The sequence below is a fragment of the Hippoglossus stenolepis genome, chromosome 5, assembly GCF_022539355.2.
Source record: "Hippoglossus stenolepis isolate QCI-W04-F060 chromosome 5, HSTE1.2, whole genome shotgun sequence".
NCBI lineage: Eukaryota > Metazoa > Chordata > Actinopteri > Pleuronectiformes > Pleuronectidae > Hippoglossus > Hippoglossus stenolepis.
In genome coordinates, this window is record NC_061487.1 from 4,751,548 (window position 1) to 4,895,726 (window position 144,179).

The following is a 144,179-nucleotide window of genomic DNA, read 5'->3' on the forward strand; positions in this document are numbered from 1 at the left end:
CTTCAATGCCCTTACACACTAGAAGACGTCTAAAACCGCCTCTAACATTCTGGAAACTCCAATAAAATAACAATAATAATAATACGCTTTATTAATATAGCACATTTTGAAACAAGGTGATTTACAAGTTACAAAAATTAAAGGCCAACTATAGGAAACAATAAAAAGCTATTTGAAGATCACATGACATCCGCTGAGGACCTCAGGTTTGGACCGGGCACGCGACCGTGTCAAAAGATCTCAAATGTTCCCGGTGGAAGTCCACAATCGGCCAGAAATGTCAGTAATAAAATCTTAAAATCTATTATCTATAAAGAGAAGTTAAAATCTGTCCAATTTGCTCTATTTTAAAAGATTTGGTCTGGCTGCTGCGTTTTGGATGAGTGGTCTACTCTGTTGGCTCAGGCAGGTGAAGAGAGAATTGCAATAATCCAAATAAGAGGAAATTAAGGCATGAATCTTTGAGTTTTCTGAGCTGCAAAAAACTCGACTGGACAACTGTGTGAACCTGATTAGGAGGTAGGGTCAGCATCATAGGTGACACCAGGATTTTTCACATTTGTACCCCATGTTTTGTGACAGAGAACCTAGGTGCTTCGATGTGTATGTATTAACAGTGTCAGGGCCAATTTTCATTAACTCAGTCTTGTCAATATTTAAGTGCAAGAAGTTTTGAGCCATCCAGCATTTTATATAAAACCTCCCACACTTCCAACCTTAAAACAGTCCTCTGTATAAACATTATCTACTCAGCGAGCTGTGCTTTCATAATGACCTTTTCTTTATCTTACACACGGCATAAAGCCCTATGAGACAAATTGTGATTTGTGAATATGGGCTATACAAATAAAATTTGATTGATAAACCGTTGCATGTTTTACTGACTGAAGCTGCCACCTGCTGGTCAACATTAAGCATCACAGCAACAAAAACAAACCATGCAGTCTTTTTTCTGTAACCTGCAAACGTCCTTAACCTTTAACAACAGTTAACCCATCTGCATCTCTTTACCTGAGAGGATCCTGTGATGGACATTTGACCTGGTGAGACTTCTGAAATAAAGAGATTAGAGAATCATAGTCTTTTAAGTATACTTTATTCCTTGCAAGGAAGGTCAGACAATCATACAGCATGCGAAGAGCATTCTGCAGAGGGAATGACAAAGGAACAGTTGCAGGCGTGTGCTTTTTATGCAGATGCAGTGAAGAGATGTGTGTGTGTGTTTATGTTTATTTATGTGAACTATGTGTGTTGTGTGTGTACCTATGTGAACTGTGTGTGTGAACTGAGTGAATAGTAAAATCCCAGGAGATAAGACACAAACACATGCTGAAGGCCTCCTGGTCAAGCCAAAACCCAGACACAGGCTGAAGGCTTCTTCGAGCTCTTGGTGGGGGGGGACGAGCACAGTCTCAGTTTTGTGGCCCTGATGTCCTCTTGGCAGCTACACAAGCAGAAATAGTATGCTTAGCAGAGATAATATATAGTGTGGTATAATGGTAACATTTTCCATTACAATCCTCACACAGGATGTTAAAATCAAAAAATCAACTCTCCGACTTTCTTACAGCATCCAACAATCCCACAATGATCTTCTTCACATTCAGTGTGGATTCTCGAAAATTAAACAGAACTTTAATGAGAGCAGGTTCAGCTCAGAGAATCACATTAAAACTTGTCTACAGTCTGACTTCAGATCAGTCAGATTACTGAATTAAAGGCATCATTTCAACAGGGACAAAAGTACTGAGTTTCCAATAAAGTGACAAGCAATAAAGAGCAATAGATATTTGTATACATAAGCATAGACCAGTAATAGAACACTCTTATTCACAACCACTGAGGTTTAAAGAGACTAAATGGTCCTGACTGAGGATTTGGCATTTGGTCCTTAAGACACAATAAAGGAAGACACGAGTCATGAGACAGTTAATGATGTCATCACTCCTCCAGGTCACTGAGGCCGTTGCTGAGCAGGAAGTGAGGTCGGATCAGGGACAGAATGGGGCCCCTAGGTGCCCCGGCCAGGCAGTATGCCTCATCCACGCTAACGCCCTGGGACCGCAATGTGAGCAGGGCGGCGGAGCAGCTATCCCTGCCTCCACGTGACGTCATCAGGACCATGCTGAGAGGGCTGTCGAACATGCCGAACCGCTGCCGCATCTCACCCAGCTGAGCCGAGAAACTCTGCAGAGGAAGAAAGTAAATGATCCTTTAATTAACAAATCTTTTGGTGCACTCTACGATTCTAAATCAGTCCAGGAAAAAATCCCCAGTTTTAGAAGGATGTTGCCACGAGCACCTGGGTGGCCTGTTGGCTCACTGGCATTGGGCTGATGTTGGAACGGATGTCGGCGTCTCCGCAGAACAAAACTCTGAGCTGCTCTGATGGACAGGAGGCCAAGTTCTGGTCCAGCAGTGCCGAGAGAACACCTGGAAAAATGATAAGGAGGATGGTTCACAAATCTGAGCTTTCAGGGTAAAATTACATATGTGGCTTCAAGCCACTGTAAACTTTACCTTTGACAACTGAAACATAATCACTTTATCTTTGGGTCCAAGTGACAACTGGTCAAAAGGTGAAGAAATTCCCTCAAGACAGTCTTGAGATATCACATTCAAGAGGCCAAAAAACTTATTTTTGACCACTGAAATCTGATCAATTTATCAGTAAGTCCAAGTGAATGTTTGTACTAAATCTCTTAAGATATCATGTACAAGAAAAACATAAAGATACTTTGTGAGGCCACTGTGACCTTGACCTTCGGCTACCAAAATTAAGTGACTTAATCCTTGAGTCCAAGTGACTGTTTTGCCAAATGTGAAGGATGTGCCTTCCTCACAAGGCAAAAAATGTGCTTTGTAATGTCACCATGACCTTGACCTTTGACCACAATATATCTAATCAGTTCATCCTTGATTCCCAGTGAATATTTGTACCAAATTTGAGGAAATTCCCTCAAGGCATTCTTGAGATATTGCGTTGGAGGCATAAATATGCCCCAAACCTGTTTTATTTTCCAAAATATCAAGCTGTTATCCCCTGATTAAGTGTTCTATATCCTGTCCTCTTTTACCAAATACCAATTTTTAGGCTCTTTGATCTGACAGTTGTTGTGATCAGTGGAGAGAACTCCTCAGAAACCTGCAGAGCTTCACATCAGCCATAATAAATGACAGAAAACACTAAACCTACTGACCATTCTGTGATGCCTGTGACGCCTCGTTTCTGTCTGTTGACAGGAAGAGCCGCACGTTATTTGTCAGCAGACTCTCGATGAAATCCTCTGCGCCGGAAAAACAAAACTTGCTGACTTCAAGACCTGTAACAGAGCAACAATGAAGTCAACAATGTCATTGAAAAGATGAGAAACTTCAAAACGGATCAGGTTCAGGCTGTAATCTGTCTGCTGATGACTGTTCAAGTTAAATCACCATAATGTCTGGTGCTGCTGATGATGCGGGAGCTCTGCTGCTGCTGCTCCCTGTCAGTGGTGACCAGGATGACATCAAACAGCAGCGACTCAGCAGGATTCTCCTCCAGCAGACGTTCATTCACTCTCTGGAGCGCCTGAAGAGAAAAAGAGGAATAGTAGTTATTAATAAACCAGTTACTTGCGAATGATAAAAGGTAGACTTGATTCAATTTGACAAGGATTCAGGTTTAATAGGGGGTTTGATACTAGACTAAGACTTAATAAAATGCTCAATAAATTTTGAGAAGCACAACCGGAAACATAATCAGCAACTTTTCTGACATTTAATCAATTGCTTCAGTCATTTGACAAAGAAAAAAGTACGATCTGAGCCTTTCAAAAAACAATCTGTTGTCACAAGTACCTGGAGGTCTGATCGAACAAAACAAGACATTAGAACTCATCAACTTCTGCTTCGTGACCAGACGTTTTACATTTTTTAGATGTTACCAAGATTGAAGTGATGAATATAAAAAATGTACACACACACACACACACACACACACACACACACACACACACACACACACACACACACACACACACACACACACACACACACACACACACACACACACACACACACACACACACACACACACACACACACCTGTAGCAGTGGGAACGCCGTGCCCACTTTGTACACCTCATCACCATCATCAGCTCCGGATTCAAACACTGCACAAGATGTTACTGCGACGACCACTGCACGATCAGCATCCTTCTGCAGACAAGACACAGAACCTGTATCTTCATCTGTAATTTCTATAAATATTACCATTAAATCAGAGGGTCCGTAGAGAAAAAAGCAGTTTTATGTCAAAGCTAACTATAAAACCAGAGGTAGAAGGAGCAATTTGAATCTTTAATAAAAAGGTGCCAATACCACAATGTAGAAATACAAGTAAAAGTTGTTCATTTAAAATGTCTACAACTAAATTCAAGTTAAATTCAAGAAATTTTAAGACTGTTTTAATACCACTTGAAATTAAACTTTAAGCCCAAACTTGTAAATTATAAACAAACATATATTCATGTCCGTTCGACTCCATGGCCTTGATCGCCATTGTCTCAAGTTTGACACAGTGCAGTTTGCTTCCTAAGCTGCAGGCGCTGGCTTTAACCACCTCAAGTACTTGACATTCTCAAACCACATATCGTTCGACTTGTATTTCCCCATATGTTCATACACCAACAAGCAGGCTGGCTACAAAGGCGTTCGCTTAACGCATAAACTTAACCAGGATAGTGCGATTTTTGCGGCATCCTTTGGTGGTGATGTGCCTAAAAGAAATGTTTACCCATCCAAACAGAATTTAAGAGAGTTAAAGTATTTGCATCAAGATATGAGGAAAATACAAAATGCCGAATGACCCAATCAGGAAACAGTATATCATTAGATGATAAATTATCAATGCATTCATGTGTACATCACTTTAATGTTGCAGCTGGTAGAGTTGTAAATTACTCCCTTACCATCAATTAAATATATATTAACTTACCCTATAATAAAAACATTTAATACGTTTGTTAAATTCTGAATTATTAATATAAAGTCTGCAAAGCAACCAAATGTATTTGAGTAAAAAGTGCAATATTTGCTCCAAAATTGTAATGAAGCAGGAATGACGTATAAATGAATGACGTATAAATGAATGAGGAATAACTGATTGAAACTCCATAGTCTCAACACAACACATTGCAACAACCACTGTATTCACATGTCCAAAACCCAAAATCTGCACTGTTATTAATTGCAATTTATTAGATACTCTGTGCAGCAACGATTCCAAACCAGTTGAACCTGTTTTACACAAGTTTACACTTGAGTAAAGAGTGGGATTGAGGTGTGTGTGTGTCCTGGAGACTCGGCGGAGTCAGTCTCACCTGCTTCACGTCGGTGTTTAGGACCGTGGAGACCATGTCCGCCCCTCAGATGATGACACCCTGCAGTCGAATATATTTTAGAAACATCCAATATACGACTAATCACTACAACTTCTGCCAACTACAACCTGAGCTGTCCCGTCAAACTTCCCCCAGAAACACACAGCTGCCAATTTAGGTTCCTTCTTCTTCTTCTCTCTTCTTCTTCTTCTTCTTGTTTAATGGCGGGTGACACCTAACGTTAAAGGTGCATTACCGCCACCTACTATGCTGGAGTGTTTGGTCTGCGGAAATCATAGACTGTATATAAAAAGGAGGAAATACATAAGTAGAAATAAAAACAAATAAATAAATAAATAAATAAAAACAAATATATAAAATAAAAAAATAAAAAATATGAAATATCAATAAAAACCCAACCCTAACTTAAACTTAAATCGTCTTCATTAAACCAATTTCTTTTAGAAACTCAAAAAATACTTTATATGTTCATTCTCCAATATTAAACCAATTCTTCCGGTTTAGCTCTTCCACCCCACATTTCCTCATTTCCTTCTGTAGTTGTTCTCTCTGTGTATTATATTTTGGCAGTGACAGATGACATGCTCCACAGTTTCTTCCCCTAAGCCACATTCACACTGTCCTGATGGATGTTTCCCTAATAAGTGCATTGATTTATTTAGTCCTGTGCCTCCTATTCTTAGAATTGATATAACTGTTTGTTCTCTAGTGTTTTTCCTTATTGTTTTCATCCCTCCCACTTTTTGCTTTATTTGATACAGATGGCGTCCTTTTCCTCCAGCTGAGGATTCAGGTTCCTTCTTGATGTTTGATGGCGGTTGGCAAACAACTTATCGGTGCATTACCGCCACCGTCTGGAAAGGAGTGTGAGTCAGAATGGATATTTACCTAAATCCTGTTATAGAGTTCGGTGTTTTCTAGAAACCTGAATATATCTGATATCCTGCACCACCCGAGTCCCTCTGTAGTATTTCTCTTAGACTTAAGGTTAAGCCTTTTTTTTTTTGGAGTGAGTTTTCAAGTGTCTGTCTCTTTTATTGTGGACAGACTAAAGATGTATGCTCCACTGTTTCCAGCTGATTACAACAGCCACATCTGCCTGTGTCATGTCTGTTCATTATCTTCAAGTTGCTGTTTAGCCCTGTGTGACCAAACCTCGTTCTTTATACGATCACCTCTTCCTTTGTATGTCTGGTGGTTGGTCTCTCTTCACCTACTTTCTTTTGAATACTATGGAAGTACCTGCCTTTCTTTCCTCTGGCCCATTCTCCCTGACATCTCTTTTTCTCATTGAATTGTATTTGGGTTCCGCCTTTTGACGTTCGCTTTAAGAGCGCAGCGTGATGGCGTCACTTCCTGGTTCTGTGCTGCCGCTGGTCGCCCCGCCCTCAGCGGGGACATTAGTGCCAGGCAGGGAAACAGGGTCCGGAGTTGAACCTACAACCCTCCTCCATGTCTGGAGCTATTGTCGGTGCAGCGGAGGGAGGACGGTCTGGAACGGGTCCGAGGGGAGAGTAGTTCGGTCTGAAGCGGGTCTGACCCGGTTTGAAGAGAGGGAGGCAAAGTTTGCTCCGGTTTCGGCTCACGGTGAGACACTCCTCCTCTGTCACCTCTTTTCCTTCCTGCCTTTCCTTCCTTGCTTCCTACGCTGTTAATCTAAATCTGTCCTAAAATGTCCACGTGTCCAATCGGGGTGTCACGGCCTCGCCAGGTTCCTACAAGGTCCTCTCTGAGGTCCGCAGGTACAGACCAGCTGATTGGCTGTCAGCCGTCCAGATGGCTGCAGGCCTTGATCAATCTGAAGTATTAAATCCAGTTCCCTCACTGTGCAAAGAGTTGAAGACCTGGAAGTAAACATACAACCAGTAGTCGTTCCTATTTATTTGTTGCACAATTCATTTCATGGCTGAGGTTGAACCACGTGCCCAGTTTCATTATATCCTCAATCAGTCAATCAGTAGCTACTGTACAGCTGAAATAAGGATGATTAATCAAATTGAAACTTAATTCTAGACAATTTGATCAACTAGTTAATCCCTAAAGTCAAGGCCATAGTCATGAAGTGAACATTGGGGGGGACCAAAATCTCACAACTCAATATTAACATGCGAGATTCATTTTTATGTAAAATAATGTTTAAGTATAATGTGTGCTTGGTAATATAAACATGTTTGTGTATTTTATATAACCTTATATACATTTTTAATATTTTTAAAAATACAATTACATAAGAATATCAAATTATACATAAATATTTTAAAATTAGCATGTATACATTAGACTTAAGACATAACGCAGCAAACACATTAGGGCCCACAATGTTTAATATTTTATTGTATTATTTTTTTAAACAATGAACAGAAATATATGCATTTCTAGATCTATGAAGACAAGTACAGTTATTTTAGCAAAAGGTTTAGCAAATTGGTTTTCATTTATCCACCACTAACCTTATCTATCCTACACTCACCTATACAATCCAAGGTTCTTTAGACATCACATCACACCTGTCATATTTACATTGTGTTTACATTGTCCCCCAGTTTGTTCTTGGATTGATTTTGAAATTGTATTCATTACTTTCAATGCTGTTCATGACCTGGCTTCAGGCTGTATATCTATTCTTTTAATTTACTATTTACCTCTGTTCAGCTTGTGCCTTTAATTTACTTATGTTGTGACGCTATTTTGGTCTTTTATTATTAATATTACCATTATTATTGATGTTCTTCCTTCTTTATTTTCACTTTTTCTTGTTGTGCAGCACTTTGTGTTGAAATATACTCTCTAAATGATATAATAATAATAATTGTTTTAATAATAATTGTCATTATTATTATTCTAAATATTATAGAGAAACCCAACAGTTCTCACAAGGAGCGAACATATGACAACTGTGGAGAGCTTCATTAACTGGAAGAAACGTCTAACAGAACCAGACTCAATATGAGCGGCCATCTGCCTGGACCGGTAGGGGTAAGAAGAGAAAGATGAGAGGAGAGGTTGGTGGAAAAGAGGGGAGAGAACAATCAGACCCTTCCTGAGCTCCAGTTATTTAATGACAGAAGCAGGAAGCAGTTGGATAAAGCACAATGTTACAAACAAATACAGCTAACAAAAATAATAAAATAAGATCCTCAGTGAAGAAACTCTCCTAAAGAACAGGCCAAAAGATGGAGCAGGAGGACACATCAGAGCTAATATATATACAAATTTGCTATTTATGACATTATTTTGACCAAAGCTGAGGGTGTGTGGGCCTCTGGGCGGTTACTGAGCTGTACTTACATTGTTAAGCAAGGTGAAAAAACAAAATAGAATCAGTAATTACAGTGACCATCCTTAAACAGCACCAGTTCTCCTCAGTAAACCTGCAAACAGTTTTTCAGGTATTTGGCAGGAAGGTTGTCAGAGAGCTTGTCACAGGTCTGTTTGTCTCACTGTCTGTCGTCTCTATGATCCCAGATACTGCGGCTGTAGGTTTGTGCCTGTTATCCTGCTGCAGACTGAATGTGGCATTGATCGGATACCCCCTAACAGTGTTATGTGATCGGTGTTATGTGATCAATAAGAGGTTAATCAGGTCATGGTCAGTAGGCAGTCAATGAACAGTTTGTAATTCTCTCTTTCAGCCATTTTGACCCAATCCGTCTATTAATACCAGTGTTATAGTCCTTCAGGCATGTTAACTGTCTGTCTCACATGTGCAGAGAGTATTGTAGTGTGTGTCGGTGAAGAATGAGATGATAATCATTACAAGCTGTCCGACCAGTCACTCTTTGTCTGGGTGCTGGCAGAGCATGCAGGGTATTGTTTTCATAACTGGGGGTGTGGCGTGATTATCTTTTGGAGCTGATGAGTCAAGGTGTATATTGATCAGAAAATGATTTGTCAAAACTTGTCATGTGATAAGTGACGTTATGAGGAATTCACAGAGAAGTTAGATAATGACGTCGTGCATAGTTAAAAAATGCATGTTTCCAGGTATCTCTAGGACTAGAATGCATTTTCTTATTGGGTTATATACAGCATGAGCCTGCTATGCACCACCACCTGATGCTTTTAATCTCCTTTATGTTCTGTTGAGCAGTTCAAACACATCCTGGCTTCACTTAAACAAGTTGAAAAAGTGTTAACGCAGTAACTGACTGTGTCTTAAAACATAAGTATGAGGCATGTTGTTGTCCTAGAATTAAGAGAAAGGAAATCAGATTTTAGCGTTGTGTACAATGTGCGGTAGAATTTATGAATTTTATAAAACAATCGTTCAGTACTTGAGTGAAAAGTGCTTCGCTAGGTTCTATCGCTCCACTCAGTCAATCGCTCTGACTTGTTCAGACAGTGTTGAAGTCACATAAGTACAAAATCTGTATTTTTTTCCCCCCACCAGATGCAGTAAGACCAGTCAGACTGCTCAGTGACCTGAACACACCTTCCCCCTAAATCCTTCACAGTATGCTGTCTTCACTGACTGTGTTTAAGATCAGGGCTGTAGCTACAGGTGACGACATGTATGCCTTCGTGTCAGGCTCTGACTGTACTGAATGTCCCTAAGAGTATTAAAAGTAAAAGTACTGCAGAATGGCCCATTGCACTGTGTTGTACAGGATTATTGGTGCAAAAGTGCAAAAAAGTACAATACAATCCGCAGGGTACTTTTGTTTGATTATATATCAATGTACAAATAACACATACATATAAAGTGATTGCGAAAAAACCAACAACGTTTTCCTAGAAATACAGAGTCGGTACATATTTTAGCCATGTTGTGAATCCTGCTGACTTTTCTGGTACATTAGCACTGTTTTACGGTTCATATTTGTTGTTTAGAGTAACATTTCTTGACAACCTTTCCCCTTTTTAGGATGAATTTTAACAACTTTGGGGATCCCTTTACTTTCTATGTACAGTTTTAAAACCAAAGTTTGGTCATTGCATATTAGTGAAAGGCGTAAATACAATGCGATACAACTATATTGATATCATCAAGTCATATTTCATTGTGTCCAATACTTTGCCTCATGACGGTATTAGGGGTTCACTCTATAACTATTTTACCTGGTTAGATCCTTTTCTTGATTCGTTGCTCTTAAAATGTCAGAAAATAATGACAAGTACCTGATAGAATAAACTCAAGATACTGTATTTAAATTTCTTTTTTTCACAGAGAGTCCAGACTTTCAAAATGTATAGTTTACTATCACATAAGACAAATAAAAGTATTTTTTTGCCTCTTTGATAGAAAGAAACGTTGGGGATAAAACCCAGAGTCCAGGTTTTTTCACTATCCCTTTGAGACTCTGGTTTTCTGGTCCTTGTTTCAGTGTGGAAATATCAGGAGATGAAACATGAAGAGGTGGGACAATAAGAAGCAGATGTCCCACCCTGAACAAACACTATGACGACTTCAATTATTTTTGGGCTGAGTGATGTTGATTCTCCTTGGACAAACAAAACTTCGAATAACATTGTGTTGAAAGAATAATCTCTCAGTTTGGGGAAAGTCTCTATAGTGGATACATTTAAATTTTTAACTTGGGCATTCAAATAAAATGGCAGTTATATTGCACAGAAATGAGGTGTCCTTTCAAACATAGCCTATTAGAATAATATGCCAAGTTTGAGTTTTCTACTCACAAACAAGTGTTTCTGTTTGTGTAACTGAAGCCATGAAGCTGCTCCATGAGGCAAAAAATATTTGCATTCTAACACTAGCATGTAAACATGCTTATAATGGCAATGATAAGATAACAACATAACATAAATCAGATTAAATATCTCTGTACCACAACTGTATCTCAATCATGGCAATCCATCCAGCGTTTTACAGTACACATCAAAGTGGTGAACCAGCAAATTCCAGAACACATGTCAGTTATCAGTTAATACAAAATATAACAATTTGTTTGTCTTTTTTCTTGTTCTCCTTGTCCTCACTCTTCCAGTTTCTGCAGTTTGGTCGTCAGTCATGTTCAGGTAGAGGCTAGTTCCACGGCGCTCAACATGCTGAAGCGTCTGGACAAGATCCGGTTCCGGGGCCAGAGACGGGATGACTTCCTGGATCTGGCTGATTCGCCCAACACATCTGACACAGAATGCACTGAGGAGGTCATGATGAAACCTCGCCTCTCTTCCAGAGACTCAGAGGAGCTTAGGGAAGTGGAGGGAGAGCAGCAGAGTGACCCTCAGGTAGAAAAACACTTGTCTGTTCTGTGATGCAAAACCTATAAGACGTAACAATACGTTCTTTCTAATCCTAATGAAGAAGATACAGTTTTTTTTAACATTCAAAACCACAGCATTTTGATGTTTTAAATGCTGGTCCGACAGAGGTTGAGTTAATAATTAGGCAAAAATGAAAACTGAAACATGCAGTTCTTAGAGGATATTTGTGCTTAGTTTAGATAGTTTTGTCTATTATTCTCATTAGCTCTGGTAGAATTTTAATCATCATTTTGAATATAAAGAGCATGAGCCTTCAGAATAAATAAGGCAGAGATCTTTATAATTTTTATAAACAAATTTAGGAGAAAATAATCAGAAAAATGCTTGTCTAGTGTTGAGATCTACAATGTCAACAAGTTGTTATCTGGTTAAGTAAACGTAGTAATGTAGAGAGTACATTTTGGAGGACCTAGGATTTAAGCCTGTGGCACCCCACACAACAAAAGCCATCATCCTTTCTTGTAACTGATTGTTGTAGGCTTTTATATTTTGTCTGGTCATTATTCCACATTTCTTTGTTTATCATTCAGGCAGGTCCAGGATCCTTTTCTGCAGCTCTCCAAGATGACTCCAGGACAGATTTGAATGAGGTCAAAGGGCACCTAGAAATTGCCTTGTTGGAGAAACATTTCTTACGTGAGTTCTCTTAACTGCACACTGTGTGAGGTTTCTCTTGTACTCATAAAGCTATCTTTATCATTTCAGACTAAGACCGGTACAGAATGAATACAATGACTTCACATATAGTGGGTCTCAGACTTTTGTATCCAAAACATACTTTACTGAACCCTTAACCTCTTCAGAGAACACACCAAAGCCCCATTCAGAGAGGAGGAAGGAGGTTCCCTGTTCTTCGTTGTAACGAAAATTCTACACAACAACAAAAAAGTAATACAAAAATTACCACACTTAGGTCATGTGATGACCAAATCATCTACAGTGCCTTGCATAAGTATTCACCCCCCTTGGACTTTTTCCCATTATGTACTGTTACTAACTGGAATTCAAATAGACTTAAATAAACTTTTTCCCGTTTGATCAACAAAACATGCATAGTACTTGAGGTGCAAATAAATTTTATTGTGACACAAACAATAATGAGAACAAAAAGTTGACATCTGTTGGGTGCATAAGTATTCACCCCTGTGTCAATACTTTAGAACCCCTTCGCTGCAATTACAGCTGCAAGTCTTTGGGGTATGTCTCTACCAGCTTGCACATCTAGAGATGGAAAGGTTTGTCCATTCTTCGCCAAAAAGATGAAGCTCAGTCAGATTGGATGGAGACCGTCTGAACCGCAATCTTCAAGTCTTGCCAGATTCTCTATTGGATTGAGGTCTGGGCTTGACTGGGCCATTTTAAGACATTAACATTCTTTAATCCAAACCATTCCTTTGTAGCTCTGGCTGTATGTTTAGGGTCATTGTCCTGCTGGAAGATGAACCTCCGCCCAGTCTCAAGTCTTTGCAGACTGCATCAGATTTTCTTCAAGGATTTCCTGTATTTGGCTCCATCCATCTTTCCTCTATTCTGACCAGTTTCCTGTACCTGCTGAAGAGAAGCATCCCCACAGCATGATGCTACCACCACCATATTTCACTGTTGGGATGGTGTGCTCAGGTGATGGGCAGTGTTGGGTTTTCCCACACATAGCGTTTTGCATTGAGGCCAAAAGTTCAATTTTGGTCTCATCTGACCAGAGCACCTTCTTCCACATGTTTGCTGTGTCTCCACATGGCTTTGGAACCCAAACGGGATTTTATGATCCTTTCAACAATGGCTTTCTTCTTGCCACTCTTCCATAAAGGCCAGATTTGTGAGTAGACGACTAATAGTTGTCCTGTGGACAGATTCTCCACCTCAGCTGTGATCTCTGCAACTCCTCCAGAGTAACCATGGGCCTCCTGGTTGCTTCTCTGATTAATTTTCCTTGTCCGACTCTTCAGTTTGGGTGGACGGCCCTCTTGGTAGGTTTGCGGTTGTGCCATATTCTTTCCATTTTCTTATGATGGATTTTATGGTGCTCAGAGAGATGTTCAAAGCTCTGGATATTTTTTATAACCTAACCCTGCTTCATATTTCTCCACAACTTTATCCCTGACCTGTTTGGTGAGCTCCTTGGTCTTCATGATGCTGTTTGTTCAGTAATGATCTCAACAAACTCTGAGTCTGTCACAGAACAGGTGTATTTATACTGAGATTAAATTGCAGACAGGTGGACCCTATTTACTAATTATGTGACTTGCAAATGTGACTTGTGAATGCAATTGGTCGCACCAGATCTTTGTTAGGGTTTCACAGTAAAGGGGTGAATACATATGCACTCAACACTTTCAGATTTTATTTAATAATTGTGAAATCCATGTAATATTTCCCCACTTCCAAATGATGCACTATTTTGTGTTGGTCCATTACATAAACTCACGATGAAATAAATTTTAATCTGTGGTTATACCATGACAAAATGTAGAAAAGTCCAAAGGGGGTGAATACTTATGCAAGGCACTGTATGTTACCATTAACAAACTCAGTGGAAGGAAGACTGAAAGCAGTAGAAGAAGCTAAACAGTTAGAATTACTTCACAGACTTAGCGTTGCCCTGCTGTAACAGTGTGAGGCTCATGATTGACAATTAAAAAAGGATCAAATTTGATGTAATATATCAGAGGAATGTTCTACAATACCCACGATTCAACATAGGGTTGACTAGGGTTCCCAAGGTCAAGAATGAAATTTCAGGTTCAGAAATATAAATAAACTGAAACAAGTAAAGTGCGTCCTTTAATTTTAGATGATAATTGGCCCCAGCACAACAACATGTTGGGTAATCCGTTAATATCTGTTTTATGTAACACCCACATACACACAGCTATTTATAACCCTGCTGACCTCATGTGATACACACACAAAACAAGAAAACTATTTCAATAAAGTATTTAATGTATTAAATAAAAGTCTTGATTTAATGACATGTTACTGTCTGCTCAGTCACTGTCTGTCAATATTTGTGAATGTGTAAAGGAAACTTAATATGTACACAAATTACTAGATGTGCATACAAATTGGTGTACTCATACTGTAAGTGTGCATACACTTGTGGAAATGTGAATAATATTTGTGTGTGTATGTGTGTTAAAGAACCTGCAAATGTGTACATGTACATATAATAAGCAATTGAGACTCCATCATATTCTGCCTTGTGGCACCAAAACTACAACTACAACCACTGCACATGAATATCTGAGTCTGAGCTGAGGGTAAACATCTGCAGACAGGTGGGCTCACACATTGGCAGTTTCTCCAGTGCAACAGGAGAGTAGCAAAAGTCCCAACAGAAAACCCGATTGAGATGCATATTTTCAGTTTTGAGTGGAAATGATTTGAAGATTCTTTTACACTCATAAATCCTGTTCTCTAGATGTGTGTACACAAGTATACAGATTCATAGATTCATTCAGATTCATATACAGATGTGTGTACCTGTTTTGCACATTTGCAAACCTTAGTTCACTTGCAAAGCTTTCTGTACACATTCACAAATCCAGCTGCATATTTTTGCTTAAATTCACAATCTAGGTACATAAATACACTCACAAGCAAACACACACACACAGATAAAGTTGACTGTTAGTCAAATAAGTTTTGAAAAACGTCAGTGCAGGTTTGGTTTCAGAAAGACAATCAAGATTTCATTATATTTCTTTTTTTATGGTAATATTAGTCCTACCTGTTACTATAAACTGAAATACATTTACTCAGGCTCAGGCTTTTTATTTCCCAAGCCTAAGTAGTGATTGTGAAAAAAAAATGACAGTTAGAGAAAATTGTTTTTTGTTTCAGATGAGGAGCTGAGGAAATTTAAGGAGGAGTCCAACGTAGATTCGTTGAGACAGGAACTGGAGAAGGAGCGCTGCAGGCGAATAGAGTTGGAGCAGAAGATCAATGACGTCCTTAAATCCAGGTGATTACTAAAAAACATATGATATTAATAAAATGAATTTTATAAGCTTTTTTTCCTCCTGTTCTAACTGATGGATTGTCTCTGTCTGCGTGAAAACTTCACAGTCTTGATGACTCGCCTTGTCTGACACCTAAAGCCCCGCCCCCTCCTCCACCGTCAGGCAGCGGCACAGGTGAGCTGCACTAACTCCCTCTCTGTTAACTACCAGTTCTTCCTCCCAGTACATTTGTGCTTTATGCCCAAGAGGAAATCAGTAGGTGCTGGTCCATCTCCTCGTTACGTGCCATATTTAACATACTGTACACTCCTTGGCTGCTTTATTAGGTACAACAGTACAGTCTAATGCAGTGCACTTCAACATCTCTTCCATAAAGACTTCCTTTACAAAACATATAATATAGTAAAATGTTCTGAGGTACTAATGCAGTTTATTACTGAGCACAGAGTTAGTGGTGGTGTTTTACTAATATTCTTCCCCCACATGTTTCTAAATGTGGTAGATAACACATAAGAAATACCTCTCAATATTATTCAGTCCAGTTAAAAGCCACTCCAAAAATTCCTTGACAGTGCAATTTAGGGCTGTGCTCTGGCGAAGTTAGTGCACGTGAAATGCTTGGCGCACAGTCTGAATTTGGCCGCTCAACTTGCACTCAAGACGCCCACTTTTTCCCGTCTACTGGGAAGAATTGGCAGCATCGTGGCTTTTTTTTATTAGGAAAAGCACAATTGCAAGCCATGCCCTGAATGAAAAGCAGAAGCTACTTAATCTCCCCGAGCACAAGCTCATGACAGATGTAGCTACGAGATGGAACAGCGCCTGTGATATGTTGGAGCGCTTCTTAGAGCAGCAGCCCACAATTTGCGCAGCATTACTCTCCACTGAGTTGCGGAAGAATGCCAAGGAGTTGTGGACCTGGCGGACCTGGCCTGAGGATGTGGCTAAAGCCCTGAAGCCGCTAAAAGTTGCAACACTCGTAATATCAGAAGAAAAGACCCCTACGCTGTCTGTTATAGCACCGCTGCATGCCCAGCTGTGCAACGGCGCTCATGTCCAAGCAACAGACTCTGCACTTACGAGGGACATTAAAAACACCGTATCCGGGGATCTTGGGAAGAGATACGTGAGCGACAGATCCTTTCTGTGCATCGCCTTTTTCTTTAATCATAATTTTGGTTATCTTTTCTAAAAGAACTGATATGTCCTGTGGACATTCTTACAGCAAATAAAAGTGCACTTAAAGTCAAGTGAAACCACAATATTATGGCTATTTTAAGTTTAAAAGTAAAGGAATATTTCATTTGCATTTATTAATAACTGGTATTAGAAAGATAATTATTTTATTTAACTTTTAAGATCTTTGTTGGCCAGAATTTTAAGTGTTTTAAGTGGTGCGATCCGTAAGGCTTTGCCTTTGTTGTTAAATGGAATAATAAAGAACAGCTGCAAATTCTGTGCAGGACATGGTCATTATTCAAAAGCAACGTGTATGGTGTATCTTGGCCTCTGTATCGTGATACGTATCGTATCATGAGGTTGTAGGCAATACCCAGCCCTAGTGCAATTAGGGCTGCACAGTGTACCGGAAGTTTATCGTCATCGCGACATTGACATGCGCGAAATATGTATCGCAAAAGACGACTTTACTAAGATAAATTATGTTCAATCTTTATGGAAGAGATGTTGAAGTGCACCGCATTAGACTGTACTGGTGTACCTAATAAATTCTACCGTGGAAACTTCTGGTGATCACGTTTGTCCCGAGTCAAATTAATAACTATGAGCGGTTGATTTTATAAAAGAATTGCTTAGCTTATTTATGATCCCAGAACCTGAGTGTGCATTCATCAGCCGCTCGCTCACTCTTTTCCTCTCTCTCTTTCTCGCTCTCTCACACACACACACACACACACACAAAGCAGTTCTTTAAATTTGTTCCCAGTATTATCAGATAAACAGAATTTCTGTCCAGAATCAGTGTTGTCAATAATGGTAAATTCAAGTGTACTTAACAAATGGTCGCACACAATAGGGTTTCGGGAAATATTATTACATTTATTCACATGTTGAGTAAAACCAATTGAGTCTATTAATGAATTAAATGCTGAACTAAGGCTTTCATTGGCACCATCTACTACATGAATGTTGAAATCAACTACTATAATGATTTTGTCTGTCCTAAGAACTAGCTCAGATAGAAATTCAGATAAAAATTAAAAGTAAGGGGCAGGTGGACGATTTATGAGAATTAAATGATCTGGTTTATGCGATTTCAGCCTTTAATGTAAAAATAGCTAAAGCTAAGACTTTCAAACGAGTTATACTGGAGCTACCTTAAGGTTGAGGGTTGATAGATAAGTCAGATTTAAAGATACTGCGAACCCCTCCACCTGCCTGTGCTTTGAGGAAAATGAGTATTAATTAAGTGGGGTGTGTTGCTTCATTTAAACAAAGTAGTTCGAACTGATGGTCAGTATTCAGATAATTAATGAGTAGGGATTTGGGATTGAGTGACCTGATATTTAATAATCCTCACTTTAACCTTCTATTTTTTGGTACTGATATAGTTGTTGTTTAAACTTTTTTATTAAGTTTTAATCTATTAGTCCTCTCCTGTTTACTTTTGATTTAATGAATTTAAGAGGTCGGGGAGCAGACACAGTTTCTATAGGATATTGTGAGGGTGACTGCTCTAATAGAAGCGCAGAGAAGCGTGTAAGACTGCAACTCTGCCTCCTGGTCTCAACTCAAAGTGGGAGGAATGCAATCTCTCCTAATCAGACCAGGTTTCCCCAAAAACTTCACCAATTGTCTACGAAGCCCACGTTGTTTTGTGGACACCACCTCGACAGCCAGCGGTAAAAGGATCACGTGTGGCTGTCACTGATTGTATTAGGCAGGGGTCCAGATAAAATTACAGAGTCCAACATTGTCTTTGCATAACTACACACCGAACCAATATTGATTTTTGTGACCTCCGACTGACTTAGTCGGATGTCGTTACTGCCGAACCCTTAACCTAGCACTAATACAAGTTTTGCAACAACCTCTGTGTATAAAACTGTTTTTCTTTTGCTCTCCTCAGACAAACAGAAGGACACTCTGTCCAATAGTTTCCTGAAATGGCTTCAAGACCGTTTTGGGGTTTATGTAGAAGACTTCCGTTTCCAGCCGGAGGAGACAACAGTGGAGACGGAGGAGCCGCTGAGTGCCAAGAGGTGAGGGGGGAAATCTGTCTGCTTTCAGTACAAAGTCTTGTCCGCTCACTGCAGAGCTTAGATGCCAAGGAGCTTCACTATATAAGTAACAGCAGATACACATTTTAGTAATGCAGACACACTAACTGTATGTCTTTATTGTGTTAAGAGCTGTATTTATCTTGAATCCAGATAATTTACTGGTTTACACTCCACAGGTTGACTGAAAACATGAGACGTCTCAGTGAGTATTACTTAAATTTTTTCGTCACTATTTTCCCCCAGATCTGTGTTCGTTGGCCTTTTATTCATTTTGAATGAAATTAACTAAATCCATCCCTCTCTTTTAATCAGAAAATTCTAATTTAAAAGGAGAAATTTAACAAGCATAATTAAATATTTACTAGAATGCCGCTCACTTAAGTGCATACTTCCAACAAGGCCCAACAGCTGAAAACAGATTTCAGTTCACTGCACCAAATTGCACTCAATTATAAATATCAGTTACCTAAACATGACTATTTTATTTTTTTTTTTTATCAAGATCCATAAATTATTCTCTGAGAAATGAATGAAAATGTTTTAAAATGCCTCACGATGTTAAAGAAAGTGGAAAGAAAAATCCTGGATAGACTTGGTTTAGATGAAAAAACAAACACTGAAACTGCCCTCTTTGTTTTTTCACCTACAGAATCAGTGTCGCACATCTGAGACAATCTCAAAAATCCATTTTTATGTTGTTGCTATGGCTTCATAGCTATTATAGCATTAACAGCGGTTTACTCACCAATCTGGAACAAACGTTACCAGTTCAGCATCAATCGTCATTCTTTTACTAGCTAAGGAACTGTTTCTAGCACTGGAACTCCACATTGGGTATTGTTATTTTATCACCTCTTTGCTTCTTTTGAAGTTAGCATGCTAACCAGTTAGCCCTGGCCCAGTCTTTTTGTCTTGTGACACAGTGAGTCATGGTAGTTCAGCTCAGAAGACCTATTAAACTTGTAAACACAACAGTGGCAGAGAAAACCTGAATATAGCATCTGTAATGTGGTCCAGATTTGACATGTGTAGCCAAAGTGGCTTTTTGACTTTGGCATAATCTGATGGGGTCCACATGAGGGTGACTGATTTAACAAATAGAATCAATGTCCCATAAATCTGTAAAGAACAGTGTTGTCTTACTTTTCGTTTACCACAAGGCAGAGCATTTGTCTGTCATGACAAACTCTCAGCCTGTGATTGGTCAGTTTTCCTGCTGTCTTGTTTCCAGAACGGGGATTTAAACCAGTGACCAACTTCAAGAGGAACCTTACCGCCTTATCCAGCTGGTACTCCATCTACACGTCAGCCATCGCCTTCATCGTGAGTCCACACCATATCCAGTGTATGGTCCACACACAGAGCTCAGACTGACCCTCAGCAGTCAGTGTTCCTCTCAATGCTTTGTAATGAGCTGGGATGAAGACACAAACACAAGATTTTTATGTTTCTTTGTTAAGCTGTGCACACAATGTGGCAATAACATACAGAAACAATAAAACATAGATTTTTATTATTGTTTATACATTAAGATTTTATAAAAAGGAATTGTCTGCAAAAACAGAGAAACGGAAAAAGGAAAATTGTGACCTTACTTCCTGCAACTTCACTGGTTGAAGCAGATATAAAACCATAAAGACATCATTCGAGATGGTTATGGTTGGAAAAACTTTATTTTAGCTTATTTTTAAACTTTTCACATCAACTCTATTTATGTACTGCTTGTAAATACTGGAGTGTGCAAATGTTTAATAAATAATTTATAACCCAATGTTAGTGTTAGTTTAATTTTTATCAATTTCTTATAGGTGTCCATAAGTGGAGGCCCCTTTATAAACTGATAATCAATGATTATTCATTAAAACATATAATATAAAATATGCCCTCATATGAAAAGTAGTAACTGTTGACAAATGTTATACAATGTTATATAAATGTTATAAGCACTTGAAATGGCCACAGATCTGCTTACAACAACATTATAGTATGTTACAAGCCATTTTTTAATTGTATTACTGCTTATTATTACTAGATAGAAGAGTTATTGTAAAGGTTTTAATGATATAATGGATATCTTGCTAAAGGTACTATATCTTATCTCACGTTGTGAAAGACTGAAACAATCTGTGTTTTTGTTCACTTCTTCTTATTAACTATGTAAACACACACACAGTCTCAATAATTCACTTTCGTGTGTGTGTGTTGTGTGTAAATGTAGGTCTACATGTATGCAGCGTGGCATGGCTGGGCCATCCCCATGTTCCTGTTCCTCGCCATCCTCCGGCTGTCCTTAAATTACCTCATTGCCAGGTCAGTGAAAGCCCCGCCCACTCTTTGTCAGCTTATCACGCAGCCAGGAAAAGAAACTGAATCCTTTTTTCAGGGGGAAGTTTTGATACACTGTATGCATCTTAGTTTTACTATAAAGTACACTAGGTCATACATATCTGCAAAATGTCAAGAATTACACAAAGTCCAAGACTTGGGTCCACTGTTCCACTGTGGTTCCAATCACAGAACCATTAGACCAGCTGACATTCAGTTGAGGAGCATTTTGATTCTGAGTTGTGATATGCTGGCCTGTTTATTATACTCATATATAGTACATGTCAGTGATCATAAAACACATGAAGCTTTTCCTTTGATCAGTTTGGATGTAAATCTGGACTGGAAGTTCCTGAACACACATGTGTAGTGATTGTGAAATGATCTCATATGTACCCATGATGCACTGCTCTTAGAGGCTGGAGGATCCAGTGGAGCATCGTACCTGAAGTCTCAGAGCAAGTGGTGAGCAAACACTCTCTTCACCTGCTCGCACTTCACCTTATAAATCTTATTTTATTTTACCTTCTGCATCAGCCTTTAAACTAGAGTAATGATGTTTAATGATAAGAAATTGAAGATGGTCATTTTGATTGACATGTATTAGAACTATGGTGTCTAGTTGATGTCAGGGGATTTTCACGGGTCAGTATTCGATGTTACAGCTCCGTCTCCACTTTATTTTCCAGGAGCCTCCTAAAGAAGACCTGACTGTGTCTGAGAAGTTCCAGCTGGTTCTGGACGTCGCTCAGAAAGCACAGGTGAACCTCTCCATCACCGCAGACACCTCCCGCCACCTATTTTACATCCCAAAACCAGTTGTGACAGTAAACTGCAATTAAATGATTGACCACTAGAGAAAGTTGAAATTGTGACAGGAAATACCTGAAGCAATGAAATTCAGGGTGAAACGAGGGTAAATACAACAGGAGGAACTTGCATGTGGTGAGAAAGATAAATAGTTGTTGTGAATACTATTGGTGGTTTGTAAGAAACCCTCTAAATAATAAATTCAATTCGAAGAAAGCTGGACAGAATTAATTGTTTACGCCTTCTGATCAGACTGAATAGTGAATAGTCATTAGAAATGACAAACCAACCTTTCTTTTCCTTTCTTTTTTGTTTGATCCACATAGAATCTGTTTGGGAGGATGGCCAACATCCTGGAGAAAATAAAGAAGTGAGTTTGTCTGTACATGTGTTGTTCTAAGTCTGACTGAAATTGTGGTCCATACAAAGTTAGTGAATAATTCTCTGTGTGTGTGTGTGTGTTCAGTTTGTTCATGTGGGTGCAGCCAGAGTTAACTCAGAAGCTGTATGTTGGTCTATGGGTGGCCTTCGTCTCCTCCTGCCTGCTGCCATACAAACTGGTGGGATTCATCATAGGTACATTTTATATATACTGTAATATATATATTTATATGCACTGTATTTTTGTTTTGAAAAGGAGGGAGATTGATATAGGGTTCCTGGGCAAAGCGGAAATTGTTAATTCATGTTTATACAACCGTCTGCATTCAATTCTACATGAAGTATTGATTTAATGGTTTGATTATTTTATTCTGGTGCTGTTGAATTGAACTAAAAAGGTGCAGCATTTTGATACTCCAGAAATATTTAGTAAAAGTAAAATGTTCATCATAAATCACTACACACATTTTAATAAACATACCTTATCCTTATAAAGGAAGTCTCATGAGTTTAATGCAAAAAGTAGTTTAAAACTACATTAAAAAGTCTGGTCGACATCCACAAGTGACAGGCGACCAAAATGAAATGCACCCTTACTTTGATTTCTCCAGGTTTGAAAATTGCTCAAAACATATTTGAGTACACAACTCAACAACATATATAAAATAGGTCTAGCTTTTTTTGACATTTTAATGTGGTTTCTTATTATACCTGTTGGGTCAGAAAGTCAAAAATAAGCAGGATAACACAGAGTTCTGATATATTCTGATTATATTTACACACCCAGTTGTCATAGAGAAATGTTATCGTCCCACTGGAGTCATGTGTATCTCCACATATCAGATACAAGTGCAGAGTCCGAATCAGCACTGTCTGATGAGTCATCTTCCTCTTCCTTCCCCTTGTCAGCCGTGTATGCAGGTATAAAGTTCTTCATCATCGACTTCATCTTAAAGAGCTGTCCCAAGCTGAGGCAGCGCTTCGACACCCCCTACATAATCTGGACCAACTTGCCCACCGACCTGCAGCTGAAGGAGCGCAGCAGCACCACCCTGAACAGACGGGTCAGTCCAAACACGCAGCCCACAGAGCACTGCACTGCTCTGGAGTCAGTCAGTGTGTGGCTCACTTTATCACTGAGTCACATGAAGTGAGGGTACAATATGAGCACCAATGTTTACTAAATCAGAATAATACATACAGGTACATCTAAAAAAAATTGAACATTGTGTAAAAGTATAATTTTTTTCTGTAATCTAACTCAAAAAGGGAAGCTTTGATATATTCTAGATTCACTATGGTATACATATACAGAATAGTGAAATATAGCCTATTTTTGTATTAATTTAGATTATATATATATATATATATCTCATCTACATATATCACATGAAAATAAAAGATTATGAATCTCACAATATTCTTATATTTCGTAAAATCAATAAAAAAAAGAATTTACAATACAGAAAAGTCCAACTTCTGAAAAGTATATATATATATACTTTTTTTATGCACTTAATACTTACAAAACACTGAGTCATGGTCCAGTTCATTTTCTCCTAAGCCCAGGTGTAAGACTTTTCTGATGTCCTCTCTGGTTCAGGAGTGGCTGAATACCAGGCATGCGACAGTTGTAGTCCATTAACTAAAAACATCTGTGTACTGTGGCTCTTGATGCACTGACTCCAGCCTCAGTCAACTTCTTGTGAAGATCTCTCAAAATCTTGAACTGGCTTTACTTGACAATCCTCTCAAAGCTGCAGTCATCACTGTTGCTTGTGAAAGTTTTCTGCCACACTCTTCCGTTCTGGACAACATTCCATGAATATGCTTCGAAACAGCCAGCCCTTCTGTGTCTTACCCTCTGTATGGAAGATGTCGAAGACTGTCTTCTTGACAGCTGTCAAGTCAGCAGTCGTCCCCATGATGGCGATTGAGAGTACCGAAGAAGACAGAGAGATGCACAGTATTTATACCGTATGAATAGTAATTTACTTGAACTTGAAATGAAATATTCTACTGTTTGTTTCAAACGTGCAGAAATACCAGAGGAAAAAAGATAAGTTCATTCATCGTGTTCTTGTGTCTCCCCATCACCTCTGTCAAAACATACAATGTACAGTAGACTGATTCAATCAACTTGGCGTCAAACATGTAGATATTAATATGAAAAATGCAAAAAATCATGATTGAAATCATCAAGAGATTTCATGTTTTAGCGTGAGCCACCGCACAAAACACATCAAGTGCAGGCCATCGATGTCAACTAACTAATAACCAATCAAGACGTTTGCTTCACTCAGGATTAATTCAGCAGCTTTTCAATATTCTGCTTTTCAAGGTCTTTTAACACAGTAGCCATCCTATATATATATATATATATATATATATATAAAATTGTTACCAATTTTTTCCTCAAATCATCTAGAGTGGACGTTGAGTTAAAATTCCAATTTTTTCAAATAACAAACTAACATGTTTTCGTTTCATATGAATCTCTTAAGACTTATTTTCAAAATGAAAATCCTGAAGAACCCTCGAGACGTGCAGCGGAAACACTCTCAGTTACTATAAGCTACAAACTACTGTACAGTATAAATCCTCCACCAGTGAACACTTTCTCACTGGTCCCATTCGCTAGTCTGATTTCAATTGTCTGAGTTGTTGTTTTTCTCTCTCAGCTGTCTGAGTGTGAACAGGTAGGCTCCTGTTGTGTTTGTATGTGTGTGCGTTGTGTACAGTCACAATCAGTAGTGTTCACGTAGAGCCATCAGATACTCAATGAAACTGATCAGCTGATCAATAGCGGAAGTGATAGTCTTGTTTGTTTGGTGAAATTTCCTTGTAGAGTGAGAAGTCCCAACAAACGTCCCGATCTCATTCGTGTTCCCCTTTACACTTTAATGACCCCATGACTTTTCCTCTAGCTAGCGCCACCCTCAGGACAAATGTCACCTGACTTTTCAGGTTTTATGCAAATGTATGTGATGTACCTCTGCTGAGGCCTGATGCCAACGTTAAGGTAAGATAGGACACTGTAAATAAAGATATGTCTTCTTCTTCTTTGATGGATTTTTTAAAGCCGATGATTCCAGAGGGTTTAAAGAAATCTGAAAATGCTATAATGTCAATTTTTTTGCACACAACACCAACAAGAAGTTTGATTAATTAAATTTGTTTTTATGAGGAGCTTCGACCATTTACAGATGATAAAAATACTGGGTGACACTGTATTTTCTGCATTTTTGTAGAAGAGTTGACTCTCAGCTTTGCAAGCAGCTTCAGTGTCTACCTGCAGTGATGCTTAAAATGTGGCCACCCCCCATTCATATGCTGCTGATTTACTAATCCAAACACCCCCCCTCCCCCTCCCATCCACCTGTACAGGTCACTGCTGCAGGGGGTCGAGGCAGCCTCAGCGCTGCAGCTCCCACAGGTGTGAGCAGAGACGAGGACGGAGGACGATACTACAGCACCAAGAGAGGAGCTTTCCACGAAGTCTTCAACCTGCCGGAGAGTGAGCGCCCCCTGACAAGTGAGCAATGAACTGCAGGAGGGGGGGTGTTCAGACGTAAAGACTTGAAACAAGAAGTGACATATTTTTTTTACCTGAATTTGCCTTATTTTTGCCTTATTAAGTGTGACCTCTTGAGCTCTCATTTATTACATTATGCAGGTCCATAGATATACTTTCTATGAGGAAGAAAAATAACAAACAGAAAAGCAGTCCATCGTGTGACAATAACATCAGTCTTCACTTAAGTACCACCTTGAAACCTCAGATTAATTCAGCTGCTCTGGGGTCACTTTCCTCTTTTTCAGGAATTTTTTGGATAGGAGTTTTCACTATTCTCAAATAAAACACAAAGAGACCAAAAGTTTACAAATGATGTAAAATACTGAATATTTAGTTATTGCTTAAAAAGAAAGTTAAAAATACAGAGTCTAAACTCTTGGAATAAGTCATTTACCTACAATATGTAAAGTAAATGTCAACCGGGCTGCTACATGACCTCAGTATAAAGATGGACAACATGGTAATTAATCAGGCTGATATAAACTGGTTTAACCAAATTGGGTTGAAATTGTCCTTTTATTTCTTATCCTGCCTTAGGTCAATTATAATCAGTGTGAGGATTGCTTTGTTTATCCTGGATAAAATATTTGGAATGTGCTCTTATTTTGAAATACATGCTAAATTAGTGGAAAAGTTAAAACAATGATTATCATTCATGCAATTATCCAAGTGATGATCATGGGCCCTCAGGTATATTAGATATAACACAACAGATTCATGGACAAGTCTTGTATAAAGTGCCTGCATCTGTTCAACATTGTGCTCAACAATATTTCCTCAATAAATTAGATGTAACTGGTGAATGTGTTCAGACCTTGAGAGATGTTGTTAGTTGAGGTTCCCTCCAACATTTCTCTGAAAGTTCAGTGATAATTATAAGTTTGTTGTGAAAGTTAAGTCTTTCTAAAATCTCTTAAATAGCAGCGTTTATCACATTAACATAATTCAGCAAAGTGAATTCTGTAGTTTTTCCACAAATTTGAGTGGCTCCATATTCAGTTAATATATTTTTGCTCAGATCTCCATCTTAATTGGTTTGGTTCTAATTTAGTGGGCTAACTTTTTTTCTGTACATTATATTGTGTTTACATATATAGATCACAAATATTAAATTGAGCTAATTACACCAAAAGATGATTCATGATGCTATCTCTAAAAAAGCAAGTAATTTGTATTTGAGAATGAGTTCATGTCAACAATCAACAAAATTTCGATGTTCATGTCAAATTATCAACATTTTGAATCCAGATAAACCAGTGATTCATGTGTGAAAAACGGCGCCCAGGTGTGTTTTAATCACTGTGTTGTTGTTTTTAAGCGTGTGAGAACGGCTGGCGCTGCTGCCTCATCAACAGAGACAAGAAGACGCCGACAGACTACATCCGCAACGGTGTCCTATACGTCACTGAGAAGTAAGCTATCCACTTCCTGTCAGCTTGACTTTGTTTTATAGATAGAGCTGCACAATGTGAACAACAAGGAGACTGAACCAGAACGTCACAGAAACATCTGACACAGGTGATCAGTGAGAGTTCAGGGAGATTGAGAATATCTGATTTGAATCCATAAACCTGTTTTTTTTTTCTGGTATCGAAGAGCCAAACATCAGCTCTTGTTGGAAAAGAGATCTAATGTTGCTGAAAGTCAATATTCTGCTTGTTAGAGCAGATCAAATATCTAAAAAGATATGTTCTGGATGATAAATGGTGGAAGAGACTTTTTTATAACTAAGCAGGACTCAGGGCTAACTGTGGGACTCAAAGGTAACTGTTACGAGACAAACTGACAAACTATCTAGTTCGCTACTGTTCAACGCTAGCTAACCTGGTAACATTTAATTCAGTCTGTGTTTTCTTAAAATGTACTGTTAATGTTAAAAAATTACTAATTAACAAACTATGGTAAGTTTTATATTGACATGATATATGTTATTACTAAAAATGATGATAGTATTTTCATTATTTATCGAAGGTCGACAACCCAGAGTGTCAGTCTGGACAAAATATCAGGGCAATTAGGCAACAGTAGATGTTAGTAATCTCTGGCCATAGCTAACAAATTCACAGTTCTCCTGCTGTTACAGCCCTCACCTGCCTACATCGTTCTGCCATGTTTTTATAACACACAACTTGCTTCACGTTACGTCTCGTGTGTTGCAGATGAACAGCGTGCGCACAAAATGTTGGACTTTTATTTTCAATGTGTTTTAAATACATGTTTCAAACACTTGAGCGAAACAAACAAGCACAAAGTAAACTTCCCACATACCGTTGGTCTGTTGGGTCGCCACCTGCTGTCAGCTGCCGTTGCGCTCCTCGGTCTCTCAGGTGTGTGTCGCCAGGTGTGTCGAGTTGTCCACTAGAAAGAGTGTTAACACCACCCCCCTTGTGGAGTGTCACTCATTCCCTGCCCCCTCGCTCTACACCTCAACCCAAAAACAAATAAACAAACCAAATGGGTCATAACAATTACTTTCTATTTATTTATGCCTCATATTCATTGTGTAAAATAGGTTGTCAACAATGTTTTTCAGGATAAGTTCGACAGTTGTTTTAAAATAAAGACTGTCATGATAAATGTTATGCAGTTGTCTTCCTGTATCTTCAGTCAGGATGGTACTGGTCTTGATGGTGGAGCTGTGAAATAAAGTGTCCAGATTGAGTGTTAGAATCTCAGTGTCCAGCAGCAGCGTTCACAGGGTCTTATCGTCTCAGTCTCTGAATGTCTGTGAACAGGAGTTAAGTGAGTCTCCTCTGTCTCCTCAGTCATCTGTGTTTCGAGAGCTCCAGCTCCAGGTCTGGATCAACCAAGAGGAACAAAGTCATCAAACTGCTCGACATTAAAGAAGTCCAGAAGGTAAGCCGGGTCTCTGTCTGCTGTAATGCTGCTTTAGACAAAATACATGTGTGTATATACTGTATATGCTCCATTTGACATGCTTCCGTTCACTCTGTTCATTGGTTATTTATTCACCATTAGGTTCGATAGCAACCTGAAGTCAGACTCAGGTCTAGGCCTCTGCTCTACAAACTACTAACTGGTATAACTGAAAACGTTTGTTGTGAGAAATTGAAACCTTCAAAGTTTAAACCAAGTTACACAACAACAAAGTGCAGAAAAAAAATAAAGCTTCCATGAAGATAAAACTATCTTTCACTCTCAGATAAAGTAATTTTTCCAACTTCCTGGTTGTAATCTCTGCTGTTAAGTCGTCTTTGTCTTGATGTTATTACATTACATTACATGTCATTTAGCTGATGCTTTTATCCAAAGCGACTTACAATTAGCAACCATTAGGGGCCATTTTTTGGGGTTCAGCATCTTGCCCAAGGACACTTCGGCATGGACTGGGATTCGAGCCACCGACCTTCTGGTTGGGAGGACAACTGCTCTACCCCCCTCAGCCACAGCCGCCTTATTACTGACGTGTCTGACGTGTCTGGACTTAGAAAGTCCCCTCAGTGTGATCATGAACTCGTCTTTTTCTGTTGACTTGTGTTATCTAACTCACTGTGATTTAGGGTTTAGGAATAAATGATCAATAATGAACTGATTAATTAAATACTGTGTAAAACAACAACATTCTTATCTCAATGTATGAAACGACACATACATACTGTTTAAAGGATAAATTGTTTCTAAGATTAGATTGGCACAATACCTGTGACAGTGTACAAATAAAATTCATTATAATTAAAATTTGTCCTCTGTCCCTCACAGTACAAAGTTTTGTCAGTGCTGCCTGGATCTGGGATGGGCATCTCCATAGCAACGCCATCCACCCAAAAGGTAAGAGCTCAGTGTGAGGAGCCTCATAACGGGAGTGGGGACTCTGGACCTATCTGATAAGTGGTAGAAGAAGTATTCACTATTACAATTTAAGTATAATTCCTTAAACCTCCAATAACTGACTTTTTTATGTTGCTGTGAACAATCATCACCTCTATAAGAACTTGCATATTCACATGTTCAGTTGTCACAGAGACATATAATGGCATGTTTCTGTCCAACTGATGAATCTTAAATCCAATATAAGGAGATTATTGTGTGTTACAGTGCAGCTTTGCCTCCATTTTTCTGTCCTAACCCGGTCAGGCCCAAGAGAAAACTAATCGAGCCTGAGAGCTGTTCTGTTTTTTGTGTTCTAATCTGGCCCGAGTAACATGCAGTTACTATAAAGCTGCACTGAGTTTATGTTACCCTGCCCCTGACATGCATGGTTATTGCCTTATCTCCCCAACTACAGACATGTGAGGTTTAAAAATCAACATGACCAACCCAATCAAACTTTATTTCAAAGTTTTTGTTCAAACTTATCTTGGCCGGCTGGGACACATTGAGTGTGGGTCGGCTATCCACAATCGTGTGTGTGTGTGTGTGTGTGTGTGTGTGTGTGTGTGTGTGTGTGTGTGTGTGTGTGTGTGTGTGTGTGTGTGTGTGTGTGTGTGTGTGTGTGTGTGTGTGTGTGTGTGTGTGTGTGTGTGTGTGTGTGAGTTCCCCGAATTATAGGAAATTATTTTATATGTATATGGACACCTCGGGAAGAAAGTTGTAAACCATTTTTAGCACATGTCTGAGTCAAACATTTATGTCAGGTAGCTTGTTGTAGGCAGGGAAAAAAACAAACAGAAAACTCGGCCAGCATAGCACAAACACAGGGGCGGTGGAAAGCAATGTGCTGAACGCCCTGCAAATCACTTTCTATCTGCAAGGGGCCTTTAGTCTGCTCTGAATAATCAGGAGCTGTATTTACTGAGAGAGAAAATGACTCTCTTTCCCTCAGACTCTTTATATTCACTAAAAAGCTTTGACGCCCTAAAGGAAAGGGGAAACCCTGAACTTCAAAGTTGCATAACATGTGGAAACGTTGAAGTACAGGTACACTGCTTGAGTTAATATGAAAGCATATACCCTGACTGCGTAGAGAAAGGCTTCCTCTTGAGTTTGAGACAGAAACATTCCCTCTGTTCTGTTGCAGCCGATGGTGTTCGGTGCGATGATGCACAGAGACGAAGCCTTCGACGCCATCTCCACTCAGCACCTCAAGATCTTGTCCGTGTCTACAGCCACCAGCCCAGAGACGTAGTAACACCTTCACAAGATGGCTGTCTTCACCCAAACACTGGATCTGTTTCACTTTTTCCACCAGGGATGTACGGTAACAGCTGCTGACTCCAGTTTGAGCTGCTGGTCTGATTTCTTTACGGTCAGCATCACCTCATCAGTCATCAAGTGGAACAAGTCGGTGTCTTTACATTAGTGATTGATAGGAAATGAGGTATTTCCAATTTATATTTTCAATTACGGATTTCATGTCAGATTGATTAGAATTACAAATCACTATTGTCAAACAATTATACATAAAGTTCCCACAAAAGACATCATGATATGTCTAATTGTAAATCAAAGTATAAACTGAAATTCAAATTAAGTGCACAAACATATATAGGCTTGTTAAAGAACATGGGGGAGGGTGGGGGTTACCTGTACTATAATTAGAGCACTAGTAACTTGTTATTTTCTGTTGCATGCACTTTCTTTTCAATTGCTGTTAAAATATTCCCAATGAAATGCAGCCCTTTCTATTTCAAATAATCCCTCAGTAACTTGGTATCGCTTTTAATCCAAAAATATCTGCAGGGAAACTGTTTTGTTCACATTGTAAAAATCAATGGTTTACAATCTAAGCGAAGTCCTGCATTTGGATTTTATCTGATGAAGCCGTTGGTTTCATCTCCAGCCCATCAGTCATCTGTGTCATGTCATTTCATTTTATTTCCACCCTGGTGTACTGCACTGGAAAGTTGTGCATACATGATGGGCCTCATGAAAGAAATAAGGCACGTACCAGTGATTTTAGAGAATTTGTGGCTTTCATGATTAGCGTTTAGCGTTTACTCTTCGATTCGTACAAAGATGCCAAGTGGGTAAGAGCTGTGGTACGACTCATAAACAGCCTTTCTTCACAGTGGAAAACAGGCTTATAGTAGTTAAATCTAAAGGAGTTTGGAGTTAAATATGACTCGATAATTGCCATTGATATGATTTTAGAAAAATATCTATAAAAAATGAATATGCTGTTGACCAAATCATCATCATCATGGCTTTCCAATTTACTGAGTGTGTTTTTTAGAGTTCCTACATTTCAGTAGCTGTTGGATAACTCCCTGACTCCCTTTATGTTGATCTCTATCCATGACCATCCTCTGTCATAACACCTGACAGTGTAACATCACCGGCTGTAATATTCTATAGTCTCATATCTCAGTGATTGTCATCCACATAGACTGAACATAAAGATGGGCCAAACCTCTCCACTTCCTCCTACAGTATAAAAATGAAGGTAATATATCCCGGGTTTACAGGTGCTGTTATCTTGTGCCTTTGACACCATTTGGAGCCGGAGTCTGCGCAGTAGTGCTTGTGGAGTGGATTGGGTTTAGAGGTCCCACTGATACACGGCCAATTGACCAATCCTGAGTCAGTCTCAGCTGTCAATCACAACATCAACCAAGCTTAGTGGATGAAAACACTTGAGCAAACATGTGATGAGAACGATTTAAAATGACAGAACCCATTTTTGAGGAGAATTTATTTAATGTGTATTTATATATTTTTTTGGTCCATGTCCCATTGTAACATGGAGAAGGCTGGGTTTATGACCTTTACGACTTTACCTCAATTTGTCGTGTCGTCCATCTTTATATACAGTCTATGGTTGTGCCCTTGACCAGCCTGTATATAAGTCACAATTTCTAATTGTTTCGGTGAATCTGGCTTCCAACATTCTAGTATAAAAATATAAATGTGTCTGCATGAGGCCCATTGTGTTAGTGCTGATATTATTACTCAGAAGAAAATCAACAGCAGTGTTAGTACTGAAATCATTACTGAAATGATAACTGTCAATTTACTGAACAAAGCTTATTGGAAAATATGTCTAAACCTCATTTAATTTCATCATTTGTGTCTTCAGGGAATGAAATGATTGTTGTACTTTACAGCAGCCTTCTAATCACTTATTATTACAGTGTGTTTTTATGTGGTGGTTGGAGACAGTTACTCTATGAAACGTAAATGTTTTACAACTAATTTTAACGTTCAATGTAAACGAGAGAATTAACCTCAGCTTTTCTGTTTTCTGTTTTAGCTAAAAGTTCATATGTTGGAATCAGATACAACCGTCAAAACTGAAGTTTTATCCAATAAGCTGAGAGGCTTATGTACCGTGAAAAATTGAAGTTGTATATTTGACCTAACTAGTTGTTTAAGCATTGCTAATCGGCTAAGAGCTTAACAATTTCAAACAATGTAAATATCTGGAATGCAAGTTTTTACTGATCACAGCACTTGAATTTTGGCTTTAACTTCCATCATAACCTGATGCTGATCGACATTTCTTCTGTTCTGTTAAGCTCCTGTTTCAAAAGTAGCTTTCTTTCACCATCAACCTAATTGGCTAAAGCTAAACAAGCTAAAACAACACAATCATGTTCTCACCTTTCTGCACTAACTGTAAATCCTGTTTTTTGCAGATTAATGAAATGTTTCCTAATATGTAAAAGTGCAAGAAAATGTTTAAATGTCTCGGTCCTTGCCGATCACTGCCGATCTAAAACTGTGGTTTTCTGTCCCTTGGAAGAACAAAATGTGCGAACTGTCATTGTGAACTTTACTTCATTTCAATTCTTGTACTGACAATCATTTTCGTTATCGATTCGTTTGTGCCAATTATTTTTTCAGTCAAGTAATTGCTTGGTCCACAAAACATTAGAAACATTGCAATGGTTTTGGGATAAAAAAAACTGAAAAATGGCTCAATTGATGATCTGGAACCATGAAATGTTTGAAACTGTGCTTGAGAAAAGATAAATACCAATTTGCCATTATTAATATTCTGTCAATTGACTAATCAATTATTCTGCTAGAAATGTGATATTTTGGCAAAAAAAAAAAAATCATTCAAAACGAAGGAAGCTTTTTTATTACAAAATCTAAATAGTCAAATTACATTTTTTTCTCATGAAACATTAACAATAAAGGAAGCAGTTTCATATACAAAAGTTTCAATAGTAAAAAAAAGTTTTTATACATAGTCTCACTCTGGCAGTTTATGGTGTGATCAGGGCAAAGCTCTTTCATTGCCAAGTATTTTTCTATCTTGTTTATCTTTAAAATGTTTTCCCAGTCTTCCTTTTTGCAATATGTTAACAATGTTGCGTCATTTAATCTTTCTCCACTATCTTACCTATAACTCTTTTATCTTATTCAAGTTGTTTGTAGTTTTGTTTTTCCTTCAGTTTAGGTCAATTCTGTCACTGTTGAGATGTAAGGGTTTTATAAAGTGCTTTTATTGTACAAATAGCTGTAAAGTTTTTAAATGAAATATTTGTTATTAAAATTTGATGTACATTTCTTTTCTAATTTAAGTAAAATCAAACACTAAACACTGACACTGTCAAATGTTGTTTTTGTGCAGTACCTGCTTCAGCCTTTTGGTGTCACCCTCTGGAGGTTGTCCTTTCTTAATTATAGTATTCTGATGATTATTCAGTATTACCTTTTTGTATTGATAATTTTGCTCAGCATCAAACAAAGCAGTTATTAACAACTCAACGCAAAAACTTACAAATCATGAAATTCAAACCACATTTTTCATCAGTTTATTTTTTTTAAATTATTACTATACAATGTTTCGGGCCAAACATAAACACTTATTTACATTAGTTTTGTGTTCTTTAAGTTCAAGATGTGTATTTGAGTGAGACCTCTGACAAACATTTGTGATAACTGCTGTGGACTATGTACTAGAAGTTCTGTTTATTTCTTTTATAATGTTTTATAGTCTTCAGTATCAGCAGAAATTGTTTTATTGTCCTAGACAGTACAAGCAGATCATATGTCTCTCTTTTTAAACACCTGCTGTTTGTAGCTGAGAAGTTTTTTAATTCTTTACATGATGTATTCATTTATCAGCACTACACAGCCAGAATCACAGATTTTCCGCAAGCATTTCCTTTTACAGCTTCCCCCCATGTGAACAGGTAGCTCTGGTAAACATTGATTTCAACTGCTTCAAACTCCTCAATTACAATTATATAGCATCTTTATCAGGTTACATTACATCAATTAATTAAGTATTTATACAAAAAAATTAAGGCTGGATAAGGTTCAATTTACTTTGAAACTTAAGACATAAATTAAGAACTCTGAGACATTACTAAGCTTCTTTATCTCTCCACATAAGGTGTCTACAGTCCGGATTCTATTTCTATGGTCCTCTGTCATTAGTGATAAGGGCGTTAGCAGCTGATGAATCATCATATTTTTATTATAGGCGGTTCCTGCTACGTCCCTGTCATCCGTCTCCTCTCACAGATCAGAGGTCATTGCTTCATCATCATCTGAGTCATCTGGCCGATCCCCCATCTTTACCCCAAGTCCGCTGTCCAGATCTGTGTCATCAAAATTGACTTTTGGGGTTTTGTTGTCAGGTTCGTCTTCCTCATCACTGTCATCCTCTCTTCTGTCTGGGATAATCACCACCTCCTCCTTGGCATTGGGGTCGATGTCCTCCTTAAACCAAACTGCCTTGTATCCCTCCTCAATGCGCCTCTCCTTGGTCAGGATGGGTTTCACCTTCTCATTTTCGGCCGTGTCTAAGCCCGCCTCATTGGTATCATCTGGCAGGAGGGCGTGCAGTGGCAGTGAAGACCTAACAATGGCCTCCGTGCTCACTCCCCCTTGTGGGCCACTAGAGCCTGTGCTTCCTCCATCTTCATCGTTCTGGAAGGCCTCATTGGTGTATTGGACACCCTTCTTCAGACCACCTGAACTTTGACCCAGCTTTGGAAGGACAATACAATCAGGGAGAGAAAACAGTTAAAGAACAAGGTAACTAGTTTAAATCTGGGACAAACCACCAAAGTCATGTTCAACCTGCAGAACCACCTGAGACATAGCCACATTGATTGATCCCAATCTCAGAGCTCATCGGATATATTATCAGACAATGAATTAGCCTCTATGGCAGTGGTCGCCAACCCGTCGATCGTGATCTACTGGTCGATATCGACAGTCTTTACCATCGATCCCTCACTCTCTGGACTCACTGACTGCAGTTGCGCTGTGTGTCGGATGCTCTGTGCCCGCTACTGGTGGCGGAGCTGCTGATTTATCTACTTTATTTCCTTCAATACATGTTGGATTATGTACTAAACTAAATGTCAGGACTCTACGGTAGGAAGACGTGCATCTTCCGGTCTGTCCATAACATTAAAAGCCCAGTTAGAGCAAATAAATGGATTCAGAAATTGAAACGCTGGAGTGCTTTTACTTTGAAATGGGTTCGGGAAGTGTTGGAAATACGTATGTTTGTGTCATAGACAGATAAACATTGTGATTGACAGTAGAATAAACAGAGAAAAATATCTTTAACCAGAGTTTTAATGTTAATCAGATGAATTTATGTTACAAACATAAATGGTTGCAACACTTTCTGTAGGCGTTTCAAAATAAAAGCACCCCAGCATTTCTGTTGACCAAATCCATTCTTTTGTTTAAAAGTTTTGTTTTATGTGAAATATGATGCACGGCTTCATACTGTATAGTACTGGTATTTATCTGAGTACACAGGACTACTCTTATACAAGGGAATAAATTGCCATTTTCAAGGCAAAGCCTATGAAAAAACATTGTGCTGCAGTAGCAGCTCCTCTGCTGAACTGATTTGGCTAAACAATCTCAACTCAAGACAATTTCTAGTGGAGTAGTTTTGAGGCTTTGTGAAGTCAAGTTCAACATCCTGATGATTTAGCTTAGCAGTCTTAGCAGCACAGTGAAGATGAGACTGCTAAAGGAAAGGTCAAGAAATCGTTTAGAAATTTAGTCCTAAAGATCGTCCAAGAGAAAAGAAGGCCGACTGAATCCGGAATGGTAATTAGATATACTGTATGTCTCTTTATTGACCTCTGGTAAAAATACAAAAGTTTGCTGTGATCAAATTACAACATGTATCTCTTAATTGTACATTATCTTTAAACACGAGCAGGGATAAGTCTGGAAGTTTGGAACATGTTTCTTTGCGTGTACATAGCCTTATTATGAACTTTGAACTCACAGAGCTTCGAAACACGCTGACTTCGTAGATCTTCTTCCAGTCTGCTTTGCCTTTCCTCATGCGATGGCTGAGCACACCAATGACCACCAGACAGACAAGCAGCAGGACACCCAGTGTCACACCGAGGGCTATCATGTCCTCCTGCCCATAGCTGCCTGTGCTCACTATGATAACTGCAAGAACAAATGTCACTTTATAAAGTTGTCAATGAAAAATGCTTATATCTGAAACTCACATTGGTGATGCATCTTTAATGTGACTGCAATCTTCATCTTGTTAAAAGAGTAGCAAATGACAAGTCAGGACTATATTTTACAGCCATAATTAGTCAGGAAAAAGGTTGAGGGATTGTAAACTTTCCAAAGAAAGAGATTTAAACATTAAATCCTTTGGTCAAACTGATTGGATATTTAACCTCTTTGAACAAGATCAGACTAGAAGTAAACTGAAATATCGATGTGAAATAGAAGAAAAAGGAAAAACACCTCATCTGGAGTAATTACTTGTGGGATACCCACCTTTGTTGGGATAAACAGCCTAAGTTTGCGTCTTTTGTTGTGTTTCGTATTTGTAGTTTGCCAAAAAGTGAAAAAAGCCAATTGAGATTTTGAAAATATTTTGTAATATTAGTGATTCAATGAAAAATAGAACAAATATTATATTCTTAAGAAACGAAGTAGAATCCAAGCAAGGAGAATCCGTGCTTGCCGGAGTTTTACTCCTAGATCCTTTAGGATAGACAGTTTACACAAGTCCTGATACAAATGATGATGAGGAGCTAATTTGAAAATAGATTTTTTTTTTTATTTGTCCAACTTGTACTTACTACTACAAGAAGTTCCTCACTTCTCATTTTAACACAGGTGACGGACTGATCTTCTGATATTCTCCCTCTAAAATGACAATTTCTGACTTTATTCTCATAAATTTACTAAATCATTTTTTTATTTTATTTAAGTGGCCCTACTACTACATTGTTTAGTTACTATTCAAGTGTTCATAATTATAGTTTTGTTGATGCTAATGGCTAACTCCAGTGAGTCTAGTAGCTAAGTAATTTGTAGGGTACAGACTAACCAAACATTGCTGTAGTAGTGTTCAAGGTACAGTTGGCCATCTAAGAACAAAGCTGACAGTTGATTTGCTAATAACTACTCACATTTAGCAGAATGATTTCCTGATAACACTTTGATCGGCTCTACTAGCATTTTGTAAATCAAACACCTTTTCAAAAATAACGTGCGAAATGTACCAAAACAAATTGACAATCTGAAAAAACGAACTTATCCACAGCACACATGCATTAGAAGAGAGAAAGACAGACAGAAAGAGACGTCCACAAAATCATTGTAAGGGCAAAGCAAAGAATTGAAGCTGGAGTGCAGGAAATCTGTCCAAGCGACTGGGCTCACAGTTTGAGCACACGCAGGGGCTTTTTGAGTGCATGCGCAGGATTTTGAGCAAGAGCATTACACAATCAGAACGTGAAATCAAGTCCTGCACTCAAAGTAAAAGATCACACTTTTCGATAAAGTTAGGAATAAACCCATTTTGAGGTTTTTAGTTATTTGGGGGGTATGTCCTCCTCCTTTTCAAAACTAACTGCTATAATTGCATAACAAATCTCTGTAGGTGGTTGCTTTGAATGTCAATAAAACATTGTTTCTTTACATGAATTTTAAGGTGGATTATTGTATCCTCTGTCTTGGTTGCCTGGAACAACTTTCATATGTGTTGATATTTGTTACTGGCTGATAACTTGCTAGGTACAATTTTCTCCAGAAGGACAATATTTGATTTGAAGGAGAAGCTACTGTAACCACCTGTGGGAGGATGAGCTGTGCTGGCAGTGGAGACGCTTCCTTCAGTGGTCATACTGGCTTTAGTGGTTGAAACGCTTCCTTCAGTGGTCATACTGGCTTTAGTGGTTGAAACGCTTCCTTCAGTGGTCATACTGGCTTTAGTGGTTGAAACGCTGCCTTCGGTGGCAGTGGAAATACTAGGGTGTGTGGTGGAGATTATGCTTGCACTGGTACTGGGGATGGTAGTTGAGATGCTGCTGTCAGTGGTCACATTTGGTTTGGTGGTGGACACAACATCCTCAGTGGTCTTGCTGGAGGTGGTGGATTCCCCTATGGGCGTTGTGGTCATAATGTTTGTGGTGCTCAAAGGGAAACTGGTGGTGGTGAGACCTGGGAGAAGAGCACACTTTGAAACTTAGTGGTTTCACCCTTTGTCCCAGGTTTCTGCTTCAGACTGGAAATGGAAAATGTGAATTTTCGCCTCGATTTATTTGTATTTGCTCAAACCTGACTGATGGAGGACTTTTCTGAAACTGGCTAAGAGCAGCCAATGGATTGCCTATGTTTTTGTTTGATGGCAGCTCAACCCGCAAGCCATAATTGATCAAAGCATGCATAAAAAGGAATAAAATATCAACTTTACCACACGTATACTTACTCACGGCTGCACACATTCAACAGTGATGAATCCCACACACTCAAGCCTACAAGACTGGCTGCTTCTTCATAATGAAACATTACACATCAACTACGCTATATATGTTCAATAGGTTCCCTTTGGATGACACCTAAAGTGTTACAACCAAAATGTTGTCTCTAGTAAAATTAGTGCTGACAGTGTGCAGGAATTCAACCTTTTCTTTCAAAACTTTGCACACATTAAGAGCAAAGAGAAACTAAACTAATGCAGTTCATATCATTTGGCATATTGACATCAAGGTACATGAATTATTCTGTGAGAAATCAACGGAAATGTTGAAAAACGACTACATCTTGAAATGTTAAAGAAAAAAAATAAATAAAGGAATCTCTCCGCCTGAGCTTGGCATATCGCAGGGCCAGAGACAAACAGTCATTCACTGATGGAGGAAGTCGGAGTGCCCAGAAAAAACATGCAGGCACCATTAAAACTCCAAGCTGGGATTCAAACCAGGAATCTACTTGCTGTTAAATGACAGTACCAACCACTGTACCACTGATATTTGATTTGTTTCACCCATATAAACAAATCACAATTTGCCTCATAGGGCTCAACAAGGTGAGACATCCTCTGCCCTTAACCTTCAGCAAGACTGAGGAAAAACTAACAAAAAACATTTCAACAGGAAAAAAAAGAGAGTTGCAAGTGAGGGATCCCTCTCCCAGGACAGACAGAGGTGCAATAGATTTTGTGTGTAACAGAGCACATCAACAACATTAGAAGACAATGTCTAACATAAATGGAGAGGTATATATGTTTAAAGTATTTATACAATGTACAACATGTCTAACAGAGATGAAGGGAGAGGGGGGGATGGTAGGCAGAGGTAGTTTGAACCATTACATTTGAACCGCTAAATATGGTTCACAGGGTTTTACTCAGTCTCTTAATTTATCATGGGTGTGTTTTGGGTGCAGCGTACAATAAAGAAATTACAGCGCTGTTTCCCATTCTCTTTAAAATGGCTATTAACTCTTTTCTGCAGAAGAAACACTTTCACTTTGTGCCTGAACAGACCCTCTGTTTGTGTGACATGCATAGTGTATGAGCATTGTGCAACTGCGTAAGTAGGCACAGACTAACTGGGTCTCAATTCAGTGGCTGTGTCCTTTTTTACAAGTGTATAGTTAGCTGTTTGGTTGAGTTAATGTTCATGTACTTAGTACATGATACTCAGGCATCAGATGTCTTGTCGCTTGCCTGCACCATTACCTCTTTGAAAAATGGTTCGTCACTGAAGCGCAATGAATTCTGGGATAGGTTGGGCTGTAAAGGATCCACCTGATGAATCATTTGTTTCTTCGGGAAAGAAAGGTGCTGCCAAACACTTTACTCCTAACAACTGGAGAAGGGGCAGATCCTGGGTCGGGGCAAGGGGGGGACTGGCCCTATATAAAATCTGATCAGCCCCTGAAGAGCCTCTGTCCTGTCAGCAGTCTTTTTTTTTAATTAACTTGTCACTTACTAACAATACTAACAATAGATGTGACATTTTTTATTTTCTAAGCTTTTTTGAAGTCCACATTGTCCTTGAACAAGGAACCATTTTCAAAATATGTTCAATGATGTGTGGCTTTAGGAATGTGCGCTGTAATGTACACATTACTGATGAGGAATCCACATTGGATGTTGGACATATAATTGGCTCCTCTGATTAAATTGTGGCCACTTTTTTGACCCTGATTTAGGAAAATATTAGATCCATCACTGTGATATGATATGTGATATGATTGAGATGCAGCTAAATTACTATTAAAGCTCATAGTTGTGTTATTTGTTAGAGTCGTCTTTGAGGGTTTGCTTCCTACCTGATTTCACCTGCACATTGAGCTGAGCTGTATCAAATTGATCGTTTGACTCGTCTGTTGCGACCACCTGGACGTACAAAGAGGAAAACAGGTGCTTAATAAGAAAATACCCAGAAAATAATCATTCAGTTGCATTAACCTTTATTAGATTTTGAACTTACTTGTAGGGATAATGTGGTGGCTTGGAGATCCTTAGTCATGAATAAATAGCCGCTAATGATAGAGAAATCACTGCTCCCATTAATGGTGTACACGATGTTAGGATTTGGATTCTGTTTGAACCGAAATGAAAAGGTTAGTTCTGCACATTAGGTACACTCGCAAAAGTCATCAAACCATCAACCCCCCACTCATACATTTAAAGCTAAGGTTGGCAATCCTGGAAAAGTTAGTATCGCAGGCTACAAAAAATGCAACCTACACATGTGTGTACAGTGACTATTACAAGATAGAAACCTTAAAAAAAATCTAAATTTGATCCAGAATTGTCTTATTTCACAAACTGGATGACTCAAGCCATTTTTCTAAATCCAAACACATCTCCAGAAGATTGTTTAAAGATATTATGTGAATATTTGGAGTTCTAGGCACCAATTTTCCAGTCAGGCGCCATTACGTATTTACAGAGGGACAGGATCCCACAAGATAACAGAAGTCAAACCTCAGATAAATAAAGATGATGTTAGAAGTATGATGGAGATAAATGTTTGTCCCATGTATTCATTTGAAGTAGGTTGTAGTTGACAGATTCCTCAGATAGTCAAAGGTTTAAGTCACACATCCTGTATGTCATTTTTATTTTACTTAGCCTCTTTCCATAGCACTTTGTTGTTTACGTTACTTTTACCGATGCATCAGTTTTTTCACCACTGCGAAGCTTCAAACTTTTTAGATTAGTTTGGCTTTTTCTTTTCTTTTATTGAGTCTGGAGTCTTGTTTTACCCCATTGTAGTCTTCATCTGTAGCGTGGATGTACAGCGGCTTATCCCCGTCCATGGCCATGGAGCCCACTGAACTGACGACCCCCTCGTACAGAGGCTTCTGAAACTGTGGATGGTGGTGGCTCTTCACCTGAACACTGACAGTGGTGGTGGCAACCTGATTACCGTTCTTGCTCTGGGCAGCCTGGCAGAGAGAAACACAACATCAGTTGTACTTAAGTACAATATTTAGGTACTTGTACTTTTCTGGAGTATATCTATTTTATGTTAATTTATATGTCTGCTTCAAGGAAACATTTTTACTGCAGTACATTTTTCTGGCAGATATAGTTACTTTTTAGAATAAAACTTTCAAAATATAATCCCTAGACGATTGTTTAGGAACTAGCAGACCCATAGACTAAATGTCTGTGAGGGTTTAAAGTGTGACTGCAGGAAAGGAGACTTCAGAATATGAGAGGACATCATGCACAGTTGTTGTATTGATGAATTCCGATTTTCTCCTTGGCCAAGCTTCAATAAATATTTCAGCATAAGTCATCAACGGGCTCCTGAACTCTTTCTTCACTGATGAGTTGACCATTGACCAGAAGATTTTCCACAACAATGATAGGAACACTTTTGCTTGCAACCAAAAAATGAAATAGATTGCGCCCTATTTCCCCCCACCTCTGTATTTTATGGGAACTTAGGTGTCAGCGGGAGGAGAGGAGCTGAAGCTGGAGCGCAGGAAATATGTCACAGTAACAAAATAAGAGCCTTACAAAATCTGAACATGAAATCAGTATGTCAGTAAAGAGAAGGTCAGTAAAGAGAAAAAAAAACTTATAATGCATCCTATTGATTATCTACAAAGTAAATCCTCAAAAGGGTTTGAACATACTGCTCTCTAGAGATGTGGGACTGATGAAAATATAAATCGAGACACATTCAAGACACAGACAACATGTCCAGAATGTACTGGATACAATCATGTGAAAGTTGAGTTGTTACCAGCACAATCAGATTGATTGTATCCAAAGCTTTGGCCGGCTTCAACATGGTGATGTTCCCTGTGTTTGCGTTGATCTTAAACAGATTCTCTTCGTTTCCTAAAACACAAAAAACACTGAGCTGCCAATACTCAACAAGTTATGTATTCTGTATGTTTTAATCAAGATGCTCACCACTAAGAAATGAGTATGTCATCTCCTCATTTATCCCGGTGTCTCCATCAATGGCATAGAGTGGTCCTGGTTTCAGCGGTAATACTCCGTTCTGCAGTGGAGAAAACGCTCTCATCATCATCATGTGTCTAACAGAGGGTTGGTAGTTGTGAAAAAAGAGTTAGAGGCTTAAGGACACATTTCCCTCCAGATAGTGTTTGTCAGATTGTCTCACATCAGTTGTTTTCAGAAGCTTCTTGAAAAGCAGTGTAGAACCAATGGTCACTTACTGAGCAATATATACCATCATGTATTGCACTTGCCTCATTGACAAAAGAAAATTGGCGGAGAGATAAGAGTACAAAGGGAAGCATCCCTGAACCCCAACCATTGTACTCCTTTTTATCCTTTTTTCAAAAATGTTTGCATTTTCACAGAACAATTTTAAAACTGTCTGTTTAAGCATACCTCTGACACTGTGAATTCGTAGTTTTAAAAAACAAACAAAAAAGGATCTAGCCTTAAAATTAGAAAACACACCAGCCGTATTTTGTCTCTTTAAAAACATCTGGTACTTTTTAACGCATTACCCTGATTAACTTTGTAGCTCATCATTCAAAGGTCAAAGTCAAGGTCAACAAAAATACATACATTCAAAGGAACCTTTGGGTTAGAGAGAAAATGATTCCAAATCACATGATGTCATATGATAAGTGACGTCATGAAGACGTCTAAAAGACAATTAAGTCATTCTAAGTTTACAATCAGATTTTTTGAGGTATTCCTGAATCCTATAGCATTATAAATATGACCTAAAGCTTATATAGATTAAGAAATAATTATGACTATATGATAAGAGTGATACCATCATGTCAGAAAATGACAACGTATTGTGTAGTAATACTTTAGCAACCAATGAGATTAGAGACACGATCTACAGGTTATCTAGATTAACCAATTCATTTTCACAATGTGAGAAAAACTATCATTATTACACTATTAAAAAGTTAGCATTGCCTGTTTTGGGGTATACAAAGTACTTGCACGGGGCGTGCATTGCCCCTCTGATGCTTGTCATTGCTTTCTTGTGTTTCTGTGCAATGAGCTTTCAGGGCCACCATACATCAGGGTCACAGTGGGAAGAAACCAGGAGAAGGCTGGATGGTTTTTTTTCTTTGTTCTCCAGTTTGGAGATTTAGAACAAGTAGAAACACTTTGACTTTAGACGTGGTCGCCCACAGGACAGTCCAGCAAAGCACAAACATGGAGCTTGTGGATATGGTTCAGTATCTGCACAGGATTTTTTGGATGCACACCTCTTGTTCATTTATGATAACACTGCCAGTGTATCCAGCACTCTGGCAGATCACAGCTGCCCCTATCTCGTGCTTGGTGCATGGCTGGAACCACGGTGGCCTGTTGTCCGCATCTAAGATGGTGACCATGATGGTGGAGGTGGCAGTGAAAGAGGTTCTGTTATCTGATGTTGTCAATGGTGTGTCCTGAAAAAAAAACAATGATGGAGATATGATTATTACATGACAATATAAAAATATATACATTTATTATATTTTTTTCAATTTCATTTTATGACTTTATAATCTTCTTTGCAGAAAAAACGGGAAGGATAAACACAAAGTTTTCTTACTTCACTCTGCACTGTTTATAAAAGGGTCTGTACTCAAACAATAACTATAATTACTGCACTGAGGTTGTATGCCTCCGCCAGCCAGTGCAGTTTCTGTTTACTTATTTCTAGATTTCTTTTTCTAAATTCTTATGAGGTCCCTGTGACCTTTAAGCACTGAAATGTAATCACTTCAGCTTTGAGTCCAAATGTATGATATCTCAAACAGTCTTGAGATATCACATTCAAGAGGCCAAAAACATTGACCTTTGACCATCGAGATCTAATCAGTTAATCAATGAGTCCAAGTGAATTGTACCAGATGTAATGAAATTCCCTACTGGCAGTCCTAATATATCACATTCACAGGGACGTAAGATAGAAAGAGCTCGGGACCGAACCCTGCAGCCTGCTCAACCACTGATGCCCCATATTCATTTGAGGTCTTTACTGATTTTGAAGAGAATATATCTGCCTGAGAATAACACTGAGAGCAATATTTGATTCAATTTATATGGAAGAAAGAAATCTGTGTTTAGAACCAGAAGTGAAAAAGACTCACCTGAGCGCACAACACCAATTTTTCATTTTTGACTGTATCATAGTCGAGAGGCGACTTGATGACGAGGTCTGGGGTGGTGGGTGACTTCAGTTCAAAGCTGTTTTGCTGAAATCACATAGGACAATAAAAACGTTCAGATACGCACCTTGAACTAGCATCTTACCCCTACTTCCAGTCTTTGTGCTAAGCTATGTCCTAAAAACAAATTTTACGAGACAAAATCACGAGGTCTTACAGATTCAGATGTCAGAGTGTAGAAGAGCTGGTTGTGTTGGTCTAGGTCTGTGGCAGCAAAATGACCAACTGTTGTTCCTACAGGGGACATCTGGGATAAAAACAGACAGAAAATATCTTGCTTCTTTAAAAAGTTGAAATACCTTCTTTAATAATTTTACGTAAGTAATAATAATATGTTGCTTTTCTTAAATAAAGATAGAAAACTACACATAGTGTGAGATTTAATTTAATCTGGATTAACCAAACAACAGAGAAAATACAAGTAAACCCCAAATCTACAATTTTATACAACAATTATCATCTTACCTCACTGACATTGACTCGGTAGAGGCTTTGGTCAAAGACTGGAGCGTTATCATTCATATTTTCCAGAAGTACCAAAATGTTGAGTTTTTCCTGAGAAAAAAAAAGACATTCATTTTAAACTGCATCAATAGCCTGAATCTGTGAAATAATATCACATGTTTTTGTTTGTTTAACCTGTGCAGCATTGTGGGAAAAAACAAAAACCCCAAAACATCATTAAGAACCTCTAACATTTGCTAAAACCTGCAAATTGCTACAGGCACAAAGAGGACGTCCTCTCACACTATCATAGTTTTATGAAAGACCTGTACAGGTTCCTCAAACTCCTTTTAAAAAAAACTGTATACTCTCCTCAAGCATCTGCACAAATCCTCCATACAAAACCCCCTAAAGAACCTACTCTCCTGAACCTCTAGAACCTGGGCAACCGCCATGAACTCTACATCCCAGGGGATTCTCCTCAAGCACCTCTACAAGTTTTTCAAGAACATATACAGTGGTGGGGAACATGTGGCCTTTCAGCCGTTTTCTGCCCATTCATTACAAAAAGCCATCTAAGGAATACTTGATGTATTCATGATAGCCATGATTTTTTTCTGTAATAAAAGACAACCAGGTCCATTCAGGATGTTCCCCTCTGGCTGTATGCCTGTCAAGTGATGGTCAGGGTGAATTAACAAACCTGCTCTTATCATGGGTCTTCACTGATAAGCATCGCAGAGGTTTATCACCACCTGTGGCTGCAGAGGGCGCTGTGCTCAGTAAAACATACATATTGTTGCTTTAACATGTGTAGAGTATATGGAGTTTTACCTCAATGCCTGAAGCTGTCACAGTGCAGGTGATCAGTGCTGTTTGTCTTTTCTCAGTCTGCAAACAAAACAAGCTTCATGCTTAAGAGTCACTGTCTTTCACAGGTTTTAGGATGTAAACAGAGGCATGGGTTTGGAACTTGTTGGCACTTTTAGTCATGATCTGCAGTACCTCATAGTCAAACACCATTGCAGCTAACAGCTGGTTTCCTCTGAGCTTGAATAGGTTGTTGGAGGGGGGCCTGAGCGCCAGGGTGACCCCTGGTTGCACAGTTATCGTTGTCACAACATCATCCACTTTGTTGTTTTCTGCAAATAGCACAGGCATAGGAGCAGAACAGTCTGTTGGGAGAGAAGCACAACGTAGCTGTCATAACATTAAGTAAAGGACAGGAAAGTTTCTTTCTTCTCCAAAAGCAGATTACAAAATGGATGCTTATCCAGTCCATGGATCAGAATAACAACCCAAAACTCGACAGCATTAAACACTTGGACCAGACCTACATGTACTGAAGCAACATTACATATCCCAGCATCAGTACTGGTGGAATAAGTGCTTTGGAAATTGTTTTAAAAGTCTCAGTGACTTGCTGTTTAGGAAAAATTGAGTGCACCTTTCAAGTAACTTACACGCAGATTTGCCAAAGGTGTGATTTAGGCTTTGTTCACTTAAGATGAGAATCTCTGTTGGAGCCACCGGTTGTTTGTGACAGAAACTGACTGTTTAGGAATTTAGCAAAACGTTTTCCTGACACTTTTTTTATAAGAATAAGTATAATAGTATAATAAAGATTTTTGTTTTTCTGCAATACTCAACCTCAACTGACCCTCACCATATTCCATATACCATAATTATACGGCAGCTAACAATACCTCTGATCCCTAAATCCAACCACAGAGCGAGACTGTATGAAGGGAAGAAAACATGATCTGAGAGGGAAAAGTCAAGTTGACGCCAGTTTTACACCTTCAAACTATACTGTCAATATTTGCCCAATAATTCATGAAAACCTCTGTTCTGCTCTGTTTCTCCTCTGCATAGTAACATTATTTATGTCTCAAAAGTCCAATACATATCACTGCCATCTTCTGAGAAATTGGATATTGTCTTCTAGAAAAGAGAATATCCATGTTGTGCCAGTGGAGGTAAAATAAGAACTATTGTTCAGAGCAGGGGTAGCCAACACGGTGCCTGTGGGCACCTGGTCGCCCGCAGGGACCCCGCGAGTCGCCCGCAAGGCATGCTCTAAATTAAAAATAGAAAAAGAAAAAAAAGAAGAAAAAAAAGAAAAACTGAAATTTGAAATAAAAAAAAAAGTCAAACCGCCATCTCACTCTATGCTGAGACAAGCTAGCGGGAGCAGCAACGATGGCGAGCTAGATGTGGTTTTTACCCCCCAAACTAAAGAAAACATACTATTTTCATAATGATTGGGAGGAAGAGTTATTTTTTACGACAGTGAAAGAAAAATGTGTGTGTCTCATTTGCGGGGCAACTGTTGCGACGGCAAAGCGGCACAATGTGGAGCAGTGGTCGCCAACCCGTCGATCGCGATCTACCGGTCGATCTGCCAGTCTTCACTGTCTGTCCCCGAACTCTCTGGACTCACTGGCTGTAGTCGCGCCGCAGATCAGCTGTGTGTCGGTTGTCTGTGTGTCGGTTGTCTGTTTTTCACACGCGCTGTGTGTCCGCTACTGGCGTCTGAGCTGCTGGTTTATCTCCTGCATTTCCTTCAATACAAGTCGGATTATGTACGAGACTAGATGTCAGGACTCTACGGTATGAAGATCTTTCGGTCTGTCGATAACAATCAAAGCCCCGTTGGAACAAATGAGTGGATTCAGAAGGTGAAACGCTGGAGTGCTTTTACTTTGAAACGTGTTCGGAAAGTGTTGTAAATACATTTGTGTCATAGACAGATAAACATTTTGGTTCACAGCAGAATAAACAGAGAAAATGATCTTTCACCTGAGTTTTAATGTTAATCTGATGAATTTATGTCACAAACAAATGGTTGCAACACTTTCTGTAAGCCTTTTCAAAATAAAAGCACTCCAGAGTTTGTTAATGATATCCATTCCCTTGTTTAAAAAGGTTTTTTTATTGTGAAATATTTGCAGGAGCGAAAAGATGCACGGCTTCATACTGTGTAGTACTGGTATTTATTTGAGTACAAGGGACTTCTTTCATACAAGGCAATAATCATATTTGTGGCCATATTCAAATCAAAGCCTATATGTAAAAACATTGTGCTGCAGTAGCAGCTCCTCTGCAGAACATGATGTGGAACTGAGAAGCTACATATTTTGCATTGTAAATATGAATTGATATTAATTTGAATATTGTCATTGAATAGAAAAAGTTGCACAACTGCCTCTCTTTGTGTATATTTATTTCTTGTACATTCAGCCTTTAACAGAAATTGCAAAAAATAATAAATATGACCCTCCTAAGTGGGTTTTTTGGAAGATATCAGGGTGGTAGCTCTCGGCTTACGTTTGGAATTAAAAAGGGATCTTGGGCTCGAAAAGGTTGGTGACCACTGGTTCAGAGGTATGAAGATCAACATTTGGCTAGGAGTTGGGCTAAGTGAGAGGAAACACAAATTAAACAATCCAATGTAACATGGAGGGTGTTTATGACACAGCAATATGAAGGCGGATTTATTTTGATGATATATTACATTTTTAAACCGTTGTCTTCCCGAACAGCTTTTGCCTACTCAGGCATATTTTCCCTAGTAACTTTATTATTTGTACAGAATAACAATGAATAACAACCATTTTCCCCCAACTTAAATTTTGTGTGGCAGTGTGCCTCAGTGTTGAGTATTTATAAAATACAAAAATTAGAATTGAATCTCTCTTTTCCACTAAAATGCTGGATATTTACACCATTGTCTTGTTGGATTTCACAGCTCTTTCATTATAGAAAACAGGAAGAATCAGGGTTTACTTTATCAGTTGATTCATGTGACATAATTACACTGTAAATCACAGGCTCGTGTTCAGTGTTACTGAAGCATTTCAGTTCTGGTGTCCGTACAAATGTAGCCCCACACACTATTAGGTAGTAAGTTAATATGAAACTATAGTTACAACATAGCAGTTAGTGCTGACTGGGAGTCATCATAAAACTCACAATCACCTTCGGTGGCTGGTTCTCGCTACAGGTGACGTCACAGCACTTGAGGCTAAGCCCCATTTTTATCTGCTTAAAAGCGCATTATTCTGTGTTTCTTTATTAAACCTACATATACTACTTGTAATTGCCAAATAGGGAGACTTAAAGTAGGGTGTTACCTGTGAGGCTAACAAAAGCCTCTCTCTGTGATGAAAGTGATTAAATAAATCCATAGATCAGATAAATAATCAAAATTTGCACTTCCATATTGAACATCAACACTCCTCTCCCTTTTGTCCTCCATATCCATATTTCCTTCTCTGCTTTTTTTTATATCTATATTTACACAGTGTGAGTAGTTATACAACTGTACCAGAAGTGCTTGTTAGCAGATGGTTATTGAGCCCATTATAGTTTGTCAAGTGACACCATCAGTCTGATAAAACAAACTCAAGCAGCTGAGTTCAGTACTCACAGTTCCCGCTGGACATTTGGAGCAGGCTCAGAAGTATTAAGATGAAGGACGTCCTCACAGTTAAATGTGGCTGAACAACGTCCATGTCTCCGTCCGTCCTGTCTGAACTAATCTTCCCCCCCGTCTCTGTCCTCTGCTTATCTGCTCGGATTTATGACTGCTGTGGACTTTTCCCCGTCATAAAACCACAACAAACAATCTGCTGGGAAGTCGTATAGGATCGTTTTGTAGGCAATTTTTTAAACTTTCATTTGATTGGTTTTATATATCATGTTTAAAAATTATAAAGAGAGAGATGATAGCATTCAATTTTCTATCATCTAACCAAATAATTTTCCGAGGTTGTGTACTGATTCATATTTATGTCTGGCAAGAAACACAACACATATATACAGAAAGGAACTCAGTAACTCAGATAACCACTCCTCGTAAGTGTGGTGAACTAGAAAGCATCTCAGAATGAGTGAAATGCATCAGAGAGTAGGGTTGGGTATTGTTTGGCTTTTTTCGGTTATTATATCAATGAATCAAATTTTATTTGTATAGCCCATATTCACAAATCACAATTTGTCTCATAGGGCTTTAACAGGGTGTGACATCCTCTGCCCTTAACCCTCAACAAGAGTAAGGAAAAACTCGGGAAAAGAACGTAGAAACCTCAGAGAGAGCCACATGTGAGGGATCCCTCTCCCAGGACGGACAGAAGTGCAATAGATGTCACATGTAATGGCAGACAACAGAATTATAAAATATTTTTTTAGCATGATGGAAAGTAAATGAATTGAGGAAATATTGTCAGTAATAGTAGAATATCTGTGTAGACATATTGTATATCAAGCAGTCTATTTGTAATCATAGTCCACGATCAGCAGCCACCACGATCAGGATCCACCATATCACGATCGGATGCCACTATAATCCACAATCCATCGTCATGATTCAGTGTGGATTCCATCGTCATGATTCAGGATCCACCATCAGCTGCCACCATCAGCTGCCACCTCGATCATGGTCTACCACCACTATCAGATGCCAACATGATACAGGATCTGCCATTACTATCACGATCAGCCAGCATGATACAGGATCCGCCATTACGATCACGATCTCTGATTCGCGATCCACTATTATAATCCGCGGTGTGGCCGCTGCCGCGGCCCTGGATCTGCGGACGATAAGGCAAAGGGACTCAGAGGAAGAAGTCAAGTCAGTAACATGTATTGATGAGACATTCATTTCTTTAATGTGATAAGGAGGGAGAAGAGGAAGGAGAAGCTTGAAAGAGAAGATCCGTGTGTCATGTGTTCCCCGACATTCTAGACCTATAGCAGCATAGCTAAGAGCAGGTCCAAGACAAACCTGAACCAGTTCTAACTAAGCTTTTTCAAAAAGAAAGCTTTTAAGCCTACTCTTAAACATAGAGAGGGTGTCTGCCTCCTGAACTGAAAGTAGGAGATGATTCCACAGGAGAGGAGCTTGGTAGCTTATTACTTCTAAATTAATTAATTAATTAAAAAGCACAAAGCAATAGTCAATAATAAGAACAGCTTTTTTATTGCAAGACCAATTGGAAGTTCAAATCTAACATATTAGCAGTTTCCTACAAGTTACTACTTCAAGTATCCTACAAATGTAAATAAATGCAAAACTCTTAACAAATTTAAATAACAAAATCACATAACAAATAAAACCTAACCTATCTACAATTATTTAACAATAAATAACAGTTTCAGTTTCATACTCTAGATTCAAACCCGTCATCAATTGTCTCCCCATGGGGATCACACAAGCAGTAAGGTGCTTTATTAGGTTTGTTATGTGCCTCCCTTCCGTCTTCTTCTTCTCTACCAACTTTAAAAGCTGTCGCTTGAATGGTGCTTTAAGGTCCCAAGAGCCGGGACCTGGCAACTGCACATATGCTTGACCAACTGGCCATCTCCCACCCGAAGGAATTATTTTCTCCCATTTAGAGTCCGGCATGCACATGAAAATTCCATTTCACCTCTACTGGTGATAATAGGATTGTTATGCAAAGAGAAAGGGACTTGTTCATCATATAGGCGGAACAAGTTTACGTCAGGTTAACTTGGTCCTGAGAAAGCTATGGGCATGAAGCTATAGCCAAAGAATCTGTGACAGGCACCATTAGCTCTACTGCCTCAGATGTGAGGCAACAGCAGAGGGCCTTTCAGACAAAGATGGAACATGGTCGAACCAAGGAACACATTGCTGTAGTAAAGAGACAGGTAAGGGGAACACAAGGAAGCTAAGAGGCACAGGCCCGCATACAGGGTTCCGATCAACTAGCAGGCAAACTCCTATCATTTCTCAGTCCCCTGGCAAGCAATATTAAAACAACAGCTAAAAATCTAGGTGTCATATTCGATTCCCAACTGAATTTTAAAACACAAGTTAATGAAATCATTAAATCCTAGTACTTCCATCTACAAAATATTTCCAAAATTAAATCAGTTCTATCGCTACCTGACTTAGAAAAGCATCTGTACCATCGCAACGCCCTTCATACAGGCCTTAGTCAAACCTAAGTAACTCGTTTGCAGTTTGTTCAAAATGCTGCTGCTCATATTTGAACTAAAACAAACCGTAGGTCTCATATCACGCATCCCTTCACTGGTTGCCAATTAGATTCAAGATTCATTTTAAGGTTCTTTTAATTACTTTCAAAGCTCAACATGTGCTGGACCCAACTTACATCTTGCAGCTCTTGACTCCCTGCAGATCTGAGATCGGCCAGCCTGTCCTTGTTATCTGTCCCTAGGTCATGGCAGTCTACTCAGGGTGACAGGGCTTTGTCCATCAGGGCCCATTAGGCTCGCTGTTAGGGCTGTAGTGTTCCTGTACTGTGAATTGAGGTTCTTTAAAAACTCCTGTGTCAGGATCAGAAGAGAGGCTTCCAGTGTGGGGACTGCTGATTCTGCTGGGCCTCAGCCTGGGATTTTAACATTGTGTGTATTGTGTTGTTTGATGTTAATAAATCCCATGATTCGGCTGTTTTAAAGGCTTTCTGTTGTTGATTTGTGTCAGTGGTGGTCAGTTATCTTACATGTTGTTGGCACCATAGGGCCACATAATCGCGGGGCGTAACACTCGCCAACTCATTAACTACTACCTTTAAATCACTGCTCAAAACATATTTTTATAGGAAAGAATTAGCGATTTGTAATTCTGGTTTTAACTTCTTTATTTCATTTGATCTTACTTTTATGCAACCACATTTTATGTAATTTTCTTAAGTGTGACTCTGCTGCCTATGAGAGTAGGAGTTTAGTTTAAAAAAAGGCATATAGGTAATGACGTCTGATGATCTACTGAGCACATGGCTTTCATAGCACTGCCATAAAAGCCAGTGGCCAGTCAGAACCTTTAGCCTCACCCTCTGCTGGTTATACAGGTATGTGGCTGAAGTGACTCTCTACCCTGCCAGGCTCCTGTTCTGTGGCACGCACACTACATTTACTGCCTGTTATCAGTAAGAACTTGTGTAATTGATGAGTGTTCAGAGAAGGATGTTGAAACTATAGCCACCTGCCAGCGCACCCCTGGTGGCAGTGTTGTGCAAACCTAATTAACCCACTCGGTGCCCCCACCACAATTATAACAACCAGTCTGACAGAGCTGAAATGTAATGGTAACACAATTGTTCCTGGTCTCTCTCCTCTCTCTCTCTCTCTTCTCTCCCCTCTTTTCCACCAACCTCTTTTCTCTTCCCCATTTTTCTCCGCTCACCGCAACCGGTCGAGGCAGATGGCCGCCCACACTGAGTCTGGTTCTGCTAGAGGTTTCTCTCAGTTAATGAGGGAGCCTTTTCTTTCCACAGTCGCCAAAGCACTGCTAATTGTGGGAACTGTTGCGTTTCTCTATACATTTTAAGGTCATGACCTTATTAAGTTATGAATTGTCCCTTAAAATTTAACAGAATTGAATACCTTTAATTTGAGTTCATTCATCTTGTTGCCATGGATTTATGGTGAAGTACTTTGTAACCTTGTTTAGATAAGTGCTAAACAAATAAAGTTATTATTTTGAGATTGATTGACAGCAGATAAATCGTGTGGACATTCTGCATTTGAATATTGCATGTTACAATATTCAGCAGCACATCTCTTCTGAAATACATGATGATAAAGCAATGTGCGGATGTTAGACGGTCAAGTGGTCTAAACGAAGAGGCTTCTTTCACTGGATGTGAGATTTCCGCTATAAGCAATGGAGACAATCTTCTTGTAGACTTGGATTAAACAATTAAAAATGTTCTGCTGGCATTGTGCAAAGTTTGCTGTCTGCATTAAAGAGGGTAGATCTAAATGAGGACTTTTTCACCAAGTGCCTTGTTGGTGTTACATGTGATGGTGAGTCAGTGATGTTTGGCTGTAAAAGTGGGGTCATGAGCAGGCTAAAGGGGTTGTACCCCCACATTATAGGATGGCAACTGCTGTGCACACAGACTGGAGCTCGTTGTCAGTGATACTTAAAACAAAATGGTAGCCATTAACTATTTCAAAGCACTTCTGGACAAACGACACAGGGGGACAAGAAGCGGGACTTTGTCATTATATAATTCATAGAGAAGAGCTGTTTTCATTATGTTTAAAAAAGAACTAGTACACAGACACTTTCTTCATGTTCTAGCTTCTTGTTAGTAGCGGTTTTGGATCTTTTGTTCTGGCTAATGGCAATACAAATTAAATCTGCCATTGAACATATGTAGTCATCAGGGGGGATGCACACACCTGCAGAGGAGAGAGAGAGAAGGGAAGGGAGAGAGAAACTGGGGAACACAGAGGAGCTGTGACACATGGTTAACAAAGCATTAGAGAATAATCTCATATCTGAGGGTAGAGGAGAAGAGGTGAAACATGAGTCATGTCTAGAAGGTTTGTTTTTCAAGGATTTGATCTTTTTTTTTTACCAGGAGGTGAGTTGCAAGTGTTATTGAATTTGTATGTTGACATTTTTGAGATTTGTAATCCACTTAGTAAATCACGTAAAAATCAAAAAATTCACCTGTTTGAAGGAACCAACTGCCACTGGTTACCTTGGCTGGATGATTAGCCTAAAATACAAAATGGCTAATTACAGGAGAAAGATGCGAGCCATTGGCTGTCCAGAAGCTTTGAAAAACAAATCTCGGGACGAATGCCTCCCAGCCAAAAATGTAAACAAACCTAAAAAGGCTGAAGTCAAATTTTTTCCTTCACTCACTGCTTGCAAACAGATGAAGCCAAGAAAACATGAGACTTGAACTGATGAATGATTTTAGACAAAGAAACAGTGATCCATGTGTCAGAGAAAAGAACATTTTCCCACAGTTTGTAACTGTGAAGACTTAAACATATACAAGATGACAATAAATTCGAAACAAATACATTTCTTGCAATAATTTATTACTTCACAGCAGTTATTCATGTTGTGTGTGTGTGTCAGATAAATGCTGAATTCCAGCAGATCACAACAGTCCCTCTCGAAAACGTTCATGGCGCGGTTTACCCCACCTGACGTCCCTATTCCAGATGAGGGGAGGTGTTTTGGGACAAACGCTTGCAAAACATCTGGGAATCTTCCAAGAGGTACATATAACTACAAATTGCCAAATACACTTAAAGGGGACATAGCATGCCCATTTTACCACAAGTTGATATGGTTCCTTGGGGTCTTAATGAAATGTCTGTAACATACTTTGGTCAAAATACCACAAGGATCATTTAAAACAGCACCCTTTTTACCCTGTATAAAACAGCCCTCCACAGAGCGACCTGTTTTGAGTGCCTGTTCCTTTAAATGCTAATGAGCCAGCTCCCCCCTCCCCCCTCTCCCCCCATGATTTTAAACGATATAAATTACATATTTTATATGATATAAATTATCAAATATGCATCCCATACTTTGTATTCCCTTGTTGTCCTGGAGTTTTAATTTTCCCAATCACATAATTAAATGTCCCCTCTGCCCATCCACTACAAGCACACAAGCAGACAGACAGAGAGAGAAAGAGAGGTGGGGGCTATGAAGACCATCATTTACCCCGAACCCCGACATTCAACGGGTACACAACAAGCGGAGAAAGCAGAATCGCGGGCTGACCTTATATATACAGTCTATGGGGCTGACCAGCGGAGAAATGCTCGTCTCCGTGTGAACAGCCAGGCGGCTGCGCGCTGGAGAACGGCGCTGCGCTGCCTCGCAGCGGCGCTCACGTCCGGTGTACCCCGGCGTAACTACTGTAACCCGGCGTAACTACTGTAACCCGGCGTAACTACTGTACCCCGGCGTACAGTAGAGCTGAACACTGCGGAAGTCTTCCACACAGCTGGCAGTGTGGAAGACCGCTGCGAGGCAGCGCAGCGCCGTTCTCCAGCGCGCAGCCGCCTGGCTGTTCACACGGGACGAGCATTTCTCCGCTGGTCAGCCCCATAGACTGTATATATAAGGTCAGCCCGCGATTCTGCTTTCTCCGCTTGTTGTTGTACCCGTTGAATGTCGGGGTTCGGGGGTTACAGTAGCGCTGAACACTGCGGAAGTCCTCCACACTGCTGCTGTGTGGCGCTGACACAAATTCCAGCTCACGCACGGGAGAGCGAGCGGTCGCGCCCGAGCAGCTGCTGCAGCCTCCCAGTCCCAACGATCCAGACAAATGCCACATGTGAGTGAATCGCGGGCTGACCAGCGGAGAAATGCTCGTCCCGTGTGAACAGCCCGGCTGCGTGCTTGGGAACGGCGCTGCGCTGCCTCCGGTGTAAACCCGGAAGTAACGAGTGTGGGGGGACGGGGGACGGGGGTGGGCCAAGACCATGTAGGGAGACTTCCAGTTCCTTGTTACGAAACAATACCCAGGAAGCGCAATCGAGTCGCTCAAGCATGACGTTTCTGACTTAGAGGAACTATAACAAAACGCGCGAGTGTTTTTTCCCCAGAGTTTTTGGGTTGGTAGACATGCCAGATACCCACATTAACCTGTAGAAGCACTAACAAAGTGGAATTTGCATGCTATGTCCCCTTTAAATGTACCGGTCCTGTACCATATGAAGATCAAGGTAGTTCTTAAGTCCTCGCTCAAAACTAAAGGGGACCAGGCTTTTGCACTCAGAGCCCCCTGGAACTCCCCGCCTGAGAACTACAGATGTTCACCAGACTGGACCTCACAGCATGTGGACATGTTGCTATTCAGTTGGTTAATGGTAATGGTTGGTTAAAGGTGGACTTACTGATTCTGGAGAACAAAGAAAGATAATTGACAAAGAAAAACACCACTCCCTTCACTGCTGCTTCAGAAGTTTTGCCATGCTAAACCACTGCTCACAAAAAGTTATTAGCCACCAAAAACATTAGCATTAACTGTAGACAAAATGCAGTACTGTATTTACACAAACTACACGTTTAGCGACCAGAATCAGTCAGGACAAGAGGTGTCAACCTTAAGGGCAGCAGGGCTTTTTTACACTGCACTGTAATCGTGGACAACAATGACAGTGCGTGTCAGGTACAGGGTGTCACACACTTAGTGCAGTTAACACTAACATCGAGGTGGGGCTCCGACACAAAAACAGAATGTCTGTAGGTTTTCTCTCACTGCCGGATTCTGCTGTCATTGGTTGAGGAATGTGATGGAAATCTGAAAATACAAGAGGCTGGAACACCAAATTTGTTTTTTTGTGTACTTTAATAGTTTTATTCTGCAGAAAGGATCAACACAGAGAGTCACAGGGATCTCAGAGTGTTGATGGAGAACAGTCAAATACAAGGATCTTATATAGGAGAACTAAGGCTGTTTGTCTGAGACAGGAATTAAGACACAGGAAACTGATTTGCATATGTTTCCTTTGAAGATAAAGCAGACGCAAATTAAGTTCTTGGACAGTCAATAAGTAATAGAAAGGTCATAAAGGTATTAGACAGGTCATATAAGTTTCAGGTCACAAACAGTTCAGGTCATAAAAGTCTCAGACAGGTATACAAAAAGTTACTTTTCAACTACAAAATAGGTTTCAACCACACTTATTTATGTTCCACTACAGGAAGAAGGTAGGAGCACTTGTTGTGATGCAGCTGTAGTCTCCGTTTAAAATGCAGCAAAATCTTTCCAATTGGTGTGAATCCAGATCATATTTTAATATGATTAAGCTCTACTCGCAAACATTTCTGACTTGTGGCTCTCAGTCCCAAGTTCATTGGTTCCTACTGAAGATATAATTATTTAAAAACAGCATAAATATATACATTTCATTTTGTAATAATGCTCTTTTCATTTCCTGGAACAGCTTTTCACTATAGGTTTGATTAAACAAACAATTTGCATTTGTTATGGAATCCACATGATGCTGTAGTGAATCCACATGATGCTGTAGTGAGTATTTACAGCAGGATGGTGGGATTGAGTCAAGACAAACTACAGTGTGCGTTTGTGTTTACAGGACGTCGAAGGAGATGACATCCAGAGGGATATGCAGAAAGCCACCATGGGCAGATACTGTATGCCATTAACAAGGAGGGTGGGGAAACCAGACACTATGATGACATTGGAATGTGTGTAGAAGGTTTTCTGTGGATTAGTAGGCCTATTGATATATTTGTTTTTTTTCAAGGAATGCCACTGGTATATTTTATTTTGTGCTCTTGCAAATGCAGAGTGGAAAGATATTGATATGATAGCATTATGTAATTCTTAAAGACAGAGTGGAGTTTCCCCCATAAATGTAAGTAAAGTTAATCAAGACTAGAAAAGCGCGATACAAATACAGACCATTTACCCTTTGGGGGCAGACTACCCAATGATATCAACCATCTTTAAAGTTGTTGCTGTGAACATTTGCAGTTACAGAGCGATGCAAATGTTTGTTTGGAGTACTGTTTGTGCCCACCTGATGAATTTGCTTTTAGCTCTGTTTTTGGTTTCCACCATCTCCTGAGGAAAATGTTGCTCTTTAGCTGCTAAATGCTTTGCTATGTTCACCATCTAACTGTATCTGCTGTTTGCTGCTGAACAGTATCCATTATATCAAATGTTGACTACAGCAGCTTTGAGGGTCCTGTTAATGTTTGCCCCTAAGCTCCACAGAGAAAGAGCTCATTCATTTCTGCAATGTGAATGTTTATTAGTTTTATGTGTGTTGACCAGAGTCTGGCCTCAAGCAAATGATCTGCAGAATCCAGCCCTGACAGAGACCACGGTGCGTTCAGGTGTCCCAAGCAACAACCAAAAAGGCAAAAAAGCCTAAAAACAATAAACTGGACAAAACAAAAAATTTTAGTTAATTGATAATTGATTATTTACACACAATGAACGAAAAAGGCTATATTTGAACATAGATTATATGCTACGTGTCTCTAAAAAAAACCAGATACTTAGAAAATTGATTAATCATTCTTTATTTTTTTTTACACATGAATTGTGAAAAGGCTACATTGGAACATCGATTATGGCTACGTGTCCCTCAAACACACTCAGAACAGACATTCAGCACCTTGCCTTCACACTTTCCACGGACCGCTTTCCTGCACTTCAGGCACTTGGCGAAGGTTTTATTTTGTTTGCATTGTGCCTTCACCATGCAGGTCCTTCTCCTCAGAGACAGGGACACGCGCGGTGCCATCCAGCTCTTGGGCCAGCTGAAGCATGAATCTCTTCTAGGGACGTTGTCACGCATGCAGCTCCGGTACAGCAAGCATTGATGGCAGCAAAATGCAGCATGTTATAAGATACTGCAACGGGCCCTCTGTGCCTGCCACCTTGAGAGACAGAGATTATAGATTCATTTTATATCTTATTTTTGTATAGGGGGAAATTTTACCCAGTGGCTGTTATAGGTATAAATGCCTGTGTTTTTAATGTGGATTTATCTTGACTATATTTAACAATAGGATCGAAACAACACAATTTTAGGAAAAGTCAAAAACTGGGGGTCTTCAATATTTCATTAAAAGATAGTGTGATGGAAATTCATCTTGAGATTTGAAATAATGAAATTCTCAGACTGGAGTTGCCTTTGAGTCTTTATAATAGTAAGCTCTGCAGAGGTTACACAACAAGCACGGGTGCTGAAAGAGAAGAAGTCAGGTTAGAGCAATAGGACAACATATCATGATCACACAAGTCTGTGGATGGAAGCGGAGAAGACGGAGGATCCACACCAATGTGGGGTTCATTTTCTCATCCTCATGTACATCAGCACCAGAGGCAGGACTTTTGTCGATGCAAGACCTGTGCCTTCACAGCACTTTGCAAGTTTAGTTTTGAGTGTGCCGTTCTCTTGTTCCACAGCTCCACCACTGGCTGGATGATATGCACAGTGTGTTCGCACATCCATAGTTAGATGAGAACCGAGTTGTTTGACAGCTTCGTTTACGAAGTGTCTGCCATTGTCACTGGAAATTCTGCTAGGAATTCCCCATCGTGGAATAATGTCTCTTAACAATGCAAAATGGCAGACAGAAGATCTGTGATGAGACCGTGGTGTGCTATCTTTTTACCAGAAGATGTGAGGAAGTTTCTGTGTTGCCAAAGGGCGCCAAAATCATGAGTTACACCGAACGCATATCTGGAGTCAGTGTAGACTGTGAGTGTTTTACCAGTAGCCAATTTGCATGCTTCCATGAGTGCGATGAGCTCTGCTGCCTGTGCTGAGAGGTGATGAGGAAGAGAACTCGAGAGGAGAACTTCGTTATCTGAACAAACAGAAAAACCAACACAGTTAGTAACAGAGACAGGGTCACGTGAGGCGGACCCATCGACATACAGAATCAAGTCAGAGTTAGAAAGAGGTTCGTCAGAGAGGTCAGGTCGTGGGGAACACTGGACTTGAAGTTCAGCCACACAGTTGTGTTCTTCCCCGTCATCCGGAAGCGGAAGAAGTGTGGCTGGGTTCAAAGTTGAACAGCGTTTCACTGTGATGTTGGGCATGTCAAGAAGAACAGTGTGATACCTCAACCAGTGAGCAGCAGAGAGATGTGAGGTCTTCTGTTCTGTAAGAATGAGAGACACAGCATGAGGAACAAGGAGTGTCAAGTCAGAGTAACCTACTATGTCTCGTGAGGCAAGGACAGTTTTTTCACAGGCGGCCACTGCACGCAAACAACGTGGAAGGCCAGCTGCCACCGGATGAAGTTTGGCGGAGAAGTAGGCGACAGGGCGATATTTGTCACCATGAGACTGAAGGAGGACAGAAGTCATGCAGCGGTCTCTCTCATCCACAGCCTGAACAAAAGGTTTGTCAGGGTTAGGGAGAGCAAGAGTGGGAGATTGCTGCAGCGTCTTCTTCAGTGTGACAAATGCCTTGTCTGCCTCTGGAGTCCAAACGACACGTTCGTGAGGAGTGAGTGATTTGCCATGGTACAGAGCACCTAAAGGGGCTTCAAGAAGAGCAAAGTCAGGAATGAACGTTCTACGATGAATGACATGAGTTGTTTCTTCGTCAAGGGTTTAGGCATGTTAACAATAGCTTCTACTCTCTTATCAGACAGGGATTTGCCATCCTGTTCGTGACGCCAAGTTTGTGATGGAAATTCATCTTGAGATTTGAAATAATGAAATTCTCAGACTGGAGTTGCCTTTGAGTCTTTATAATAGTAAGCTCTGCAGAGGTTACACAACAAGCACGGGTGCTCAAAATGGAACTGGCCGCAAGTTCACAAAAGCCAGAACTTATACAAAGAGGCGTTTCATAAAACATAATATGAAAAAAGACATGAAAGACATGAGATCATCTGTGTCTGTCCGTCCGCTGTAGCAGTTGGAAGAAAAACATCACCAAATAAGGGCATGCACCCTGTTGATCAAGGTCATAGCAGTGAGACATCGCCAAATAAGGGTTCCATCCTGTCAGGTAGACAGTATCACACCAGTTAGACACCTGGTCAGGGGGATTTCCAATACCTTAGACACTGGTCAGTTGAATTTTCCACTACACTAGTTATGTACATTTCAAACACTGCGGGTAAATTTGACCTGTTGGCAGTTCTAGTGTGAAGAGACTCCCCTGGACAGATCCTGCTCAGGGACCAGATCAGACCTGCAGATGGGTGTCACGGTCCGCGCTATCTCCTTTTGTACCCCAGGTATCGACCCTCCAACAGACCAGATTTTATTGTTTTGAGTATTTACAGTGTCAACATGCTCAGTTTGGAGTCAGATTTTCCAGCCGCTGCGTCAGTTTGTTCTCTTCCTGAAATTTTAATGTTATCTGACTTCCTTAATAAGCTGTAATCAGTGCAGAGTACTGATCCTCACATTTGTATTGTTTTATGACTGTCCTTTGTGCTCTTGTTTGCTCCATCACTGACCTAAAAGCTTTGGCTTAGATTCATTCTTAACTGATAGTGCATGAACAAGGGGGTGATGCTGGACACCATGACCAGTTCTGTGTGGAGTGACAACGAGACTGAATAAAAAGTTCAAGGAACATCATACTCGACGAGAACTGCACATGTCGGAAAGCAGGAGGAAGCCCCTCCCTGACACCTTGCTGTGGTTGGGAGTTGTATTAGTGTGTATACCTTTCCCAGACTGACTATCTGACCCTCTCACTCACTTCGCAGCCTGATTGGTCAGCTGTACTCAGGGAAGAGAGGATCGTGAATGGATTACTGATGGATTACTAAACAGGCCCAGGCTCAGGGGCCTGAGAGGTCAGGGGGTTCTCTGGACCAGAGCTTCTGTATGAAGTGACAGGATTTATCTAGTGATAAGTTTGCTTATTGCTTCTCTCTACAATCAGTGGATTTACTTGTTAGTGATTAGAATGTACGAGAATTGCTTCCATTGGCCTGTGAGGCTCATTCTTTTCATGCGGTCTTGAGGAATTTTATGTACAAATGTATTTGTCGATAAACTGATTCGACAAATGTCATCATAATGGCCTTAACTGAGCCTCGACAGAGTGACACAAGGTATTCCTCTTGTTTCTGAATACTGTCTTCACAATAATCTAATTTTCTTATTTATTAGCTGCTAAATGTGTTAAAAACATGGAGCTTTGTGTCTGCAATAAAGTTGAAAAGTTGAATTGAATTGAGTTCAGTGACAACATTCAAACCGTCTTAATTATGTTGACCTTATGGAATCATAAAACCCGCTGTAGTGGTTTAACTAAAGAGGTGCAGCACGGTGTACAGTCAGAGCAGTTCATGATACTAATAAGCAGCCTATCGTGCCAGCTGCTAACTGGGATGAAAGCAAGTCAAAAAATGTAAGGAAAAAGAAAACGGTTTTCAAATGTTTTTGTTCTTTTAGCATCATATTGGAATTTCCAGTTCATCCAACTTTGAACTGACCAGTTGGTAAATGTTGGTCACTGATTCTTGAGAAGTGGGACAAAACAGGATCCAATATAAAAAAATAAAATCAAACCTTAAAGGGATAGTTTACAGAAAAATAAAAATTCAATCATTATCTACTCACCACTATGCCGGTGGAGGGGTGGGTGAAGTGTTTGAGTCCACAAAACTCTTCTGAAGAAGTTGTCACCAATTACTTCAATTGTGTTGGATTTGGCTGCTACACTGTTTACCCCTGAAACAGTGGGCTCAAACACTTCACCCACCCCTCCATTGGCATAGATGTGAGTAGATAATGATATAATTTTTCATTTTGGGTAAACTATCCCTTTAAACCATTACATTTGCAGGATTTTTGTATTTTAGCTTCAACTCAGGGTCATTCAGTTTGATTTAACCACCTTGGCTAGAGAATAAACACAAACATGGCTTACAATCAGTTACGAGACTTGAATTTATTTTTGATAAGTTGACAGCGCTTTCTCCCCTTTTAAACAACTTTTTATTGAATGAAATTAATAACTACTAGACGAAAATGCTAGCAGGGAGGTAGCCATTAGCTTGCAAGATACAACAGTTCACTTGCGAGACCTCGCCACGTAACCTAGCATGTAGCACAGCATATTTCTTAGAGGCGCAAAAAGGAATTTCATTACGCCATTTTCTGTTGTGTCTGAGCCTTTTGGTCTCCAGGTATAATTTGTAAATGCAACATTAGCTAGTAGCAAGCCAGCTAAATATTCTGGCTGAACAGTAACATACATTAGCTACTGTCTATTGAGCTAGATAAGTGGGATATTATGGCTGACTATGGGCCGACATGTTCCCGGCTAAATAGCATGTTAGCTGTACTGTAATCACCAGCTACAGTATGCCACGTGTTTAGCACTGTGACCTTCAAGCACCAACATTTTCATGAAAACATGAAAATGAATGTACCTCTATTCACGCCAAATCAGAGATTAATTCTATGATACTACTGTAACACAAACTTGTTTTATTAATCATTTCAGCAGGCTAAATATGAAGAAGATATTCAATCTTTTCCTGATAAAAACGTCACCTCAGTCATGCATCTTCAGGTAGCACACAAGTGGTAAGTTTTAACATCTAGAGTGATTGTTCATCCGAACACAGAATTGAAAAGATGAATCAACATAAGAGAAAGAGCTGAGCTACAGGTCTTCACAGGTCCAGGCTCTAACTGAGACTTCAGTCTGGCTCATCATGTCTGTGAGGGCATTGTGTTATTGTTGTAGTGGAGCATCATGCTGCTGCCAATGCTGGTGTTTACTCTGTTGGCATTTTTGATCAGGTATAATCATCCTTGCCTCTATTTAAGACCAGTTTTGACTGTCCTGAAGCTTTTTGGATCAGGTCTGTTCCTAAGTAAAAATAATATTGTTTTTCCACGGGTCTGCTTTGTACTGGGTCCAACATATTGAGCCTGTGAAGACCTGTAGACAACTGTTACAGACAAACAGCTACATCACCGAACCCTAGCTGGTATTTGGTCAGATTAAAATCAGGACAAAGCTAAAACGTGATTGATCAGAGTTTTGAAAAGCACCGTGAGCTGCTACAGGTCCTCTCCTCCGTCAGTTTGAGTCCAGCTCAACATCAGCAGGCAGGAAAAAAGACTGCTGTTCAACAAATGAACAACTAACAGAAATACAAAGAAACAGCTTCTACTCAGCAAGTCCAGTGCAGATACCCAACATCCAGTCTGATTTGTCCTCAAAGTTTAAACTATTTTACAAAACAAAGATCCAGATATATCAAATAGAAACCATCATATTAATTCCAAAAAAACATAATTTATATTTTTGAATGATTCATCATTGTGAACCTAATACAATAAAATGTGTAACCTTCATTTGGATTGACTCATTTATAAACAAGCAGTTTCCTTTTTGGAGTGTGGACCACATGACCAAAAGTATATTGACTGATCCCTTACATAGGTTGCAAATGTCTATTGCATGCAAGTAATTTAAATCAGATTGTTATATTTGAATAATTTAATTGTAAAGTTGTGATGCAGTTCACATAAAAAATATCAGAACAAAACCCCAGAAATTGAGAACCACTGCTTTAGTTTTCTTTTGGTCTATTTCTTGGTTTGGGCCCTTAAGTTCAGATGAAGGGAAATCTACAGCACACCAATATATTCTAAGCAAGACGAGTGTTCTTCCAACTTTTTGTCAATTTAGTTTTTCCAATTCCCTGTTTCGCCTGAATACTTCTGTTTCTTGGTTTAATGCCAGTTGGCAGACCAGCTTACAGCTACATTACTGCCACCTACTGGACTGGAGTGGGGATCAAAAGATTGGCATTCAGAATAGAAAACTCATGCACAAGACAGAATTTATAGGAAAATAATTGTCCCAGTTTGGTGTGGAAGAACTTGACTGGTCTATAAGCCCTGAACACATACAGTACATTTGGGATGCAGCTATGGATTGATACATTTGGCCATGTAGTGTAGGAACATCACACAAAGCAAATACATTGTTTTTGAAAAAGGAGGTAAAATTGCTCTGAAGCAATTTGTTTGCAAAAACATATTTGTCTTGTTTGTTGAATCATTACTCCTGATTCTTGGAAGGTTCATGTGATTATCTTGAGGTTTTATGAAGAAAAAAATGAACCCACTGACCAGTTCAGAATTAAAGCTACAGCTACAATTTCAGCTCATTTCAAAGACTATGAAGATTATCTGCACAGTTTGTTTGGTGTTAAAGCAGGAAACTTTCACGATGACGTGTTGTCGTGTTTGCACCAACTGACTGAAGTGATTTGCATATCAAGCAAAACGATTGAAAACATTCATGTGTGCGCTGTACAGCATCCTCAGCCACAACCAGCTTGACTGACTACTTTTGTTTTGATGAAAGTTACACTTTCCCAAATTTTCTTTTTCTACACTATTGGTAATTCATAAATGTAAAAATACAACTTGATAGCTACAACTGGGCTCAGATCGTTTCCTGAGAAATGATGGAAACACAAACACAACACTAATGGATGTGTTTTTGAAATCAAATGTAACAGAAACCTTCACACAGCTGAAAAACTGACAGTGACTGTTAGAGAAAAATAAATCACATGTCAGAATTACTTTTCCCTTCGAGTACTGACCATGTGCATGGGTTCTACTTTGTGAATCAACCCTTGACCTATAGGGATAATTTGACCCTGGGAATGACTGGCAGGTGTCTGGCATCCTTCAAACATGTTACAGATAATTCCAAATTCAGGAATTGGTTTTGGTTGAAAAATGATTGAAACTATTTAAAAGTGCAAATAAGATGACGTTTCTAACCCAGTTGTATGGCAGAAGAGTTGCAGTCAAGACCACTGACTCACAAGTTGAGTCAGAGACAAGTCAGAGTCGAGTACGAGTCGAAACACACTCAAGGCAGAGACACATCTGAGATGATAAAAAAACAGATCACAATCAAGACGAGACTACAGCACCAAAAAAGACAAATCTAGAAATGAATGAACAGGCAATTTAAGTCAAGCTCAAGACAAGTCCAAGTCAAAAAGGTTCAGAGTCAAGTCCAAATAGGGGTCAAGTCCAAGTCAAGATTGCAGTTACAATTGAGAGTAACTGGTAGTCAAGATTAAGACATGTCAAAGACAAAACAATCATAGGTACAAGGTGAATCGGAGATAACAGAAAATAACTTTTTAGATGGAGATGTTACTTCAGTTCTACAACAATGCAGAGAATTTGTCCTGGACAAGTCAAAGCTACGTCCAAACAAGTTGAAGTCAGAGTCAAAGACCCTTACATCTACCAGACATCCTCCTCAACACAAAAGACTGTTACTGGTCAGACGGAGACGAATCAGAGTCAAAACACCAGTGACACCAAGAAAAGTCAGAGTCCACAAAACTCAACACAAGTCCTGATACAAAAAGTGACAAGATCAAGACAAGTCAGAGTTAAAGCGCCCACAAGATTGAGGTGTCAGACACCCAGCAACCACTCAGCTGTCACAACAAGACACCAACAGTGTCGCCCACAACTAATCCAAACTCTAAGGGTGAAACTTTTCTCTCCACAGGGTCTATAATTTTGTGATTGATTTCTAAACGCAGCTGCTACTTCCAAGGGGGATACATATAAAGCAGATCAGGGCGATTTAAGGAAACTCATTTTGGACATTATTAAACCCAGGAAGTTACATTGTCATACGTCATACAAAATCCTGTTGAGTCTCCTGGTGAAGGATGCGATGACGATGCCTGCAGCAGTAACATAGGCGATGGCTGGAAACAGAGAGAAGACTCCAGTGTCTGATGGGGGAAAATTGGGGTACAGGTCTATATTGCACAGGGGTTGGTGAGCTCCTCGAACACTGCCTGTTCTTCGATCCCACGTGCAAACAGCTTGATCAACTGGCAGTGCACTCTGGGGGAAAAAAGAAAGGAATACGTATCTTAAAATGAAATCCAAACTGGGCTGCAATATTTGAAAACAGCTAAGTCATAAAATCACGCAGCATTGTGGTACCTAACGTCGATCGCCGTGTGGGTCAGGATCTCGCCATCGCAGTTCCAGCTGCTGTAGGCGGGGGCACAGCTGCAAGCCGGGTGGTCTCGGCAGATCTGGCTGAAGATCTGGCGTTTGCCATGCTCTTGCAGGTCCAGCTCCAGGTCAGAGTCGCTCTGGCAGTGACGAGGCGTGAAGCGGAAACGCCGCACTCGGTGGACCTCGACAAAGGTCAAGTCAAACTGTGTGAAACGAGGGAAGGAGGAGACCATGAGGGAGATCTGGAGGAAACAGGTGCAACTATGCCAGGTGCCGTGATCTCACTCAGATTGGTGTTAGTGAGAAAACTAAGAGTCAGTCTTCCGTGGACTGTGATATTTTACTGTAGTGATTAGTTGATTGAACTTTTTTTATCACTTATCAAGCAACAAAAAAAGTTATTCACTCTTGTAACTGTGGGAATTTTCTGCTTTTCTATGTTATATTAGATAAACAATCTCGAATTTGGTCTTTTGGTCTGATGAAACAAGAAATCAAAAGTCACCACCTTGAAAGGCTGGTAAATGAAAAGACTAAAGAGCATTTTTCAATTCATTCTGACAATTTGAGGACAAACCATCGGTTAGTTGAGAAAGTAATTCACAAATTAACATAATCACTTGTAGCAGCCCAAACAGATTTATTATCTTGCTCTCAGTGTACCTGGTCATCTTTGCTGGTGTGTCGCAGAAGGTGTCTGAGAAAATCAAAGCGGGAACATTTTCGGACCAGAATGAGGTCGGTGGTGCCGTCAGCTAGGTGAGCGGCAGGTGAGAGGCCCTTGGGGCTGCGAGGACAAGCACAGCTCATACTGGCAGCATTTATAGCCAGAAACTTCCCTCGGATCATCTTCCACTCACCGTCACTCTCTGGAACAACAACCCCCCACAAAAAAGACATCTTTGACCTTTCTCACTGTTGTTGTTGTCATAATGTTGATATTCACAACACAGTTGTAAAATACAATGACCATATCATGAAACATTCAGCATCATGTAAAGTACCAGAACCCATAGTTGTTTCTTGTGCAAATGACCATGCTGTGGTATACCCCTGGGCTCACAGACCACTTTGATTTTCCAAATATATTATAAATATCTTCTGAAATGCATAAATATATGAATGAAAACCAGACAACATTTGAATTATTGATGGCTCATAACACCATACTATCCAAATAGATCACTTCGCTCCCAAAACACAGGCTCTCTTGTGGTTCCAAGAGTCTGTAAGAGCAGACTGGGAGGTAGAGCCCTCAGCTACCAGGCTCCTCTCCTGTGGAACCAGCTCCCAGTCTGGGTTCGGGAGGCAGACACCATCTCTACATTTAAGGTTAAACTTAAAACGTCCTTTTTGATAAAGTCTATAGTTAGAGCTGGATCAGGTGAGTCCTGAACCATCCCTTAGTTATGCTGCTATAGGCCTAGACTGCTGGGGGAACTCCCATCATGCACTGAGCACTTCTCCCCGTCTCTCTGTAGCCACATTCATTTATTCATTTTACTACATGTCACTAACTATTTGTCTTTTTCCTCCCATAGATACCTGTAAAGAGAGAGAAAGAAAGAGAGATCTTTCTTTCTCTCTCTCTCTTTACAGGTATCTCTGCCTTATTGTCTTACTAACATATATTTAGCTGTTAGACTCACCACTATCTGATGCTTCATCCATCTCGTGCCTCTCAGATGTTTCTGAAAGTTGCTGCCCGTTGTGCTGACAAACCTCACAGCTGGATATTCACAGACACACAGACGTAATTAAAAGAAGAAAAGAAAAACAACAATAATCAGATCAGGTAACAGGAACCTTAAATGACTTGACTTAATGCAAGTGTCATACACCTGACTCTAATCCTCAAACTGCTTAAGTGAACCATTGCTATGCAGAGCAGTTAGCTGTGCGTGAACTTGGCATCAGCTTGACTGAAGTGAACCAGAAAGGATTGGTGTCTAGATCCAACTGTTAGATTACCTGAACAGGACTAAACTGAAACATTTGATAACTTTCTCTCACAATTTTAACTGCTAAACTGAACTGTCAGCTTATCTTAACCAAACTATTTCAGTTGCTTAACTGTTACGTAAATTGACCAAACCTTGGCTGCTAAACTCGGTGATTGTCTTAACATAAACTAAACAATTGAACTGATCTGTTCACCTCTGCTAGCTAACTTGAACCAGACATAAATGACTCCAGCCGGAGTTCAAATTAAACATCAGAGAATGTTGATTATTTCGATTTTCAAACACGGTGTAACACCTGTATAGCGTCTCTCCCTAACCCTTACCCTGATAGACACCTGGCCGCGTCTCGTGGCGTTCCCATGATGCCTCTGGCAGGCAGGTAGGACACTGTTCCTTCGTAATAATGATGAGTCAGGAACATTTTCAGACCTGCAGGTGTCAACATCATACCAGTCCATTACAAAAATAAATATGATTGAGGATGATTCAGTATCAATATTATTCTTTGTAACTACGCTGTCTGTTCATACAAAAAGAAACAATCTCACTCTCTCTTACATACAGACACAATGCATTTATTGCTGTCCTGTCCTGTAGCAATTCTGTTTTTGTCATTTGTGAGGTTCAGGATGAAATCAGGTGCTCAGTGCCTAAACATGACAACATAACTTTGAAGTGAAGTTCTGATATTGATTCTGGAGAACAGCCCTACATGCACTATAAAGTTTATTTTCAAAATGAATTTCAAATGGCCATGTGTACAGTAAATGCTGCTCCAACACTGTTTGGAGCTTTTAAGGACTGAGAGAAAGAACTGAACAATCAGGACTAAGAAGAAATACCTGCCCTGTATGTTTTTCAGCAAAAGAAAATCATGTTTTTAATTAGAGATAACAATGTGTAATTAGAAGAATCATAATTGCATGGCTAATAAGTATTAGCTACACAACTGAAGATATGTCCCTAACATCCGCTGGTGGTCACTAACATCCAACTAACATCCCCTGGTGGTAGGCAATAATTAGTGCGGCAGAACGTACATTACGTATTCTCCATCTTGTCCTATGTTCAAAAAGGGAAAGTGTTTAGTTTAAAAAGGCATAGAGGTAATGATGTCTGATCTACTGAGCGGGCCATATGGCTTTCATAGTACTGCCATACAAACCAGTAGCCAGTCAGATTTACCTTCAGCCTCAGCGTTACACTGTTAAGTGTTGGGCATGTGAAGAGGTTGAGGGGAAATCTGTTTGTACAGAGCTTGTTGTGTGTCTACCTGATAAGTCATATCTGGCCGGCCCCATCCATCTCTTCCTCTCACTGTCAGTTAGCAAGTCACCATAGAAACCGTATCCCAGCAGGGAGACGGAGTATCGCAGGAATGTGTTGTTGTGGTGAACCGAGCATACGTCCATGGGCTGAGAGTCTCCTGTACACACAACACGTAAGCAAACACACAATCAACAAATCAACCTGGAATTATATATATTTTTTTAAACTAGTCCTGCAAGCAGCTACACCGGAGCCCCCTCAGAACCGCACCGGCACTGACCCAGAACAATGTGGGCTCTAAGGCCTTCAGATAGTGCAGCAAGTGTAACGTTCAGAGCATGTTCTCTGAAATAACACTAGATGGCAGCGTCGGACGATTTTCAGAACATTTTAAACATTTTATAAATGACCGTATTGAAGGGCAAACTGATATGCTCCAAAAAACAAAAAAAAACTTCTGAAAACAGAAGAAGAAAACATTTATAGCATCTTGATATAGAATCTGCACCAACTCTGTCATGTTTAAAATAGGATGTAATTTGGATAACCTGTGGGTGAGATAATTAGGTAATGACATATTATCATATTATAAATAAAGACCAATATTAAATCAATACTAAGCTTTTTGTATCTTCATAATCAATTGGTATTTTTTACTATTAATTAGTATTTTAACAGTTTTACCAAAGCAGTGTCACTTCTCACATTGGAGAACCAGAAGGATCATTGACTGTTTTACTTGATAGACTACTTGAGTATTTGTTCCACTTTAAATACAAGTTGTGCAAATTAGTAAAAGCTATTTGCGAGGAACATGTCGATACATAGCATTTCAATGTGCAATCGTAGCAAAATATTTATCAAAAGCGTTCACATATTGTTTATCTGTGTGTTTATTACAGGGGGTAGCAATTCTAGAGTTACAGATATATCAACAACAACAAAAAATCGGCGAATTGATAATTTATCTTCTATCAAGATAAAATGATGAATTAGAGCAAAACGTTCTTGTTCTTATTTTTACCTCATTTTTTTTGTGCTAAGTTTCATCACTGCAGGACAATCCTCTGAGCTTTAACCCCCACATTAGTTTTGTGTGCACCCTGTTAAATAACCTGTGTGGTGCAGAATTGATTCATGCTACAGTTGATGTTGTCACTGACCCACTATGATGTGCAGAGCAGAGGTCACGGGGTCGTTGGTGCCCACAGTGGCGAAGCAGATACAGTCCGTTGAACCTGGAACAAACAGAGGAAACAATGAAGATGATGATAACAGAATACAGAGCAAACAACACTGCACTGTTATGGTGCCCCGGCCAGACCTGGACAATGATCAACTCTTCTTCATGTATTGATAACTGAGTTCGAAAGATTAGATCCGTCATTTTTTTTAAGCTGTTTTAAGCTTAATCGCTGTTTTTCCAACATAAGCCCAAACCTGCAAACGTGCAGTTTATTGGCACTTTGCTCGATCAGGAGTTTTACCAACATAACACTTGCAAATATAATGAGAGAATGTGTGAATAATTATGATCTTTGATGAGAACAGCAGGTTATTGAGGAATCATTATGATCTGTGGATAACTCAAAGTCTATGACGCAGTATTTGGGTCACTTACAGTGATACAAATCTGAGTCGTATATCTACAAGAATAAGTTGTAATATGACAAGAGTAAAGTTTTAAAATTACTAGAATAAAGTAGTTATATTAGACTAAATGTGGAGCATCTTGTTGAATTACACTATACTATAAGTTTCACAAATAGTAAAATACTTAATCTTTCTCACATGAGCACCAAATTAAAAATAACGCAAGAAACTGTCTATTCCAAAGAAAGAACCACACAGACTTGGAGGAAATTGCCTCTTTTGTAAAGAATGACGTTGGTCATCAAAATTTTGGACCCAGAAGAACTCTTTTCTTAAAATGTCTCGTAAAATTACGACTTTGTTCCTCTAATATTTTCACCTTTTTATAATCTTGTTTAATTACAACTTTCTTCCCGTAATATTAAAACAATAATCTTGAAATCTCAGAATTTACTTTTCTTTATATGTTCTTAATTTCTAAGAATTTAATCACACAATTAAAAAACTGTAAAATAATAATTCAAATTCTGAGATACTGTGAGCAAAAAGTCAGATGATTTTGTCATTCGTCTGTCTGTTGAAATACATGTATACATTGATGCTTTTTAAGAGTTTCATTTTCACAGATGTCTCATGATGATCTCTGAAGTCTCTTGCACATCTATAAAAAGAGACTTGTACACATTAACCTATTGATCCGATAGATACCTCATATGACCTTTGATCAGTACGAAAACTCTCCTCATTCTGCCTTCAAGTGCAAGAGGGTCTCATCCAGGGTTATAAAACTGAGCTTTTAATGTGCATTTTACGCAACAACACAACTGCAGCACCAAGCCACACTCACTCACTCACTCTCACTCACTCACACACTCACACACTCACACACTCACACACAGAGACATGAGGCCACAATCACAGCCTGCATTTATATCCCGGTAACAGAGAATCAAGCTCTCTGATTGGCTATTTAAATCATATCAGTGTTCAAACATGGTAAAGGCCAACTGGAGACTGTCTATTCATCTGTAAGTACACAGAGCATGTATTATTAATGGCGCCATCTTTATTTATATTTGATGTGGAGACAGGCTGAGTAAAGTGATGTGGGGCTGTGACACATTTATGTCTGTAAACCACAGAGATTTTTTTTAAACCGTTAACTATTTATATTTTCACTCATTTACATCAGCGTACGTACATCAGCCTTTCACAGTAAAAAGCAGAAAAAGAGTTTAAATAAATACGTGAATGAGCAGTTTTTGAAGTTTTGACATTTTTATACTGTCTTTGTGTGTATAAACAGTGAAACACTATTATTACATCTGTTTAACTTGACTTGATTTGTGCAACTTTACATGTTGACAAAATGAGGAGTCGGAGACCCTGTTCAGACCTGGTATTAACATCCATCCTGAGTGATTCGATCTCTAGTGGTCAGCGCTAAGTTGAGGTCTGAATGCACCCTCATAGCGGAGCTGCACAAAACTCGTCCAACATAACAGCAGAGAAAGTCATAAAAAAAAGACCAAAACTAACTTACAGAGGGCTAAACTGCAGGTGACCATCGCAACACAGATGATGCTACAGGTTACGCCATTTCACTCAGAGACCACAGGAGCACCCTCCGTGCACCAAACACCTCTACAACTCCCTCAAGGACCTTTCAACTCTTCATCCTCTTATTGCTCTTATACTACGACTAAAGGTGGCGTCTGAACAGAAGGATGGGGACTGTATTTTATTCCAATCAAACGTATCATTTGTTTCTGACCTGCAGGAATGATTCCGATGCGAAGTGAGCAGGGAAGCAGCGCCTCATCCGCACAGTTTGGATCTACGCCACCGTCGATCTGCGTCCTCAAGATCAGCCCGTGGGTGATCTCGCTGAACATGCCGTCCCCTCCAACGCACACCACACTGAGCCAGGGTCAGAGTAAAATGTTAGGAGATTAAAAAAGTGAAACAAAAATTATTATCAGTGTAAAATGCAATTCCATTAAAGGGTGAAAAATCATTTCTGTGAGTAATCAGACTTTAAAGTGTATAGATTTGGCAGTAAAACAGCAGCCAGAGGGATGTGTTCTCTGTGGGGCTTTTATTATGCATTTCACAAGAGAGCTCAACAGCCTGGTTCAAATCTTATTCATTTTCTGAATTGAGATTTTGATTATCAGCCACAATATTTTCATCCAAGGTAGATTTACCACAAACTACAAGACTGACACATTTTTATATGCTGCTGTAGAAGCCACACGTTCATATATATCAACTGCACTTTAAGAAAATGTTCTGTATGTCAAGGAGAAGTACTACACTGCCCACAATTCTCAGGTGTAACAGTGACGTCTCTGATTGGTGGAGCTCACTGTTGCCATGGAAATGTTTAACGTAACCATTCAAATCATGTCAGCTAAAGTCGGATGGTTCAGCATTACATCACATTTACCACAGAGTAATCATTATTTCTATTTCTAACATGCTGCAGTTTTTTTTATGGGATGCATAGCTCCTTCACTCTCAAAGTAATTATGTTCACAGTCTCGTACCTTTACCTTTTTTCCATTTACCGATGTTGTTTTTTGCTCCGAATCAAATGTTTTATGTTCTTGATTCATCTCGTAGCTGTTTTAAAACTCTTTAAGTCTTTAAATGTCATTGGAGAATTAATGGGAAATTTACTTATACAACCACAGCCATTCTAAAAGTGGGCGGGCACTGTTACGCTCTATTGCTTCGTGTTCTGTGATAAAATGGCAGGGTTCACAATGTTTTTAAGAAACATTTTCATGGAGGGGGCTGGTGTGTCAGACAGGGATTACACTGCTCCACTAACATGTTCCTCAATATGGAAGTCTCCTCTAAAACCTTTGTTACTCTTTAACTCTACAAATGTAATAATTTACACTTCCTGGTTGTCCGGTTACATTTCAACAGTGACATTATTGGACTTTGTACGATTTATATTCGCAAATATTGTAAATGGCCCTGTCTTCACAAACCTGACATAGTTTGGGGAGAAATCAAATAACTCGATGGGGAGTTCAGAGCATTTAAAAACATTAGCATTGACTTTACTATTTCTTCTTCTATAATATACATATATTGTATTTTTTAATTTAGGCAAAGCACTTTGCAAACTGTTTTGAAAAGGTCTATACAAATAGAAGGTATAATTACATTCTCTCTGCTTTAACTAAAGAACAATTACTTAACAGGTTTAAGGTTTTCCAGGATACATGGGAATCCTAATTTATATTTTGAACTGTGTTTTGTGTAGGAACTAAGCTGCAGGACACTCACCCATCATACTTCTTCAGCTCCGCCTCTGTCCTCAGGTGATCCCTCGCATGATTGGCGTACTCTGTCACTATAGCAACCAACAAACAGATACAACATGTTAAGATGTAGAATCCCTGACCCAGGAAGTCGTAGAGGAAATGCAGGACTTACCGATGACATCCGTGGAGACGCCGGCCTCAGCAAACAGCGGGACGACCTTCTGCTCATAGATGCGTTTGCCCTGTCGCTTCCCCCCATAAGGGTTGATGTAGACCAGCAGGTGTTTGGGTCTGGTGGCTGTAAACAACAACTACGTTACTGACAGTTTCTAGGAACAATCATGTGTGTGTTACTGCACATTCACACATACGGATACAAAGAGATTGGGCGGAAAACCTCAATTTACTCTCTTTTCTTTACAGATTTCTGAATCCGTATGTGTGATCGAACTTTTAGTCGGTGTGTGTTAGTCAGTGTGCGTTACTGTTGATGTAGTGTCGTACTGATAGAGGCGAGCTGCTCTCTGATGCTGCTGACCCAGCGTTGACACAGTGCCCCATCTGAACACGTGAAGGTGACCTCAGCGCACCGCCAGCGGTGCTGCTGACACCTCTCCACATATAACACTGGAAGCCAAAAAGCACACACACAAAAAAGTCAAAACCAAACATCACAATGTTACAATAATATGGATATTTTGCAGAATTGATGCTGCCTCTTTCAGTCCGTACTCAGAAAGTACTAAGAGCCACAGAGTGAACAAACAGCAGCTTTGTTTGGTCTATTTACAGACGTTTTTTTCCAGACTGAGTGTCTAGGTTTGTTTCAAGAAGCTTTTTCAGCTGAGTTCAATGTGTTTCCATGTCTGTCTATTGTGCTTCATGACGGGTCCACATGTTCTTTGTGTTGCGAACACGTGAACACGGTATGTTTAACGTGATGCATTTACAAGTGTTTTTCCAGATATTTCCACTGTGTTAAAGGATTTCTAAGTGTGTTTCCAGGTACGATATGATGCTTCCACATATTTACAGGTGTGTTTCCGGATTTGCTGAATGTGTCACCATGTTTACTTATTGTGATTTTCAGGAGAGTTACCAAGTGCGATTCCAGATATGTTTAATGTTTCTACATGGGTTTCCAGATGTGTTAACTGTAATTCCAGATGTGTTCTCAGTGTTTTAATGTGTTTAATATGTCTCTAATTGAGTTTAATGCGTGTCCAGATGAGTTCAATGTGTTTCCAGGTGTGCATATGTTTCCTGATGTGTTAGTATGTTTCCAGATGTGTTTACCTGTGAAGGTCTGCCTGCAGTCCTTTCCGTCTCTCTCTTTGATCTTCCTCCAGCTGCCATCGTCTCTTCGTCTGCTGCTGTTTTCCTCCTCTTCCTCTCTGACAGAGATGATCTCTGACACTGACACACTGTGATGTACAGCTGAACAACACACACACACACACACACACACACACACACACACACACACACACACACACACACACACACACACACACACACACACACACACACACACACACACACACACACACACACACACACACACACACACACACACACACACACACGCACACACACACACACACTTTGTTAACATTATAATCCTGCAGCTGCCTCTTGTGCATCAGATTTCAGAGCTTCTTGGCAGGGAATGAATACTTCTTGGCAGGGAATGAATACATCAGACAGCAGATTAACTTTCGGGTTTGAAGTCATTGAGACCAAAACAAAATCACATGGTCACTGTGATGCAGAAGGTTCAAAGCCATGAAAGACATGAACTGAAATAATTGATCTATAACCAAATGAGAAGTGGACTGAGTGATTGTTTTGAAGATTACAGCTTAACGTAGGGAAATCAGAAGATCACTACCACAGCTGCTCCTGTTAGTTACTTAACTGCGTCACTTCCTTACATTAGTAGTGAGATTTGTGTTGCCAACTACAGATTCCTTGAAATTGATGATGATAATTACATATGATTACAATGCAAATATAAAAGCCTTGCTGTGTTTCAAAAGAAGCTCTATTATTCTCCTCACAATCACTCAACTCAAACATGTTGCTGTGAATCCTCAGGCCACATTGACATTACAAATGTACATCATACTCCAGGTGTTGATGACACCTTCAGTTCCATGTCGGGCATCTGACTCCTGTATCTGTATCATATGTTCACAGATGCATTGGTGTCTTACATAAGACGTGGGAGGGAACCCGATCAACTTTCTGGAGTGAAATCCTGCTCCTGTTTCCACAGAGACGACCAGAGGGAAACTAAAACACGTGAGACGGAACAAGGAAATGTGACCTGCGCTGCGATGACATTTGCATTCAATCAGCATTTACTCTCGGTTCAAATGACCCTGCAGTGGACACAGGTTTTTAAATCGGCTCCAGCACCGATCGGCAGTGACATCCAGGTGAACGCGCTAATTTGGCAGCGAGGTGAGAGTGCGCCTCAGTTTTCGGTGTGTTATAATGTCGAACATGACACACCAGGGGAATAAAAACCGAACGACAAACTCCTTCTCTGGCAATGGGACATGAATCAAACACCCTTTTAGAGGATTTACCTGCGTTTAAAAAAAACGTGCGTATACCTGCTCATTTTGGTGTAAAAAGCACTGACGTTGAAATTGGCCAGTCTTACGAATGTCTGGGAATTTCTCAAATAAACTCAAGATGTTTGTGATGTTATATTACAATAAAGCATGTGTGTCTAGTTGTACAGTCGACCATCGTGTCTGTGCTCGACTACAGAGATATCCTTCATTCACATGTTGTTCCTTCTGCTTTAAAACAACTTGACGGCATTGATACTTGCGCTTGTGTACTATGATTAATATGCATGATCACATGATCCTCTGCACTACTGAACACTGACTATATATAAAGACGGACAACATGCCTCCACTTCCTCCCACTGCACATACATGAGGCTAAAAGTGGAGCCACAATATCGAGGTACCACCGACACACAGCTAGTCCTGAGTCAGTCTAAGCTGTCAATCATGTATTCTCAGCCCATTTTTCAATAGAATCAAATAAATTAAAACCAGACTTTTTTGAAAAAAACACTTGACCATATATCAGTCAGCCACCAGGGGGCGATCAATCAGTTTGGGCTTCAGTTTTGTGAAGCTGTATAGTCGATGAAAACACAAAGTTATGTATGCGGATGATGAACAGCTGGACTGTGATGAGCTGCAACACTGAGTCGGACAGAAGAAGCTTCAAGCTGCTGACAACCAACACTGCACTGAGTTTCCTGCAGCAACAGTCTGGTTCATGTCAACACAAGGGTGGCTGTGGCTCAGGAGATAGAGTGGGACAAGCGGGTCATCCACTAACCAGAAGGTCGGCAGTTTGAACCCCATCGCCCCCGGGATTCTGAAACCCAAAGCGCCCCTGAGTGATGTGTGGTAGAGAAAGTGCTGCACATAGATGCACTGCATAAATGTGGATGGCAAACTTTACTGTAAAGTGCTTTGAGTGATCATCAAGACTAGGAAAGCGCTACATAAATACAATTTAAAACTTTACGACTTCAAAGATGATCGACTGCATCAGTAAATATATTGCTTATTGAAAAACTCATTAGGTAAGCCTACAACAAGACTGTCGGGATAAAAAAAGGGAGAGAGAGAAGTAAACTACAACTCCCAGGTGCATATCACAGTAAGAATCATGGAAACATCCGATCCAATAGCTTCACAAAAGCTATCAAAACACACAGCAGTATAGGGTCAATGTCTGATTCTGGATCAGTTTAGGATGAATTCAGCTGCAGGTCACAGTGAAATCATAACAGCCAGGGTCTCATTTGAAATTAAAACCTTGTTGCTCTGCTGTTTTGAATATTCATATAGCAAGTGTATCCTGCCACAGCTCAACTGTGTGACTGAGGACTGAGACACAGCAGCAGACAGATGGATGCTTTCATAAAAATAAAAAAGATGGAGGGACGACCAATACTCAGGACAGGTGCAAAACCAGACTATTTCACCATTTCAAAATTTAACATGAGGCACTTTCTGTAATTCACCTAAAAGGTTAAAACAGGTGATGATATTGATTTGTGGCCGAGCCCTATTTTCGACCATATCAATAATTATTGAAATATAAAAAAAAATTGCATTGATCTAATCTAAGTCAGATTTATTTGACCTTTTGTTGTTTATCAAGTGTCATTTTCTGCAAACAAAGAGTTTAAAACCACAACCTTCACTAAGGAGTAAATATGAGTCTTAAAACTTAAATACCAGGAGAAAAAATAATGTCACTTTTATTATAATAATTATCGATATCGACTGATAGGAATATTTTCATCTTGATATGATTTTGGGCCATCTCGTCCAGCCCTAACCTGTTCTCTTCAACCTGTTCTCTTCAACCTGCTGTCCTACTCACTTCCCTGTTCGTACTCAATTTGACGTGTTGTTTTTGACTCCTGCTGATTAGGTAAGTAATTGTTTTCCTGCATCAGGGCACAAGATTGTGGAAGTTTGTATTAAGTTTCAGTTCAGTTTCAGAATTGTTATGGCCCCATTAGATAATATTTGCATTTTCACAGACAATTGTGCGATAAATCCAGTCAGCTTTCAGCAGAAGTTGAACCCCAGTTTCCTGAGTGAAAGTCCTGTTTTCTTCTCATTTACCCTCCACATCTTGTTCACTTATAGTACTTTGTCGAGATATATATATATATACACAAATATTTACAAGTCAAAAACTTCAGAACTACAGCTCCTATAATTTGGGGGCTTCAGGGATGTAAACAGGACTTTCTGTTTCTTTTGTTTGTTTAATTCTGTTAAAAAAAACTGTGACAACTAAAAAATGAATGATTCCCAGGCAAATTCTGCAGTCAAAAGTCTTTTTGCTATGATTTCCAACCAGATCTATGAATGTTTATTCATATACAATAATATCCTCAGAAAGTGGAAGTCACACTGAATGTAAAAAACGTGTGTTTCATGTCTCGGTGTTAAGATTCTACTGCATCATAATGAGAATTTCTGAATGAAATTCACCTTGTACTCCCCCTGTCATTTGATTGTTGTCATTTGTGGAAAAGAATGTTTGTTCAGAGATTGTCACGAGAATCTATGTAATAACATGGTGTGAATTCTAAACAAACACAGAGGTGCCCCACAAAACAACCAAAAGTAACATCCACAAGGTGACAGAATTAGTTAAAATCATTAGTGGGTGCTGGTCTCAGATTTATCAGATTAGAGTGGATGGATTAACCATTAATATAAAAAGTATTTGATCTTCCTTACAACTGTCTCCCTAAACCACACGGTTTTCACTAGTATTTCTGCTACAGTCCACAGCAGGAACAATATTCAGCACATTTCTAGATGAAATGTGAGACTCTGTGATACATGCTGAAGGGGAAGTGAATGTGATTCTTCTCTACACTTCTCTATAAAATGAATCAGGGTTGGTTTGTGTGCCTGCAGGCTTACTCTGACCTCCACAGATCGAGTGTCACACTGGATGTAAGGACTTGTGTCATGTCATGTCTCACTTATTGTCCCAGGTCAGACCGCAACATGCCCCTCTGTCCTGTCCACTAATGTGTATTATCTTTATGTCCAACATGTCCCTCTGTCTCCTCTCTGCCCTTTGTTTACCACGCAGGATGTAGCGGTGCGTTCACGACAGAGGGGATAGAGACACACACACACGCAGCGGACAGACATGTTATCTTTATCCGGGTCTTACAGGGTCTGAACGGGTGGTACACCGGGCTGGAGATCCGTCTCTTCCAGGTGAGCAGGGACCGGCTCAGACTCACATCGTACGCGGCGTTTCTGACGCGGAGCTCGGACAGCAGCAGCAGCCTGCGCGGCCTCTCCATCTGCGTCTGTCCGTCCTGCCTCGTCCTTCAGCCGGCTGGGGAGGCAGCAGCAGCCCGGGGGAGGGTTACCTCTGGCCGGACATGTCCTGTGCTGTGTGTCCGGACTGAAAGGCTCCAAATGGGGGATAAGCAGGAGCCTCTTCCTCGCAGCGGTGACCTCTGAGGAGAGAGTCCGTGTAGCGGAGCTCAGCTCGGGACGTTTTTTTCTGACAGATAGCGGTTTCTTACCGGATGTAGGAGGGGCCACGTGGCGCGTTCAGGCGCTGCCAGAAAACTCGGATTACTTTTACCGGAGTTGTAACTATTCTCATCTCATCCACGATGCTTCATCGGTTCTAACTGACTGGATGGAATATTCTGTTATGTAAAGGGACATTTCCCCCATTATCTACTCAGTTTCACGGGTAAACAAACAACCAAATCCAATACAATTTAAGTTACTGGTGAGCACTTAATGAAGGAATGACTGATGGCTGCCGTATCAACCCACCATGCCCCTGCTCTCGGTGCGCACGGGGTATTTCCGTGCTGAAGCAGAGACGAGAGTCAGACGTTTGCGACCGACTCTTGGAAAAGTTGGCTTCCAGCAGTTGTTAGTCAGTGAAGGTTCATGTGTTTCGGGGGCGTAGCTTGAACGAGAGGGTCGAAGGGGGGGATTGGAATGTATCGGTTGCATTTTTTCAAAGCTTAGCCTGCTCTTTTCCAGGATTATCAACCCTGGGTTTAAGCTTTTGCACACTGCAAATCTAACTCAGCCAAATGGCAGTGGCATCAACGGCCCTGGTAACAACCCCAATGAGGGTGAATGTGTGGATGTGACTTGGGATCTGAGTATTTCTTTCACCACTGTTAACGAGAAAAGTGGCTTCTCAGCTAACGTGCGTTATTCTTTTACAATAAACTATATCACCAGTTTCAGGTAAGATATCTGTACTTGATACTGATATGTTTTTTTTTCACAGTGTTTCTGAAAGGAAATATGTTTTAGCCATATAAAATGTGCATTTTGACCACACAGCTGGAATATTTTTGTTGACAGGTTCAGTTGATTTATATAAACTGTCAGAATAATCATCAGTATGAAATGTTTGCATCTTTCCCTCTTTGTACTCATTTCACAATCACACATGACAACATAACGTATTGCAAAAATGATTCACCCCACTCTTCAAGCACTAGTAGGCATCAGAAATATGTTGCATCTGACCTGACTAACCTCGTGATCAGGGGAAGGACCTGATCACATTAAGTGCAAAAACATGCAGCAGTTTTTAAAAAGGTCCCTTTTTAAATAATCACCAATGGTCGACTATACTGTATTCATAATAATGTGAAATACCAACAGGGTTTAATCGCAGCACTCTGACTAAAGTGGAAGCACAATTCATAAATGTTACTTTCACCATTTGATGATTGAGAGTTCAGTTTTGATATGAGTGTTGTTGGTCTGTTGCTCCACCACTTTTGTTATGGTCTGTTTGGTAACAGGTCACTTACATGTAGCACTTGTCGTTTGGCTTTTTTGAAGCAAATTGTACTTACTTGATTGTTGTTATTCTGGGTTTGTACCCTCACGGTTGAATGCAATTACTGTAAGTCGCTTTGGATAAAAGTGTCAGCTAAATGAAATGTAATGTAATGTTCTGACAAATATCTCAACAATTATTAGATGCATTGCCATGCAATTTTCATTATTTCTATTGATTTAAGATTCTCTCTTTCCTCTAAATCCCATCTCTACCTCCAGTGTTTTTGAACTGTGTTTGGCACTCCTTCATTCATAATGTCAATATTAAGTTGCTTTAATTTGTCGTGGTTAATTATCTATTTTGATTTGTTTTATAATACAAGTGACTTCTCCTTTCTCTGTAAAGCTCCTTCAAAATTTCAAGGGCTCAGTTTATTAATTTCTTAAAAGATGGAAACTACCGTTCTCCATCCGTCATTATCCAACACTGGAAATATATACCTGAAAAGTAAAAGCATGAATCAAAAACAACTAGCTTGTGGTACAAAGAACCAATCAGTGTTTTTTGGTTTAACTTCAGTGCATTTACTACATTTTACTTTAATGTGGAATATTACTTAAACAAAATTCTTCCTATTTATCTTTTTTAAAGAAAACCATAACATGTATGTGTCTTTTAGATGCACTGACAAACTGAAAGTTGTTCTGATCATCACTGCAGTTTTTAAAGACATTTCTGTGACAGGTTGGTTCTACATGTATATGATGTGTTGCGTTTGCTAGCGCCTCTCATTGGGAGGCTTTAACCTAAGACAGCAGGGGGCGCTGCTGCTGCACACACTGCTCTCTCTCTCGCTCTGTGTGTGTGCATGTAGATTATGCTTTAAGAATTTTCTTTGAGTGTTTCAAATCATTTGAAGTTGTTCGACCTTAGCTCAAACAGCTTGACCCTTGAACACCTGAAATCATAAATTCCCAATTTACCTGGAGCTGAAAGTCTCGTCTCAGTCTTCACTTGTGTCCCTTTTAATTAAATCCAACTATTTTTTGTGTCCAGGAGGGAGGGAACGGCTCAATGATGCCTGAGTATCCAGGTTCAGTTTGAGGGTAGCTGAATATTTTTTTATTTCAAACCTGTTATTGATGATTAGTGTGGTGTTGGTGGTAGATAATTGAAACTGGATTTTGTCTGAATAAAATTAATTTAAACTCTGACTTTCAGGAGGCTCGCTCTGTGCTGCTGCATTGTTTGAAAAGTAATTTCCTGCCTTCAAGGAGAAAAAAAAACCTCTTGACATTCGGCCTGTTTGTCTGTGCGGCCTTGTGCTCATTAAACTGGATCCCCACTTTGAATCTCTGATGAATGCTGAGCAGATTTCAAGGTGGTTTGATACAGTAGTGTTGTAATGTTGCGGGGCAGTGACAGGAAATCAACGACCTGGTCAAAAGATCAGAGCTCTCCGTCATTTAATATTGACCAGGTCGACAGACAGGTGTTCCTGACAGGTAACTGTCTCACCTGAACCTCAGATGGACTAGTTCCTTCAAAAAGTCAGCAAATACCTGAGGAGACCCGGCAGATGTCAAGCTGAACACCACAGAGTCCAGAAAACTTCAGCCAGGAAGTATTTTGCTTCATCTTATTCATTCACAAGCCAATTTCACACTTCTAATCAGATGACTGTTGGGTGTTTACAGCATCCAATCAAATGTTGCCACAATTTCAATCAACCAACCACGTCGTTGCTGTCAAACTTTAAATCTGTTCTCTGTCACTGTCAGCTCTCATTTCAGTAATTCACGGCTCACCAGATCCTCAACACTTTCTATCTTATCAACCACCACCAGTGTATAGACCCCATGGGTTTCCTTTACCATGCCACACCCCCTTTCAAACTTGATGACATCACAAGGGGTCTCAGCACCAAACTCATTTATATCACATCACTTTCATCTTTTACAGTGCATGGCAATACATTTAGTACATCTTACACTGAGGTCTGATTTACACAACACACGATCAACCTGCCAGTCACCTCATGAACCGGAACCTCTCATCACTAAACTGATCTCACATGATCATCATCCACAGGTTCCAGATCATAAAGACTTTTCTAAGCTTCACTTTGTCTCTGTAGTTTAAGTTGACAGTCAGCACATCGACCACTGCGGACATGAATTATTGCTGATTAATAGATTCTTCTGCCGAAGGGGGCACTGCAGTTGGAATAAAGTTTCAAAAGTAGGAGGCAAGGACTCAGGTATTTCCTGCTATTAATGATGTAATGGTAAAATAAAAAAAATAAAAAAAAAATACCATCACTGTGCTCTGGATGAAGACACTTATTGTAAAGACCTTGATGTTCAGGCTGACCCTGTGACCTCCAGTCTGAGGTCATCCTGAGCTCCCTGGGGAGACAGGGAGCAGAGACGGATCAAAGCAGACAGGAAGCTCCTCTCCAGCCTGTGATGGATGCTGCAACCTGCGACCTATAGGCCGTGGTGAAGGAGATGAGGCGGCTCGTCAGAGAGAGGGGGGGGGGGGTGTAGGTTAGGGTTATATAGAACAGTCCCGTCCATGATACATCGTGACACAGCCTCTCCAGCTGTGTCCACTCAGGTGTTATCTAAAATGGACGATGGTGGAGGTGCAGAGCAGCTGTCCCTGCACTGAGGGGGGCATATGAATAGTCCATTCTGCTTAGGAAGGTTTGAGTGAGTTAAATGACCAGGAAGTATTTTAGCAGCCACCATAAGAGATGTTTTTAATAAAGGACCAGAGCGTCAATGCTTCCCATCTCCTCTCATAGGAAACGCTGGACCAACCTTTGGGCTATTAAGGAGAGAAAATGCCATCCCACAAGTCATTGCAGCAGCAACATTTAAAAAGAGATGCAACAATCGTAGTTGCATCTGGGCAGACAGACGTCAATTTAAAAAAAAAAAAACTAAAAACAGCAGTTTTACTCTAACATGATACAGAACTATTGCTGACTGAAGATTGTCTCCACATATTTTAAACAATAGAGTAACTGAAGATTCAATTTTCCCCTTGTATAAACTGGAAACACTTCTAGGACAGGAAACATTTCTTGGATAGCTGTACAGCACAGAGTTGTCACTGTAGTACACATCTATTGTTAAGCTAGTAAAAAAATGTGCAAGTGTAGTTGCATTTCGTGTACTGGTCCCTTTTGCAAAACTCTTCCAGCTTCATTCACAGCTTTGACCTCAGGACATTTACCACCTGGGTCAAGAAATAGTAATTGAGTTTACTTTTCAACCGCAGCCATAAACACCAATGGCTAAATTTACTGTAGCATTCACAGGCAGAAAATCACCCAAGATAATTATTTGATGCAGTGACTAGTAGTGGTGAAGTTGCAGCTGAACACCCCTTACTAAAATTTAGATAAACACTAGTGAAGACCTCACTAGGATTATGTTATATAAAATGGTTGCCAATAAATCCCTTTCACACTGAACCTTTAACTGTGCCATTTGTATAAATACCAGCAAACTTGGCTGCAGCATCAGTTACATCTTGGAATCCCATTGTACCTTAAAGTTTGATTCTGTTCCATCTGATAACAAAATATCCCAGGTCTCCAGAGATAAAAAGCTTTAATAGTCACTTCATTCAAGTTACTTTTCTTTTTATTTCTCAGCGTAGAGGTTTGTCCTTCACTACGATTGGGCCAACAGCCGTTTCCTGTTCCAACACAGGATCTGCAACACAAACATGACAACTCTACTGTAGCAATTATTGGCTAATATGTTAAGGTTTGAATTTGCATGGTGCAAAAGCCATCTCTTAAATTGAAAAGCTAGCAATTAAGGGGGAAGCTTTCACATTTGGTAAAATTTAAGTGCAGTTATGCCATCTTAAAAAAAAACAACAACTTTTAAATCAGTCAAATTTGTAAAGGATTGAATAATATACTGTCTACGCAATTATAACCTTTATTACATAAAGGGAAAAGGTGAAACTTAAAAAACGTTAGAAACTGCATACACAATGTCCTGCTCAAGAGTGCAGCTGATGGATGGTGTGATACTTAAAACTACAAAATTCTGTTTTGAGATGTTGATTCACTTCTGCACAAGTGAAGTGAATACATTTTTTTTTTTTAAGTAAAAAAAGGGAAACAGGTCAGGGTTTCTCATGCACCCCACCCGTCCACTCACCTCCTCTGGACAGCTGACTCTGGCCTCCTGTCCCACAGTCCGCATCACAGCATGAACAGGCTTGATTAATGCCACTGGCCTCTGACCACCTGTCAATCAAAAGCTAGTAATTTAAGATAATACCATCTGGTTTGGTGATCAACAAGAAACTAATGAAGCCGTCTTTAATATTTCTGACCCTGCAAGTCTAGGGAAATAAGCAAATGGTTTCATCAGTTTGACAGGAACTACAACTGAAAATCTAAAGGATGCAATTTTCAGTGGTCAATTGGCAGACCAAAGTAAAAGTAAGAATTAAAGAAAATAATTATTTAAACCAACTAAGGATGAAGAGGTTATATGAGAGTTGCATTTTCTGCGTCTCACCTGTTGGAGAACGAACAGGCCTTGTTGGTTGCATCAACAGCTGCAGTAGCAGCCGTGGCTTTCAGACTGCAGGTGATGTAGATCTGCAGACAAAGAGGGTTTCAATCTCTGATTTTTAAAAAGGCCATGTTAAAAGTGCAAAATGTAGAGTTTGAGTCTCACCACGCCACTGTGGTCCTGCTGGAACTTGAAGGCCTCAACCTCAAACTGCAGTTCGTCGCTGTAAGTCTGAGGTAGGAACTTAGAGCTGGAGCTGGTCAGCTGACTATCAAACAGACACCTGAACGCAACACAGGACAAGATAGACACCTGAATGTCACAAGAAAAGCAGAATGAGAGATATAAAAAACGATTTAAAAATCACCAGCAAAGTGAACTGACCCTTTGTTTCCCATGAAGAGGTATCGAGGGACGGTGTCGATGTTTGGTACCACAGTGGCCACACAGCTGTCCACAAACACTCGGAGAGGGACGTGGTGAAACTGTTTTACTGAAACTTTAAACTTCATCATGTCTCCCAGCAGGAACTGATTGGATGGACGAGGGTACTGCCAGTCATCTGAAAGAAAAATCGGGCAGAGCTATGGGATGTTTTAAAGGTTCAATGTGTAAGATGTAGATTTTAATTGATCCATTTGCAGAAATTGAATATAACATAATCCTACTGATGTTTTCACTAGTGCGTTTCATCTAAATTGTTGTTTTCTTGACCCTATAAAAAGGGGCTCTTTATATTTTATATTTACATTGGGAGGTGGTCCCCTCTACAGAGGCTGCCATGTTTTTTTTAACAGTAGCCCAGACTGGACAAACTAAGCACCTTTTGAGTTTTTATGACAACTGAAGGTAACCACAGGTTCTTCTTCATGTTAGGAGGGGGGGGGTAAGATGAGGGCAACATGCAACTTCACCACTACAAGTCAGTTAATTCTACACACTGAACCTTTAATCCTTGCATGTTAAAAAAAAAATAATAAAAATAAAAAAGGGATACTGCAAGAACACTTTGAGATCATCGAGTAGAGAATAGAGTATGAACAAACACCCACCAGTCATGAGTTTAAGGGAGAAGTAGAGATTTTCCTCTGCAGATTTAGTGTCACTAAGTGGATTCCAGGTCGGCTTCATCATCCCAGTGCTCACGGCATGCTTCCTAAATACATTAACAGCAATCATCTAAATACAGTTTGTTTATACATCAATAAACATTTCAATGGAACAGACACTGAGATGGTCGAAACAACAGAGCCTCCATGGTTGGTTCCAGTCTGACCTCTGGTAGTGACACTGGATGTTGACTGAGACGTCTCTGGTTCGGACTATTGGACTGTCTCCCAGAGGACTGGGGGTGTAGATCAGTGTGAAGACGTAGATGAACGAGTCCTCCGTCATCTGAAATACAGGCGGGGTGAACCAACAGTAAATTATTTCCAACTGTGTAGCGCTATTTTATTTGATAGGGACAGAACACTTTAAAATACAAAATGTAAATATGAATCTACTAAGAATGTTAATCTACATCCGTTGTCCCTTTGCAGGTAAGAAACAAAAGAAAATGAGACCGATACTGTACAAATAATGAAACATCAGTTCACAAAAACCCAAAGAGAAAAGTACTAAACTGAGCATTTAGCCTCGTTTAGCTTCTAGTTTTTGGATGTTGACTCGTTGCCCGGGAGCTTTACAGTCAGATTTTTAGCACAAGATCACCCATGTTGCCCTGAAGAGCAAACAGAGTTTCATTGTAGCAAATCTACCAGAGAGTTATGGACCAATTTACAGAGCCAAATGTGGACCTTAAGTCACTCATTACAGCAGTAATCTGATATTATAGATGTAATATGGCATTTCTCTTCACATTCACCAAGTGTTTGCTCGTTGTGGGAACTATTGGGCTTCTCCATATTACTGCAAGTTTGACTTTACCACAAGTGCCATGAGATAATGAATGTTGTGATTTTGTGCTCCAAATAAAATGTTCCTATGCAAGCCTTAAATTATGTTGTGCTTTGAAAGTGTTCTGTGCATTTTTGTTCGAAAAATATCACAATTGAAGCAAAGATAATAATGGGACAGGACATTCTGAGCAAATTGAGCTGCATGCATGCATTCAAAACAACTTAGTGATTTGAAATCTCTGTATTCTCTAAAGAGCTGGATTTAAGTAAGTGCTAATTTTAGCAACTTTAAAGTTTTATTTATGTTACAAAATATTAACCTTCACCCACTTTTCATAAAGCACAAGAGAGGTGCAACTGCATCTCATGTAGGAACTGAGCCAATTGATGCCCCTTGTGGTTGATTGGAACAGCATCAATTACATAGTTGCACTGTTACAACCAGCGCAAGGATGATTTATGCTTTTTCACAAGCCATTCATAAAAAATAAATTAAAAAAAAGTTTCAGTTGGATCTCACCATAATTCAAGATTGATTTGAGCCTGAATAAAAATGCCATGTCTAGTTGAAGTGAAAGTGTGATTGCAAGATCTCACCAGTAGCTGGCTGCCACATCCATGCAGCTCAGATTCAAACACCAGGACTTGAGTGTTAGGATCCTCCCCTGTGGCAGGACACCCTCCCAGCGAGACGTCTGCAGTCAAGACAGGTTTACCGATCCCCAGCAGATCTTTCTTGACCTCCACCCACACAGACTCCGCCCCGCAGGTGGCGCTGATGGAGTTCACTGCAGTTGGAGCCTTCAGCTCAAAATCCGGAGGGTACTGAGGCTCCTCTTCAGCTGGTGGGTCTGGAAACCTCCAAGTCAACGGTTCACGGAAAGACTGCTGCTCTTGTTTAACAGCTAAGATGGTGGATGATATTATCAATAGTTTTAATTAACATTAGTGGGATGGAAATCTGGAAATACAAGAGGCTGGAACACCAAATTTGTCTTTGTGTATTTTAATAGAGGCTTTCTGCAGAAAGGATCAACACAGAGAGTCACAGGGATCTCAGAGTGAAAATGTAAGGATCTTATAAAAAGGAGAACTAAGGCTGTTTGTCAGAGCCAGTTCAGACTGGTTCTGTAGGCGCAGTTTGAGAGAGGAATCAAAACACAGAACTGATTTACATTTCCTTTGGAGATAGAGCAGACATAAATTCAGTTCTTTGGAGAGTAAATAAGTGATAAAATGGTCTTAGAGTTTTCAGGTCACACACAATTCAGACCATAAACAGTTCAGGTCATAAAAGTATTTAGAGAGGTTATATATGTATTTAGATACAGGTCATAAAACTTACTTTTCAACTACAAAAATGGTTTCAACCACACTTAATTATTTTTCCACTACAATTAGTTCATCAAGAAAAGTTTAAATTTTTCAACATGTCCCCTAAATAATCTGATCTGCTGTTGAATGTTGATGCTGAAGACACACATTCAGTCTAAAGCCAAAACGTAACACTTAGCATGCAGTTTCTTTCAGAGGAGACAAGACACTTCCAGAAGTCTTCATCAGACAAGAATATGCTGATCGTAGTAGTGACCGCTGTGATGTGGATCAGACCTACCTGCTGGTTGATGTGATCTCAGGTTTGCAGATTGAATGTTCCTGTTTAAGCCACGAGCTGTTGCTCCGCAGAACAGCCAGAGAAGTACTTTGATGGTTGACATCATGTTGCAGTGTCTAACGTTCACTGCGTTGTCGTTGTTTGAAACACTCACTTCTGCAGAAGGCTGTTTTAAGGCACTGAAGTTTGGCTCCGCCCACCCTCTGATTGTCCTGATTGTCTTCCAGCGGTGTCTCGTTCACCTGCTCCTACCTGCGGACACTTATCTGAGCTTCATCAACAGACACAGAACCTTTACACTACAGATCTGTCAGGAGGAATTTTAGGGACAATAGAATGATGGAACCCATGTATGATATATAAAAAAATCGTATTTTATATTTGTATGGTTATATAATGCAGCAATTATACACTGGTATGATGACATACATTCCGCCCCTTTTATTTTCATTAATAATAATAAAACGTTATTTCTATAGCGCCTTTCAAAGACAGAGTTAGAGGCTGCTTCCCAAACTAAAAAAGTTCAGTATAGACAAAACATAGAAAAGCCAGCTCATATACTCAGAAATAAAACAAAACAGATAAAACAAAAATAGATGAAGAGATGAACTTGAGTTATATATCAAGTTGAACATGAGTTATAAAGTCAAACATGAGTTATATATTAAGTATTCTTATTTCAGACAGTGAGGAAGGAATTACCCAGATCTTGTATTTGACAACAAATAACAAATGGTAAATGGTTTTGTATTTATATAGAGCTTTTCTAGTCTTGATGACCACTCAAAGCTCTTTACAGTACAGTTTTACATTCACCCATTCATACAAACATTCATACAGTGCATCTATTAGCAGCACTTTGTTGTTCTATGTGCCCAAGGACACTTCGGCATGCAGATGGGGAAGACTGGGGATCAAACTACCGACCTTCAGGTTGGAGGACGACCGCTCTACCCCTCAGCCGCCCATAAAACAAATATTCTGCTAAATAAATGTAAAATCTGATATAAAATAAACATTCAGATTTGTATTGAAATCATGGCTCAAACAATCTAAATCAGACTTCTCCAGCAGGTTTGAAACAACTCAGCTGGACTCACTATATTTAGTTTGTGACAGAAAAATGTGTTTTACATTTACTGTGAGAAACAACATATTGACAGTATAGAGCTGTGTTTTGTAGGGAACAGGTGTCTGAGCAGGTGACCTTGAGCATGTACATCAAGGTCAATAACCTCTGTCTGTGTAGAGTCCCTTTGTGTGGTGTGGGTAATGTTTTTATTGTGACTATGGCTCTCAGCAGTCTGCTACATTTCTTATTGTTGTCCTGGAATAGAATTCGGTTCCCACAAACGTTGTCTTGTAAGTAATTTGTCTAGCTTCCTGGTTGTGATCTCTGCTGTTTAAATACTCATACAGAGTTCAGACCTCTGCTATTATTACAGACATGTCTGATTTAACTACGACTCGATCATGTTGTGTTTTTACTGTTTTTTTTTCATCATTTTCTTTTCACCTTTTATTTTACTTGTTCCTTTATTTGTATTGTCATATTACTAACATGTTCAAGTTTTCATGTGAAATAGCTCTATATTTATTAATTTAATTTGAGCATTACCTTGGTTCCGACCACCTAAACATGCCTCCTTGTCACATTGCATCCAGCTGATTGTTATTTTTCTTATAATAACTTTTCTTGCTTTGCTGTTAAAGCACTTTGTAAACTCTGTTCTTAAAAAGTGCTGTATAAATAATGTTTATTATTATTATTATTATTATTATTATTATTATTATTATTATTATTATTATTATTATTATTATTATTATTATTATTATTATTATTATTATTATTATATTCCCATCAGCCTCCACTAAACTTTGTGCTAATGCTAGCATGCTAACACACAAAATTAAGATTGTAACAACTTATTAACATTTAGGTCAAAGCACCACAGCTGGTGACATTTAAAGAAGCCAACCTAAACACATTTAGTTATTACTCAAATATTGTGGGTTTTTTGCATATCATTTTGCACTTATTATATATTGTACGTGCTTAATCTTTAAATTTTTAGCACACTATTTTGAAAAAGCAGGGCTGTAGCAGGTGTTGTCAGCAAAAATAATGTTAATGAAGCTGCCATAGCTGTGTGAAAGATATGTTGAATAGAGCAAATTATATCATATTTTATCTATAGAACACATTTGAACCCTAATGTCCCACCATGGCAGGAAACGTCACATTTAAAAACAGCAAAAAAAGATATAACAAAAAAAATGACAATAAATACAATGAAGACTCAGCACATCAGTAAATTGCTCTTTGTGCCTGAATATGACAATACTTTGATGAAATACGGTGGTTTAAATTCCTCCTTGTCCTCGCTGCTCAGTCATGGTGAAACGCTCTCAGATAGGGAGGAGGCAGATTAAAGCTGAGGTACAGAAAATACATCCAGACTTATCCTGGATCAGTCCGGCTCAGTGCGGCTCAGCACCTCCACATACACAGAGTGTTATAACTGACACTGGTGCTGTGGTTCAGACGAGACTAGAAACCACATTATTTTTTTATCGTATTTTTACTGGATTACTGTTGGTTTGAGTACTAATGTTTATCAAAATAACACTCTGTAGTGTAAATACAGACCTTTTATTTTATTTCACTTCATTCACTACAGTGACCCAAAAATGCACTCTTACAGTACATATAATATGACAACAGGTGGTGTTACATGATAATGTCCACCATAATATAACAGAATTCTCTCTCTCTCTCTCTCTCTCTCTCTCTCTCTCTCTCTCTCTCTCTCTCTCTCTCTCTCTCTGTGTGTGTGTGTGTGTGTCACACAGACTAATTAGGGTCCTGATGGAGTTGATCCTGTTAAAATTGTTTATGAATCATTAGAGGCAGAAAAATGTGCTCTCCCCCTGTGTCCTCCATGTAAATAATTAGTCCATTCAAGGTCACACAGACACATAGACACACGGACACACACACACACACGACACACGGACACACACACGGACACACGGACACACACACACACACACACACACACACACACACACACACACATTTTGGTTTCCTGTTGACAGAGGTCCTAAAAGGAGAAGAGAAGAAGTCTCTCTCTCTCTCTCTCTCTCTCTCTCTCTCTCTCTCTCTCTCTCTCTCACTGTTCATGTGTGTGTGTGTGTATGTGTGTGTGTGTTAGCATTAGCAATAGCTCCGGTCATTTCTCTCCATTCATTTCCCATATAAACAGCAGCAGCCTCCTGGGGCTGTTAGCTGCTCACCTTCACTGATATTAATGAGCTCTCTCTGCTCATTTCCTGTATTTATTAACTGCTAACCGCCAGAGGAAAAGGGTGTGTGGATGTGAGTGTGTGCGTGTGTAAAGGGCTCAGCCGTTTAAGTTTAATGTCGTGTTATATTTACGCAGACGAGGCTGTTTTTGTTTCTGGAAAACGAAGCAGTTCTGTTAATGATGATGATGGCAGCGAGTTTTTGGGATGACCTTGATGAAGGAGAGTTTCTAGTTGACAAGATGTTGCAGCTGCGACAGTTTGGTCACAGGCAAAGGGACGAAGACGCTGTGAAAATAATAAGAGAAATGATAACAAGACAGTGACGATTATAAAATGAATTTCATACCTAAGAACTTACAAAGCACCAGACAAAAAGATGTGAAAATAAATATAAAAAGAAAGAGGGAAAACAGGAACATCATCTGGATCAGGATTTATGAGGACTTTAAAGAGACAACAAATATGAGAACATCACACCCCACAGAGGTAAAAGGCCCCCCACCCCTTTATTCCTCCTTATGCTGCATCTCCGTGGTTCTTGAGTTTAATTATTTGTGCGTCTTTTGGACATTTTGTGTTTTCGTAAGACGTAGTGGTTTTGTATTTTTTGTTTGTGTCTCTTTGGCTGGTATGTGTCTCTTTTTGAGATATTTTGCAGACCATGGGTCTCTGTGGTTTTGAATGGGTCTTTCATCATAAACCAGTCCCAACTGGTGCATCAGTGATTCAGTGTGACGGCAGAGAGAGGAAGAGAAGGGGTGTGATTGGAGGATGCTCGAGATCAAAGGTTAGACAGGGAGTGCAAGACTCAGCAGATTCCACCACAGCATTTTTTTTAGTCGTGTGATGACCTCTGACCTTGTTTGTCTGGGCAGCTACCTCAGCCTCACCACATCTCTGTGATGTCTTGTGTCGTGCATAGTCTCACACACACACACACACACACACACACACACACACACACACACACACACACACACACACACACACACACACACACACACACACACACACAAAATAAAAGCCTTGAAGTCTGGCATTTGGGTTTAGTGTTCATTGACTTTCCTTGTGTCCTCTTTTCCAAGAGAAATTGTGAAAAGAGACTCGAGCATTGAAAGAAATTACTCCCAATAATGCTGAAAAATACATGTTACATGAAACACACAAAGAAACATTTTTATTTTAAAACATGTATTGTGATCTGACCAAACAAATAAACTATTTGAATAAATGCTCAAAATCTATGCTGTGTTTAAATGCTTGTGTCTAATTTAATATGAATTAAATCAATTATCAGCCTATAGTTAAACAATTATTTATAATTTTAGATGGAATATTTCAGGGTAATTTGCTTTAACTTTAGTAACTATTAACTTTAACTTCATATTCACTGACTCCTGCTTTATAATTTGTTATTAGAAATGACATGTCACAGCTCCTCTGTGCCCCACCCAGTGTTTTCCCCTTCCCCTTGTGTTTCTCCTCTCTGCAGGTGTGTGCCATCTCCCTCTGATGGCTGTGCAGCGGCGCGGCCAGCTCAGCTCAGAGCCAGCTCACCTGCAGCTCAGCGCCTCACCTGCAGCTCAGCGCCACCTCCACCTGCAGCCCAGCGCCTCACCTGCAGCTCAGCGCCTCACCTGCAGCCCAGCGCCTCACCTGCAGCTCAGCGCCTCACCTGCAGCTCAGCGCCTCACCTGCAGCCCAGCGCCTCACCTGCAGCCCAGCGCCTCACCTGCAGCCCAGCGCCTCACCTGCAGCCCAGCGCCTCACCTGCAGCCCAGCGCCTCACCTGCAGCCCAGCGCCTCACCTGCAGCCCAGCGCCTCACCTGCAGCCCAGCGCCTCACCTGCAGCCCAGCGCCTCACCTGCAGCCCAGCGCCTCACCTGCAGCCCAGCGCCTCACCTGCAGCCCAGCGCCTCACCTGCAGCCCAGCGCCTCACCTGCAGCCCAGCGCCTCACCTGCAGCCCAGCGCCTCACCTGCAGCCCAGCGCCTCACCTGCAGCCCGGCGCCTCACCTGCAGCCCAGCGCCCACCTGCAGCAGCCACGCAGCCCAGCGCCTCACCCGCAGCCCAGCGCCTCACCCGCAGCCCAGCGCCTCACCGCAGCCCAGCGCCTCACCTGCAGCCCAGCGCCTCACCCGCAGCTCAGCGCCTCACCTGCAGCCAGCGCCTCACCTGCAGCCCAGCGCCTCACCTGCAGCCATCCACTCACCTGCCTCTCCACCAGTCGCCCGTTCTTGGCCGATCTGAATAGTGGATTGAAAGTTTTTCCCCGTGTCTTTACTCGTGTCCGCTCAGAGTGTTTCTCTTTGTGCCTCCAGGATTCACTCTCCGGTTCTCCTGCCTTCCCTCCTCGCTCTCCTCTTCCTCCTCTCATCCTCGTGCCACCTTTGATCAGAAAATAAGCACCTTGAACTGTTCGTACTGTGTGACACCTTGTGTTCTGTCTCTGCGCTGTGAAGACGCTTTAAACACGACATTACATTTCCTGATGCACTTAAAGGCAGCTTTAAAAAAGCTTAATTCACATTGCTTTATGCATGTCAAGCTCAATATTACCATTATTAAAAAAGTATTATGAAGAAATACAAAGAAAATGAATAAGAAAAAGCATATTATTCATAGAAATTCAATTAATATCTTAAATAAAGAAAGACTAATATTTATTCAAAACATTCTATTAAAGTTGCATCACATTTAAAAAAAAACACCATTGACCCCCATCATCTCATCATACCTGAAAGGCCAGGAGATACTTTTATAGCTTCCTGTTGAGAGATGGACGCTTGTGAGTGTGAGAGCTTTCCTGCATCAGATCATCCGTTCCAGCCCAGGACGACTTTGATGGAAGGAGACAGGAGGTCCAGGAGGAGGAACAGGAGAAGAGCAGGACGTTCAGGCTCTGATGACTCAGTGCCTCTCAGCTCTTTACCCTCCGTCATTGACTCTGAGAGCTGGAGGCTTTGAGAACCGTAGAGGAGTCAAAACATGTTTCGACTCAGATTTATAATTCATGTGTGGAACGAACAGGACTGGCACGGAGACAAAGAGAGCCAAAATCAAAACCTGCACAATGTTCAGAGGACAGGAAAGAATTTAAAATGAAATGTATAGTTTCATTTTTTAACTGTTTTTAACTATTGTGTCTGAAGGGTTGATTAGCAGAGAAATCGGCATGAGGTGTCGTCAATTTCCCTGAATCCCTCCCCACATAGCAATGCAAGACTTTTTAAAACAAATAAGCAAAAAGACAAATCGGCTAAAAGAGAGGGAATAATGGACTGACACCAGAGACACAATGTCTTATTACACTGAGTCTGGTTCTGCCTGAGGTTTCTCCAAGTTACTGAATACCTGATGAAGGTGTAAATTAGCAAATTTCCAATATTAACATAAAACTGTGACTATAGCTGTGTCCCAATTCAGGGGCAGCATCCTTCGTCCCATGATTCATTGCGACTTAGTGACGAACTGTTTCAAAGAGGTAATGGCAACAAAAAGTGAGGTGAAAACATCAAGAGAATTTATTTTTAAATGTAAGTACTCTAGAAAGCCACATACACGTGTTAAGAAAACTGATTTTCAACATTTTGAATCAACCGAAGAACATTTGCGTCCCTAGGTTTGTTTCTAGGCGATGGCTGTAACGACGGGACAGCTGGTTGACACAGTAGGTGGACCAGAATGTCTCATTTCGGTTCAGCCGACCGTTGGAGGATGCAGCCGACGTTGGCTTGTTTCTTGCTGCCTCCAAGACGCCAAAATTAGACAAACAAACAAGCAAACATACAAACAGGGACCGATTTTTTCTTGGATTCTCTTGTAGAATTTCAATAACATTGAATGAAAATGCTTTAAAAAATGAGGAACCTTCTATAAATTATAAAAAATACAAATATCTCTGTTGCTATATTAATGTGTCTTTTATTGCAACTTCCTGTCAAACCGTTTTGACTGTCTTTCTATTCATACTTGAATTGTCTTTTTCTTTCCAGGTTTGTAAAGCACTTTGGTTCAACTCCTGTTGTTTTTAATGCACTATATAAATATATCTTACTTGACAGAAAAAAAAGAAAAAAAAAACAGCTCTGGCCTTCAGGAGCGCCGGATGTTAAATAAAAATCAATTCCACCATATTTTCCAGTCATTAAAAATAACCTCATACTGGGATGTGATTTAATTCTACAGATAAATAGCTCCTATGATCCATCAATGACCTTGAAACTACACCTCAATGCACGTTTCCTCAACTGTTGAATGAAGCATGAAGGGTCTGACGAGCACATGTTTTAGTTGGAACTCTGGAGATCACCAAACTGTATTTGGGTCCAAGCTGCATAGAGTAGTGCAAACTGTCATCTCAACTGTTTTTGGATTGGTTATTATTAGACAGCCACAGCCTTTCCGGCTTTAGTGCGAGTTCCTCTTAGACCTAAAAACACAGGCCAGACATTTTTAGGAGTTTATTCTGACTCAGCCATTTAGAGGAAACTTTTAACTTTGTGGTCATTTGTGAATATGGCCTCTGATATCTTTTTGTGCATCGTCCCAAACGGAATGTATGCAATATAAATATGACATTTTTTGATCAGCCTCTTTAACTAGTCAGAAGCCTGGTCTCCTTTGAAATTTAACACAAACACTCAAATTTTACAACCAAATAACCTGCATGAGGACAAAAGATACTGAATCAAAGTTTACAGGTCAACATGGCTGCACATGGGAACACATGCATGGCTGTAGTGGGACCTTTTCACACAACAGGCCCAAGTGGCCCTATTCAGATTTCCCCCCCCTTTTGTGGCCTATGTGACAATTTCATATGTGGTTCTAAATCAGATACAGATCAGATTTTTTGAAATGCGACCTCAGTCTGAACAGCCATGGGACCTGAATCAGAATTGAATGCGACTTTTACGTCACTTTAGATCAACATTCCTCATAATTATGCGAAGGGACGGGCAAAATGTTGTTTAGGATCAAATCTATCTGATTGAAGTCATTTACGTCACGATCCCACCACTCCTGGCTCACACTCTGCATCCACATACTTGTACTACATCCTTATCTTCATTCTTCTCCTACTCTTCATCTGCTTCACATTTGCCTGCTTCCTCTGCACAATAACTTAAAATTAAACCGTAAATGCTCACATCTGTGGCCTCCATGAAGAGATTGTGTTTCCACTAGAGTTAAGTGTAATGTTAACTAGTCACGTGCATATGTTATGTTGCCTGTAAACAGGGCAACTATTTCAGTACAGAGCTGAAGGCAATTAGTCCAAGTGCTTCTTTTTCGGCCCCATTATCTCGTGTGTGGTGGCCTTGCAGACCGTTTTGGACACGGCGGATCCCGTTACACTGTGCTGGGCTGCGGTGATCCAGTCCGTAATGCTCTAATAATGCCGTAATGAGGCATCAAAATCTACGTTGTGATTTGGTCCAGTAGACTCTGATTGGCTGAACTGCTGAAACAAAAACACATTAGATGTATTAACTGAGAGTACGGATCATGTTCCCAGTCTTGCTTTGGAGAGAAAACATTTTCAGTTGTTCAACCCTCAGAACCGGACTGTTCGATGTCCTTCAAGACTTCAGGATTCAGTTTGCTTGTTTGTTCTCTCCTCTCTAAGTGCTGTATGCTGGAGTTCATCAGTCTCCCTCTTATGGAAATATCCTCCTGCATTCATTCTTATCGATCTGTATAGTGTGTTGTTAACAGTGGCAGAGCGCTAACTGCTGATAATGATGGTGAGCATCGTGTCACTGTGGAGAGTGAAGACTCATCAGTTTGTTCTTGTTGGATTTCAGTGTGATGTCCTCCCTGTCTGAACCTGCAGACTGTTTGAATCCAGATTTGGAGGTTCAGACGGGCCACACTGGGAGTCAGACCAGCGTCTCTGTGAGTCTGATCTTCTTGGTCTCTGCTGTCAGCTGGAAGACGATCTGACGGAGCTGATCTCAGTCGGCAGCTGTATCTGGCGTGGTGGGGAAAGCTGCAGAGGGATTTGAGCTGGTCGGTGAAGGATGCTGTAATCAGACTGGACTTTAGCCTGACTGTAGAGATGTTTCTGTCAGAATAAATACTACATTGCTTCTTTCAGCTGTTTCCTATGGCTGAAAACTGGCCTTATGGTATTATTAAGTTATGATTTCATCTGTGTGTTTGTTTGTTTGTCAGCAGGATTGTGCAACGATTGGTTGATTATTGATTTCTCAGAGAGTAATCCATGGTTCTGGTGATCCAGTGAATTTAAATGTGGTTTCACAAGGGGACTGTTGGTTGTGATATGAACTGTACTGAGTGTCCTTCTCACTTTTTTCATAGACTTGAATACGCATTGGGTGCTGAGTGGCAGGGTTGGGGGTCTTCAATGTCAGAGTTATTATCAATCTTGAGATAACCCAACTTTTACCACAGACATGATCAGTGCTGAGGGGTGAGATTCAACATCCATAACCAGAGATTCCATAACCATTACCTTGTGAGTGTCTAAACCATTGACTATAAAGATGGACTATACGCTCCTCTGATGGTCCCAGTTCCAGAGTTGTGAAGTCGTTGTTCAGACTTCCTTGTGTTCATGTACTTTGAAGTCAGAATGTGGACAAAACATGGACAGTGTAAACAAAAAGTTGTATTTAAATGTTTGTATTTAGGGCTTTTAAACAACACCGTCCAGTATTTGCATAGTAACGAAGAGCAAAGAAAAAGGATTAGTGTCAAATAAATCATTTAAAATGTGTGCAAATTAATCATTACATTACATTACATTACATGTCATTTGGCGCACGCTTTTATCCAAAGCGACTTACAATTAATGTATTCAACATCATAAAAATGTATGTCTTGACTTATAATTAGTGTTGTGAGATGGTCATAAAGTTTGCAAGTGACAAGTTCACATCATCAGCTACTAATTACTGATTGTAAAATGATGTTCATTGGTTTACACGTGACGATGTCAGCAACCTGGCAACCCATTGACCAACATTTTTGCAGACTTTGTTGTTGTTTGCTTGTTTACTTGAGATGGTATGAATTTTCCTGGTCGTGAACATGAAAGCACAATAAATCAGGTTGTACAAAAATGAAGCTGAAATATCCTGAGTACGGGTGCTGCCATCTTGTGCTGATAACGTTATTTGCAGTCTGTGCAGTACTGGTCTTGGTATCAAGGTCCTGCTGATACACGCAGTCGACCAGTCATGACTCAGTCACTCATGACATTTCCTCTTGTGTTTATAGCACTGCATACTATTTAAAACCAACTTCCCAGAAAAACACTTGAACAAACATCAGTGTGACAAGAACTACTTAAAAATTCCAGAAGGCATCTTTGAGATTTGACGGGTACTTTCACATTTTTGAGTGGTCCATGTCCCATCTGCTAACATGGAGGAGACAGGGTTTACTGTACTGTAACCAGCACTATAGGGGTGGATCAACATGATTTGGCTTCACTTTTAGTGAGCTGTCATGTCATCCATCTTTATATACTGTCTAAGGTCTAAATGTAACTATTAAAAATGTAGTGGTTTTCAGGCTGCTGAGGAAAATACTGGTAATTGAACTTAAACACAGTAAATGTGTACAAAGTGTAGAAACTGAATGTATGTTTGTGTTGGCGCTTCAGTTCTCTGAGCAGAGTAATTGTTTCTCTCTGTGTGTGAAACTTGGATTTCTTCAGGCGATTGTTTAAACTTTGATCATTTTTCATCCTGCAGACCGAGCTCTCCTCTCTCTGTGTCTCTGAATGAAATGAAACGAGGAACATCCAATTACATAATGACACGTGCTGTAATTGAGGGCATAGCTCATTATGTCACATTAGTCTGATATAAATAGTGAGCTATTAGCACTAATTTATAAGGAGTACTTGTTGTCCACTGCGGCTCCTCAGTCTCCACTGAGAAACAATTCAGTTTCAGAATGAGGCACCAGTTTGATAAAATGTCCAACTTTTTTTCTTATCTTTCTCAGCCAGTGCTGTTTTTTTTTGTCTAGGATTTTATGGAAAGGGCCAAACTGGCATAGAAGTACATTTCTAGCAGACCACTGCTCCACCCAAAGAGAGAGAGCTGCTGTAGACTTGTGTAATGTAATAAAATCATGTGATAATGTGAATAATGTGTATGTGGAAAACCAAGCCGGTTCACTGAAGCTCACATGAGAGCTGCTTGATACTCGATGATACAGCTAGATGATACTTCTGGTGGTATTTAAAGAGATGCTACCCTGTTTATGAAGTGAAAGTTGATAATTATGATGTTTAGCATTGTGCTTCTGCAGTTTAAGTATAAAACCTCTTTCCGAATCTTCCATGTTTAAAGTGTCTGACACCCACGTTTTCCCTTGTGTTTTTCTCTGATCAAAAGGGCTCATTTATCATCACAGAGACTCTCTCTCTTTCTCTCCCCACCTACGTTAGAACAATAATATCTCTGCCAGGTGTGATGGACATCGGTGAGGCGGTGACAGCTGGCGTGGGTGTCCAGGCAGAAAGTGAAGGCGTAGCAGAGGAGACCAGCGTTGACATCAGGAGTGTTCATGGTGACATCTGTGCTGCGTGGAGATGCCACATCCTTCACTTGCAATAAAACACCTCTGCTGTCCAAAAGTTTCTTCAAGGCTCAGCTGTGATTGAAGTGTGGCATCAAAAACATAAGAAAACACTTCATGTTCAACACTGTGATTTATTGGATCAGTTTCTTTTCCACTTCTGAATTTATTGTTTCTGGCTCAGTGCGCAGTCACTCATTGGAGTCTGTTTTCTAAGCTCCCTGATAACATATGAGGTTTGGTTTTAAAGGAAGACATCTGCAGTTGAAGAGATGAATCGGGACTGAAGCAGCGCTCTTGCAGCGTGTGATAAAGACCAAACGCTGCTTCACCAATGAAGCAGCCAAACGCCAACCCAGGCTCACAGTCCCTAGGATCTTGAACCTTAAGTTAAATACAATAGTGGAACCACAGTAAAACTGGTACCATAGCGGGTTACATACCGATTACTCAGTAGCATCCATTAGAGGGGAGGGAGGAGGAGAGGGGGCCTGCGGTGCGCAGCCGTACTACCACCTACAACAAAGCACCAGGTTAAATCCTGTCCATGTACTTGTGATTGGCTGATAAAGCCTAGTAATCAATAGCGCAAAACACCATTCTGCCACATAATGATAGCCAATAGGGAAAACATTGCAAAGAGCTAAACACACCTTTAATAACTTTAATTGTGCAGGTTGCAAATTTAATTTAGAATATGAGATGGCAAATCAAACCATACTGTAATTGAGATTTCATAGTTGTTTCCAGTGAAAAAAAAAGTACACCTTGAAATTGTACAGATTGAACTATTAAATACAGTATTGTTCATTTTTAAATTAAAAAACTTGTCATCATCATTTGAACTGATGGTATGATCTCAGTCTGCCATCAGATGCAGCTGGTCTCAGTGAACGTGTGAAGTGCATAGGGCCGAGCAGAGTGGAGAAACAACAGACAGCACAGGGAGAAGAGACTTAGAGAAAGAGGAGAGGACTAGCTGAGAGGGAACAAGCTTAGAAATGAAAAGGAGAAAAGCTCTGGAGGACAGTGATGCTGAACACTGCAGGGGTACATTCACCAGCAAGGGACAAGGGTTGAAAACTCATTTTAAGGGATTAGTCAGATGATTAACATTCACATCGCCAAAAGTTATTCATCAGAGAGAGACTCCCGATGAAGATCAGGAAGCTGAACACACCAGGTAAGTAAGCGTGGTGAAGGAGAGATGTAATCTGATGGCTTGATCACACTGGCCTACACTTCAATGTGTGTGTGTGTGTGTGTGTGTGTGTGTGTGTGTGTGTGTGTGTGTGTGTGTGTGTGTGTGTGTGGTTAAAACATCACTGTGCTAGAGAAATAAATTCATTCCATATGACAGCCTTACCTACAGACTTCCACAGAATCTTATTTTATAGTAAGTATTGATTCGTTCACTGAGGAAATTCAAATTCCTCCAAACTGGAGAGTTTTAAACAGCAGAACTTCCCAAAGCAGATACTGTTGTGGGTTAAACTCTGGAAAAACAGAACTACCATAGTCTGCTATGACCTAAACCCAGGCTAACTTTGTTATAAATCTACTTTGACCTTGTCTAATCAGGCCTAAACACAGTTATGTTTTAGTCTAAACCCACCCTAACTCGGTCATCTAGTCTGGTCAAACCCCAGTCCAATAAAGGTAGAACTCAGTTACAACTGGATTAAAAATTAGTTCAATCTAATTCATTCTAAGTCAGTTTTTCCAAAAATCAAGTTTGAACAAATTTGACATGACACACAATTTCTTTGAATGTATTTGAATTTTCAAAACAGCAAATCATCACTGGCTTACTCTACTGATAGGTCAAGAGGGCATGAAGCTGGACCAACAACTGGATCAGATGAACTTCCTCCCTGAGCCCAATGGATGTTGGAATTCTGCCCATATATTCGAATGTGGGGGGAAAGCTCATATTCAATCTGTAATGACCTGTTTGAAATATACAGTCTAACAGTTCATCAGACCATCTGAAGTACTTTCTAGACTCCATATTTTGACACAGAACGGGTCATTACCATGTGAATGTGAACCCACCCCCCGAATGCAGCTTCACAGAGCAGCTACAGACTTTTACGGCTGAGCTACACTGGGTGCGTGTGTATCTCGGATAGCGGATACAGGAACTGTGGCAAATATTAATGTTTGTTACATATTTGACAGATAGACAGAGACACTGTGGTGAAACATCATCTATTTTGCTCTGAACCGCATCCTGCACGTGGAGAGCTGTTGTCACATGCAGGAAACACGCCTGAGACACGCGTCACTCTCGGGTCTAACCTGATAATATGGCTGCCGAAATAAAAAGCAAGACGTTCCGCCCGATGCACACACGGTGCTCATGCATATAGTGGGACTTGGGCATTAGTCTCAGTTCGGTTAGGTTGTATCTTCAGATCTAAGCACAGATACAAGTTTGTATTCAGACACACTGCAGAAGTCATGAAAAGAGAGATGATGATGATAAGATAATTGGCTCCTGTGAATCGATACACACACCCATCACAGAGCATCTTCCATCTAACTAAGACGCATCGATCTGCGCTGCAGTCGGACCCTGCGGGCATCTGCAGCTGTAAATGTGCTCAGGGGAGTCTCTGGATCACGTCCTCAGTGGGCCTGCACCAATCACATCCAAGTTACCTCTGGCAGTCCCTGAGCAACAGATATTTACCTGAGTCAGAGTAAACACTCTGCTGCTGTGCCAGATTACCAACCTGACAAATAGGCCAATTGCAGAGGGGCCAGAAAATGCTCATGCCATATTATGAGAGAATGTACAAAACTGGATTAATCACACATTTGTTTAAAGGATCTCATCAGTGAAGTAGAATATTATATTCTTCATCTTGTAGCCCAGTCCAGAGACCTGCTGTCAAAATCTACTTTTAAATACCAAACTGTTGTTGAGCTCATTTCTTGTAAAATTGGGTTTTATGAAATTGCTTCACTTTTTCTCTGAAGCAACATAAACAAAACCTCAGCCAAGGTCACCTAACTCCATCATAGGAGAACTGTGAGTCAGCAACCAAATACACTATTATTTCAATTATCAATAGATCTGACAATTGTTTTCTTTCAGTGTGTACAATCTGAACGTGTTTAAAGTGCAAAATCAATATGAAACCCATGATAATATATTCACAAAGTCTTTTTTTTGGAGGTTATTTCAGCCATGGGCACAGATGCTGAAAACTCATCAGATGAACATAAAAAACAAGAATAGAAAATAGATATTTCAGAAACTTTAAACCCAACAGATATTTTTATGATTAACTTGATTTAAAAATGATATAGATGCCTTTCACACCTGATCCTTTTTTGTTGCTCTTCCTTATAATACAAATAGTAGAAAGAGGTGTCAATGTGTTATTTGAACAGGTCAAGTTATAATACATTCTCTGAGCTACTTCTTCACTGCAGACTGGATGCTACAGTTTATCAGAAAGACAATGCACCGGCTTGCTGTAGGCCGGGGACCGCTGGTTAGCCTGCTCACTTCAAAAAAGAAAATGAGAATAGAATCAGAAGTTAGCTTTTGATGAACAAAGTTATGAAGTTTGACACTAAACCTGCAACGTTTCTGATGGATTTGTGAGAAATTGTTATAAATATAAATGTTATGTTTAAAATAACAAGCTGTGGCACTAACAAGCGAGTCAGTGGTTTGATCCCAGTCTCCCCCATTTATTGCTTGCTTCACATATGCACTGTATGTGTGTGCGAATGAGTGGATGGAAAACTGTACTGTACAGGACTGGTCATCAAGACTAGAAAAACGCTATATAATACATTCCTCTTACAGACCATTCCATCTCACCTAAAATGTTGGTAGTCTATTTTAGAAGCTAGCTTGATTCAGGATAAAGAAGTATTTTTTAACTTGTACATGAATAACACATGTGGACTTGAAAAGCTCCACTCGGTCATCCGTGAGATGGACAACAGAAACAAAGTGTCCCAAACATGTCCAGGCTTTTACAGCCTGCTGTTAAACATCCCATGCAGGGTATTACACCGTGGTGCGTTTTACTACCTGCTGGCACAAACAGCCGCTGCAGGATGGACCCATAAATCCCTGAATAGCAGTTGTATTAATGCCCCCCTCCTCATAAAAGTGATATGTTTCCTGCTGCTGACTGGATGACGAGGATCATCTGCAGCCACTGTCAGGCTTCTATCGCTCCATCTAACAAACTGTCTGTGGAGAACGAGGAGGGAACAACTACACAGCCACGAAAGCTGGTGTGGATATCGGATTTGTCACTGTGCCAACATGTTATTACCTCTTTGTTGCTTTGTTTCATTTGTCTAGCATTTATATTCTGCAGTGAAATGTGTCAGAGTTAAGGAGATGTCATTTTACACATTTTCACTGTGCTGTTTGGGATTTGTCAGCTATGTGTGTGGTTATCCTGCTCTGCCCCATAATCTCCAGTGGTGTTAATGGTGTGTCTTATTCCTGGAACAAGTCATTGTGGTTAATTACTACATTAAAACTCCATTGTAGCAGGGTTTTAACCTTGGTTTTAGTAGGTTTAGTCTTAGTTTTACACTGAGTTTTAACCACAGCTATATAGTCCTGAGTTGAGGGTGTAAATTAGGACTCACTTTACTGTAGTCACTGACTTGTCTCAGCTGAGCAATCACATGTCAGATCCAATGCATTTCAGTAGTTAATACAGCAGCCAAAGCAATCAGCACCATCATACTGCCAAGATGTTCAGCACAGATTCTGACTGTTTCTGTTCAGTCAGTACTTAAGTTTGTTGCTTTTCCCATTCAAGCATTAGGTTGTAACAGTTCTGCAGCCACTTACTGTATTTAGGACTGTTATCACAGTATTGCTTCTGTGGTCTTTTTCAATAGGCTTTCTGTGAGGAAGTTACGTTATGACATGTGTGATTCACAACAGAGGTGTTGTGCATAAGATGTGTTCAATATAGGTCATACATGCGCTTGTGTGTGTGTGTTTTCATGATAATTCTGATTTGATTTCCCAATCAGCCGGCCGTTCATAACCGTTTCGTATTATCACTGAAAAATAAATCTAGATAGAATAAAATGAAATAAAAATAATAAAACTAGATAGTTAGGGTTAGATGAGTTGTGTCGTAAGGGGGTTACAGTTTTGTGCAGTAGGTGGTTTATTAATTTTTACCAGGGGGATGGCAGAATTGGCGGGTTATGGTAAATGGTAAATGGTCTGTATCTATACAGAGCTTTTCTAGTCTTGATGACCACTCAACACGCTTTACAGTACAGTTTTGCCATTCACCCATTCACACACACATTCATACAGTGCATCTATGGGCAGCACTTTTTTCTATAAGGGGCCATTTGGGGTTCAGTATCTTGCCCAAGGACACCTCGGCATGCAGGTGGGATCAAGCCGCCGACCTTCTGGTTGGAGGTCGACCACTCTACCCCTCAGCCACAACGGCCCAATGGGGATGAACTTTAGTTCATTTGGATCAGAAGCGGATGGCATTCCCCCTCATCCCCCGACAAATTGTCTACTGGTTGTGTTTCCATGGCTACTGATTTAAAACAGGAAATGCCCAGTGCTTTGCTGATCAATCCATCCACCCTAAACTCCACCATGCAAAAACTTAACATTTAAGGGGAATGTAACTTGAACGTACACAGATTGTGTTGTATTGGGGCTTTTACTGGAACAAATGATGCTGTTATTCTTCTCTTCAAGCAGACATACACACCACTGTGTGAGTCTGCGTCTACTTGTCTCAAACTGTGGCGCCGACGGCAGGTGGCACTCCGTGCATGGCTGCCATCATGACAACATGACGACAGCTGATGACCTGTCAGCTGGACATCTGTGATTGGCTGAGACATGGGGAAAGGGGTTCATGCAGATCTTAACCTTTCAGCAGCAACCGCTCTGAGTCAGTGGCAGATGGCGACTCGTGGCTTCTGATGATGTTTAAGCTGTTAACGTCTTCAGAAGCTGTGAGACGAAATAGCACCACTTTCTACAACATTTCTGCAGCATAGACACAGGGTATGAGGTCAGATGAATGTTTCTAAATACCACCTGTCAATCAAACATCACCTGACAGATTGCTGACAGGTGCAGACGACGTCAACACATCACTATCCTGTCACTTTTAGTTGATCTGGGTACCGACAGAAACCCAATTACCCTCCCATCGTCCTTTGTGTCTCACCAATGTTTGATGTGACATTAACAGGCGTAAACAGCAGTGCTGACATGAAAAACTAGTCCTACACACCAGACACATCATCTCTCTGACACTGCACCCTCGAGGGCGTCAGGTTTCCCCGGCGAGTGAACGAAAGTGAGCCATTAAACACTTGACTTCCTCCAGCTCTGCAGAGCATGAATCAAACAGCAGATTATGAATTATTGACCCGGGAACAGGGAACGCACAGTCTCATATTTTAGGTGAACCAGCATTTGTGTCTATTAACATGTGAATCTTAGAAGAAATGTGTTCCATTCTCCCAGAATGTGATGTATTGTGAAGAGGGTCGCCAGGTTAGGTGGTTACTTTTATGAAATTTCAGCATTTAAAAAGGCTGGGTGTGATAACGTGGGCTGCTGTAGTTTAGCTTTATTCCAGTGAATCAGTCCCACCTCTCATCCTGATAGATTGAGATTGACAAGACAGTTTAGTCATCATGTTTTTTCTGGTCATTACAGTTATTATTCTGTTATAGCTCTGCAATAAACCCCTGATGGACATATTTGATCAAATCAGGATTACAGTGACTCTTTCTTTGTCTTTCATCACTAAGGCTGCAGATCTGCACCAACATCCACTGCATCCAAAATATAGACACTTCCTTCAGAGGAGGAAAGTTGGAATGCAAGAGTTTGACCACTGCTGCCGCTGAGCAACTATAGCAAACACATTGATCTGATATTAGAGAGAGCCACCGCTCACAGGAGGAAACACCGGGTCCTGATCAATAATACAGAATTGTTGCTGGAGCTTGTGTAGGCTGTTTGCAGAGTTGACTCAGGCAAATCAGCAGATCAAACAGGAGCCTCTGTATCTTCAGTGTGATAAATGAGGATTGACAGCACAGTTAATTACGCACATAAAACCTGATGAGTGAAGAGCTGATCCTGGGAGCCAGAGTGAGGAGAATATTAACCGTAATCATTGATGCAAATACACAAATGTAATTGACTTCTGAAGGTTTGTTGTTCCTCAGAAGCAAAAATGTCAATGGAACAACATGACAACTGCAAAGAGAAGCAAAACAAGATACAAAAAAGTGCAAAACAACAAAAAAGAGAACAGAGAATTACAAAGACAGAACAGCTAAAGAAACAACTAGAACCATATGGTTATATGCTTCCACGAACCAGAGCAGTTTCAGTCAACATACATTATTTTTCCAGACTAACATGAGGTCACTGTGACATTTACCTTTGACCACTGAAATCTAAACAGTTAATCCAAGTCCAAGTGACCACTGGTCAATATTTGAAGAAATTCCCTGCAAGCAGATGTGAGAAATAATGTTCACGAGCCCAAAAACATGTTTGGAGGCCACCGTGACCTTGACCTTTGACCACCAAAATGTAAATAGTTCATCATTTTGTCAAACTGAACGCTTGTACAAGAGAATATAAAGAAACTCCCTCAAGGTGTTCCTGTTACGTTCACAATACCAAAAACATGTTACGTGAGATCACCAGGATCTTGACCTTTGATCACTGAATTCGTATCCTTAAGTCTAACTGAACTTTTGTACCAAATTTGCAGCATTCTTGAGATATCGTGTGTTCACAAGAATGGGACGGGTGCACAACCTGAAAACATGCCTATGGCCACTGGTTGTCCCCAGCGCAGAGGCATAACAACACAATACATATGTGCAAAACAACTACAAAGATGAAATGATTACAAAGAGATGTTTATTACCTACAAAAATCTGCAACACCAAAAGAGACACAAAGTGAAAAATAAAGAAGTAAAGATGCCACAAAGATACACAAAAACATGGCAACAGATGCAAAACCAACACAAAGAGAAAACACATTTAAAATAACTAGTTAAGATATACGTTTTGTTTGAGATTGGTGAAGCATGAAATTCATAAAGTCATTCAAACCTGAAGGGTCGTCCTCTAAAAGGCAGAAATGAGATCTGGATATTTTGGGACTTTTCTGAACACTCGTTGTTGAGGTATCTTGTCTTGCTCGTCCAAACTGCTGTAACCATCAGCAGTTTGATGTTGAATGCTTCCCCTCCTGTCAGAGTCATAACTCAAACATACATCATGTACATTCTCACTGTAGAAGTAAAGTTATCAGTTTCAAAGCACTTTAGAGGGACCCAACCTGCCTGAATCTGACTGATCAATAATGAATCAATCGATGCAGTCCACCAGAAAACAGAGCAGACAGAGACAAACCTCAGAGACAAAGACACCTTCAGAGAAATGAAATAAAGAGAAGCCTGGAGGAAACCAGAGGCAGAAACCACACAGGAGAGAGAGTTTGCAGTGAGTAAAAAAGTTCCTGAAAAAAAAAAGAGACTTTAAATGAACTGGATCCTGTCCATTTACAATCAGTAAAGGCTGATTTATGCCAAACGTGAGATGTCTACGAGGAAACAGACGGAGCCTTCTGTGCGTACTTTGCATTCGCATCCATGTTTGTGTACATCTTCTGAAAGCTTACCGACACAGACCAAACAGACAGAACTGAGCTGTATCAACGGAAATTGTGGGGCAGTGTAGCCAATAGCTACATGACACAAACATAAGACACGTCGCCATGTTTGTTGTCAGAACTGACAAAACCTCTTAACTACAAACTTGCTGTTTCAAGTCGGAAAAATATTTTACCAAAATCTTATAGCCTATGCTTGTAGAGCATTACCCAACCCCTCCTTTCCTGTCTCTCTCACACACACACACACACACACACACACACACACACACACACACACACACACACACACACACACACACACACACACACACACACACTCAGGGTCGGTAAAAAAGCACTTGTTTGTAATAGTTGACAAGTACTAAAGTGCAGTAATCATGAATGCCCTAGTTTCCAGATTAGCAACATTGAGCCAACTTTAACATCTAAATGAATTTTGTACCTGTATTTTTTACTTTGATAAATATCAGTGGAGGAGCTAAAGGGTGTAAAGACTTTAGGTGTAATGTTTGTTCTCTTTTTGCTCTTAGTCAGCACTCATGCAGCAGAATTCTCGATTCATTGATTTATTGTTTTTTGTTTGTATGACCAGACAGTATTACAGTGGTCTGGTCTGCCACTTGTGTGCATTAGTCTCACAGAGAAAGGGAAAGAAATGGCCTTCCCTAAAAAATGCTCTACAAATGATAAACTGCTGTTCTTGTGAAACCACATGAGCTTTGCCAACAATCACACCTGCTCCTTGGTTTGATGTAAGTCCCAGTTTATTTAGTTTGGAGTTCAGTTTCTCTCTGAACAGATTTGAACTTTTACTGTAAATGCTGATAATCAAACGTTTCCCAGGTCAAAAACAAAAATCGAATTGCACTTTTTCCAATCATGTGAAACTAAGTGACGAATAGTCCTCCAACTTAGATGAACTTTCATTGCCCTCCTTTTAAACATGTGGTTACAGTTTAAAGAAACCAGAACGAACTATTGTTAGAAAACTAGAAACAAACAATATAGACGTCAACCCTGATGTCAGTTATTGTTTCTCTGTCAGAGCTTTTGAGGCTCTATAACGTTGTCATGAGCATGTGCCAGAAACAAAAACCATGATGGCTGTATACTGCTTGACAGGAGATTTAACTCACTAAGCATGCTCACAATGTTCTTCTCTGTTACTTGATGAATAATTGATGTAGACTTTAGCGCCACAGACTGGCCCGGCATGGTAGTTTGAGTGTTCTCGTCTGGACAGTGATACTTTGTAAAACAAAGGTTTTGTGGATGAAGATTTTTTTTTTAAAGGAGGGAAAGTATCCATCCAAAAAAAGATACCTGCAGTGGAGAGAGAGAGAGAGAGAGAGAGAGAGAGAGAGAGAGAGAGAGAGAGAGAGAGAGAGAGAGAGAGACGCTGTGGCAAAGTTCAGACTCAAAGTGCTGATGCTGACGGAGCAGGACATGGACCTTAACACACCTACACTCCCTCCCACCACCCCTTTCTCCCCCTTTCTCCCTAAGGCTGTAATCTTCTGAAAATAGTTGTTTTCTCTCTCGGTGGATTTTTTATCTCCTGATGCTGCTCTGATAAGCCTCGACATTATTGTCAGCATTGTCCTCCCGTGAAGTGTTGCCGGGGCGATGTGACCTTGTCAATGGGACTGCTGTATGACACCACTAATTAGGATGGGTTTGGGGTACTAAAGGTCCACTATGTAGTATTCAGGATGATTGATAGGTAGAAATGGAATATAATAATCATAGGCAATCAGGTTTTCATTATTGTACACTAACCTGAAAGTAAGAATCTGTTGTGTTTTTATTACATTATAATGAACCCTTTATTTCTACTTTGGGAATGGGTCCTCCTCTTCCACAGAGTGTGCCATGCAGCACCGCCCTGTCTCTACGGTAGAACTAGAACAGACAGACCAAAATCGGGCTCTAAAGACCACATTTATTAGTGGGGAGAGAGGTGAGGGCTGTTCAATTGGTTGCAATCTGCTACCTCACCAGTAGATGCCACTAAATCCTACACACTAAACATTTGATGATAATAAACAGCATGAGAATAAACTGAATCAAGAAAATTATTTCTGATTGGAAAATTATTTAAATGATTTCCATTAATGAATACATGGTGCAAATACGGCCTTATTTCTAATATGATATGTGATTTTATTCTAGATCACAAATCTTATTAAAGCAGCAACTGGGTTCAGTTCATTTGTGGTGGCTCTGGTTTTTATCCCAAGTCTATCAGAATTATTTCTTGGTAGAATAGTCCAAAGCGAAAAATGGAAATTAATGTAATTGATAGAGCAGAGTAATACCAGTAAATGGCGTAAAGTTGTTAAAATTTAATGCTTAGGATCGTAAAAGACACGATGATGAGTCCAGCGTGAGACTTTAGATGAGCTCTATTATAAAGTTTGGCTGTAGGTTCAATACTTTATGTGGTACTAAGAGACCGGAATTGAACAGAGATCTTTGAAGTTATGATATTAGAAACAGAAAGTGTGAGATATGACCTGCCGTGGTTATAAAGATATAATGACTTATTCAAATCCTTAATCTTTTATTAGCTTCTGAGTATGCACTTCATGTGTGAGGTGATAATAGATCAAACGTAAGATATTAATAATTCTTAACAGTGAAGGGATTTTTTTCTAAAACTGTGGGGTGGGAGAATAGAAGTACATGCAATCAGTTTTATTACGGTCAGATGATGTGTCTGCAACCTATTAAATAAGAAATTCCAATCAGAAAACATAACGTAGGTCTCAGTCTGATAGAGACTGAGATACAGAAGCAGTAACCAAGTGCAATATATAGTCTGTAATTACAAAATAATACGTCAGACTGACTGGTATTTGCAGGACGTAGAGACAGTAAAAATGACAATCGGAAATGTCCGACGGAATAAGTTGAAGGAAAGATGCTTTGCTGCAATCTGTTGTCACCAACAAACTTACAGTTTGGCAGCCCTCATTAAACTGAGCTACTGTATCTGAAAGGTGTGATGGCCAGAGCTGCTGTGTGAAGACATGGCATGTGTAACTGTGTCAGCTTCTCTGACAGGTTTCTCATGCAGTTTGTGGAGAGTGAAGACAAAACAGAACAGGGGGAAATAAAGTAAGTAACATAGTCAGACATCTTCTGCTCACCACATTCATCACTCTGGAACAAGCCACGGTCTTTAATTGACTGAATAAATGCAAACATTGTTCCTGTGGAGAATTTACAGACGGTGATAAATTAAAGCTAAAGAAAATCAAAATGTGTTAGTTATGTTCCACCACAACAGCTTCTCCATGTCATTAGTTCTTCAAAAGCACTGAACACTACTAAAGGGATGGCCAGCGTTCTTCCTGAGAACATTCCCTCTTTGGTGTTTTACTGATGCTGGTGAGGAACGCTGTCGAACACATCACCGCAAAATCTCCCTTCACCACCCCTAAACTCAACAGAAACCTACTGAAGGACTAATAGGACATCACAAGAGACCATGGCCTCCAAAAGATCCCCCAAACTTCTTTCATGCAGAACATCCTCAGTGACCACTACAACCTCCCCTTGAACCTTCGAAAGAACCTCTAGTTTTCCCCTACTGCCAACATTACTGTAACAACACGTTCCTGTAGATTCATGCTGTACAACATCAGGAGAATACGTCCCCTTCTCACTCAGAAGGCGGCCCAGGTTCTGGTCCAGGCTCTGATCATCTCATGCCTAGACTATTGTAACTCCCTCCTGGCAGGTCTACCTGCTAGCGCCATCCGACCTCTGCAGCTCATCCAGAATGCAGCAGCTCGACTGGTCTTTAACCTAAATTCACTCACACTAATCCGCCCCTCCGCTCCCTTCACTGGTTACCAGTGGCTGCCCGCATCCGTTTCAAAACATTAGTACTTGCGCATCGGGCTGCGAACGGATCGGGTCCAGTCTACATCCAGGACATGGTCAAACGTTACACCCCAGCCCGTTCACTCTGCTCTGCATCTTCCAATCGGCTTGTTGCTCCCTCACTGCGAGCTAACCACTCATCAAAATCACGACTGTTTGCTGTCCTGGCTCCTAAATGGTGGAATGAGCTCCCCAAGGACATCCGGACATCAGAAAGTTTACACATCTTCCGCCGCAAACTAAAAACACACCTCTTCCGACTATACCTTGAATAACATTTTAAAACTAACAATTTAGTAGCACTTAAATGGCACTTACTTATAGCACTTCGTAGTTTTGGTTTCTTGAAGAAATTGTACTTTGTCTATTCTTGTTGTTCTGGGTTTGTACCCTCATGGTTGATGCACTTATTGTAAGTCACTTTGGATAAAAGCGTCAGCTAAATGAAATGTAATGTAATGTAATGTAGAACCTTGACATTGACCACTAAAATTACTGCTGCAACCTCATAGGGATCCTCCATAATTACCTTAAAAAACACAGAACCTTATTTTTGGTTGTTATTTACATTTGTATCCATTCAATGCTTTTGCAAAACAGAATGTACAATGACATTTTCTGAATTCTATTTCAAGAGGATTAGTTGCAAGGCAACAAACTAAAAACGAAATGTTCTGTGGAACTGTAACATCACATTGTGTTTTTTTTCTTGTTTTGTTTATTGGTTGTCCCTGTAACTCGATGCAGTGGAAAATAAAACGTCAAAGAAAATTCTTCATTACTTTACAACCGTCAGAGCAACACCTGGGTTCAGTCTACTTTAGTCAGCGTTACATGCAATAATAATGTAAGACAATGTTGCAGTAAATATGCTAATCCACTTTAAGTAATTTGAATACTAAGTTACATTTAAGTTTTATAGAGAAAGATCTGAAAAGAAGCACGCAAATCCAAAGGGGCAAAAAGACCACAGGTAGTTTTCTGTTTTATTAGATCAGCCGCTGGACACATTTTATTTCTCAAAGTGCTCAGACATCCTCAGAATGTCTCTCCTAAAATCATCTCTCTTCTCCAAATGCTCCAGCTGCTGCTCTGAGCTCTGGGGGAACCTGCTCTGTTTTCTCTTTGCAGTGAAGACGAGACGACTGTGAGGGAATCTGACAGAAAGACGAGCCCGAAGTTTAATCCAACACGACGACAGAACAGACAAACACTTTTCCCCTCACAAACGTGACTAATGAGAGCTGACTGGTCGACCTTGGACTGACCTCTGCTAACTGCCTCAGCGTGGCAGCTGAATGAGACCCTGGGAAATGAAGTCAGCTGTTAAAGCAGAAAGGAGCTGATGTGAATCCTCAAACAGACAGTGAGGATGTTTAAAGAGACACCTCCGACATGTGTTCAGCAGGTCCAGTGGAGTCAGACCTCCTCTGTGCTGTTCACTGTTACAGAAACGTGATGTGAAGCAGAAAATGCACTCTGCCCGATTACGCTCTCTGTGTGTGTTAGAGACGCCGCTGTGTGTCGACAAGGTGTCACGGCTCAGGAACAGCGAGGCGAGACGAAGAGACAGCTTTGAACACACATTACAGCACATCCTGCATTTATCCTGCACTCGTGCTGCTGGGTGGGGATGGAGGTAAATGGAAATTCCACCAATTTTCCACCTGATTCATTTATTTCAACCTGCAGTTTTATCATAATGTTATATTTGGCAGACCAATCTACACTATGTGAATGCAACAGAATGTAAGACGTTAAATTGTCAGGATAGATGTTGTTTTGACCATGGTCGTGTTCATCTATGTGGTGTATTTGCACCAACTACCATTTGTGCCCTTACAGAGTCACAATACCCAACACTACTGTAACTTCTGTTCCCTCATTCAAAACCACACTACTTGTAATAATGCAAAAAACTGAACAAAAAAATTTGCCCTTAGCAGAGACACTAATGTTTAACTCTGCCTCACAAGATTTTTACAAATGCTCCAGTTTCTGTAAATCTGTGTGTACATCTAAAACGTTTGGTCAACAACACTGAAACATGTACTTTGCACTTAGACCACAGCGTTCCCCTCTGGTATTTTATGGATTGTTGATGTAGACTTTTTTGCCAGCTATTGGTCGGGCATGAAACTAATGATGACGTGAGCTTTAAAACTCGTCATCATAGATTTTCGTGTGAGCTGTAGTTTATTTATAGAAATTGTTGTAATATTGCAGTCTATTTTTCCTAGAATATAGAAAGTATACACCAGGAATACACTGTCATTTTTAGTCAGAGACAGAGATGGTAAATTAGCGATTGCATGAAAGACCCTACCCAGTTCTATCTGCATTATAGGAAATGTAGGATCCTGCATCTTTTGTAGAATTGATCATATCAAGTCTTGAAGACATGATGTCTCAGCCTCTTCCACACACACTTTGACTATTCTTTTTAAAAGATCTGTGAAGTGCAACATGAGAGGTAGACTGACCATAAGTGACCTTATGAACAGGCATCAGTGTAATATAAATCCTGGGAGCAGAGAAGGAGAAACAGCTAAACCTGCTCTGGGTCATTTTTTGTGTCTGACATTTCGCTTAAATTCATTTTAAATGCCAGCCTCAGACAGAAGTGCAGCACACACATGACATCACTTCATTTGATGCCTGCAACACACGCTGTGTTTTTACAATCTGCAGTAATCAATATACCCCTGTAGTTAATCTGACAAACTGATACCACTGATCAGCTCCTGGTCCCATTAACCTTTGACCTCTTAGTGTCTGGACTGGAAGCATTGATGTTTACTGGCTTCAGAGACTGATACAGCCTATCAGGCGTGGCAGAGTGACCTAAGGGGACTGGATCCATCCGCAGGTCAAAGGACAAGTGCTGCAAATTAAGAAGATTCAGCGAGAGGGGCATGTGAGTGAGTGAGTGGGGAGAAAGATACTGATAAATCAATGGACAGAGGAGGGAGGCTCAGATTGTGTGTGTGTGAGTTTGGAAGAGACTGTTGGACAAATTGATGGACTGGGGCCAAACAGAAAAGAATACAAAAATTTAGCAAAACTGCAGCAATGAATCACAATATTGGACAAAACTATGGTCACAACAACAAAGAATATCAAACTAAATCATAGTGGACAAATCAGCAGAGACTACAGGAGACATCTGTGGCTGAAACACTACACATGTACACATTTCAGAGCTAAATCATTAGCTTAATTTTTAGGTAGGGCAAATGCAGAGCATGGTGCACCCAACAGCTGAAGGTTTAAAAGGTTTACTGTCACAAGACTGTGCAAATCCAGTCCAGAATGGCTGAGAAACCACCTGAGGCTGATAAGTTTTTCAGGATTCCGATGGCGTTTCGGAAGAAAAACAGGTCAGACCGGGTTGTGATTAGTTTAGAGCAGACAGACAGGCTGCAGCTCCACAGGTAGAGCAGGGCATCCACTATCCAGAAGGTTGTTGGTCTGATACACGTCTCCTCTAGTCTACGTATTAATGTGTGTGGTAATGGGTGAATGTATATTCTAGTAGTAGTGGTGTGGTCATTAAGATTAGAAAAGAATAGAAAAGTCAGAGATAAATTCGGTGTATCAACATAAGGCAGGAGATGAACATGCATGGGGCACTGGTAAAACAGAATTATGTTCTACAAATAAATCAAGAGGATTACTGGTCAGATTTGGCCATAGACACTGAGTTTGCTTTGCTGTAGTCAGTCTGAACACTCACACAGCATATTGCAATGGAACAGAAAGATAAACTTTAAAAATCCTTCATCATAGTGTTAAACAAAAGACTGATGTCTGTTTCGCTCCCCGGAGAGTCCTCGGCCTCCTGCTGAGCATCTCCTCTCACAACACCACCTCTTCCTCTCCGACAGGAAACCACTCTTTAAGACATCAGTCAGTCTTCTTCTCCTCTTCATTTCGTGCTGCTGTGTGGAGGAAACACTCAGCAAACTTCTGTGAACACAAAGGCAGAGCAGTTTGTTTCCACCCGTCACACTGAGCTTTTTGAGTTTGATGGTGTGATGATGATGATGGTGGAGGAGAAACTCTGGTTCACAGCATAAGGACAGAAATACATTGTGAGAATGAAACATTGTGGTTTAAATGACCTGCATATAAGTTACCCAAGTCAACTTATATACAGTCTATGATAATGTTAAGTAACGGAAATTATCGTTATTAAGCTTGGCATTTTCTTCTTTAGATAAATTCTCCAGTTAAACATCATAATTGCATAAAACAGTCATTTTACGTCACTAAGATGTGTCATTGCATTTACTGTAATTAACCAGTGGGATGATGTAAGCTTCACAGATCAACAGAACAAGCTGATGTTGGTTCGATTTCCTGTATCTTGGCTGTTTGATGGATGATTCAGTCGTTTTCTGCTGTAACACTAAAAAAGACACATTTTACTGGTTTTCCGTTCTTAGTAATATATTTAAAAGGTAAAGCTGAAAGTGGAGTCACCACAGACATTTGGAGCTGTTGCTATGTCATGTCTACATTGATCAAATGTTATATTTAGCCAAAAATATGTAGATAATGTTTCACATTAGACGTTTTCAGACATGAACTCAGGAAAATGTCTGCACAATGGACAATGGCAGAAACTGACGGTCATTTGCATTTTCATATACAGGCCCTCTGGATAAATTCAGAAGATTATCCAGAGTTCAGTGCACGTCTGAAAGCCTCTATAAAGAGCCAAAGAGAACCCTCACGTTTGACACTATGCCGGTAATAAAAAGTGAAGTTTGCAAAATATTTTTTTTCTGGAGACAATTACAGTCCGAACAACAAGACGTGAGCACAGAATGAATAGTTCCGCCCATCACTAGTGTGTTACATCCAGAGAAAGCTGAAGACCCAAATGCAGACTTTTAATAAAGTAAGTCGGCAAACAAGCAAACCTACAGTTCAAAGCTTGAAGAAAGTACAAACTAGCAAAACGTAGACTCGAGGAGATTTGTGGAAAAAAACAGAACTGAAGCACAAAGAGAATCCATAGGTTTTAATAAACAATCTGACAGAGGAGAGTGGGGAGCACAGACTATCTTTGTCTCAAATAACCAGCTCGTTCATTACATTACATTACATTTCATGTAGCTGACGCTTTTATCCAAAGCGACTTACAATAAGTGCATTCAACCATGAGGGTACAAACCCAGAACAACAAGAATTGAGAAAGTACAATTTCTTCAAAAAAAAAGCAAAACTACAAGGTGCTATAAGTAAGTGCCATTTTAAGTGCTACTAAATTGTTAGTTTCAAAATGTTATTCAAGGTATAGTCGGAAGAGGTGTGTTTTTAGTTTGCGGCGGAAGATGTGTAAACTTTCTGATGTCCGGATGTCATTGGGGAGCTCATTCCACCATTTAGGAGCCAGGACAGCAAACAGTCGTGATTTTGATGAGTGTTTAGCTCGCAGTGAGGGAGCAACAAGCCGATTGGCCGAAGCAGAGCGGAGTGAACGGGCTGGGGTGTAACGTTTGACCATGTCCTGGATGTAGACTGGACCCGATCCGTTCGCAGCACGGTACGCAAGTACTAATGTTTTGAAACGGATGCGGGCAGCCACCGGTAACCAGTGAAGGGAGCGGAGGAGCGGAGTAGTGTGAGTGAATTTAGGTTAAAAACCAGTCGAGCTGCTGCATTCTGAATGAGCTGCAGCGGTCGGATGGCACTAGCAGGTAGACCTGCCAGGAGGGAGTTACAATAGTCTAGGCGTGAACCTGCACCGCCTTCTGAGTGAGAAGGGGACGTATTCTCCTGATGTTGTACAGCATGAATCTACAGGAACGTGTTGTTACAGTAATGTTGGCAGTAAGGGAGAGTTGACTGTCGAGTGACACACCCAGGTTCCTAACAGTCTGGGTGGGGGCAAACACGGAGTTGTCAAAGTTAAGAGTCAGGTCATGGGTGGGAGAGTCTTTCCCTGGAAGGAAAAGTAGTTCAGTCTTGTCAAGGTTCATTTTCAGGTGGTGTGCAGACATCCACTGAGAGATGTCAGTCAGACAGGCAGAGAGTCGTGCTGCTACCTGTGTTTCAGATTGGGGAAAAGAGAGGATTAGTTGGGTGTCATCAGCATAGCTATGGTAGGAAAAGCCATGTGAGTGAATGACAGAGCCGAGAGAGTTGGTGTACAGAGAGAAGAGGAGGGGACCCAGGACGGAACCTTGAGGGACCCCAGTAGTGAGAGGACAAGGTTCGGACACAGATCCTCTCCAAGTTACCCGATAAGTGCGGTCATTGAGGTAGGATGAGAGCAGGGAGAGAGCCGAGCCTGAGACACCCAGGTCCTGAAGGGAGGAAATAAGGATCTGGTGGTTCACTGTGTCAAATGCAGCAGAGAGGTCTAGAAGGATAAGGACAGAGGAGAGAGAGGCTGCTTTAGCAGTGTGAAGTTGCTCAGAGACAGCAAGGAGGGCAGTCTCAGTTGAGTGGCCTGCCTTGAAACCAGACTGGTGAGGGTCAAGAAGGTTATTGTGGTTAAGATAGGAGGATAATTGATTAAAGATAGCTCGCTCGAGAGTTTTGGAAACAAAGGGAAGAAGAGAGACAGGTCTGTAGTTATTTACATCAGACGGGTCGAGGGTGGGTTTTTTCAGGAGAGGATTTACTCTTGCCTCCTTCGGAGAGTTAATCATTCACTATAGGGACTCAACAGTAAAAGACAAAAAAAAAGAGCTTACGGACCGTTTATTTTGTCTATGCCAGTAATTACATAATTGTAGAGAAAATCCCCTTATACATTTTTAAAGTTTATTTTACACTTATTTTTAGGTAAAGGTAAAGAAACACGCTGAATGACCATGTTAAATTATAGAAATAAACTTGCTTGCTGCAGTTTGTGCTGAGATATGCTGCTCTGCTCTTTCGTATTTCATATTTTACAACTACAACTAACTACGTCATCATAAATGTTACATCATTATCATGATAACAAAATCGCAAATTCCCTATTAGTGGACTATACATTGATTAGTGAGTGAACGCAACCAAACACAAACTAGGACAGTGATAATAGAACTCATATAATGGCAGGTGCAGACAGAAAGTAACATAAGAGAAACATACAAGGAAAGATGTTTTAAAGTAAAATGGAAAATAATGAACTCAAAATACAAACAAAGATATAGCAAATGTCTATAAAGTCCATACCACAGAAAGATTCACCAAGGCAAAACCAAAATCCTGCAAAAAGTCCAAATACACAAAGTCTCTTGAAACCGGGGCAGAATCATGACACAGTGATTATTTGGATCATATCAGAGAAACAGAAAACATTGAGATTGATTGTGTTTGAAAAGAAATCATGTTTGAACAGTCTCAAAGACATTTAAAGGAATAATTCACAGAAAAATTAAAATTCACTCATCATCTACTCACCACGATGCCGATGGAGGGGTGAGTTTCAGGGGTAAACAGCGTTTCATGTTCATATTCGACTTGAAACTAAGTCATTTACACTGTGTGTTAAGACCAAATGTCCGCTAGCGGAAGTAACGAAGCTAGCGGACGTAGCCACACGATGGTGTGCCCCAGAGTCGTGCCTGTGAATGCACCTCATAGGAAGCTATCAAAGGACATTTAGGCTATAAACTTGGTGTAAATGATGACGTTTTGAGGCGAATACAAACTTTGGGGCTTCCGGACACTTGGATGATACCACACGAGCAGTATGGAGGATGTTTAGTTTTTCTGTTGTTTTATTACATCTGAGGTCCTGATTCACTTCAATTGGATTCGGCTGCAACGCCATTTACCCCTGAGACTCCAGAAGTGTTTTGTGGACTCAAACACTTCACCAACCCCTCCATCGGGATAGTAGTTAAGGATCAGTCAGTTTAATAATCATGTCCTCCTTTAAAAGAATATCATTAAGTTCATCTTATATAATTGCTGTTCTTCCAGTGGGTGAAACTGAAGCATTATAGCTGTGCTGCAGAAATAATAATAATGATAATTACACTGTGAGCCAACTCCTGCCTCCAAAAACAGTTTGAAGACAGCAGAAATTGATTTTTTCCTTTGTTATCGTGCTGTGTATTGTCCTGTTACTGAAGAAATCAGCTTTTTCAGGGCAAGAAAGTGATGGAGTGATGAATAAAACATGTGCTTGTTTTTTTGAGGATGCCACATCATCGGATTCAAAGCAGCAGACAAACACTTATCATCATGCACAAAAAACAACTGCAGTTGCACATTTGAAAGAAATCTGTGGAGCAGTTACACAAATGAACTAAAGTGTAATGAAACTATTTCGTAATGATGAATAGTTTTGCCAGTGGGATGTCGGAGGAAGGGATAAACTGAAGTCAATAAACTGAGGTTTTCTGGGTTTGTTTATGCTCACTGAGCCACGTTCATCTCATTATTGTTATACAGGCACAGGACAGTTGGCCCCAGTTTGTGCCCCATGTATCATCACTTCATCTGAGTAACAGACCAACAGAACTTCAACTCAACTCAGGTGGAAACCCACTCAAGCTCAGATCTGACTATATTGAACAGTGGCAGAGACTACTAGAAGGCACTGAAAGTGCGTAAGTCCACCGAGGCTAATACCTTATCCCGATATGTTAAAGCAGTGTTTCGCATTTACTGTCTCGACTGTGGCGATGTTCTAATTTGTCCAGCCAGTTTCACAAAGATCATTTATTCAGATGCCCACCAGAATTGAATGGGTTCTTTCCTGACCCACCTGCAGGTTTTGTGGTAATGTGTTGAGTAGTTTTTGCGTAATCCTGCTAACTTTCAGACAAACAAGCAAAACATAACATAAACGTAATCTTGGTGGAGGTAATAATAAAACAGAAGGTAGTACTCCACTTAGCCTAATTCCTTATCTTCCTTTTTTTCTAAAGACCATCATGTCTGGCCATTGAAATGTAATGCAGATTTTAAAACAGGCTAAACGTTTTCAAAGTCTAATTGAGTGCTTCCAATTCATCAAAATTAGTGGTGATCATCCTTTTAATATTGTATGTCATCATCTCCCAGTTGGGTAGAGAATCATTGTTTGGGCAGAAGGATGAAACTTTCAATAATTTATATAAATTTGAGTTCTAAGCACACAGTATAGATCATGGATTTGTCTTATTATTATAATAACTAGTGCAGCAGTCCTTAACCTGCCTGTTTGGAATGGTCTGTTTGCTTGGCCTGCTGGTTGCAGCTTTCTTTCTGAAGCGGTAAAAGCTCAGTCCACAGAACCCATAAGTTACCATAGCTGCACAAAAAGCTTTTCACCTGTTTATTCTAAGTTCAGTGAATCTCGACTCAGATATAGAACCCTGAACTGAGAATCAGTAGTTGTGAATTCAAAGTTGTAATGATTGACGTCACTTACATTGATGAGTACCCGCCTGTTTATTTAAAGTGTATCGATATTGAACATATCACATGTCCAAATCGCACCAAACACACGCCAAGTGTGAAGCCACTAAGATGAACGGTTCTCAAGATATACATTCCAAATTCATATAGACGGACAGACATATCTAGAAAAAGCAGATTGATGGTAAGGGAGAGCTCTGTCCATGGTGACACCCCTAAACAACATGGAAATGACCATTGCCCTGTCAAATTCACCCCTTAGCCCTCCCACTAGGCCCTACCCCTTCCAGATCTTCAAATACTATGTGACTGCAGCACATCTGTATTACTCTGTGAAACCAGTCAAACTGTGACTTTTTTTCCCTTTTAAAGCAGAAGTGCTGGACTACTTTCACTTTTTAGTATCTGATGACCTGAGTCTTTAAACTTGCAGTCCAGTGTGTGTGTGTGTGTGTGTGTGTGTGTGTGCGGATGCAACTGTCCTGTAAGTGAGGAGCCGGAGTGTGTTCAGAGCCGAGCAAGAAGTCATTACTGTGAATAATGACTTGCTGAAGGCGCTTGTGGCCTTCGTCTTATTAGAGCACTGATGATGACACCTCCAGCAGAGAGAACAGAGAGGAGGGGGGGTGGGCAGGATCCAATTACCAACAGCGCTGAGAGCTCTCTGTGGGTGAGCGGTGACCTCGGTGGTAGTGTAGAGCTCCGAGACAGTTTTTTTCCTCTATTGGAGGTCAGAAGGGACATCCTGGTGCTGGATGCATACATGTAATCCTTTTAAAAGAACTCCAGCTGCTGTGACCTTTGACCTTGTCTGTCTGAGTGAGATCGACCAGAAGAAGAAGAAGAAGAAGAAGAAGAAGGGGGGAGGCTTCACGCAGAGGTGCCCTTTGTTTTCATCATTGAGGTGTTTCTGTCTTAGTTTGAGGTTAAACAGTGAACATGACGTTAAAGTCCTGACCCACAGTTATAATCTGAAGATATTTACATGGTCACAGGTTGAAACATTTATGGTTCTTTTTAGATGAATTATATCCTGATGGATGTTGATCTGCCTAAAGTTTGGGTCACATGAACAGTCGAGGCAGTTGAAGATGTGAGCTTGCAAATTTGACATAGAGTCTTCCTTCAGAGTTGACTATACATAAACGTTGGCCTTGAAAGGTCCACGTTGGTTTGAAACACTATAGGTGACATTATGAGTTATGTTTAATCCATAAATGTAGACTTTAAAAATATTTGGTTATAAATGTGAAATCAAAACCAGCGTCAATGTATTTCATTAAAGAACAGTCATATAATTTAGTTTACAGTTCAAAAAACACATTTAAGTGTGAAGTACAGTATCTCTAGATACTCAGCTTCCAACCAACCGCAGCACTTAAAAGGGTGTGGTTGGATCATGAGTGAGGCCTCAGTGTCAGTGTAGTTATCAAACTGTTTTCACAGTTTGACATTGTTTAACTGCTTCGTCATGATTCTGTCAAGATGTGATTTCAGCATTGTCAGAGTTTTTGTACAAATAACCATGTGTGACTGTAAGGCTGTGCAGCTGAACCGTATGTGCTGGTTAGGCAAGGAAATCTCACCAAAACATAATGTGAATCGTGATAAGCATCATAATGCAACAGCTGCAGCCATTATGGAAACTGAAGTTTTCTGTTGTGAATGTTATTTTCAGTGATGCAGTCGGGTGACCATCACAGGGGATGTAGGCGGGGTCATCAAGTTTCAGGGTTATTCATGTCATTCCAGCCATATTTCTAAATCACACGGTGGAATAAAATTATATTTTTCAGGACCTTTCAGAATCAATTGCCTGAATTGAATGATAATAATATAATATGATATCAAATAATAAAATAAAAAAATATAATAGCTTTTAAATACTATGGTCCAGGTTAGACCAGTCAGGTTGAAAAAGAGCATATGATGCCAGGAAGTGAGGATTGTAGTGTATGTTTCACGGTGGTAATAAAAAAGATCTTGTTGGAACATGTTACTATCCTGTGAGCACAAGGTAATTATCTAGTGGGAAAAAGATAAATAGGTTTTGCACACAGATTTTAAGTTATTTAATTTCTCAAGTATTATGATTTCCTTCGGCTGAGCCTGTTTTCCTTCAGCGTGCAAAGCAAATCATTCCTCACAATCCTGTGTCTCCTGGCAAGAGCAACACAGATTTCATTGTGTGATATTCCCAGGTGAAAATAAAACTTGATTAGCTGAGTTTCCATGCTACGGTACAAATCTGGTGGCTGTTTGCATCTGAGTGATTAAAACACTATGGAAGCCCATTTCCACCCCTGTGATGAAGAAAATAAAAGTCCTGTATCTCATAATTATGACTTACTATCTCATTACTCTGACTTAGTATCTCATAATTATGAGATACAGGATTTGTATTTTCTTCATCACAGTGGTGGAAATGGGCTTCCATAAAACCCAAACATCTTCTTAAAATAAATATCTTGTGTGCACAAGATTGTGGGCACAAGATGAGATCACACTTCTTTGTGCACATGCCCAATAATGCTTTGTGTAGTGCACACTGAAACAACAAGGGCGGACACATACCAGTTTCTTTACATGTGTTTACAAAATTACAACTGAACTTGGCAATGCTGCACAACTTCAGTGTCACACAAACGCCTCCTGCAACTATTGCTCTTGTACTACTGACAGGAAAATGAATTTCTTCTTAACTTCTTTTTTGACCTATCATTGTTACTGAGCTCTGAACTGAGTGTCGGCTATGTACAGAGAGGTTTTGTAAAAAGAAGGGAACGTTATGTGGATCGATTTTTTTATACAGAGGGGGAACACACACGCACGCACGCACACACGCACACACACGCACACACACACACACACGCACACGCACAGTGAGCTCTTCCATTTTTCATGAGGGGTTAGTGTTTAACACTGAGTTCTCAGGAAACACGACCATCCAGCAGCTGCAGGTCTCCACATCCCAAAACAAACTCTTGGATGGTTTCAAGGAATCACGCAGAATAGAAAACCTCAGCTGGCGTCAGAGCAGGGATGCTCAGCGCTGCCGGGCTCCCGTATGGGGACAGCTCACGTCACGCCAAGACAAAATGGAAATTAGGTTCTTCACCAGGAGGGCAGTGTGTCCATTCAGATAGTCTCACTCTGTTTATCAGCCAAACAAACTGTCTTTTAGTCCTGCTTTGTTATAAGCACATTAACACAAAGGAAGGAGGATGGAAATGAGTGTGACAGCCGTTTCTTCAAGTTGCATCAGTAACAATTTTAATTGTAAGTTACTGTAAATCGAAAAGACTTAGTTAACTCTCATCTGTCCAGTGACAGAGTTTCTTTACTTGAATCTATCCAGCAGAGTTCAAGGAGTAGGACTAGACCTCATCCACGCCTTCCTGGAATTCTATAAATATAAATATATATATATATAAAAACAAATATATACAAAATAAAACACTCCTAACGCTCTTCCTGGCTTCCACTCTCACAATCTTCAAAGAATCTCCTGCTGTGTTGTTCATGTGTGAAAAGCAAATTTCTTGTCTGAGAATGGCAAAAGGTTTCTTCCTTCCCTTCCCTTTCACTGCCCTGTCGGGTCCTGAGGGGGGTCTGTTGTGTGGGGGTGCTACGGTGGATTCCCACTCCAAAGAGAGTTAAGATTCCTTCAACCTCTCATACATCATTTGCATTGTCACAGCATTGATGGTGTGGTCCCTGCTAGTGAAACTGGGAAGAAAGAAAAAGAGGAAGAGGGATGTGTTTGCATTGATGTACCAGTGAGGAATTCAACCCAGGCTGATACTGTAAACTGGAGATAGGTACACACAAATACACACACCTTTCATCTATTGGTTTTCCATGTTCTCACCTTGACTTCACATGTCATAAAGAAAATCATCAAAGCTGCAAACAGTCACACAGGCTGAACACACACTGTGAATTTATATATCTCTCAAATCCCCATAATTCTACAGTACAAGAGAAGATGGTACTCATTGTAAACTTTACCCCACTACTGTTGTTTGATGTGCACGTACTGTGTGTCCATGACTTATAGGCTCTCAAACCATTTCTCTTCAAACATTAACAAAACAAACATAGATTCAAAAGCGTGAACAGCTATTGGTTTTTAAAGAGGAAGGGAAGTCAACAGAGGAATATTTAATATTGAGCTAACCTAAAACAAATATTCTGTGCATGTTCTGTGTTAAATACAGGATGAAATGACTGTAGCTGAACAGCAGGATGATTAAGTTTCAGAGATTTAATACAGAAATCAAAAGCTGACCAAGATGCAATGCTTTTTTCTCCAACAGCATTCAATGTTCCCACACTGTTGTAGATTGTCCTCATGTCCACTAAGCAAACTGTGCTGCTGGAGCTGACAGTCCCTTGGGAAGATTGTTTGAGAGAGGTCTTTGAAAGGAAGCTCTGCAGGTACCCAGAACTGGTCAGCGACTGCTAGTGGGCTGAATGGAGAGCAAGGTGCCTGCCAGTGGAGGTTGGGTGCAGGGGATTTGCAGCCCAATCTCCTGCAAGAGCCTTCAGTGTTATCGGCATCAAGGGAGAGAAGGAGAGGGAGCCATCCGCAGCACCATGACATGGCAGACAGGGCTTTGAGATGGCTGTGGCTCAAAAGACATCAGCCAAGGAGTCCCAAGTAGCTCGGCCCCTATGCACATGTTGGGGTCTGATCAGCCGCGGGCGGATCAACTGAAGGAGGGTGTATGATGTTGAAAGACCCAAAACACCCGATGATTCCAGGAACATCACTGAAGATGTGTCCGGAGGCATCAGTAGATGTATGTACACGACGAAGCTGTGCACCATTTGCTTGGCACCATTATGTGAAATTAGTTTTGTACAGAGGATTTTAATAGTCAGCTCAGATTAAACAACAGTGAAGTCAGAGGAACTGTTCATGCAGGTTGGGACTAAACATGTCAATCACACAGAAGTTTAAACCTGGTTTGAGCCTTTGAGATGAAAGAGTTTGATCAGTTGATTCACTCACTGCAGCTCTCAGGTAAAAAAATATTTATTTCAGTGACAATTGCAGGCACTCAAATGGAATGTTAAGACTAAGAGCCCCTTGATGAACGACTGGTCGGATGGATTAGAGAGCGTGAAATCCCACAGGTAACAGAGGGGATCAATGATCAATAACGCCTGCGGTGAGCGGGCTGCGGGTTGTTGATTAAAGCTCAGGACAAACCGGAGCATTAGCTGAAACCCACAAAGACAAAGCACATGTAATGATTGTTTGCAGAGATTCTGCAGTGCATCTCTTTCGGATCCTGAGGGACTTGACTGTAATCACAGTCTGCTCACCGTCTAGTGTGTCTCAGCTGACTTTCAAGACTGAAAAAGGGACAGAGCTGGAAGCATGTGATAATATTGATTGAGGTTGGAAAAGATTTTGGCAATTAGTCTCCATTTGAGTGAGGCGTCTTCATTAAGTGTTGGCTCAAATGAAGACATGAGATAGGATAGCATCCCCCCAGAGCCTAGACAGTGGTGGTGGTGGAGAAGAGCCAGCAGGTGGTAGATGGAAACTATCAGGTCCTGTTGAGACCTGGTATTAACATCCATCCTGAGAGATCTGATCACAAGTGGTGAGCTCTAGGTTCGTCTGGTCACATCTTACATTAAAATACGTCCTGAATATGTCTCCTGTGACCACTTGTCATTTCTCTGCTCTATATGCAAATAATCACGTACATCATTTCTGTTTGCAAAGACCAAATCATGTTATTTTTAGCCAGTGTGACAGTGTGGCCTGTGTGTGTGTGTGTGTGTGTGTGTGTGTGTGTGTGTGTGTGTGTGTGTGAGTGTGTGTGGGAAGGAGTGATAGAGAAAGGGAGAGAGTGGGGCCAGGAGATGCTGAGTGACTCAATGCAAGTAGATTTAAAAGATTTCACTTGTTAGGATAAAAGAAAATCAATGTGTACTTAATGCATCTTGGGTGCGTTCTCTCCTGTACATACAGCTGCTCACTCCGGACGGATGTGCATACCAGGTCTGAACGAGGTCTCAGATGAGTTACTTTAAGTCAATTGTAAATAGTCTGTATTGCACTGATCACCACCCAAAGCGCTTAATACAGTTCTGCCATCCACACACACATTCACAGTGCATCTATGTGCAGCATCTTAAAACACTCCAGCAGCTACTTCACCCATCAAATCTCGGTAGCTCAAAATACATATTCAATAGGTTGTCATTAAAAATTGCTCTTGTGTCCTTAAGTGTAATTCTACGCTTTACTTCCTCATTAAATTTTGTTTGTCTGTTTCTTGTTTTTTGTGTGTTAGTTTGATTGTAAGCAAGTTCTCACAAAAATAACTTACTGGTGGGATAAGGAGGTAAGTGGTGGGAGATGTGAGATGTGAGATAAAGCTTTTTTCAGTATTTTGTTTTGACTTCTCAGAGAAAAATTGATTGATCTTGATAAAAAAAATATGGCATCTTTAGGGGACTTATATTTATGTGTGCATTTTGATGCTGCTCCAGATAAAGATAAAGATAGAGTTTAATTTAAGTTCTGATTAGGATCTATGAATATGCTAATATTGCCCCATTTCTACTCCCCGTCTCCCCACCTTCACAGCTCACCTGAAGTTGAGGAGCCTTCCCGGCTGCTGAGTCACGCCCACAAGCTGACACACGATTGGTTTCTCAGGTTTCTGACATCACAAAAACCTGGCTATTTTAATTCTTTTTTGTTTACTGCAGTGTTAAGGTGGAAATCATTACCCATAACGTTGACCGCTTATTCCTCTCAAAATACTCCTTTTATGACATAAAAGTCATAAGGGACTCATGTAAAAATGTTTAAAAACTTGATTTTCACCGCAGGAGGACATTTAGGGTTGAGATGGTGGTGGTGGGATTCTCAATAGCAGGTGGGATTCTCAATAGCAGGTTTGAAAGACCACGGACAGAAAGATAATTGGTCAAGTGAAGTTGTCTTGAATTTGTGGGGATTCAAAGTTTTACTTAAAGCCTCATAAGCTGTGTAGTTAGGTGAAAACAGTTTTCTTATTATAGAAAACATTGGACTTAAAAATGGGAGGCTGTTGTTTATATCCAAAGTAATAACTTTAACCCACGCCATGATCTTATGCTAATCCTAACCCAGCAGTTTCTGTTTGGTTCCAGTTCTGATTGCATTCCGGACAACTCCAGCTCTATTTGGGGTCTATGGGCTTGAAAATTGTCAATATCTCACAGTTTTCTTGAGCATAAAAGAATATGTTTTCACACTGTTCCTCAGTGTAAAGTTCTCTGAAGCGTTAAAAATGAGAAAAATGCCATCTGTGCCATTGTTGGTTATCTTCACCTCGTGTGTCTCCTAATTTCTAAACCCCTCTGAATTCCTCAACTGCTCGCAATCTCTGCTTTTTCTCCAGTTTTCAGCATACCAGACCAACAACAATTTTTCATTCTTTTAATAGAATCAATGTAAACAAATTATAATAGATACATTTATGCAATATATCAGAACTTTGGTTCACATGCTTTTTCTCTTAAGTGATATTACCGATATACAATCTATTCTATACTTTTTGACTGCTCTATGCACTTAAAATATTATTACATATATTTATTCTCTTGTTTTTAACTCTCTGAAAAACGTATTTTCTTGTAATATATAGATATATAAATCTACATTAAGAGACCACTGCAACGGATATGACAATTAGAGTAATTTCACCTCTATAAAGTGATTGTGTGTTTATGAGATTGATTCTGTTGGACAGCCCTCTACATCAATTTTAACTCCCTCCCCTTCTGAAACAGAGAAGTTTGTCTCTCTTTAATTCAAAGTCAGACTGATTGTTTTTTTGTGAGGGCGCTCCACTCCCCCTCTCTCTCCTGTCAACGTAACATTTTTCAGCAAACTCTTGGCCAGGAGGAGGAAGGAGGTTGGGAAGAGGAATGTTTTGGCGGTAAGCGTTGGGAATCCATTTTCCTTGGCCTGCTGGTGAGGGTGGTGAGGGTGGTGGCGGTGCCAGTGACAGACAGCAGTGGGGGGAGATTAGGAGCCGATATCCTGCCTCCTCACCCGTCGCTGATAACACACAGCAGGATAATGCCTCTGCTATTTCTGCTGCTGCTGCTGAAACGATGACCGCTGTTATCTAATTGCTGGAAGCTGCTGTTTAGAGCTCCAGGAGCATGGCAGACCCATCAGTCAGTATCAGTGGTGGATTTATGGAGTTCCTGCTGGTAAACATTAGTGTTGGTGCTGCTGCAGTCTGACACATCGTACACAGGAGCATCTGTCAGTTGTAGAGCGTATTTGTTTATTTGGAACTATGTGAAATTATTGATACTGTCGTCTTTTATGCTAACACGTTCAATTTCGGTCATTTTATTGTGTTGAAATTTTAAAACAGGCTCATGTTGGATACTAATGGATCCTATCTAGAACATCAGTATTTCCTTCTGTCATTCATCTGAATTTTGAAAGTGCTCGGTGACTCTGCTTGTGCTAAGCATTAAATATGCATTCACTTTCTTTGGGATATTACGAGGCAGCAGAACATCTATAAACACAACATGTGACAACAACAGTTGCTTACTCATACATCCAACAGACACAACAACAGAGTCATGTTTATGACAAAGTGATGATTTAGCACAATATTTACTCTGCTTTCAGCTGAGATCACGTGTTTTTGTTTACAGCACATCAACACCTGTGTCGGCTCTTCCCACCAAACTTGTTTTTCCACGACGATGCCACCGGGGTCTCACCATAACAGCCAGAGACAAGCGGGTCGCTTTTCAGCATCTTTATTTTCTTGCACGGCAAACATAAACTCAACAAAACTTAACGTATTAAAGTGTCCGGCAGTTAATGCTGTCGTCTCGGCTTTCCAGCTCAACTCGGCTCTCATGTGTGTCTTACGTCCGTTCTCTGCTATTTGTGTCTCACTCCGTGTGTCTCTGTGTCTCCTCTGTGGCAGCTCTGCTGCTGCCTTTTGAACCAGAGGATCAGTTAGCCAACAGCCCTCAGCTGCTCCATGCCCACATACCACCATCACCAAATTCAGGCTCGGTAACCATCTGGGAGCATTGTACGAGTAAACTATTATTATCTAATTCAAATATATTTAACATGTTTTTAGGGGCTTTATTGTCTTAGGATTGTGGAGGGGGCGGCACCCAAGCGCCCCATATTGACAAGCAGCCACTGGTTATATTAAAAGTTAGCATAAAGAACTTTCTCTCTCTCTCTCTCTCTCTCTCTCTCTCTCTCTCTCTCTCGCTCTTTAATTATTCATGGCCATTTTCAAGGCAAACGCTATGCAAAAACATATTGCATGCAGTAGTTGTTCCGCGATGCAATGGCAGCCAGTGTGGCCCTGACCTCCTAATCCAGACTTTTTATGAGCCTGAAGGAGAAGCTCCAGAGAATGTCCACAGACATTGACTCAAACATTTGTGTTCTCACCTACAGCCTCTCTGGATAATATCAAGATGTCTGAAAGCAGCTTTAATCTAACACAACACTACTTGTATTGCTCTTCTTTGCACTCGTGGAGCAGAAATGCTCTTGTGAGGATGGTTTTCATACACAAGTTTTTTGACTATTTCGATAACATATGTATCGTGTTGAATTTCTAAGCAATGATGGTTTGTCCATAAAAATGCAGATAGAATTACACATGACATCACATCCACAACTGGTTTTCACCTTACACAACATTGCTTCCATGTCCAGTCTTTCCCCCTCCTCATCATCTCATCTCTGACATAAAATAGGGTCTTTCTGCTCCCTCACTGTTCTGCTAACATGTTGTTAGCACCGTTTACCCTCTGGCTCCTCAGCTGTTCAGGAATCGGTTCTTCTGGGTCGTAGCAGGCCGGTGGCGCCTTCATGTGACTGTGTTTAGTGGTGGTGGAGTTATTAAAGACCGGAGCTATTTAAGTCTTGTGCAGCAGATGTGCACTCATCCTAATATCTGCTCATTAAAGTCACTCCATTCTATTTCTGAAAGAAAACATTTTTCATTCTTTTAATATTTCGTCTGTAATCTGAATTAGTCAGAATATAATGGATTAAAAAATAAGCCCGCTCAAATCTTCATTTTACCGATCCTTCCTCTTCCTCTTTTTGTTCTTTGTCTCCTCTACTGTTTTCCTTCCTCCTTCTCCTCCATTTTAAAAAAAACATAATTGGTTGTAATGCAGGTTTTTTTACTTAAATTATTTAAATCAAAACTGTTAGCTTCAGTAACACCAAACCATCTCATCATGTCTTGATATTGAAAGCTTGGGATCTCCAAATTGATATATATATTTTCAGTTCAAACCTTTTTAATTCTGTTGAAATCATAATTTTAAATTCTGTTGTAATCATAAGACTAAACATAATTAATTGTTCACAATTTAACAAACCATATTGGTCGCCCCCTTGTGGCTGGCCACAGTTTAGGTCATAGACCTCAACTCCTCCGTGTTAGCAGATGGGACATGGACCAAATTAAAAGCCAAAGTAGAAAAAGTTTAGTTTTTTTTTCATTTTAAATAGTTCTTATCACACTGATATTTGTTCAAGTGCTACTTTTTCTGGCAAGTTTGGGTTTAATTAGTTAAACAGGGTGAAACAACATTATTGACACCTGAGACTGACTGGTGATTGGTCGACTGTGTGTATAGGTTTGTGGCTTCCTCGACGTCCCACTGGCTCCAAAATGATCAAGATGTCAGTGTTCATATGAGGGATACTATTGCTTTGTTGGACACGAGTCGTCCATATCCATATACAGTCTATGAAATCAATTAAAAAAGCTGGCTTTGTAAGTCAGAATTGATCCAAAAGTTCCTTGATGTTGGTCCAGGTCCTTTCTTACCGGACCATCTTCAGTGCCGATGAACCGAAACAGCCAGAGGAAGAAGATCAGAGTGAAAAAGGAATCTGCAGAAAGTTCATCTTAATCCACTTGCAGAGAAAAACCAAACAGAGAGTCTGACTGAAACATGTTCACCCTGGCAAAGTGAAGTCCAGGTGTCACACTACAGACTGAAATAATGAAAAGAAAATAGGGTGATAATGTAGAGACCCAGACTGGAGGTTTGGTCGGGACTGCAGATGAAAATGAGCCTGAAAGGGTGAAAACAATGTGAGCAGATGTTATTCTCACCTCTGCTACAGATCTCATTATTCTTCCATTTTTTCTGACCAAGAGAAAAATCGAATTTCTTGGGTTGATAGGATTTCAAGTTTCAGTCTATCTGAGTAACATTGGTTCACCATCTTCCACTGTTTCAGGTTAGCATCAAATACAATGATTTGATGTATTAGTCCTAACAGACCATGTCCTGATCGCTCACAGTGTTTCAGCGCAGATGTTGGTTAAACTCCAGATTTAATTAATATAATTATATTCTTTTCTCTTTAGAATCCAGCCAAGAAACATTTTTTCAGATTACTCTGGTTGATGTGAGAGTATACAATAAGCTTCATAGTATTAGAGTAATCCATCTAATCACTATGAGACACTCCTGATGGCTCCATTACCGCCCATTATAATTATAATCCATCAATCAAATTTATTTGTATAGCCCATATTCACAAATCACAATTTGTCTCATAAGGCTTAACAAGGTGCGACATCCTCTGTCCTTAAGTATAATTTGGTATCATGTGATGAACTTTAACTGTAGTTATTGAGAGCAGATGTTAGGTTGGAAGGTTCTTCACACCTTTAAGTTCAACAAACTTGAAATTGGTCCAACAATTTAATTTTTTTCAGTAAGATTACACTGAAAGTTTTCACGTTACATTGACTGAAGATTAAGATTAAAAGTAAATATTTACATATGGGCCTGATACTATTGATACATGATCTAAATTGTAGTTAGTTAAATTCCTGTTGGTTGAGTTATGTGACTAAATGACTAATACTTAGATTGCAATCATACATTATAAGTATTCACATCATCACAAATATTCACACTAGCAATGAACCTGAAAGACCCTGGTGGCAACCATGTCTAATACACTAAGCAGTTTAACTTCCTTAGCACTTTATTTGAATCTTCTTTTACTGTAATATGAATATATCCACATGCATAGCATGCCTTTTATGCTTCATATTTAGCGTTCTCATAGGTTCTGTTCCCTGTACTTGAACCCTTCTGCTGCCTGACAGTCATTTTTCAGGTAAGTCTCTTGTTCAATCTGAAGCTATGACTGTGGTCCACACACAGCTCATATTGATTCTGTGGTCTGACCACAGAGGAGCAGAGAACAGCAGCAGGAAACACAAGGGTTGTGTTTAGGAAATGAATTTCAGTTTATCCCACAGTGTCAGTCTGCTCATGAAATTACTGATGTCAGGAAGAGTGGGACTTCATTTTGGTGTCAACTTCTAAAGAAAATCGGACTAAATTATACAAGAAATTAGGGTAACACTTTCTATTAGGGAACACATATTAACCAGTACCCAGTTGCTTATAAGCATGCATATTATTAGCATATTGGCTCTTTATTAGTCATTATAAAGCACTTATTAATGCCTTATTCTGCATGACCTTATTCTACAACTACTAGGCCATTAACTAACAGTTTTCCCCCCAAACCACCTAATTACTGCTTATTGATAGTAAGTAAGGAAGATGTTGTACATGAATTACAATCTTAATATGCTTTGCTCAGTATGGGCCTTATAAGGTGGTAGTACCACAAGAATCGTCATTCTCCCTTCATAACACTTAATAAATATGTTCTATTCACATGTTACTTGTAATTTATTACGTTTTATGTGGGGAGAATGACTATTTAACTACCTTATAAGGCCCATACTGAGGAAAGCATATTAAGATTGTTGATGAGAGGTGCATGTTTGCACATCATTAGCATAATCACAGCAATTACCGAATAGTATGCTGTCAAAAAATTTGCAGTTTTGCATTTTTTGCAATCATGATTACAGTTTTTCATTGGTGTGACGACAAAGATGAACCACCACAAATTGTTCTGAAGAGTAAAAGTGAATGGAAAGAGTGTGTTAATACAAATATTCCTCTAATTATCTAAATTAAATAAATCCAGCTCGTCTTTACGTAACAATGACAGTACCAAGAATATACATGTTAGCATCTCTGCAAACTGTTCTTCTGTGTACAGCTCGTTCAACACGTGGAGCTTCTGTCTGTCATAACTCAGTATCCTGACACATAAACACCTTCACAGTTTGTGATCACGTTTTATAAAAGTACAATTTCATAAGATGCAACATTGTTGTAAACACCTGCTCTGACCATTTAGTTTGATGAGCTTCTTTTAGACATGCACTGAACTCCAGAGAACCTCTGAACTTTATTAGGAGTAGGTGTTTGTGCGAACGCAAATGTCTGAGTGACAGCCTCCACAGTTTCTGCAGACTTTTTTCCTGTCTGGCCCCCTGGTATAAAGTACGCAGAACCTCCACAGGAGCCGATGTAAGAACGCAGCAGGAGATCCTCCACAGGATTCACTGCAAGTGGGTGGGTGTGTCGATGATGTTTCTAACGTGCTACATTCACAAAACTGAAAGACAAACAATAACAAAACAAATATCTTAGGATGAAAAAGCGGTGCCATACACATAGAAGACATCGCCAGGTTTTTGGTGATAATGTGCTGTAAGCAAAAACACATAATCTCTGCAGTGGAATTAATATGTTACATCCTGCCTCTGCCTGCTGCACCACCCCTCACCTGAACAGAAGATGTTGTTTCATACACGTCTGAGTTGAGAATTTCCTACTGTGTTGTTCATCTGTGAAAGGTAAACTATGTCCGGACTATATTCTCTGGAGTTTCTTATGTCTGAGAACAGCTAACACTCATTATCTCTTTAACTAAGAAATCAAGGGAACAGATATATTTTAGCTGTCAGTCACCTTTCTTTGTTTAACTTTAGTACATTCAGTCTGTAAAATGCTTTTGTGTCTTCAAGTGACCACTCTCCTTTAAAAGCAGAATACATTTTTAATTCAGTGTCTCCATCAGCTTTTCAATTTGCGGGAGTACTGCAGGATGCAGTAAAAAGTTGGTGTCTCCACTTTGAAATAATAAATAAAGCTCATTTGTAACCTTCCTATGAATTAATTTGTGTAATGAGCCGCTGCTCCGGTTCCTGTGCCGAAGAAATATGAAACTGCAGCTGATTAAATTAAAGTGGCGAGTCTCTGATTAACACTGAAACACTGAGCAGGTTCATACTCACACTCAGTTCACTGTTAACACATGATGCTGTGTGTGCACAGGGTCACTGCTCAGGTCACGTATGGTATGAATCAAATCCTGACCTGAGCACTGAGTCATTTTAGGATCGAACAGAACTTACAGTATATCTCTGTCTTTAATTCTCTCTTTTTATTCAGAATTTTTTTCAATAAGGTTCATCAAGCTCTTTTTCTTTTTTTATTCTTGATCTTTTTCATTAACATCATGAAATTATTTTTGATAATATTTTATTTTTTAAGTTTAAAAAGCAGGTGGTGCTCATTCTCGAGTCACAGCCCTAAACCACTGCAGAAGAAGAGGATGCAGCAACATGATGCAATTCATAAAGCACAAGTCAAACTTTAAACTGTAGACCAATGTTCAAAATTTAACTCAAACTGGGTTTTATTTTTTAAATCCCTATACAGTGATGTCTTTTTAGTGTGCATGTTCTGACCCACGTGTGACGGCCTGGCAGTTAAAACATCATCATCTGTAACACAGAGGCAGACCGTGGTTCCTCAGATGAATGGCGTTGGGATGGTTTGGTTTGTCAATGGAAATTGGGCCCTGCAGGTGATTCTGAAAAGTAGGTGATAAGAGAACAGGATGAATCAAAGTCTCATGAGAACAGACGTCTTTTTGCCCCGTTGTTTACTGCTCGTCCCCAGATGAACGAGATGCCGGCGAGTGTCATCATACATCCTGTTGATGAGGTTTTCTCCGACGGGTTCAACCACCGCTACAGGCGAGAAAACACAGCTGCACAGTGAAGCTATATGTAAACATTTGCCCCTGAGAACGACCTCCTGCTGAGAAAGGCACAGTTTAGCTGCACCTCTAATTATACAATGGGGAGGGACTTCTCTAATAAACACAGTAACAAATAAGCTGGATGTAAATGTGTTTACTCTTCATGTAAAAAAACAAACAAGTTGCAGTTACTAACAGGCCTGAAACACAAAGGATTGCTCTCCCACATCAAATAATTGCATCTGAAGTTCAAATGAAACCATCATGAACGATGAGGTCATGATAGGAATGGAGAAATGGTTTTCAGCTGTGGAGGGAAAGATCTGATATCAATGAGAGTGTCCCATGGTGCTCAACTATAAATCCTATCGTCCTATCGACACAACTAATCTGGATGTAAATCTTTCAAGACTCGGATGTAAAAACAAATTGAAAAATCCATTATCTATACGCTTATCATTTGAGGGTGGGAGTACAGGAGCTGGAGTGTCTCACTTTAACTAAACCAAAGTAGAAAAAGGGTTTTATGCCTCCGTGCCGGCGACTGTCAGTGGCCGGAGGCATTATGTTTTCTGGTTGTGATTTTTTTTTTTACTTTTATTTTCAAAAAAACATGAAAGAACAAAACATTGTTTTCATGACAATCCAACAATACATAGACACAATACAACAAACACTGACTCTTTACCTAAAAGGAATGTTGAGCCTTAAGTCGTCTCCGGCCACACAACACATTGCATCCTTTTAGCACCATTTTAAAATAAAATCATCCTTAGGCTTTGACTAAGGAGATGAAAACAGGAGGTGCTTCCTCCGCTGTCCTTCCCTCCACTCTGCTCTTTCTGCTGCTGGATATCGACATTCAATTTCCCATAAAATCCAGAGAAGATAGTTGTAGATTGTGTTATGTTTACTTATTTATTAGTCTAGTCCAACTCAACCAAATCAACTCATACAGTATTTGAACCTAGTATAAATGCAGCAGCCTTTTTCCTCCACTGTTGACTTTTGAAAAACACTTAAAGAAAACAAGCATGAACATTTTGCATGACAGGAAATTCAAAGCATATTCAAACGGTCCGAAGCCGTTTGAATTACGCACTGCAATGCATTGCCTAGTGGTGTGTACCGCTAGGCACACATAATTAGTTTTTAGTCATTTTTAAATTCAAGCTTAAAGTCTAACTTCACCCGTAAATTTTGTCTGAGGTGCCACTATACCTAGATTTTCAAAAAATACCTTGACATTGTAAACACACACAACATACAAAATAAATTGCTAAAGCTAAGTTGTCTAGGTTGTCTAGGACTCCAGTAACAGCACACAACATTTTGTGAGAAGTGTCATATAAAGCCTTTGGAGTTTCCTGAGGGCCAAGACCACAGACGCCCTGAGCTGTTTGAAGCCCTGGCACAGGTGGACGGTGCCAAGACAGCTGTTTGAGGAACATGGTGGTTCCGAGCCGTTCTGTCTCAGCCAGCAGTTCGAATGGTGTGTGTGTGTGTGTGTGTGTGTGTGTGTGTGTGTGTGTGTGTGTGTGTGTGTGTGTGTGTGTGTTGTGTGTGTGTCAAGGGGCAGGAGAGGATAGGAAATGTCTCTGAATGGTAGATGATGACGTGGTTGAGGACTTTAGTTTCAGCATAACGGTCTGAAGCATCTTTGTCTTCATCTCAACTGGTTCCGCTGGATCATCTGAACAAATCATAAACAGGCAGCAAGTGAAGACAGATTAAACCAGTGTCTGATGGACGAATGGAGCTGGACTTTGTTTTTGTAGTTTTCATGAAAAGTACCACCCATAAAGATCATTGATAACATGGTATGCTTTGTCTTTTGAGATGTGGTCGCAGGCGAGGCAGAAAGGTTGAATGAATTCCTTGGATAGTGTCAAAAGATGAGGAGTGACTTTGTAGTACTTTCTCCACTCAAAGTAACTCATGTACGCTTCATGATCCTTGTCCAGGTGCTTCAGAAACGTTGCCAGTCCTTTAGCATCACGGAAATCATTTACGTGAATGAAGGAACCATTGGGAAGGAACTGCTCATAGTTTTCTCTTGGTGGTCCCAGAACTACAGGAACCGCCCCTGCTACGAGAGGCCCGTTGACCTTCTCTCCGAAGTAGTCTTTGTTGCGCGAGTTCTCAAATGAGAGATAAAACTTACAAGTCGCAAGGGTTGGGTAATACTTTTCAAATTCTAAAAAGTGCCCTGTAAAAGCAATACCAAAGACATCAATCTTTATGTGTCGGGACAGCTCTCTGTAATATTTCTCTCTCAAAGTTGTTCCAGTAGCTGGGTTTTTGTTACTGACAATCCAACACACACGTTTGTCTTTCTTGGGCAGAACAAATTCCTCCTTTGTGTCTGTTTTCTTGATCGTCACCTCATTCCTCACTGTGATGTCAGCATCTCGTTTGTAGCTCAGTGTTAAGTTGAACAGGTTTTCCAAACCTGGTATCTTTGCCGTGTTCGTGGGAGATTCCACATTGAACCAAATCCACTTCTGAAAATATGGACGTGGCTCCTGAGGCAAGTTCTTCAAATCCCAGGAGATGTCTTTATGGAACAAAATGACTCCCTCTGCTTTGCTGTACAATGACCTGTTATCAGTCAGTATGCAGCTATCAATGTTGAAGTAGGTTTTGCATAATTTGAAATCAAAGACTACACCAAAAGGCAGGGTCCACAGCAGGACGATGGGCTTTCCAGTTGGCTCTGGGGCTTCACAAGTTTTTCTCTCAGACAATGTGGACGTAGGTGGACACGAAGAAGCTGAAAGCGCAAAATATAGAAAGATGACAATAGTAAAGCAGATAAGGCCACGAACAGCTAGCTTTGTCAGGCCCAAAACTTTACTGAAAGATGCTGTCATCTGTGGAGACAACAAAAGAAATTGATGTTATCATCCATATCATTAAATCAAACTAGGAACACACTTCTACCCATACAAACAAGTACAAATGCACTGTGTTGCCCTGGCAACCTACAAACACTCAGCTACTTTTATTTTATTTGTCGTCGCTATTTTGACATGTTAACAGGACAGGATACATCAAATATAGCCATCACATGATTTAATTAGCTAATTTACAAAAAAAAAAAAAAGATAAATCTTTAAAACAAAGGCACATGTCCACATTCCCCATGCATTGATTTATCATTGGATGTGATGACTAGTTATAACTGACCTCATTGTTGAGAAATTTTTGACCATCCTTACACATTACTGTGTATGCCACCTTATATTATGTATATAATGTATATTGTATATTATATCTGTAGATGAGAATAGTGCCTGTCTAATTCCACACATACTCCCTTCTCTCTCTAAGCAGTACCCAAGGTACTTCAACTGCTTCTACTGCTACTGCAACTGCTACTACTTCTACTTCAATTTCTACTTCTACTTTTACTTAAACTTCTACTTCTACTTCTACTTCTACTCTCCTCTCT

The 144,179-nt window shown here is 40.1% G+C and overlaps 6 protein-coding genes across 8 annotated transcripts; 1 reads left to right on the top strand and 5 right to left on the bottom strand.

Moving 5' to 3' along the window:
* Window positions 1-1,277: 1,277 nt before the first annotated feature.
* Window positions 1,278-5,585, bottom strand: LOC118110207 (cytosolic 5'-nucleotidase 1B). 2 transcript variants are annotated; one of them, XM_035157886.2, is made up of 7 exons: window positions 5,492-5,585; window positions 5,364-5,423; window positions 4,087-4,200; window positions 3,436-3,571; window positions 3,201-3,323; window positions 2,303-2,433; window positions 1,278-2,187 (listed from the first exon to the last, which is right to left on the bottom strand). In XM_035157886.2, exons 2-7 carry the CDS (start codon window positions 5,397-5,399, stop codon window positions 1,942-1,944), a joined length of 786 nt encoding a protein of 261 aa, XP_035013777.1. In that variant the 5' UTR covers window positions 5,400-5,423; window positions 5,492-5,585; the 3' UTR covers window positions 1,278-1,941. The 2 variants fall into 2 exon arrangements, with proteins under 2 accessions (XP_035013777.1, XP_047196033.1); XM_047340077.1 differs by having other exon boundaries at window positions 5,364-5,580.
* Window positions 5,586-6,731: 1,146 nt separating this feature from the next.
* Window positions 6,732-34,356, top strand: LOC118109357 (GRAM domain-containing protein 4). 2 transcript variants are annotated; one of them, XM_035156419.2, is made up of 20 exons: window positions 6,732-6,971; window positions 9,775-9,885; window positions 11,330-11,573; window positions 12,140-12,245; window positions 15,450-15,570; window positions 15,675-15,742; window positions 18,657-18,789; window positions 18,987-19,012; window positions 20,042-20,133; window positions 21,029-21,120; window positions 21,552-21,600; window positions 21,825-21,896; window positions 22,272-22,315; window positions 22,412-22,521; window positions 23,236-23,390; window positions 25,714-25,861; window positions 27,222-27,315; window positions 28,669-28,759; window positions 29,624-29,692; window positions 30,882-34,356. In XM_035156419.2, the coding sequence occupies exons 3-20, from the start codon at window positions 11,388-11,390 to the stop codon at window positions 30,987-30,989; spliced, it is 1,764 nt and encodes a 587-aa protein (XP_035012310.1). In that variant the 5' UTR covers window positions 6,732-6,971; window positions 9,775-9,885; window positions 11,330-11,387; the 3' UTR covers window positions 30,990-34,356. The 2 variants fall into 2 exon arrangements, with proteins under 2 accessions (XP_035012310.1, XP_035012308.1); XM_035156417.2 differs by lacking the exon at window positions 9,775-9,885.
* Window positions 34,357-35,028: 672 nt separating this feature from the next.
* Window positions 35,029-50,646, bottom strand: cdhr5b (cadherin-related family member 5b). Its single transcript, XM_047339776.1, has 17 exons — window positions 50,562-50,646; window positions 47,135-47,304; window positions 46,964-47,020; window positions 46,551-46,620; window positions 46,151-46,236; window positions 45,843-45,932; window positions 45,608-45,712; window positions 44,735-44,920; window positions 43,440-43,530; window positions 43,267-43,364; window positions 42,275-42,457; window positions 41,494-41,604; window positions 41,333-41,399; window positions 38,846-39,214; window positions 38,498-38,524; window positions 37,023-37,195; window positions 35,029-35,749 (listed from the first exon to the last, which is right to left on the bottom strand). Exons 1-17 carry the CDS (start codon window positions 50,644-50,646, stop codon window positions 35,276-35,278), a joined length of 2,442 nt encoding a protein of 813 aa, XP_047195732.1. The 3' UTR covers window positions 35,029-35,275.
* A 13,642-nt stretch (window positions 50,647-64,288) lies between these two features.
* LOC118109811 (ceramide kinase) lies at window positions 64,289-82,630 on the bottom strand. The gene is made up of 13 exons (XM_035157209.2): window positions 82,253-82,630; window positions 77,795-77,935; window positions 77,003-77,125; window positions 76,671-76,796; window positions 76,521-76,587; window positions 74,992-75,137; window positions 72,788-72,862; window positions 71,629-71,781; window positions 70,679-70,784; window positions 70,041-70,120; window positions 69,055-69,260; window positions 68,374-68,594; window positions 64,289-68,271 (listed from the first exon to the last, which is right to left on the bottom strand). The coding sequence occupies exons 1-13, from the start codon at window positions 82,386-82,388 to the stop codon at window positions 68,184-68,186; spliced, it is 1,668 nt and encodes a 555-aa protein (XP_035013100.1). The 5' UTR covers window positions 82,389-82,630; the 3' UTR covers window positions 64,289-68,183.
* Window positions 82,631-87,463: 4,833 nt separating this feature from the next.
* On the bottom strand, window positions 87,464-92,082 carry LOC118109009 (zona pellucida sperm-binding protein 3). Its single transcript, XM_035155792.2, has 9 exons — window positions 91,924-92,082; window positions 90,906-91,213; window positions 89,684-89,802; window positions 89,460-89,563; window positions 88,792-88,969; window positions 88,573-88,690; window positions 88,411-88,493; window positions 88,045-88,133; window positions 87,464-87,585 (listed from the first exon to the last, which is right to left on the bottom strand). The coding sequence occupies exons 1-9, from the start codon at window positions 92,027-92,029 to the stop codon at window positions 87,521-87,523; spliced, it is 1,170 nt and encodes a 389-aa protein (XP_035011683.2). The 5' UTR covers window positions 92,030-92,082; the 3' UTR covers window positions 87,464-87,520.
* Window positions 92,083-142,506: 50,424 nt separating this feature from the next.
* Window positions 142,507-143,950, bottom strand: LOC118109370 (4-galactosyl-N-acetylglucosaminide 3-alpha-L-fucosyltransferase 9-like). Its single transcript, XM_035156447.1, has 2 exons — window positions 143,915-143,950; window positions 142,507-143,598 (listed from the first exon to the last, which is right to left on the bottom strand). Exons 1-2 carry the CDS (start codon window positions 143,948-143,950, stop codon window positions 142,507-142,509), a joined length of 1,128 nt encoding a protein of 375 aa, XP_035012338.1.
* Window positions 143,951-144,179: the final 229 nt, after the last annotated feature.

Bases quoted from the DNA above. Each gene is read 5' to 3' on its own strand.
- LOC118110207 (XM_035157886.2), bottom strand. From the start codon at position 5,399: ATGGTCTCCACGGTCCTAAACACCGACGTGAAGCAG. The intron at 2,434-3,200 runs GTCAGTAGGTTT...TCATTTTTCCAG, and splicing joins GTCACAGGCATCACAGAATG to GTGTTCTCTCGGCACTGCTG. The intron at 2,188-2,302 runs GTGCTCGTGGCA...CTTCCTCTGCAG, and splicing joins TGAGCCAACAGGCCACCCAG to AGTTTCTCGGCTCAGCTGGG.
- LOC118109357 (XM_035156419.2), top strand. From the start codon at position 11,388: ATGCTGAAGCGTCTGGACAAGATCCGGTTCCGGGGCCAGAGACGGGAT. The intron at 11,574-12,139 runs GTAGAAAAACAC...TTTATCATTCAG, and splicing joins AGCAGCAGAGTGACCCTCAG to GCAGGTCCAGGATCCTTTTC. The intron at 19,013-20,041 runs GTGAGTATTACT...TCTTGTTTCCAG, and splicing joins TGAAAACATGAGACGTCTCA to AACGGGGATTTAAACCAGTG.
- cdhr5b (XM_047339776.1), bottom strand. From the start codon at position 50,646: ATGGACGTTGTTCAGCCACATTTAACTGTGAGGACGTCCTTCATCTTA. The intron at 46,621-46,963 runs GTAAAACTCCAT...AAAAACTTGTAG, and splicing joins TGACAGCTTCAGGCATTGAG to AGGTGCTTGAGGAGAATCCC. The intron at 46,237-46,550 runs GTAGGTTCTTTA...TTTCTCAGGAAA, and splicing joins GGTTCTAGAGGTTCAGGAGA to AACTCAACATTTTGGTACTT.
- LOC118109811 (XM_035157209.2), bottom strand. From the start codon at position 82,388: ATGGAGAGGCCGCGCAGGCTGCTGCTGCTGTCCGAGCTCCGCGTCAGA. The intron at 76,797-77,002 runs GTACGACACTAC...TGTTGTTTACAG, and splicing joins AGAGCAGCTCGCCTCTATCA to CCACCAGACCCAAACACCTG. The intron at 75,138-76,520 runs GTGAGTGTCCTG...ACCCTGGCTCAG, and splicing joins GAGCTGAAGAAGTATGATGG to TGTGGTGTGCGTTGGAGGGG.
- LOC118109009 (XM_035155792.2), bottom strand. From the start codon at position 92,029: ATGATGTCAACCATCAAAGTACTTCTCTGGCTGTTCTGCGGAGCAACA. The intron at 91,214-91,923 runs GTAGGTCTGATC...CCACCATCTTAG, and splicing joins GAGATCACATCAACCAGCAG to CTGTTAAACAAGAGCAGCAG. The intron at 89,564-89,683 runs GTCAGACTGGAA...TAATGTATTTAG, and splicing joins ATCCAGTGTCACTACCAGAG to GAAGCATGCCGTGAGCACTG.
- LOC118109370 (XM_035156447.1), bottom strand. From the start codon at position 143,950: ATGTGTAAGGATGGTCAAAAATTTCTCAACAATGAG. The intron at 143,599-143,914 runs GTCAGTTATAAC...TTGTCTCCACAG, and splicing joins AAAAATTTCTCAACAATGAG to ATGACAGCATCTTTCAGTAA.